The sequence below is a fragment of the Carcharhinus amblyrhynchos genome, chromosome 26 (genome assembly GCF_965287045.1).
Source record: "Carcharhinus amblyrhynchos chromosome 26, sCarAmb.v2.hapA, whole genome shotgun sequence".
Lineage (NCBI taxonomy): Eukaryota > Metazoa > Chordata > Chondrichthyes > Carcharhiniformes > Carcharhinidae > Carcharhinus > Carcharhinus amblyrhynchos.
In genome coordinates, this window is record NC_137349.1 from 41675796 (window position 1) to 41819974 (window position 144179).

The following is a 144179-nucleotide window of genomic DNA, read 5'->3' on the forward strand; positions in this document are numbered from 1 at the left end:
AATGGGATGGATAGGATAGAGGTGGAGAGACTCTTCCTGCTCAGAAAGGACAGTAGGACTAGGGGGCACAGCCTCAAGATAAAGGGGGGGGTGGTTTAGAACGGAGTTGAGGAGGAACTTCTTCACTCAAAGGGTGGTAATTCTCTGCCCGTTGAAGTGGTGGAGGCTGCCTCGCTAAATATTTTTAAGAAGCGGGTTGATGGGTTTTTGATAAGAGAGGGGATTAAGGGTTATGGGGAGAGGGCGGGAATGTGGAACTGAGCCATGACAGATCAGCCATGATCTTATTGAATGGCGGGGCAGGCTCGAAGGGCTAGATGGCCTACTCCTGCTCCTATTTCTTATGTTCTTATATCAAACTGAAAGAAAATGCACGCAAAGGAATTAAGGGTTATGGTGAGCGGGTGGGTAAGTGGAGCTGAGTCCACAAAAAGATCAGCCATGATCTTATTGAATGGCGGAGCAGGCTTGAGGAGCCAGATGGCCTACTCCTGCTCCTAGTTCTTATGTTTGAAGTCTATCCTAATTCGCCCAGTGGTGGTGCCACACAACACCATGGAGGGTATCCTCAGTGTGAAAATGGGTCTGTGCGATGGTCACTCCAATGGATACTGCCATGGGGAGAGGCACTTGCAGCAGGTAGGTTGGTGAGGATGAGATCAAATGTGTTCTTCTCTCTTGCTGGTTCCCTCACCATTTGCTGAGTCCCAATCTAGCAGCCTTGTCCTTTAGAACCCAGTCAGCTCAGCCTGTGTCCACTCCTGGTGATGGACATTGAAGGGCCACCCAGGGTATATTCTGAGACATTGCCATCTTCAGTTCTTCCTCCAAGTGGTGTTCAATATGGAACTGGTTCAACAGTTGAGGGGAGATGATAGGTAGGAATCAGCAAGTTTCCTTGCCCATGTTTGCCCTGATGTTATGATTCTTTATGAGATCTGGAGTTAACGTTGAGGATTCCCAGGCAACTCTCTCTGTATACCACCACCTCAATCATAGAGCAATTGAAACCAATGGTGTGTTATCAATACAGCGCAACTCAACGTGTGCAGATCGCTCTGTGGTTGGTTGGTCTGGAGGAGTTTAGAGGGATAGAAACTGGTATGATTATAGAGAGATTGGGAAACATGGTGAGAATTTTAATACCAGGAGTCACTGAGCTTCAGACTGATGATGAACTTGGTGTCATTTGATCTGCAGAGTTTCCAGAGGATTTTCACCAGAGAATGATCTATTCCCTTTAATTGGGAATATTAGAATTACCCAGTAAATCAGAGGCTAGGGAATGTAGACAAGTGGGATCACCTCTTGATAATTCTTCTAAAGACACATACAGAACATTAATACTGATTATCCATATTTAAATTTACAGGATGTGGGTGCCACTGGCTCAGACAGCATTTATTGCCTAAACCTAGCTGACCTCGAGCAGATAGTGATGAGCCTCGAACCACAGTCCATGTGGTGCAGGTACACCCAGCGTGCTGTTAGGGAGTTGCAGGATTTTCACCCAGGGAAGTCAGGATTGTGAGAGACTCGGACTGGAACCTGAAGGTGGTGGTGTTCCCGTGTGCCTGCTGCCCTAGTCTTTCTAGATGGTACGATTACGAGTTTGCTCTGTGCTAAGGTGGCTTGGTGAGACCCTGCAGTGCATATAAGGTCCTATGAGGAGAGACTGAGGGATTTAGGGTTGTTTTCGTTGGAAAGAAGGCGGCTAAGAGGGGATCTTATTGAAACATATAAGATGATTAGAGGTTTAGATAGGGTGGATAGTGATAGCCTTTTTCCTCGGATGGAGAAAGCTAGCACGAGGGGGCATGGCTTTAAATTAAGGGGGGGTAGCTACAGGACGGATGTCAGGGGTAGGTTCTTTACCCAGCGGGTGGTGAGGGATTGGAATGCCCTGCCTGCTGCAGTTGTAAATGCGTCTAGTTTGGGGGCGTTTAAGAGATCTCTGGATAGGTTTATGGACGAAAAGGGATTGGTATAGGCTAGTGGGTCATTGTTTTTGTAACTGGTCGGCGCAACATCGTGGGCCGAAGGGCCTGTTCTGCGCTGTAATGTTCTATGTTCTATATTGTAGGCGGTACACACTGTTGCTATTGTGTATCAGTGGCGCAGAGAATGAATGTTTAGCGTAATGAGTGAGGTTCCAATGAGTGCTTTGTCCTGCATGGCATCGAGCTTTGAGCGTTATACGGGCTTGCATTCATCCTGATAAGTCAAGAGAATTCCATTACATTCCTGACTTGTGCCTTGTGGACGGTGGATAGATTCTTAACTCAGCACCTGACTCCCCAAAACAGCATTTGATCTGCTGGAGTAGGTGCAGTATTTAAATGGCTGATGAAGGTACAGACCAGCCACGATCTGATTGAAAAGGAGAGCACGTTGGAGGGATTGAGAAGGTGTACTGTTTCCAGTTAACCTCAGCCAGCTGTGCTGTAGTTCAGCATGGTTAGGCTGATACGTATCCTGAACTTAGAGATACCAGCATACCAAGAAATATTCAGACAAAAAGCTCAGAGGTTTCTTCAGCAGTGAGTCATTTTATTTGCCAACATCACCAGTGCAAAGGCAGATCAAGTCATAATTCCCCAAGGCAACTGTTTTGATGTGCAAAGAAATCAAAAACATACATTCCCTTTTAATCCAGTTCCTGTGCTATTTTTGGTGCAAATAGTGTCATTTTGTGTGTTGAAGTTCCAACACTGGAAGTACGCGACTTGTATCAAACAGTACAAAGCATTGGAGATCATAGGGGTGGGCGAGGGCGAGAGGGGTTTGTTGGACCCTTCTAGACCTGTCGAAAAGGGGAAGTAGTTTCTGACTATTTTTGGCTACAGTTGATCACAAACGTTACAATTGATTGGAGCAGCAAGAGAAAAAAAACCAAACAAGATGATCCAACTAAATGGAGTGGAACTAGAATGGAACCACGGTACATTAAACAAGGCAATACAAAAGGTCACTGTGGTAATTGTGATGATTGGCACTCAGCCAACAGGGCATTCCACATAGCTGCAGGCAATGGAGCGGCAACCCAAACACAAAGGGTTTCATCCATTTGGAATGTAAAAATTCACCCAGACCCTAACACTTTGAACAAATCTATCTGTGCAGTATAACTCCTGAGTGAACAGATTCAATTTGAGACTCTGTAAGCAAGACTTTGGCATTTGGTCCAACTTGCACTCCAGGCAGGAGAGAGACTTTCCTTTTCGGGAAAGATAACTTGCCCCTGGAAGTAACAGATTAAAATGTGCAGCAGGTTAAAGAGGTACAGCTGTCAAACTGGGTGCACGGAACAGTTCGTCAATTCAGCAGCCCACACAATGTGGCAGGCTGTGTATTTCTGCAGTGCAGGAGATTAAAAATACATTTGTAAATGGTGGGGAGGGAATGTAACCCAGTCCAGACCACAACAACAGCATGGAGTTCTTTCAGACAAAAAAAAATTTAAAGAAAAGCATGTGTTTTTCTGGTCTTATGGGACTGTTCAGGGATGAGGGGCCCCTATCCAAATCCACTGCCTTTTGTAACAGCCATACCCAATGAGCCAGGGCCCAGTGTGTGACAGTAACATACAGAATATAAACACTCAGAGGCATCACCCAACCCACAAACACAATGACCCATTTCAAATGATAAAGCTTCAAAATTGCCCTGGAACAGTTCTGAGCACCTCGAGTGACGGTCACCCTCGATGGGAGCAAGAATGGAGCACCAGGTGAAAACAAGGGCTGTGTAAGGCGTCGCTTCAATCTGCTTATTGATGTCTCAAAAGATCTTGGGATTTTCTCAGGAAGGAAGGAAGGAAGGAAACCCGATCCCCAAAACCTGGGGAGTGAACACTGAAGAGGCCGTCGTACCTCGGCCCACAGAAGACCCACTGTTCTCCCTACAGAGGAACTGAAAAGATTGAAGATCTGACAAAGGGATTGGTCGAGAAACCCATCGCCATCCAGGATCTACTAAATGACATCACCCACTGAAATGAGGAACAAAGCAAGCGGTTACAAAAGGTTAATATCATACTAAACATACATGGAGAGCAGTAATTAAGGCCAGACCACATTTCACAAGGTGCAGGTCCCACCTTGTAAATTCAATAAAAGAACCAGGCTCCAGTCTCAAACACCAGGGTAGAGTTTACATACAGGCAGCTGTGCTTATTCTAATAGGAGAGAAACTGTGTGCACACGTGAGGGAGGAAAAGGAAAGAGCCCATTATCACAATAAAAATACTACAAATACAAAATAAAAACTTTGGTCGGCATTTGGTATTTAATTGGACTGGATGAGTTGACACTTGCTTGACGAGGGATGATGACGTGGAATATTCAGTGACGAGCAGTCAGCTGGCAATGGTCGCTGGGAGTTGTGTTCCTTAAGGCTCTTCTTATAAGTTGTGGAGCTCTTGTAGAGTTTGATCAAGAACCTGGTGCATACCCATGTTCTCTTCTTTTGCACGTGTAACTTGTTCTACGAGAGAGAGAGAGAGAGAGAGGAAAAAAACACACGTCAGCAACGGAAATGACATTTGCTAATCAGGTTCCCTTCAGGAAACAAGAAGATCCTGATAGGACAAGTCGGACAGCAATCTCTGGACATTCGCTGTGTCAAAGATCTCAGCGTCCTTCGCGATCTTACAAAATTTAGTGGGGATCGGGGCGGGGAGCTCAATCATGCCACAACCTCACTGGACCATCGCAGTTCATACAATGGACATCAACTGGTAAACACGACAATGAATTAAAACTGGTTTTAAATCTTATTGTTTAATTGGGTGAATTGTGGTATGGGACGCTGGGAGTTTTCCAAGAGCATCTGTCCAGGGATTACATGTACTGCATCAGATCAGTAATGTGGATGGGCATCACACTGAATATATTTCAGTCCAACGGACAGGGTTTCACTCAGACCATTACACCCTTATCCTCCCATCAATCCAAGGCTCACATCTCAATTTAGAGAATCAGAGATACCCAACAGGTAATACACGCAGATTGAGATTCTATTCAGACTGCAGCCTGGAACTCCCTCCTGGGTGATTATTCTACATGTAAACCACTGCCATTGCTAATAAGTCTGCATTTTGAATTTAGGAACACAGTTTCGATAGATGTTAAATCACCCCCATCCCCAGACTGGGTTCCAGAGCTCATGTGCCATCCCAGGTGAAGTTATTGCAACAGAAGTAAGTAGAGTGAGTGGGCGAGGACCTGGCAGATGGAGTATAATGTTGGCAAGTGTGAGGTTATCCACTTTGGTAGAAATAATAGTAGGAGGGATTACTATTTAAAGGGCAAAAAGCAACAGCACGCTACGGTGCAGAGGGACCTAGGGGTCCTTGTGCATGAGTCGCAAAAACCCAGCCTGCAGGTGCAGCAGGTGGTTAGGAAGGCGAATGGGATGCTGGCCTTTATAGCGAGGGGGATTGAATATAAAAGTAGGGAGGTCTTGCTGCAACTGTACAGGGCACTGGTGAGGCCGCAGCTGGAGTACTGTGTGCAGTTTTGGTTGCCGCACTTGCGCAAGGATATTTTGGCCTTGGAGGGAGTGCAGAGGAGGTTTACTAGGCTGATACCAGAGTTGAGGGGGTTGGACTATGAAGAGAGACTAAATAGACTGGGTCTGTACTCGTTGGAGTTTAGAAGGATGAGGGGGGATCTTATAGAGATGTATAAGATAATGAAGGGGATGGATAGGGTAGAGGTAGAGAGATTCTTCCCGCTTAGAAAGGACAGCAGGACTAGAGGACACAGCCTCAAGATAAGGGGGGGGGGGGGGCGCAGTTTAGATCGGAGTTGAGGAGGAACTTCTTCACTCAAAGGGTGGTGAATCTCTGGAATTCTCTGCCCGTTGAAGTGGTGGAGGCTGCCTCGCTGAATATATTTAAGTCACGGGTAGATAGGTTTCTGATAGACAGGGGGAATTAAGGGTTATGGGGAGAAAGCGGGAAAGTGGAACTGATCCACTTCAGATCAGCCATGATCTTATTGAATGGCGGGGCAGGCTCGAAGGGCTAGATGGCCTACTCCTGCTCCTAGTTCTTATGTTCTTAGACTGCTAAGCCATTGATCTAAGTGTCAGCCTTGAGCTGGATGATAGATTTGCAGATTGCCGATCTCATCACACCCACAATGACCCTGGGAAGCAACACATGGAAATAGGAAACTAAAGCCTTTTAGTGACTGCCTTTGGACAAAAATCATACAGAATCCTACAGTGCAGGATGAGGCCACTCGGCCTATCAAGTCTGCACCAACCACAATCCCACCCAGATCCTATCCTCATTACCCTAGCTGGTACCCCTGACATCAAGGAGCAATTTAGCATGGTCAATCCACCTAACCCACATGTCTGGATACCTGCCCCCCAAAGCCATGATGTGGTTCTGTCTATTCTAATTGCACAGGTACCTCTGGTTCAGGCTCTGAAACTGAAAGTGTACTTTCAATCGGCGGGGTAAGTGGACAAAAAGCTTTCTGGGCTGGGAAAGCTCTCTGTTGGCTGAGGAAGAGGCAGTATCCAGCAGGGAGTAGTTTGGAGTTATTAGTAAAGTTAGGTTCACTGCCAATGGTAAACATGCAGTCCTCAGCAGGAGAGGGAGAGAAAGAGAAAAAGCTGATGCAGTATTTGTACGCGTTTCCCCAAGGAGCAGAGTGGAATAATCCACTGAAACCTGGCTCTCCAGCACAAACGCCCCTTATATTGGAACGGCCATTCAGGAATGTTTCACATTGGTGCAGAGGGAGTTTGAATTGACAAAGCTGGTCAGGAATGAAGAATTCTGTCGGATTACACGTCCCAGTGAATGCCAATCCAGCTCTTCCAATATTAACACAACAGATCGAATACTTCAGCTGGAAAATGTGTGGAATTACAGGAATAGGGCGGGTAAAACAAGGGGCATACACGCGGTGGGTTGTGCGATGGCTGCTCTTGGATGTTGTTTCGAGAGTTGCCTAGTGCTTCACGTCGTTAGTGTACGCTTAAACTGGACCAACTGACGGGCAACACGACAGCTCAGTGACCATCACTGATTGCTGTGCAGACACATGGATTTGGGTCGGTGTCTGTGGGAGTTTGCACATTCTCCCCGTGCTTGCGTGGGTTTTCTCCGGGTGCTCCAGTTTCCTCCCACACCCCAAAAACATGCTCTTAGGCTGACTGGTGTTAACAAATTGTCCCTAAATTAGGCATCCCTCAATCTGGTTATAATTCCTTTATTGTGGAGTCCAATAGGCAGAGACAAAGGTCATGGGTAGAAGAGGGCAGTCACAATGTTAAAATGGGCGGCACGGGCTCGTTGGGCCTGTTTCCTGTGCTGTGTTGATCTTTGAAACTCACTCCTTATCCCCACTCAGCATGTTAATTAACTCATTAAATATTTGGCATCACTTCCAACTTGCTATTGGCCAGCACCTTGAGGCAGAATATATCATCATTATGGACGCACCTATTGGTCATGTTACTTGCTCAATAATCCCACGAGTTTAGATCCCACCACGTTAAATAAAAAGCTAGAAGTTATTTGATCATAAAGCTGTTTGATTGGAATAAGAACCCAACTGGCTCATTAATGTTCTTTAGGAAAGGAGTCTGGCCTGATTGACGCGCAACTTAAATCTTGCACCAAAATGCCGGACTCGGAAGTGTCCTGAGAAGTCCCTCACTTGTATTAAAAGCAGCATCAAGAGTTCAAGTAACTGGTGCAGTAACACTGTCTTCAGGGTAACTAGGGAGACGCAACATGAGTCACAGCCCAAGAATAACTTTTCAACGTCCAACATTATAGACTGAAGGAGGAAGAGGATATTGTGGTTTGGTTACATTAAAATGTAGTTGGATGCGACATATTCCATCCAATTCCATTGGATAACCCTACACTGCAGGAGGCCATTTACCCCATCGAATGTGCACCGACTCTCTGACACGGTAGAGTATTTTACCCACTCTATTCCTGTAATTCCACACATTTACCATGGCTAATCCAACTAACCTACACATTGAACATAGAAAAACTACAGCACATACAGGCCCTTCGGCCCACAAGTTGCACTGACCATATCTCTACCTACTATACTTACCTATAACCCTCTATCATAGAATCATAGAACCCTACAGTGCAGAAAGAGGCCCTTTGGCCCATCGAGTCTGCCCCGAACACAATCCCATCCAGGCCCTACCCCCGTATCCCTACATATTATACCCACTAATCCCTCTAACCTATGCATCCCTGGACACTAAGGGGCAATTTCTTAGCGTGTCCAATCAACCTAACCCACACATCTTTGGACTGTGGGAGGAAGCCGGAGCACCCGGAGGAAACCCACACAGACATGAGGAGAATGTGCAAACTCCACACAGACTGTGACCCGAGCCGGGATTCGAACCCAGGACCCTGGAGCTGTGAAGCAGCAGTGCTAACCCACTGTGCTACCCTTAACTTACTAAGTCCCATTTTGGGACACTTGGTCCACCTAACCTGCACATCTTTGTTGAGTTTTTAAATTCCACCATAATGCTAAGAAATAGAACATTACAGCGCAGAACAGGCCCTTCGGCCCACGATGTTGCGCCGACCAATTAAAAAACAATGACTCTCTAACCTAAACCAAACCCTTACCATCCATAAACCTATCCACGGATCTCTTAAACGCCCCCAAACTAGGCACATCTACAACTGCAGCAGGCAGGGCATTCCAATCCCTCACCACCCTCTGGGTAAAGAACCTACCCCTGACATCCGTCCTATAACTACCACCCCTTAATTTAAAGCCATGCCCCCTCAAGCTAGCTTTCTCCATCCGAGGAAAAAGGCTATCACTGTCCACCCTATCCAAACCTCTGATCATCTTATATGTTTCAATAAGGTCCCCTCGCAGCCGCCTTCTTTCTAATGAAAACAACCTCAAATCCCTCAGTCTCTCCTCATAGGACCTCCCCTCCATACCAGGCAACATCCTGGTAAACCTCCTCTGCACCCTCTCCAATGCCTCCACATCCTTCCTATAATGTGGGGACCAGAACTGCACACAGTACTCCAAGTGCAGACGCACCAGAGTTTTGTACAGTTGCAACATGACGCTGCGGCTCTTAAATTCAATCCCCCTACCAATAAACGTCAAGACACCGTATGCCTTTCTAACAACCCTATCTACTTGATTCCCTACTTTAAATGAGTAAACTTCTCCTGGCATCCGACTCCAATCCTGTAACACCCTCACAATAAACCCCTTTCCAGCGTCAGCACCATAAACCTGTGGCCACATCAATTATGTGGCACAGTGGTTAGCACTGCTGCCTCTCAACGCCAGGGACCCAGGTTCAATTCCAGCCTCGGGTGACTGTGTGGAGTTTGCACACTCTCCTCGTGTCTGCACGGGTTTTCTCCAGTTTCCTCCTACAGAACAAGGATGTGCAGGTTAGGTTGATTTACCTTGCTGCCCCCCCCCCCCCCTTCTTGTCAGGGGGTGGGGGTTTACGGGAACAGGACCTGGATGGGATTGTTGTCAGTACAGGCTTGATGGGCCAAATGGCCTCTTTCTGTAGTGTAGGGATTCTATGATTCTATGTGGAGTCTATTGACAGATTCTGTGGATCCAAATGCCCAATAATGAACAAACGGAACCAACCAAAACAGGCAAGATTTATTACCTTCCTTCCAAAATTACGTGGATTCAAGCTCAGCTCACAATAGGTGGTGGGTCACTGTCTAACTCACCACTGCACAATTTCCCAGACATTGTGCGCATTCCTTAATACAACAGGGTTGCAACTGAAGACCAGGAGTAATAGGGTTTTAGTCAGTATTTGCTGAGAAAACAGCAAGTCTAATGTTGTGTACCAGCTGCTAGCAGTCCCAATTTAGTGTGTTTCTATTCAATAAACCCAGAATATAAAAGTTCAGAGTTATTACAGACGGCAACGCCTTCTCAATATAAATTACATCAGATCTGAAGAGTGAACCTGAAAGCCAAAATGGTATAAATTCAATGAATGTTAACCTCAGGAGATGGATTCAAAATTAATCAGCAAATCCAATCTGGAGATTGTACACACAAACAACTAGACTACCTGGAACATCACTTGGTTTAGAACGGAGTTGAGGAGGAACTTCTTCACTCAAAGGGTGGTGAATCTCTGGAATTCTCTGCCGTTGAAGTGGTGGAGGCTACCTCGCTAAATATTTTTAAGACGCGGGTTGATAGGTTTTTGATAAGAGAGGGGATTAAGGGTTGTGGGGAGAGGGCGGGAAAGTGGAACTGAGCCACGACAGATCAGCCATGACCTTATTGAACGGCAGGGCAGGCTCGAAGGGCTAGATGGCCTACTCCTGCTCCTATTTCTTATGTTCCAGTCGCTACTTCAAAAGGTCTGGTCCTGAATCCAGGAATTCACACTTGTTTCATTCCTTTTTGTTCCATTTGTAGCGATTGACTATACTGATGGTTGGCAGATTCTTTCCCTATTGGATGTTAGTGAACTAGACACTTTCTTTAAAAAAAAGACAATTGACAATGTTTTAATGGACATCGTTAGACTTATAATTCCAGATATTCTGTTGAGTTTTTAAAATTCCACCACTGTGGGATTCAATCCAGAGCATTACTCTGGATTAAGTGACTACGCTTCCCATTAATGAGCTGGGAATAATTATATTGAGTCAACATAAATGGATGCAAATCAACACTTCCCAGGGTCAAGCAAAATATTAAAGAGGAACAAAGAACAACCCAGCACAGGAAACAGGCCCCTTGGCCCTACAAGCCCACGCCGCCCATTTTAACACTGAGTGCCTCATTCCAATCCTCCTTCTACCTACGACTTTTGTCTATGCCTCTTGGACTCTACAATAAAGGGGTGCAAATTTAGAGAATTATATGTGTGCCAGATTGAGGGAGGTCTAATTTAGGGGCAATTTGTTACACCAATCAGCCTAAAAGCACGTTTTTGAGGTGTGGGAGGAAACCGGAGCACCCGGAGAAAGCACAGGGAGAACGTGCAAACTCCCACAGACACCGACCCAAGTCCATGTATCTACACAGCAAATATTGGACATGGTAAGATTTTAATAGCACTGTGACACCACAATCTCAAACTCCTGGTGTAGTTCTTTATCTCAGAGATGCCCTGTGGGACGGGGACAGTTAATAGAAAGATGCTGTTGAAAATGTATCAGTCGCAACCATTGAGGGAATTAGCTGAACATACAGTCAGGAAATGGGATGAGAAAGCTACAGTTCAATAGCCTGCACTAAAATTACTAACATCTAGCAAGCCGCTTTGTTCAACGAGGCACGTACACAAATGCCAGCCTCGCCAGCGATACCCACATCCCATGAAAGGTTTGAAAACATGTATGTGGAGGTGTCTATTAGACCGGAGGGACACCATTAAACCTGAGGAGCAGCAGGTGAGAAATGCCATTTCTGAAAGACAGACAACTTACCCAAAAAACCAAATTTAAAAGAAGAGACTTATCCAGAGAGAGATCTGAACGCTGTACAGGTGTTCAACCAAGAGGAAAAGGAAGGAGGTATAAAAAGACAGAAGCACGTAGAGTTGGAGAACAGGGAGAACTCTAGATGGTGTCAGAGTAGAATTCAGCAGCAGTTCTAGAAAGCAAAGTGTGTTATGATTATTGCTTATCTGATCTGAAATCACCTTTTCGAATATCTTCGTACAAAATTGATCTAATAGCAAAAAAGAAGGAATGTGAAAACTTCAAACATATCTCAACTTTAACTTCAAGTCTAGGAAATTGTTAAAATCATGTCAGATCTATCCTGGCAGGCTGAATGAACCGGAATTAACTGGATCTCGATCATCACCCATCTAAAACAAAATACTACAGATGCTGGAATCTATAAGAGGAACAGAGGATGCTGGAAAAGTTTAGCAGGTCGAACAGCATCTTCCAGAGAGAAACAGCTAACCTTCGAGTCCTTAGGCTTTTTTCAGAACTGAAGGGAGGGAGAATGTGTTAGAGCTGTAGAAAGTAACACCTTTTGTTCTGTTAACATTAGGACACAGTGAATGAAATCCCACTAGATATCCAATGACAATAGGTGTCACTATCTCTTCAACGACTGCATCTTTCAAACCAGAAGGTTGTGGTCAAGTCTCACTCCGGAGACTTCAGCACATAATCTAGGATGGTGCTGCAGTTGAATACTCGGGGGCTTGCTGGACTGGCAGATGGTGCCAACCTCTGGATATGATATTAAATCAAGGCACTCTCTGCGCTCGAGTGATGTGAAAGGTTCCTTGTTATTATTGTCAAGTACAGCAGGGTTCTGGCCAATATCATTGAGAACATAATGTCTAGCGGTTTGTGGAAATTAGCGGTGCACAAACCAGCTCTGTGGTTCCTACACTGCGACAGTCACTACATTTCGAAACAATGTGATTGGTGGCAAAGATCTCTCTAAAGACACATGCTCTTGGAAGGCAATTTACAAAGTCTTTTGTTTGCTTTCATTCTTTTGGATCCAGGCTTACGTTTCCTAGTTTTTGATCACCTTTACAGGAAAACTGGTCATTGCTGGAAGCTCGTAACTCATTCATACCTCTGAGTGCTGTCAATGCCACGACTGATACAAATACATCTTTAGTTAATCTGTTCCACCACTGACAGCTCAGAATGATACAATTACTACGTTACATTTCACTGGTGGCTTTCTTCACCAGATTGATTAACCCGAGAGTTTCATTCTCTGGTCCAGCCTCCTATTAGGATCATAGAATCCCTACAATGCAGAAAGAGGCCATTTGATCCATCGAGTCTGCACCAACTCTTTGACAGAGCATTTTACTAAGCTCCACCCCATAGCCTAACCCCATGCATTTACCCCACTAATCCTCCTCACCCACACATCTTGGAACGCTTCAGGGCAATTTGGAATGGCCAATGCACCTAACCTGCACACCTTTGGACCCTGGGAGGAAACCAGAACACCCAGAGGAAACCCACACAGACACGGGGAGAACGTGCAAACTCCACACAGACAGATAGTCAACCAAGGTCGGAATTGACCCCGGGTCCATGTTGCTGTGAGACAGCAGCGTTAACCACTGTGCCACCGCGAAGATCCCTCAGATTAAGATCTCTGTCTCTTTTTAAGCCCACTCTTTATGCAGGCGTCTCTGTTTAAACAGCTCTCAATGTCATACACGCTGTTGTAACTATAAGTAGATTCAATAGTCTGGAGACATCACCATTGTCTCCAACTAGCAACGCATGAGACAAGTACAAAACTAGGTCCCACTTGATGTGGGCTCCAGCTTATATTCCCAAATGGGTCCAAATTTCTACTATTGGGACTTTTCCTTCCATTCCCAATTAGTGTGAAAGGTTTCATGTAGTAAAAGCTTTCTCCAGGAACTGGAACGAGCCTTATCCTAGTGATTGCGTTTTCCGAACATTAGTCAACAACAGATGAACAACTGGGATATCTTTGCCAGACAGAGAAGAGGCACTTTGCTCTAAATCAAATGTTAACCGAAACTAGTTTATTCCAGTTTGACTATATTTACATATCTATTACACAAACAGCTGCTATCACACCCCCCCCCCTCAAATGATGTTCACATTTTATAAAACTTATATATATTCTTGTTTTTCATTTATTTACAAATCCAATTGAACCTTTGGTTTTCTGTTGAGTTATAGTCAGAGTTTTACAGCATGGAAAGTGGCCCTTCAGCCCATCACATCCACATCAGAAACAAAGTCGCTTTGCATTGGCCAGGAATTGAACCCAGACCTCACACAAGGCAGGGAAGAATTCCACCACTGAACCACCAACGCATACAGCAATATTTTTAAGATACTTTCTTTCTTGACCCAAACTGTGACCCATCTGTCCCGAGTCAGAGAAGTTCTTGCCAACAGAAACAAATTTTGCCCTTGACCTTCAACTGAAATTTCCACTCAGACATGTCTGTCTGACTCTGATTTGAACTAGGTTTAGGCAGACTTGTATTGGATATCTACTGGTGTCCCACTGATACCCCAACTATACAGTTCATCAAACTCAGTTAATTCTTTTCAACTTTCTTCTTTGTGAATCTCTGAAGATAAATATGATCTATAAGTACAAACCTAACCTTTCACAACTGTTCCTGGTAACTGCTTATGATGAGGTTCAATTTCAGACTTCTTTCTCTCACTGTACCCCCATTCTGACTCTCTTTATACCCAGACTGTTTCTTTTCTACTGACTGTGCTAAATAGAACGTTCCAGCGCAGTACAGGCCCTTCGGCCCTCGATGTTGCGCCGACCAGTGGAATCAATCTAATGACCCTCTAACCTAAACTATTCCAATGTTATCCATATGCCTATCCACTGACCATTTGAACGCCCTTAAACTTGGCGAGTCCACAACTGCTGCAGGCAGGGCATTCCACACCCTTACTACCCTCTGAGTAAAGAACCTACCTCTGACATCCGTCCTATAATTACCACCCCTTAATTTAAAGCTATGTCCCCTCATGTTAGCCGTCACCATCCAAGGAAAAAGGCTCTCACTGTCCACCCTATCCAATCCTCTGATCATCTTGTATGCCTCAATCAGGTCACCTCTTAACCTTCTTCTCTCCAATGAAAATAACCTCAAGTCCCTCAGCCTTTCCTCATAAGACCTTCCCACCATACCAGGCAACATCCTGGTAAACCTCCTCTGCACCCTAAATGCAGCTTCAGCAGTGAAAACCTCATCTTGGGCCTAACCAATTCAGCTGCCGTCTGCCAGGTTTGTTACGATGAATTAACAAGACTGCTTTGTAACTCAGTAACAAGAAACATAGAAAATAGGAGCTGGAGTAGGCCATTCATTATCATCCAACTCAGTAACCTGTCCCTGCTTTTCTCCCATATCTTCTGATTCTCTTCACCTCAAGAGCTGTATCTAACTCCTTGAAAACAATGTTTTGGCCACAATGTTTTCTATGAGAGCAAATTCTATAGATCTACGTGTGTGTGTGTGTGTGTGTGTGTGTGTGTGTGTGTGTGTGTGTGTGTGTGTGTGTGTGAAGAAATTTCTCCTCATCTCAATCCTAAAAGGTTTACCTGGTATCCTCAGAGTGTGACCCCTGGTTTCTGCCAATCTGTATCTATTTGTTTAACAAAAGCACGTCGATGCCCAGGTAACTGTACTGGAAGAGTTTATCCCACTGTACGTACTTCACTAAATCCCCTAACCCACACATCATGGGACACTAAGGGGCATTGCAATAAACCTCAGCTTGTAAAGGATAGAATATAATCAGGGTGCCCCTCCAATTAGTGAATCATTAAACTATATTAAGCTATCAGAGGTCTAATCATCCTCTAATTATCAGAGGTCTAATCAGTTATGCAGGAGGGCAAATCTCCATGTTTCCAGTCACATGTACGGAGAGATAGGCAAAATAGCCCATCATTGTGGTAAGAATGAGAAACCAGTCATATTAGGAAATAGACCCATGTGGTATAAATAATCATAGAATATAGAAGCTACAGTGCAGGAGACCATTCAGCCCGTCGAGTCTGCACTGACTCTGATACAGGATCTTATCCAAGCCCCCTCTCTCTGCACATTCTCTCTCACACTTACCCATAGCTCATCCATCTACCCTACACATCTTCATTGGCTCCTGCAATGCCTTCACTTTAAAACTTCCATCCTCGGGCAGGGTTTTCCAGCTCCTCCTACCACTGGGCTCTTCCAGTCCTGCTGATGGCAGCCTTCCGCCGCAGGTTTCCCCAGAGGGTGTAAACAGTGGGAAATCCCGTCAACAGTGGCAGGGTCAGAGCTCGTGCTGCTGGACACTGGCAGGGTCATCTCTACCACTGTAGTACTCACCATGTGGGGGAGGGGAGAACTTCATCCTTAGAGTCCAAATCCCTCCAGAAGCCAACCCCTCCTCTGCAATCCCCACCTAACCTGCACTCTCTGGGATCTCTGTGCTTCTCCAAAGTGGCACCTCGCACCTTCCCCACCATCAGCAGGCAGCCTCTCCTTCAGCTGTTGAGGCTTAACCTCTGCCACTCCACAACCTTTCAAACAAAAAAGTACCTCTTGACCAAACTTTTAGTCACCCTTCCTTCACTGGCTCAGTTTTTGTCAGCTAACATTCTGGAACATTAAAGTTGCTACACAAATGCAGTGATTGGCACGGCTGCCTCACAGCGCCAGGGACCCAGGTTCAATTCCAGCCTCGGATGTGTGCGCGGAAGTTGCACATTCTCCCCGTATCTGTGCGGGTTTCCTCCAGGTGCTCCAGTTTCCTCCCACACTCCAAAGATGTGCAGGTTAGGTGGATTGGCCATGCTAAATTGCCCCTTAATCTCAGGGCGGGGGGAGAGAGATAAGGTGGGATTGTCCCAGTACAGCCTCGATGGGCTGAATGGCTTCCTCCTGCACCGCAGGGATTCTATAATTCTCTGAAATAACGTCTATCTCACTCACTCGAGACAGGAATGTTGGAAGGATCCGTCAGGTGTTACACGACATGTTCTTGCTAAGCGTATTCAAATAAGATGAAACTGTAATGCATTCTCTGCTGTTTTAATACAGAGCCACAGGCCTATTGAATGTAGCCTGAAGAGAGCTGGGATGTGCTTTGCCACAGTCTCCTCCTCCTGTCAGCTGGGCTTCTCACTGCCCAGGGACACGAGCTTCGTTACGGTGTTCCAACAACAGCTTTGGAAATTGGAGGAGGCCATTCAGCCCGAGCTGTTCCATCGTTCAATTAAAAAAATCCACACGCTTTTATATACTCAACGAGCAACCTTAAACTTTCAGCTGACTCTATAGCCAGTGTTGGTGTGGTGGGGGGAGAGCGAGTGCGGATAGGTGGTTGGGGCTCTATATTGTCGTGCGTGGGAGAACTGATTCATTATTTCGCTCCTAAATGGGCAAAGAGAGGGCGCGAAATTAGGCTTTTAAATTGACGGCGCTGTGCCCAGTGGAGGTGGAGGAGATGTCGTGGAGCAAGTTCTCAGTGACCGTCTCTGAGGAGAAATTCAGCAATGATTTTGCAGGAACTGTCCATTTCACAATTACAGATGGAAACATCTCAAAACTTATATGGTTGTTCATTGCAAAAAAATTCAAGAATATTTAATTTTCTTCATTTGATCATCATGGCCATTCTGTATCTCAACTCCATTCTCCTCTCTTTTAACAGCTCCAATTCTCCCCTCTCTTTTCCTGTATTCGTTCATGGGGTATGTCACTAGCTAGACCAGCATTTGTCGCCCATTCATGCTTGTCCTTGAATTGAGGGGCTTGTCAGATTATTTCAGAGGGCATTGCTGTTGTTCAGAGTGACACCCAGGCCAAGTATCATAGAATCATAGACCCCTACAGCGCAGAAAGAGACCCTTCGGCCCATCGAGTCTGCACCGAACACAATCCCACCCAGGCCCTACCCCCATATCCCTACATATTATACCCACTAATCCCTCTAACCTACACATCCCTAAGGGGCAATTTCTTAGCATGGCCAATCAACCTAACCCGCACATCTTTGGACTGTGGGAGGAAACCCACGCAGACACGAGGAGAATGTGCAAACTCCACACAGACAGTGACCCGAGCTGGGAATCGAACCCAGGACCCTGGAGCTGTGAAGCATGGATGGCAGATTTACTTCCCTAAAGGACATTAAATGTACCAGGTGAGTTTTTTTTTTAAACGACAATCACCTCCACCGAGACTAACTATTCAATTGCAGATATTTTATTAACTGAACTTAAATTGATGGGATTTATGGCCCTACACATCGGTGTGTTAACTTTTATTGGTAGAGGGATTGAATTTCAGAGCCGTGAGGTCATGTTACAACTGTACAAAACTCTGGTGCGGCCGCACTTGGAGTATTGAGTACAGTTCTGGTCGCCGCATTATAAGAAAGATGTGGAGACATTGGAAAGGGTGCAGAGGAGGTTTACCAGGATGTTGCCTGGTACGGTGGGAAGGTCTTATGAGGAAAGGCTGAGGGACTTGAGGTTATTTTCCTTAGAGAGAAGGTGACCTAATTGAGGCATATAGGATGATCAGAGGGTTAGATAGGGTGGACAGTGAGAGCCTTTTTCCTCAGATGGTGATGGCTAACACAAGGGGACATAGCTTTAAATTGAGGGGTGGTAATTATAGGACGGATGTCAGAGGTAGGTTCTTTACTCAGAGGGTAGTAAGGGCGTGGAATGCCCTGCCTGCAGCAGTTGTGGACTCGCCAACTTTAAGGGCGTTCAAATGGTCAGTGGATAGGCATATGGATAACATTGGAATAGTTTAGGTTAGAGGGTCATTAGATTGTTGTGCCGACCAGTGGAACCATCGAGGGCCGAAGGGCCTGTATTGCGCTGGAATGTTCTATGTTCTACATGGAGGAACAAATGGAGCCTGCTACATTGGCCTGAACGTAGCAGTGATAAGGGACATCCACATGAACCAGATTGATTCTGGAGCCTGGCGTGAAGCTGAGTGCAGCCCATTAATCTGCCTGTCTGGACAAGGTGGACACCTGGCTTTGGTTAAACCCAGGTGTTGGAATCGTTCTCGAGCGCTCTCATCAAACCGCACCCCAATCCTTTATTCCCCACTGCATTTACACACTTGGAGAGTCACACAGGTCAGACCCAGCAAACAGGATCATCATCTCAGGAGCAAATATAACAAGACAAATGTGAATAATGAGATTCCATCCAAGAAAACTGCCAGGGAGACAGAGGGGAGTGAAACTTGGAGTGGGGACTGAAAATGTTGACTTCCCTCTGCCTGAAACAGAGCATAAGAACATAAGAAATAGGAGCAGGAGTAGGCCATCTAGCCCTTCGAGCCTGCCCCGCCATTCAATAAGATCATGGCTGATCTGTTGTGGCTCAGTTCCACATTCCCGCCCTCTCCCCATAACCCTTAATCCCCTCTCTTATCAAAAACCCATCAACCCGCGTCTTAAAAATATTTAGCGAGGCAGCCTCCACCACTTCAACGGGCAGAGAATTCCAGAGATTCACCACCCTTTGAGTGAAGAAGTTCCTCCTCAACTCCGTTCTAAACCGCCCCCCCTTTATCTTGAGGCTGTGCCCCCTAGTCCTACTGTCCTTTCTGAGCGGGAAGAGCCTCTCCACCTCTATCCTATCCATCCCATTCATCATCTTATATGTCTCAATGAGATCTCCCCTCATTCTTCTAAACTCTAAGTTGAAGGAAATTTCTGATCATCCGGTATGGAATACCGGAGCAAAAATCGGACAATTCAGTGAGAGGACAGAAATCGAGCGCAAGCTGATAGAGAGATAGATCCAGAATTTGTCGTACATAGAAGTCTTAGTGAAGAGGCCATTTTCTACAGGACTAGAGGGCACAGCCTCAAGATAAGGGGGGGGGGGGGCAGTTTAGAATGGAGTTGAGGAGGAACTTCTCCACTCAAAGGGTGGTGAATCTCTGGAATTCTCTGCCCGTTGAAGTGGTGGAGGCTACCTCGCTAAATGTATCTAAGTCACGGGTTGATAGGTTTTTGGTAGGCAAGGGGAATTAAGGGTTATGGGGAGAGGGCGGGAAAGTGGAACTGATCCACTTCAGATCAGCCATGATCTTATTGAATGGCGGGGCAGGCTCGAAGGGCTAGATGGCCGACTCCTGCTCCTATTTCTTATGTTCTTATTTGGCCCATTGAGTTGGCACTGACTCTCAGACAGAATATCTTCAGGCAGGATGTCTGGACCAAAATTTAAACAATTGGCTTTCATTTTTAACTCCTTCGAGGAAAGGTTCACGGTAAACGGCATTTGACTAGTTTGATGGAATTGTTTGATGAGGGCAGCATTGAGAATTTGGCACAGAAACCATCGTTGTCTGTAGTGGGTTACAACAAAAGCTATTCTTGCCTAATCCCACTTACCAGCTCTTAGCCCTGAGTTCCTCAATTTATGGCACTTCCAATTTGTGTTTTTTTTTAAAATGCTATGAAGGTTTCTGCCTAAACCACCATTCCAGGTAGCATGTTCCAGACCCCAACTACCCTCCAGATAAAATTTAATTTCTCAACTCCCCATTAAACCTTCTACCAATTATTTTAAAACTTATGCTTTCAGATTAGATCCTGCCTATCCACTCAAACTAGGCCCCTCAGTTTTACACAGTGAAGGTGCTTTGTATATGGATTTTCAAATTACTTTTTAAAGGGTACCACTTTGTGTCAAATTTGAGAACACGTGAAATCAACATCTATTAATTTAAACATTGGAGATCCTTGTATTTAGTGTGGTAAATCAGTGTGTAAATGGCAAATTAAGAGGGAGAATGAATGACTCAATGAATTAACTATATCAGACATTGAAAACATTGAGTACATGGGTCTGATCATTAAAAAAATCCTTCTGATACCTCATGGTAAGGTTATATAAGGCATTGGTGAGGCTGAATTTAGAGTATTGTGTACAGTTTTGGTCACCTAGTTACAGGAAGGATGTAAATAAGGTTGAAAGAGTGCAGAGAAGGTTCACAGGGATGTTGCGGGGACTTGAGAAGCTGAGTTACAGAGAGAGATTGAATAGGTTAGGACTTTATTCCCTGGAGAATGAGGGGAGATTTGATAGAGGTGTATAAGATTTTGATGGGTATCGATAGAGTGAATGCAAGCAGGCTTTTTCCACTGAGGCTAGGGGAGAAAAATACCAGAGGGAATGGGTTAAGGGTGAAAGGAGAAAAGGGAATATTAGGGGGGGATTCTTCACACAGAGAGTGGTGGGAGTGTGGAATGAGCTGCCAGATAAATGCGGGGTCACTTTTAACATTTAAGAAAAACTTGGACGGGTTCTTGGATGAGAGGGGTGTGGAGGGATATGGTTCAAGTGCAGGTCAGTGGGACTAGGCAAAAAATGGTTCGGCACAAACAAGAAGGGCCAAAAGGCCTGTTTCTGAGCTGTAATTTTCTATGGTTCGATTGTATGGGTGAATTAATGAAGTGGATCAAAAGGAGACAGTAAACAGCAATGGTTTGGAGGTTACAGGTATTCTCAGTATGAGCTGCAAAGGCAGAGGGAATCCTTAAACCAGCTTCACTTCACACACAGCCAGTTTTAGGCTTAGCTATCAGTGTTGCTCTGAACTCACTGGGCTGCATTCTTGCTGGAATCCAGGGTTTGTAAGTTTAAATCTCGCTCCAAAAACACAAGTACATAATCTGACTGCACCCTCAGTGAAATACTGAAAGGGTGCTACACTGTCAGAGGTGCAGTATTTTGAATGAGAAGTTGAATGGAGGTCCCGTGTTCACCCTCAGCTAACTGTAAAAGATTTCACATTACTATTCAAAGAGGAACAGGGGTCTTTTCCCTGCTGTCTTGGTCAATAATTGACATTTATTGTTCAACCTTGAATGCACAGACACATATAACCATAGAACCCGACAGTGCAGAAAAAGGCCCTTCAGCCCATCGAGTCTGCACTGAACACAATCCCACCCAGGCCCTACCCCCATATCCCACCCACTAATCCCTCTAACCTACACATCCCTGGACACTAAGGGGCAATTTCTTAGCATGGCCAATCAACCTAACCCGCACATCTTTGGACTGTGGGAGGAAACCGGAGTACTTGGAGGAAACCCACACAGACACGAGGAGAATGTGCAAACTCCACACAGACAGTGACCCAAGCCGGGAATCGAACCCGGGACCCTGGAGCTGTAAAGCAGCAGTGCTGACCACTGTGCTACTGTGCCACTCAGACTCCCTCCGGGATACTGCCTTTAGTTTAGAGCACTGCATCTTAGGAAGGGTGTGTTGACGTTGGAGAAGGTGCAGTGTAGATTCACTCGAATCACACTCTGACTTATGGGATCACACCATGAGGGCACGTTCCATAATCTCTCAACTCCAAAGTACTCAAACCAAGTTTAAGAAGTGACCTGAGGTACTTAAAATGTTAAAGCATCAACAGGAAAGATAGAAGTGATTTTCTCTGTTGGGGAAGGCTAGGACAAGGGTGCATAAGTTTGTTAGAGCCCCCACCCCCCCCTCCCAATTGTTAATTAGGGGTTAATGATCAAGAGAATCAGGAATATGGACCTGCTTCACAGCTCCAGGGTCCTGGGTTCAATTCCTGGCTCGGGTCACTGTCTGTGTGCAGTTTGCACATTCTCCCCGTGTCTGCGTGGGTTTCGTCCAGGTGCTCCGGTTTCCTCCCACAGTCCAAAGATGTGCGGGTTAGGTTGATTGGCCATGCTAAGAAATTGCCCCTTAGTGTCCAGGGATGTGGAGGTTAGCGGGATTAGTGGGTAAATGTTTAGGGATATGGGGATAGGATCTGGGTGGGATTGTGTTCGGTACAGACTCGATGGGCCTGCTTCTGCACTGTAGGGTTCTATGATAAAAACAGGATGAAGCAAAGACAAGCCATGAATTAATGGAATGGTGAGCTTACTACGCAAAAACTAGTTTCCAACTTTTCCTTCTGTTACAAGGTAATTGAACTAAGACACTACGTAAATGTAGTTTTTATTTCCTTAAATTCTATCCAAGTACCAATTTTCATTCTAGTGCTGAGTGCACGCAAACCTATTATGGATAACATTGGAATAGTTTAGGTTAGAGGGTCATTAGATTGGTTCCACTGGTCGGCGCAACATCGAGGGCCGAAGGGCCTGTACTGCGCTGGAATGTTCTATAACCTCTTTCATCCCCATTATACAACGCACAGGAGACGCAAGTACGTTGAGTTGTCGTTAGCTCACTTGCATCCCTACATCTCGAGTCACAAAGGTCGTGGGTTCCAGGTCAACTCTGAGTCTGGGCATAATCTAAAACAAACTAAAGACTTAAACATGATATTAGAGGGAGTGCAGTGACATACAGCTCCTGATTGGGAAGTTAAACTCTCTGTTCCTCCCTCCAGATATTCCTTGACCCACTGTTTGAAATATTTTCTGTTATTGCAGAGGGAAGTGCTCTATCACGGGAGGTTCGATCCCAGCCCACCTGTCCATCTTGGTGTAGTTAGTGAATTGTGAAGTTTTTGCATTATTTTTGCAGTTTAGATCGGAGTTGAGGAGGAACTTCTTCACTCAAAGGGTGATGAATCTCTGGAATTCTCTGCCCGTTGAAGTGGTGGAGGCTACCTCGCTAAATATATTTAAGTCACGGGTAGATAATTCCCCTGTCTATCAGGAACCTAAGGGGAGAAAGCAGGAAAGTGGAACTGATCCACTTCAGATCAGCCATGATCTTATTGAATGGCGGGGCAGGCTCGAGGGGCTAGATGGCCGACTCCTGCTCCTATTTATGTTCTTATTTAAAGTACAAAGACTGGTCCTGGACAACATCCTTTCCTCAAAGGATATTGTAAAAAAAAACACATATGCAGGAGTCTGCTTATTCCTGTTTGTGGCATTTTATTAAACACAGAAATACGTTATATTGCCTACTCAATGTCAAAGTAATTCCATATTGATGGAATAGATGAGGATGTTTCCTCTCGCGGGGGAATCTAAAGCTTGGGGGATAAACGAGGAAATCTCTATTCAAGATGAGGAGGAATTTCTTCTCAGTGTTGTTAATCTTTGGAGTTCTCTTCCCCAGAGAGTACTGCATGTTGAGTCTTTGAATATATTCTAGTCCGAGTTAGTCAGATTTTTTGATTGGCAAACGAGCCGAGGATTATGGAGACAGAAAGTGGAGTTAAAGCCACAATCCAATTAGCCTTAATGGTACAGAATGGAGCAGGTTTGATGGGCCAAATGGCCTTTCCTGCTGCTTTTTTTTTGAAACAACCTCATGTTCTAGATTGTTGCAACTAAATGAGAGATGAGATCCAGTTTATTTAAATGGGAAATAAAATAAATGTTGGGGATGGGACAGTATCTATGGGAAGAGTGTTAACGTTTATTTTTATTTCTGATTTCCAGTATCTGCAATATTCTGCTGTAATATAAATGGGAAATCCTCTCTGTGGCTCAGTGATATAACCTCGCCTCCAGTCCTGAGGGTGTATCTGAAGCCCCATCTGCCCTCTGAATGTAGACAGAAAAAAAATCCCAGGACCTTACTTCAAAGACAACCAGGAGGTCACCGTCTGTGTGGCGTTTGCACATTCTCCCCGTGTCTGCGCGGGTTTCCTCCCACAGTCCAAAGATGTGTGGGTTAGGTTGATTGGCCATGCTAAGAAATTGCCCCTTAGTGTCCAGGGATGTGTAGGTTAGAGGGATTAGTGGGTATAATATGTGGGGGTAGGGCCTGGGTGGGATTGTGTTCGGTGCAGACTCGATGGGCCAAAGGGTCTCTTTCTGTACTGTAGGGTTCTATGATTCTATGAATTCTTTGCGCCTCTTGATTAATATTTATTCCTCAAACAACAATTAAAGAGACAATTGTTTCATTATTACACTGCCATTACTTGTTGGGAGGAAGCTCCATTTGGAAAAAAAACCATGGAATAAATACAAATCTTTAGTTGCGTGTGAAAAATAATAATAAATCGACTGGAGATGTGAAGGTGCTTTCTTCAATTAGGAGAATTAATTAGCTTTCTGCTTTCATTTATAGAATGGCAGATGAGAGAGGTCAGTTAAAATCTAGACAATCTCCAAGTATTCAATTTGTAATTCCCGTATTATCATATTTGAATCATTATTCAGTTACTCATTTGGGAGTCAGTGCATCAAGTTTAATACTTTCCACAAAAGAAACCAAAATATACCAGGAAGAGAAATACAAGCAGACAACAGAGGAAACTGACAGCAAGAGAGTCCCAGCTTTATTTTCACACAAGGAAGTTGAACAGCAAGGGTAACAGAGAAGCAGAACTGATGTAAATCGTCAAATTATTACAAATTAAACAGGAACTCAAAAGAAAATTAAAAGATGTTAAAAAAACGAGTTCCGAGGAAAAATTGACTGGAGGAGGGCGAGGCGGGAGAAGGTCATTTACAAAGATGTCATGTCATTGAGGGCATGGTCTAACTCCTCACTGATGGCTTTATACTTCAGCTTCTGGGCATAGAGCTCGTCTGGAGGTGGAGGGCAGCCAGAAGAAATGACCGAGCGATTGTGATGGAGAAAGAGAGAGAGAGATCGTGTGGTGATGGGATGAACGTGATGTTTGATGGAAAATGAAAAAAAGGTGTGGTGAAAAAAAATGAAGGAAGCAAAAACAAAAGAGAGAGAAATTATTGGAGTAAAATCAAAGCAAGACAAGATATTTTAGGACAATATCAGAATAGTTATTGACATTGGATTCAGAAAAAAATAAATCTACCAGAAATTAATGAAATGCTGCAATAACCAGAGAGATTTGCTATTGGACAATGTTCCCCAAGGCAGAGTCAACAAGGTATGGTAGCAAAAAGATCGTTCTGTTCCTGTCAGAGTTGTATTTTCTTCTTACGAGCAACATGCTACAAACAGCAAAGTCTCTCAATAGGTTCAAATATTTACAAGCTCAAGTTTATCAACTGACTTGATCGCATCCTTACAAAACACCAAGTCGCAGTACAGGATGTAAGTATTGCCAAAAAAAAGTCATGCTGTCAAAGTTTTTCATCATGTACTCATCAGGACAGATTCTCAAGAATACCAAATCTCAAAAAGGGAGCACCTGGATGAAAAGAGGGTGCGGACTGGTTGGACAATTGATTCCAAGTGATCAAAACATTGCCATAAGAAAGCTCCAGGGAACTATCATCCCCAATGCTTTTGTTTAATTTTTAATGTCTGGACATGTTCCCTTTACCTGCACCAGATGGGACCCTGAGTGCGGATGTCTGTAGCTTTGAGTGAACTGCATTGCGAGTTCCACTGACAATCTTAAATTGGTTGTTGATGTAATTCTTAGCACAACCAGGATTGTTCACAAATTTGTACCTTTTCTCATGCAGTATACACTGCTGCTCACTTTGAAATTTTGGTATTCTTGTATCTGTCCTGGTGAGTGTAAAACAAAAGTCTTCAACAGCATCTCTTTTATTCAAAATTACCATACCCATTCCATAGCAACATTCACCCCTTTTCTAAAGCAAGGTCAGTTCCATGGTTGATCCAAGTCAACGATGCCTTCAACATTCAACTTCCATCCAGCCTCCCCAATTTCTCCATTCTGTTAAATACTTATATTAAGTTGACTTTTCTCCGCATCTTAGCTAGACTGTAACATTGCGTTCTGCACTCTCTCCTTCCCTTCTCCCCTACCTATTTGACGATAGGAATGTTTTTGTCTGTATATCGCACAAGAAACAATACTTTTCACTGTATCCCAATACACATAAACAATAATAAATCAAATCAAATTCCCCTGACACTGGAGATCAGATCATTGTGGATCTGTGCACTCTAAGGCCTATCAGTGATCAGACCTGGACATCGTTCTCTCATTCTCAGCAGCGCATCCTGTAGCTTCAGTAGGATCGGAGAGATTTGGAACCAAAACATCCCTTTTGTTTTGTTCATTACCACCTCACACTACACAGGTCGGAGTCCACTGGTCACTTTCAGAAGGTCATAATGGCATAGGAGGCCATTCAGCCCTTGCCTGCCCATTAGTCCCATTGCCTGGTTTTCAATATCCTTTCCCTCGCCACACACCCCAAACTCCCACTCACTAACACATCCTGCCCAGCAATTCCATTTCACAAAGAACCAATGGTTTTCCCTTTGGACAGAGCTGAGCCTCGTTTACACCGAATGTTAGACCACCAACCACAATGGTACTAGCCACAGAGTCTGTACACAACATTGACACACTTAAGCTTCGCCTTCCACTTTATCTTGTGGAGGAGGGTGGGGTACATTGCAAAGACGAGGATGTATTACTACCGCAGACCACCCAGTGTGCCAGGCTGGGTTGGCAACTGATGAATAGAGTCAGGAAGAGTGGGAATGTCAAGACTGAAAGGACTTGTCCATATTTTGGGCGCCGCACCTGCGCAAGGATATTTTGGCCCTGGAGGGAGTGCAGAGGAGGTTTACTAGGCTGATACCGGAGTTGAGGGGATTGAGCTATGAGGAGAGGCTGAATAAACTAGGCTTGTACTCGTTAGAGTTTAGAAGAATGAGGGGAGATCTCATTGAGACGTATAAGATGATGAATGGGATGGATAGGATAGAGGTGGAGAGACTCTTCCCGCTCAAAAAAGACAGTAGGACTAGGGGGCACAGCCTCAAGATAAAGGGGAGGCGGTTTAGAACGGAGTTGAGGAGGAACTTCTTCACTCAAAGGGTGGTGAATCTCTGGAATTCTCTGCCCGTTGAAGTGGTGGAGGCTGCCTCGCTAAATATTTTTAAGAAGCGGGTTGATGGGTTCTTGATAAGAGAGGGGATTAAGGGTTATGGGGAGAGGGCGGGAAAGTGGAACTGAGCCACGACAGATCAGCCATGGTCTTATTGAATGGCGGGGCAGGCTCGAAGGGCTAGATGGCCTACTCCTGCTCCTATTTCTTATGTTCTTATGTTCTTATGTTAACTTTCCCCATTATATCCAATGTGAATCTCTATCAAAAGGGCTAGCACAAACCCAATGGATCAAATGGCCTCCTCCTATGTCATCTATGAATGAGAACTCAAACACAGCAGCTGGAGGAGGGGGGGGGAAGTGAAGGAACCAAGAGCAAAAATCAGTACAGCACAGGAACAGGCCCTTCAGCCCTCCTATCCTGCGCCGATCGCACTGTCCGATCTAAACCAACTGCTTCTATCCCTCTATTCCCCGTTTGTTCATGCGTCTTAAATGTGGCTGACGTAACTACCTCAACTGGCATTGCATTCCGGGCCCCCATCACCCCCTGTGTAAAACATTTCCCCCACATATTTATACTGAATCTTCCCCCTCCTTATCTTGAACATCTCTGGAATTCTCTGCCCGTTGAAGTGGTGGAGGCTGCCTCGCTAAATATATTTAAGACGTGGGTTGACAGATTTTTGATAGGCGAGGGGATTAAGGGTTATGGGGAGAAAGTGGAACTGAGACATGACAGGTCAGCCATGATCTTATTGAATGGCGGGGCAGGCTCGAAGGGCTAGATGGCCTACTCCTGCTCCTATTTCTTATGTTATGTTGTGTCTCCTTATAATTGTCATTTCTGTCCTACCAAAGCTTCCAACTGTTCACCCTATCTATACCCCTCAATTTTATAAATTTCTATCAGGTCACTCCTCTGCCTCCACCTTTCTGGAGAGAACAATCCCAATTTATTCAATCTCTTATAGCTCGGCACAACACTGAGGGCCAAAGGGCCTGTACTGTTCTATGTTCTCTCCTCATAGCTAATACCCTCCGTACCAGGCAACATCCTGGTAAACCTTTTCTGCACTCTGTCCACATCCTTCTGGACCAGAATTGGGACACAATATTCCAGATGCGGCCGAACCAACATTTTATACTCGGTATTCCGTCCAATGAAGGCAAGCATGCTTTCTTCACCACCTCTGCTGCCACTTTTAAGGATCTGTATCCCCAGCTCTCTGTGTCTCTACGGTCCAGATGGTTCTCTCATTTATTGTATAGCTCCCACCTGAATTGGATCTATCAAAATTAAAGTTGAGAGACAGATATTTCTGTCTGACTTATTGAGCTTCTAGCTACCGTTCATTGCAATGAATGAGATCAACAGCAGTAACTGGCACATAGGAAATTCAAACCGCACACCGAGCCAGGTTAATATCAAAAAAAAAGACAAGACCACGAAAACGGGAAGTCACAATTCAATAACCTCCCCCATCAGGATTCTGTAAACATTTCTTATATAATCTTTGCAACATTTGAACAACTTCCTGGTGAATGGAGGAGGGGAGGGCATTTCTGGAGTTTTCTTCGAATAGGGAATGGGAGCGTTTCTCTGGAAAAGGAGTGTGTGCGCCTGGGAAAGCTCAGGAACAGCAAGGCAGGTCGAAAATGAACTGTCATGCCGGACTTAATGATTTCCCACAGCTGATTCCATCAGCGTATAAATCTACGTGGGAGGGAGAATAATGATGGTTTAAAATAAAGACAAAAATAAACACTGCAGGGGTTTTAAAAAAATCCAAGTCACCAGGGTACAAAAAAGGTACAAAACTGCTTTCAACACTTCTCAAAATGATATCATCAGGAAACCAATCCCTTGTTAAGAGCTGTTTCTTACATGGCCCTGACCACACAGGGTGGTCTGGGCTCAGTATACAGCAACACAGAACAAACTGGGCTGCTGTAACGTTCAAATACTCAGCATCTTATTACAGTTCTCACATGAGATGAATCAGTGGAGGGAGGGAGGGGAGGAGCGAGAGAGAGAGAGAGAGAGAGAGAGGGGGGGAGGGGGGAGGAGCGAGAGAGAGAGCGCGCGCGAGGGAGCAGCGAGAGAGAGAGAGAGGGAGAGACAGAGAGAGAGAGAAAAAACTGGTCAGAAGGAAAAAGGAGACAGAGGGAAGAGAGGGACAAAAACCCCCTGAAAACATTACAGCACACCAACAGGCCCTTCAGCCCACCAAACCTGCACCGATAGGTGATGCCTTTCTAAACTAAAGAGAACTAAAGAGATAAGATCGGCGCAACTTGTGGGCCGAAGGGCCTGTTTGTGCTGCAGTTTTTCTACGATTTCTCTATGAAAAGAGAGAAGAAGAAATACTGAGACATAAGAGATCAAGAGCCAGACAGACGATAAAGAAACTGGTTGGAGGAGTTATTGAATCAATGAGAAATCTGTACCTTCCAGGTCATCGATGGTCTTTTCCAGTTTGGCCACAGTCCTCTCAGCAAATTCCGCACGAGTTTCCGCCTGGGAATCAGAACCCGGATCAACAGGATTATTGAAAAAAAAAAGGATCAAGGGACAAAAAGGAAAGATGACAATCATTTAAAACAGGATTAGTTAAAAACAGTGATGGTACTTTGAAAATGGGTGTGGGGAAGAGGTGTGCAGTCAAAAGGCAGGCTGGGCTCAAAAAGGAGACACTCTGCTAAAAGATAAGATCCGTGTCGGCACCCAGAAGGTTAACCTCGACACTGCCAGGGTTAATCAGGCAATTAACAGGCTGGGTCTCTGTTAGTTTAATAATTCAGTCTTTATTCTTAACCTCCCAATCGGAGGTTACATTTCAAAACACCTCTCACCGACATAGTAAATTAACAACTTAATCACCATAAGATGCTAATTCTGTTGGCACAGCAAAAATTGCATAATACCAGTTTACAAAATACTTCAAACAAAACCCCATTCTGCAGATAAGTGAAGTACGCTGGGTGGGAGAGAAAGAATGATAAACATGGCGCAGATAAGAACTGTACACATTCAGAAACCTTCGTGACTCTAACAGATAACAGCAGCAGACTTATTAACCCAACTGGCTGAGGAAGGAAAAAATGTTCATTTAAAAAAAAAATGAAGGAATAAGATTCACCAGATTCAGATGTCAGCCAAGATTATAGAAATGGGATTCCATTAAATGAGCACTGATTCAGGACCTACCTCCTTGAGTTTGTCAGTCAGAATCTTGATCTCATCCTCATACTTGTCTTCCTTCTCTGAGTACTGTTAACAAAAAGTCCCATTAGCATCAAGACTCGAGTAATCATCATCCTCTTAAACCCAATGACCAGAAATCAAAAGGAAATTCCATCATTTTCTATCAATTCGAAACATGCCGTTCTCACCTCGGGAGCAGGAACAGGTCATACATGATGGCCTACTCCTGCTCCTATTTCTTATGTTCTTATATAAGAAACATATAAGATGATTAGAGGTTTAGATAGGGTGGACAGTGATAGCCTTTTTCCTCGGATGGAGAAAGCTAGAACGAGGGGGCATAGCTTTAAATTAAGGGGTGGTAGTTATAGGACGGATGTCAGGGGTAGGTTCTTTACCCAGAGGGTGGTGAGGGATTGGAATGCCCTGCCTGCTGCGGTTGTAAATGCGCCTAGTTTGGGGGCGTTTAAGAGATCCGTGGATAGGTTTATGGATGGAAAGGGATTGGTTTAGGTTAGAGGGTCATTGTTTTTTAACTGGTCGGCGCAACATCGTGGGCCGAAGGGCCTGTTCTGCGCTGTAATGTTCTATGTTCTATACAGCCCCTCGATACTGTCCTGTCATTCAGTTAGAAGATGGTTAATCTCTATCTCAATTCTGCTTACCCAATTTCAATCCATGTCCCCCAGTAACTCTCACCTAACAAACATCTATAGATTTTAATCCTGAGAACTCAGGTGAGCCCAATGGTGGTGAGGTGTGGATGGGAGAAGTGTTCTAGGTTTCCAAAACCCTTCGCTTGAAGAAGCACTTCCTGTTTTCACTTAGTTATTCGGGGAGATACCAAAAGCACCAAATCATGATGCCTCCAACCCATTTGTCATAGGATCATAGAGCAGAAGAGGCTCTTCAGCCCACTGAGTCCACACTGACACAGTGGAGAACTCCCACCCAATCCCACTGCCAGCACTTGGTACATCGTAGCATTCAGGCCTAAGGGCCAAGTGTTCATCCAGATACTTTTTAAAAAGAGGTCGCTCCCTGCCGGTGACTAAATGGAATTGGTTGGAGGATACAGGAATAAATTAAGGGATTGCCGGATATTGACAAGTGGGCGGATTCTCTTAACCCATCTCAGCACAGTTGAGAACCTACTCTGTGACAACTGGGTCACACACCCACCCACCCACCTGTGGCAGCATTGTTTCAAATTTCCCATCACGTAGCAGAGAGGGAGAGAAATAAATCTTGAAGAGCAGTCTGGTGAATGATTCGCAAACTGTTTATTTTCCAGGAGTGAAACATTAAACAGCAATAAACCACAAATCATCAACTTTACTGAAAAATGACCAACACTGAAAAAAAAAGTGACTTCAATGTGCTTTGGACGGAGATAGTGAAAGGCGTGGTGTAAATTCTGTTTTTTTAAAAAATATATTTGTATTGAAGATCTTTCCCATTTTTACAAACAACTCAAGAACTGATGCACAACACCATAATCATTTCTCCACAAAACTGTACAGAGAGACGAGTGAACACAACACACTTGGATCAGATTATTCATTACAAACGGCACTTCAAAGATACAAAACAATGAAAGGATGTTTCAGAGATTAGGCAGAACAGGATAACAAGATAAAGCCATGAGTATGTGGCATAACGGTGCTTACACAATACTAAAGACACAGCCACATAACTTACATTCGGATTTTCAGAGTGACATACTGTCATTGTGTATTCATGATGTGGAGATGCTGGCATTGGACTGGGGTAAGCGTAGTAAGAAGTCTCACAACATCAAACCTGTGGGACTTTAACCTGGTGTTGAGAGACTTCTTACTGTATATTTCAGCCAAAGGAGAACAGGATATTGACACAGGTATAGGAAAGGTTTATCAGCTAAAAGATTCTCACACCGTGTGTAGGTGTGCACCATTGCATACTTCCCCATCTCCACTGCTGTTTGTAATTTTTATTAATGATCTGGATGAGGGTATAGTTGGGTGGATTAGTAAGTTTGCTGATGACACCAAAGTCGGAGGTGTGGTAGATAGTGATGAAGGGTGTCATAGTTTGCAGGAAGACTTAGACAGGTTGCAGAGCTGGGCCGAGAGGTGGCGGATGGAGTTTAATGCGGAGAAGTGTGAGGTAATTCACTTTGGTAGGAATAACAGATGTGTCGAGTATAGGGCTAACGGGAAGACTTTGAATAGTGTGGATGAGCAGAGGGATCTAGGTGTATGTGTACATAGATCCCTGAAAGTTGGGAGTCAAGTAGATAAGGTTGTTAAGAAGGCATACGGTGTGTTAGCTTTTATTGGTAGAGGGATTGAATTTCGGAGCCGTGAGGTCACGTTACAACTGTACAAAACTCTGGTACGGCCGCACTTGGAGCATTGTGTACAGTTCTGGTCACCGCGTTATAAGAGAGATGTGGAGACACTGGAAAGGGTGCAGAGGAGGTTTACCAGGATGTTGCCTGGTATGGTGGGAAGGTCTTATGAGGAAAGGCTGAGGGACTTGAGGTTATTTTCATTAGAGAGGAGGAGGTTAAGAGGTGACCTAATTGAGGCATACAAGAAGATCAGAGGGTTAGATAGGGTAGACAGTGAGAGCCTTTTACCTTGGATGGTGATGGTTAACACAAGGGGACATAGCTTTAAATTGAGGGGTGGTAATTATAGGACGGATGTCAGAGGTAGGTTCTTTACTCAGAGGGTAGTAAGGGCGTGGAATGCCCTGCCTGCAGCAGTTGTGGACTCGCCAACTTTAAGGGCGTTCAAATGGTCGTTGGATAGGCATATGGATAACATTGGAATAGTTTAGGTTAGAGGGTCATTAGATTGGTTCCACTGGTCGGCGCAACATCGAGGGCCGAAGGGTCTGTACTGCGCTGGAATGTTCTATGTTCTATATCTGAAACCTCACCACACACCTCGCTGCAGTGGCACTATTCATATTAGTCAAGAGTAAAGAATATTATATAGTATACGTCACCACTAAATGCAAGGATAAGAAAAAATAAAAATCGCACAGCCCTATTGCCATACAACCTACCGAGCAACCTCCCCAAAACGCTAAAGGATATTGGACCACTAGGATTCAATTTTGATCCAGGAGCAGAAACAATGCGGGCAGTCTCCCGTGCCACCTTGCACCCTGGTGTAATGAGGTACAGTAGAATCAAATCTGACTTTTAAGCTTGGAATAATTAAAGGGAATCACCGGCGAATGCATTCTATTATAAAAATATAGGCGGCTCTTTTCCAAACAGGAGAACAGGTGAAGTTCGCTTCAGAGCTCATACATCAGATCATCGCCATCAACACGATAAATAACATCACAAAATCAAAATAAAGGCGCGTAACGAAGGGTCCAGGATTAGTGATCAACCACAGATTGTGACTCCAAATTATTGCCATCCACAGAGTTTACAAAGGCCTAAGCTGTAGTAAAATAGGCTTAAAGATCCATCAGCTGTCACCCTCAGGTAGCAGGATAAAGCAGCGCAAACTGCATTCAGATAGCTTCCTGACACTTTCCATCATCAGGGAAACCTCTTTGACCAAAGCTATGAAAACACGTGATTACCACTTGGGGGTGTCAGGCCTCGGAAACAGAATACAGCGTGCCCCTGCCCAGCTTTCAGGTCAAGATTAAGAAAACAGACAGCTCTCAAAACATGTAGCTCAGAGTTTGCCCTCAACTTCTTCTGGAAATCACCCGTCACACGGACCCTCCCCCTCGGGCCCCGGCTCTCCACACGGACCCTCCCCCTCGGGCCCCGGCTCTCCACACGGACCCTCCCCCTCGGGCCCCGGCTCTCCACACGGACCCTCCCCCTCGGGCCCCGGCTCTCCACACGGACCCTCCCCCTCGGGCCCCGGCTCTCCACACGGACCCTCCCCCTCGGGCCCCGGCTCTCCACACGGACCCTCCCCCTCGGGCCCCGGCTCTCCACACGGACCCTCCCCCTCGGGCCCCGGCTCTCCACACGGACCCTCCCCCTCGGGCCCCGGCTCTCCACACGGACCCTCCCCCTCGGGCCCCGGCTCTCCACATCGATCGGAATATCTGACATTCCATTTAGCTGATTTTCCAAGGATTGAAAGGTGAGCCTCAACGGAGGAAACTGCATCCTTGACAGTAAGGATCCTTTCCCCTGTTTCATCAAGCTTCTCATCAGTACTCTGCAGTTCAACTATCTGAGCGTTGAAATTCTGCACCAAAATTCAGCTGTAACCTTAAATCATACCGGCTCTCACTGTCTACAGGTAAGTCCCAGTCTCAGATAACCATAGACTCCTCTCCCCGTTGAGGGGGGAGTGCTGACTGGTAATGATTTAATCTGAGGATCACCAGAGTTGAAGAGAGGGGCAAAATGAATAACCTCATCTGGTGCAGAAATTGAATCCACATGGTTAGCGTCACTAAGCTACTCCAACCCGTCTACATCGCCTTCCACGTCACCGGGTCGAGAGCTCTCACACTGATCAAATCGCCGTACTGAGCACTTGGCTCCACCCCAGCTTCCTTCCAAGCTTCTTTCCAATGTTTCTTTCCTTTGAGGATTTTAGAACATAGAACATTCCAGCGCAGTACAGGCCCTTCAGCCCTCAATGTTGTGCCGTCCAGTGGAACCAATCTAATGACCCTCTAACCTAAACTATTCCAATGTTATCCAGGTGTCTAGCCAATGATTTTACTTTGCACTTTGTCTCAAAATTTAACCAGAAATCTTCCAGGGACGTTGTACAGAGTTTCCACTGTGAACTCACGGAAAGACAGCCATTCCCACGCTCACATCATGACACCTGCTGGGTTGTTTAAGTTCACTGCTCTAACTCTCTGCTCAGTGTTTATGAATTGGAGAAAAGCTCCATACCTGGGGAACAGTTTAGTAAAGGTGAACGCCAGTACGGAACCTCACCTTATCTGACTGAGCCTCCAGTGACTTGAGATTGTTGGTGACGTTTTTGAGTTCTTCTTCCAGGTCACTACACTTCCTGCAGAAAGAGAGACAAGAATGAGGAGTTCAGTGGTATTGTGAGTAACAAAAGCTAACACTGAATCCCACACCGCGGTCACTACGAGGCATACTTAATTCACCACACAAGGTGGCAAAGAATATTCTAGAATAAGAACAGGAAAACTGTTCCACATGCCGGTGGAAAATCCCCCCAAAATTTAAGGGAACAGGTTGGGTCATGTTAATAGATAAAATAAACCCTTCCCCCACCCCAAAACTAACATCACTGCCCATAAACTAATCTGAAGAAATCAGTGCCCAGGATGTGGATTATTTCAGAGATTTGACTGTATTATCTTGTGGTCTTGGATGCAAGATTGGGCGGAGAAGTGGCAGATGGACTTCAACACGGATAAGTGTGTAGAGTTCCATTTTGGCAGGACCAATGGGATGAAGGAGTACAATATCAAGGGTAGGAGTCTTGGCAGTGTTGAGGATCAGAAGGATCTTGGGGTCCAGGTCCATAGGACTCTTAAATCGGCCTTGCAGGTGGAGGATGTGGTCAAGAAGGCGTATGGTGTACTGGCCTTCATTAATCGAGGGATTGAGTTTAGGAGTCGGGAGGTAATGCTGCAACTTTATAGGACCCTTGTCAGACCCCACTTGGAGTACTGTGCTCAGTTCTGGTCGCCTCACTACAGGAAGGATGTGGAAGCTATTGAGAGGGTGCAGAGGAGATTTACAAGGATGTTGCCTGGATTGGGAGGCGTGCCTTATGAAGATAGGTTGAGGGAGCTAGGTCTCTTCTCCCTGGAGAGAAGAAGGTTGAGAGGTGACCTGATAGAGGTTTATAAGATGTTGAGAGGAATAGATAGGGTGGATTTTCGGAGGCTATTTCCCAGGGCTGAAATGGTTGCAACGAGAGGACACAGGTTTAAGGTGCTGGGGAGCAGGTACAGAGGAGATGTTAGGGAGATGTAAGTTTTTCACTCAGAGGGTGGTGGGTGAGTGGAATCGGCTGCCGTTGGTGGTGGTAGAGACGAACTCGCTGGGGTCTTTTAAGAGACTTCTGGATGAGTATATGGGATCTAATGGGATTGGGAATTACAGATAGTTCCATGGCCTGGTAGGTATGGTGTAGATGTGATCGGCGCAACTTGTGGGCCGAAGGGCCTGTTTGTGCTGTAGTGTTCTATGCACTTCAAGGCTCCTGGAAAGGTGATGTCTCATTAATGTAAAGCTCTCTTCTCGTGTTCATGGTTCACTTAAAACTATGAAAGGAGGCCAAAGCTGAAACATCCATGAAATAGTTTCACACGGTTAGGGTTTTGTTTCAGGTATATAAATCTGTGAACCAGAAGATGGAATTGAAGTAAGATAATGAATGGTCCTCATTTATAGGCAATGTTTCAGTCCATCCGTCAATGGGACTTACATCTCAGAGACTTCAGCACGTTCCTCAGCACGCTCCAGCTCCCCTTCCAGGATGACAAGTTTACGGGCAACCTGTACAGAGAGTACGTTTAGCGTAACGAGCTATCAGCAGGCATCGAAGATGCACAACATTCAAACGTGGTCTACTACTAGGATTGGGAGGCCAAATCCCACTTTAGTGCAGAATCACATTTCAGCACAGCAGCCAAATAACCAAGCTCACCTCTACCATGGGAATGGGAAGCTCCAGCCCAGTAAAGAGCAGCAGAGCAATCCAACCTCAGCTTCCGAGAGGACGGAGACACCAAACAACGGGAGAAAAATAATCAGGAGTCTTCAGAGTTAGAGGAACAGAGCCCAGCCTGGTTTCAGTCATAGCCAGAATATCGCTCCAATTGTTCACCTATGGTGCCCCCCCCCAAAAAAGGTCTACCCGTGGCCCCTTCCATTTCTCAAATAGATATTGTCCCCCCCCCGGTGACATCAACGGTACAGCATTAGTTTTCACATGTACACAGATGGCACCCAGCTCTCCACCCACTCCCCCACCAAAGCTCCACCGCACTGCCCCTGCCCACATCCTTACATCATCAGGCTGCTTATCTGAGATTCAGTCCTGGATGAGCAGAGAGATTTCCCCTCGTTAAATATTGGACAGACTCAAGCTATTGCCTTGGGAAGGCCATTCCATTCGTACCCGTTTTAGGCTGAACCAGTTTGTTACTGTGCTGTGGTATTTGGCCTGGAGAGGAGTTTCTATCTACTTGTCCATCAAATTACGATTGATAAATATTTTCACCTCTGTGGCACCACCAGACATGAGGACCCTGAACCTGTCTCAGTTTATAGAACCACAGAAAACTACAGCTCAGAAACAGGCCTTTTGGCTGTTCTTGTCTGTGCCGAACCATTTTTTGCCTAGTCCCACTGACCTGCACTTGAACCATATCCCTCCACACCCCCCTCATCCATGAACCCGTCCAAGTTTTTCTTAAATGTTAAAAGTGACCCCACATTTACCACTTTATCCGGCAGCTCATTCCATTCTCCCACCACTCCCTGTGTGAAGAATCCCCCCCCTAATATTCCCTTTAAACTTTTCTCCTTTCACCCTTAACCCATGCCCTCTGGTATTTTTCTCCCCTAGCCTCAGTGAAAAATGCCTGCTTGCATTCACTCTATCGATACCCATCAAAATCTTATACACCTCTATCAAATCTCCCCTCATTCTTCTACGCTCCAGGGAATAAAAGTCCTAACCTATTCAATCATCTGCTGCTGAAACCCTCATGTCTCTGTTCTGTCTAGACCACACTATTCAATACACTTGTGGTTGGATTCCCATTTTCTACCCTCAGGAAACGTGATATCATTCAAACACGGTTAGTTTAACGTCTGTTGTAGGTAAAATGTTAGAATCCGTCATCAAGGAGGAAATAGCGAGGCATCTTGAGGGGAATTGCCTGATAGAGCAGACGCAGCACGGTTTCGTTAAGGGGAAGTCGTGTCTGACAAATTTACTGGAGTTCTATGAGGATGTGTCTAGGGCGGTGGATAGAGGAGAGCCGGTGGATGTGGTCTTCCTTGATTTTCAGAAGGCGTTTGACAAGGTACCTCACAAGAGGTTATTGCAGAAGGTCAGGGGGCATGGAGTTGGGGGTAGGGTGTTAGCGTGGATAGAGGATTGGTTGTCAAATAGGAGGCAGAGAGTGGGGGTCAATGGGTGCTATTCGGATTGGCGGTTGGTGACTAGTGGAGTGCCCCAGGGGTCGGTGCTGGGGCCTCAGCTATTTACCATTTATATAGATGATCTGGAGGAGGGAACCGAGTGTATGGTGTCGAAATTTGCTGATGACACCAAGATTGGTGGAACGGCAAATTGCGCGGAGGGTGTGGAGAGTCTGCAGAAGGATCTAGATAGGCTGGGCGAATGGGCCAGGAACTGGCAAATGGAATTTAATGTTTAGGACGGTGCAGAGGGACCTCGGGGTCCTTGTGCATGAGTCGCAAAAACCCAGCTTGCAGGTGCAGCAGGTGGTCAGGAAGGCGAATGGGATGCTGGCCTTCATAGCGAGGGGGATTGAATATAAAAGTAGGGAGGTCTTGCTGCAGCTGTATAGGGCACTGGTGAGGCCGCAGCTGGAGTAGTGTGCAGTTTTGGTCGCTGTACTTACGCAAGGATATTTTGGCCTTGGAGGGAGTGCAGAGGAGGTTTACTAGGCTGATACCGGAGTTGAGGGGGTTGAGCTATGAGGAGAGGCTGAATAAACTAGGCTTGTACTCGTTAGAGTTTAGAAGAATGAGACATACAAGATGATGAATGGGATGGATAGGATAGAGGTGGAGAGACTCTTCCCGCTCAGAAAGGACAGTAGGACTAGGGGGCACAGCCTCAAGATAAAGGGGGGGCGGTTTAGAATGGAGTTGAGGAGGAACGTCTTCACTCAAAAGGGTGGTGAATCTCTGGAATTCTCTGCCCGTTGAAGTGGTGGAGGCTGCCTCGCTAAATATCTTTAAGACGCGGGTTGATGGGTTTTTGATAAGCGAGGGGATTAAGGGTTATGGGGAGAGGGCGGGAATGTGGAACTGAGACACGACAGATCAGCCATGATCTTATTGAATGGCGGGGCAAGCTCGAAGGGCTAGATGGCCTACTCCTGCTCCTATTTCTTACGTTCTTTATGTTCAATCTCCTGCCCATGTCTGGGCTCACATCAAGTCCAGCTCACCATCCCCTGCTTACTGATGTTTAGTCTCAGTTAATCTACACCATGATTTTTGAAAAAAATTTTCACCCTGGAGGTCTCCTTCTCTTTGTAATTTCCTCTAGCCCCAGATCACAGATATCTGCACTCCTCCAATTCGGACTGTTCAGCATCTCCAATTCTATATGCTCAACCATTGGTGGCTTATCTTCAACTATCCAGATCCGAAGGCTCACAAATCCCTCCCCAAACATCTCCTTCTGCTCCTCGACCAAGCTCTCAGCTGCCAGCTCAAATATTTCATTGTGTTAATCAGTATAAAAGTCCGTCCGATAATGATCCTCTGCAGCACCAGAACATTACTGGTGTAACTAAATATAACTCATTGAAGATTCCATGTAATCATGTACTTTCCAGTATGAGGAATCACCCAAAATGCACGATGTGCGCAAGTGTGTGAGAGAGAAGAGTTTCACTTGACTATTTTATGTCTTAAAGGGGGAATTGCAGTGTTGGTCACTGATCTAATGCTTTGTAATATTTGTTATAGGGATCCAATTGGTTCAATGGTTAAAGAGTCCTGAAGATCACAAGAGGAAGACTGTTGGTGCTCACCTCCTCATACTTGCGATCAGCCTCTTCTGCAATGTGTTTCGCCTCCTTCAACTGCAGCTCTTGAAGCTCCATTCTTTCCTCATCCTTCAGCGCACGGTTTTCAATAACCTTCATACCTCTAGTGAGTAAAAATAGCAGAGATTGAATGGGATAAATTAGCACTAGAAGGATTGAGCTTTAAAAACAGATGAATTACAGAATTGTTGCAGCGCAGAAGCCATTCAGCCCATCACGTCTACACCTCTCTAACTGAACAACTCACCTCGTCCCACCTGTCTCCAAAATCCTGCACATTTATCTGAAAAGGAACAGAGTCTAATTTCCTTTTGATTGAACCCACAGTCCCCAGGCAGTGCATCCCAGACCTTAACCACTCGCCGTGGAAAAGATTTTCTTCATGTTACTTTTGCTTCTTTGGCTAATTATTTTAAACCTGTGCCTCTCATTCTCAATCCTTTCACGAGTGGGAAAAGTTTCTCCCTGTATACTCATCAGTGTGGTCTCAACCAGTGTAAAAATGGTCAAATGGAATCGGATGAAGAATAATATTAATACAGCCCATCAAAGGAAGGTGGCAAGGCACTGAAAATAGCACAGGCTGAGGATTTGAGTACCCTGTCACAACTGTGCTCAAAACCAATGGAATCCCCAATCTAATTGGACTCAATATCAAGAGACATCAAGTCAAAGAATGCATCGAGGATATGCTTTCCCATCAGAAGCTGCAGATTGAGATTTGACCCAGGATAAAATGAATTTCAGCCCATTTTACAAACCAAACAAAATTATATCAAACATTGAAATCGGCCATTTGGCTCAGTTGGTCAATAGTAGGGCCATCCCATCTCTCGTATAACCCTCTCAGTCTATCCTTCTATTCCCTTATCCTCAGGTCTTTATGCAGCTTCCTTCCACCTGAATCCTTTGGAAACCAGGGCTAGTCCGCAGTGATGGAAAGGAGATGGCCATGGTCACTTGGGCTTTTAAAGCAGAATGCTCTGTAAAGGCTCTTTAAAGGCACATGAGCTACACTCAAGAAAACTAAGCCACTGAACGAGAGACTTTCTAAACTATAGAATCACTTGTACCCGATCAGGGCTGAATAACGTTGAGTTGCTGTCCGGATATCTTCACCATCACTGAATGGAGAAGGGAACTTGCGCCTCTTTGGATGCGGAGGTGTGTGTGTGTGTGTGTGACTGCACTTTCAAATTTCTCAGTCTAGCCTATTGCCAGCCCCCTCCCCACCATTTATCACAGATTTCTGCAGCTACTGCTTCACTTCACTCAACCACACCCTTACCTCCATCCTTGATGCTGTAGTATCCATTAAAATGATTAAAATGTTGAGACTGTCCTCATGTGCACAGAACTTGGCTATCAGTCTCTGCTCAGCGACTCAACAGGGATCTTGGGTTCATGTCGCACTATCTGTAACCCCCTGTGACTTGCCTGGGTTTGCAAAACCTCACTTACTGTACTGTCTGGAGACAATACACATCTCTTTAACCTGTGATCAGCGCTCCTTCCACTCACATTTGTCGGCCACTTTAAGACTTGAACAGCAGGTTAGGTGTAAAGATTTGCATTCTAATCAGTAATCTGTAGACTGTCTGTGCTTTATATGCTCTGTCTGAGGCCAGAACTCTCCATTCACCTGACGAAGGGGCAAACACCGAAAGCTAGTGAGTTTATCATCAAATAAATCGGTTGGACTGAAACCTGGTGTTGTCAGACTTTTTACTGTGTTTACCCCAGTCCAACGCCGGCATCTCCACATCATGACTCTCGAGCGTTCCCATTTTAATTGCTTCACTGCTGATCTCCAAGACCTCAGCTGCCTAAGCTCTGAACTTCCCTCTTAGTAAACCTCTCCACCCTCTTACCTACTTTAACACTACCCTCTGATGAAGTTTTTGGCCAGTTGTCAAGTGCCACTGTTTGAACTTTCCTGTGAAGTCTGTTGTGTTGAATCCAAGTGTTTGTGACGTTCCTGGGAGATTATTCGGTGGTGAGTGACCTCCCTCAGGTTATCATCGCTCACCTCTCGCTCTCATCCGCTGCCTTCTCTGCCTCCTCCAGCTTCTGCAGGGCTGTGGCCAGCCGCTCCTGTGCCCGGTCCAGCTCCTCCTCAACCAGCTGGATCCTTCTATTGAGCGCAGCAACATCTCCTTCAGCCTGAACAGAGAGAAAAGACACACACTTTAGACCCAATTCACGGCTTGATTTCATCACATCTTTATTACTGTGGAAGATTATCGATCACTGATTCACTGGACTCAGTAAGTTTGTTAAACTTCCCAAAGATAAAGGCCAGGTGAATAACAACACAAATTCAGAAGGCAATAATCGTAATTATTCACATTCTCTCTTTGATCCAAAGAGCTGTAGAATCCGTACAGTGCAGAAAGAGGCCATTTAGCCCATCAAGTCAGCACCAACTCTCCAAAAGACTATCCCATTCAGGCCCTCCCCTTCACTCTATCCCCATAACCCCATGCATCTAGTGCGGCCAATCCATCTAACTTGTACATCTTTGAACTGTGGAGCACCTGGAAGAAACTGACATTGACATGGGGAGAACATGCAAACCCCACAAGGCCAGAATTGTCCTGGCGCCGTGATGTAGCGGCACGAACCGCTGTGCCACAGATCATAGAACCCTACAGTGCAGAAAGAGGCCCATCGAGTCCAGCATTGCAGCTTCTAATGATAAGGGTCTCCTTAAAGAGTTTGGGAGGGAAGCTTACTAACCTCCCAATGGCTGTGTGTGTGTGTGTTAATCAAGAATCACAGAATCATTACAATGCACAAGGTGGCCATTTGGCCCATCGATGTCTGCCTGACATTCCAAATAGCATTATGACTTGGTGCCATTCCCCTACACATTGTTTCTACTCAAATAATCATCTAATGTCCTCCTGAATGCCTCGATTGAACCTGCCACCACCACATTCCAGATTTGTTCACGGGACATAGGCATTGCTGAGCCAGCATTTATTACCCATCAACCTTCAGAGGGCATTTTTATTTTGAAGATTCAACCACATTGCTGTAGGCCAGACCAGGTAAGGACGGCAGATTTCCTTCCCAAAAAAAAGGACATTAGTGAACCAGATGGGTTTTAAACAAAAAAAAAACAAAACGACAATGATTTCACCATCATTCAACTCTTAATCCTAGATTTTTATTGAATTCAAATTTCACCATATGCCGTAGTGAGACTTGAAACCCAAGTTCCTGGGGAATTACCCTGGGGTACCTGGACAATAACACTACCTTCCCCTAGTGTGTGAAAAAGTTTCTCTTCATATCACGTTTGCCTCTTTTGCAAATCACTTTGAATCCTCTTGTTCTTGATCCTTTTACAAGTGGGAACAGTTTCTCCCTATCTTTGTCCAACACCATCAGAATTCTCAACCTCTCTTCTCAAATCTAGAGTACACGGATATGGACACCAGACAATCCCAGTTCAAAGCAGTCTTGCACTGACTCTGGGATGTTAGAAATTGAAGTGAGAGCCTTTTTCCTCGGATGGTGATGGCTAACACGAGGGGACGTAGCTTTAAATTGAGGGGTGGTAATTATAGGACGGGTGTCAGAGGTAGGTTCTTTACTCAGAGGGCGTGGAATGCCCTGCCTGCAGCAGTTGTGGACTCGCCAACTTTAAGGGGATTCAAATGGTCAGTGGATAGGCATATGGATAACATTGGAATAGTTCAGGTTAGAGGGTCATTAGATTGGTTCCACTGGTCGGCACAACATTGAGGGCCGAAGGGCCTGTACTGCGCTGTAATGTCCTATGTTGTTTGTACAAAGTGAGCCAACAGGTTGGGATGGGGACCACAGGAGGAGATTGGTCCGGATTTTCTATCTGTGGTACTTATCCGTGCTGGAATTGCACAGGTTGAGCACTACCAGAGGGCCATCAGCGTCCCAGCGACTAACTCCTGCAGTGGAGGAACCCACACCCTGCACAGGAGAGACGAGGAGGGCAAAACCACCGACACAAACACTCAAAGCAGCCAATTGAAGAGCCTGCCCGGGCTGAAACCAGACGTGCAAAAGAAAAAACATTTCTTAAATACGGACAGTGACAAAACATGGTTAGCACTGCTGCCTCACAGCGCCAGGCCCCCACTGCGTGAAGTCTGTACACATTTGCCCTGTGTCCGTGTGGATTTCCTCCCCCAGTACAAAGATGTGTAGATTGGCCATGCTAAATTGTCCCTTGGTGTCCAGGATGTGTAGGTTGGATGGATGGTAAATGTGTGGTGTTACAGAGATAAGGCACAGGGTGGGCCTGGGTGAGATACTCTGCCCTGTGTTACACACAGCCACAGAATGAGACTTTGTGCAGTTCCAACCTCAAGAGTACGCTTTTGTCACTGATAAAGCAGATAGCCAATAAAGGTCCTGTGTTGTCTGAAGAACTCGCCAGAAAGGGTGCTGTCGCTTTAAGACAGTCACACATGTTGTCCATGTGTGGTGTAGTGGGTTGACTTGGCGAGCTGCTTTGCATTTTCAGGAGCCCACAGGAATGTGGAGAAATGTGTCTGATCTTACGCAAGAGAAGTGGGAGAGAATCCTCCCTGCTCCCCACCCCCACAAACCCCACCCTCCACTGCACACAGTTCCAACAATCGGGATGGAATTCTGGAGCTGGATCGCTGGGCAGAACAATATTTACTCTGTAGGAGTGTCCCAACTCTAAAACCTAAAATCAACAGCTCCCAGGGCAGGACAGCCAGCTGGGGAATAACAAGTTAATGTCTTCCTTATTTCGCAGAGATAGAGTCCAAATAAATTCTCCACAAGATCAACAACGTTAAACACTCTCACACACCCACAACCCTATAAGTGTGTGGCATCTTTTTTGCAGTGCCATACGCACGTGTTGTTATGACGTGGAGATGCTGGCGTTGGACTGGGACAAACACAGTAAGAAGTCTCACGACGCCAGGTTAAAGTCCAACCATTGATAGTAAACTCAAGCTTTCAGGGTTCGTCAGGTGAATTTATAAGAACGTAAGAAATAGGAGCAGGAGTAGGCCATCTCGCCCCTCGAGCCTGCCCCGCCATTCAATAAGATCATGGCTGATCTGTCGTGGCTCAGTTCCACATTCCCGCCCTCTCCCCATAACCCTTAATCCCCTCGCTTATCAAAAACCCATCAACCCGCTTCTTAAATATATTTAGTGAGGCAGCCTCCACCACTTCAACGGGCAGAGAATTCCAGAGATTCACCACCCTTTGAGTGAAGAAGTTCCTCCTCAACTCCGTTCTAAACCATCCCCCCTTTATCTTGAGGCTGTGCCCTCTAGTCCTACTGTCCTTTCTGAGCGGGAAGAGTCTCTCCACCTCTATCCTATCCATCCCATTCATCATCTTATACGTCTCAATGAGACCTCCCCTCATTCTTCTAAACTCTAACGAGTGCAAGCCTAGTTTATTCAGCCAAAGTCAACCATCGATCGTGATGGGATTTGAACCCGGTTCAAATTTAGAACGGCCAATACACCAAACCAATACACCAATTTAGAACGGCCAATACACCAAACCAATACACGAATTTAGAACGGCCAATACACCAAACCAATACACGAATTTAGAACGGCCAATACACCAAACCAATACACGAATTTAGAACGGCCAATACACCAAACCAATACACGAATTTAGAATGGCCAATACACCAATCCAGCACATCCTTCAGATTGTGGGAGGAAACCAGAGCACCCAGAAGAAACCCACGCAGACAGCGGAAGAACGTGCGAACTCCCCACAGACGGTGACCAAAGCAGGGAATCCCTGGTGCTGTCAGGCAGCAGTGCTAACCACTGTGTCAACGTGCTGTCCCGTGGGTCGAGGGAAAGGTAGTATTGGAGGAAGCAGGGAGGCTGGAGAAGGACAGGTTAGGAGCAAAGGAGCAGCAGATGGAGTACAATGTGAGAATGTGCGGTTCTGCACTTTGGTAGTGAGAATAGAGGCACAGACTACTTTCTAAATGGGGCGAGATTTCAGAAATGCAAAGGGGAACTTCAGAGTCCTGGTTCAAGATTTTCTTAATGTTAATCTGCAGGTTGACTTGGTAATTAGGAAGACAAATGCACGGTCAGCATTCATTGCGAGGGGACTAGGTTACAAAAGCAGGAATGTGCTGCTGAGGCTGGATAAGGCTCTGCTCAGACCACATTTGGAGAATTATGAAAGTTTTGGGCCTGGAATCTTAAAGAAGGATGTGCTTCACTATTACGGTAATAACCACCAAGAAAAAAGGGACTTGCCAACATTTTTCAGCTGGATTTATTGGCTTCTCAGAGATTGTTTCTGGAAACGGAAGAAAGTGACATCCAGAAATATAGCTGGGAATGTTTAAATATAAACAGAAAATAAATCTAGTGTACACAATTCCAATTTCTCTGCAAGTTAATCTGCCCCCACCCCCTCTGTACTCTTCAGATACACAACCGCTCATTCTGCAAACGATGTCCTCATGCAGAAAGTCTTGGGTTTGGGTTTGGACAAAGCCAGTTTCTTGTTGCCAAAAACTCCTCTTTTGTTAGAAACCAAAACGAAGAGTCCCCCCCACAGCAACAAGTCTGTACCTGGGGAGCTACGGCAATGGTCTGAGTTACAGGCTCCCACTCCTCCCTTTCCGCTGGCCATGCTTCTGCTCGCTCAGTAAGGGAGTCTGTATTCCACAAAGCCCACTGGGAGATGTCCCCCGTGTCCCTCAAAACATCCTTCCCCCCTTTAGGCTTATTTCTCCCCCAGCACCCCCACAAGTGAGGAGATCTTTTCCGACTGCTTAGCAGTCGTTCTGAGTCCGCCAAAGAGTCAGGCAACGCAAACCAAAAATGGACCCTTGTTTCCAGAGAGAGGGGCGCATGAGGTTATGGATGTGGGTTCCTCCTCAGGTTCTATCTCAGCTGGAGGCTGATGAAGGCAGCCTCCAAGTCCGTACCTTCACTAACCAGAGGCGCTAACGAGGAGTCAGCTCTGAGCCGAGGGTTGACATTAGCCGTGGCCATCTCCATGGCTGTTAGTGAGGCCTACTCAAACATGGACTCCCTGACTAATTGGTGTTAACAAATTGTCCCTAAATTAGACCTCCCTCAATCTGGCACACACATAATTCTCTAAATCTGCACCCCATTATTGTGGAGTCCAAGAGGCGTAGGCAAAAGTCACAGGAGGATTGGAATGAGGCCCTCACTGAATGTTAAAATGGCGGTGCGGGCTTGTTGGGCCGAAGGGCCTGTTTCCTGTGCTGCGTTGTTCTTCGACTCCGAGGCTTCTCTAAGGTTTTATCCTGAACTTTGACCTTGTAAGATACTGGTCCCACCATAACAGGACCCAACTGGGGTCATCCTCGAAGTTTCATATTAACCTGATGACCCGTTGCAAAAGTTCTTTGTCTTTGCATAATGGTGATTTTTTCCCCCCGATTCTCCTGTTGGGACTTCACTCTTCCCACTGAGTTTGGGAACAGTTGGATTAATCTGGTTCAAAGCTGTCACCCCATTAACAGTTCCACTGGGGAATCACCTGCTGTTGCGCGCAGTGCGCTCCTAAACTCGAACAAAAATCGTGCCGGTTTAATCCTCAGGGATGCTACTGGTTGTTTCATGTCATTTTTAAACCACCTGTTCTGCCGGACCGTTTGACAACAGGTGATAAGGTGCAGTCTGGACGTATCAGATACCGTTACAGAGCACCGAGTTTTGGAAATCACCAATTATTGGGAGTGTATGTGGAACCCATAACGGGATCTGCAGAGTTCACCAGGATACCCAAACCCCACCCTCATTGACGTAGGGAGGGAACTTTTGATTTTCTTGGCACAAGCCGCATTACTTCACCAAGTCCCAGTCCGTGATGTCTGAGTCAAGGCCAGGCCACCAGATGTAGCTCCTAGCTAGCATTTCCATCTTTGATACCCCAGGGTGACCACTCCGTTAATACTGGGCATCGTCCTCAGCAGAACAACTACTCGGGAGCCCCAGAGAACAATCCCGTCCTCAACACTCAGCTGGTCTTTCTTAGCAAGGCAGGGTTTCATTTCTCCACAGGGTCATCCTTGGAATTCACTATGTATTATCATACGCCGCATTTTAAGCAAGATTGGATTGGTGTAGCCAAGCGTTAACCTCTCTTACGGACACTGGTAGAGTCTCCAAAATATTTAGGGCCAGCACAATATGGTAAAGGACCTGAACTGTTGGCAACAGGGAGGGACTCAGCGCTGGCTGTCCGGGTGGTGCTCCAGAAGATATTCACAGGCCACAAGTAACGAGGCCCAGCGTTGTATCCAGGTGGAGGTGAGGGGAATCCCAGTAAGGGTTTGTGGTCAGTAACTATAGCGAAACAGCTGCCATAGACACATTAATGGTATTTCTTCACACCAAGTACAACAGCCAACCCTCCTTAATCTCAAAACATCCACACTCTGCATCCAATAGTGTCTTCGGTAAATACGAGATGGGCGTTCCTGACCTGTCCGTCCAGCGATGTACAAATACTGGAAAGCATCACAAGGCAATAGAACTTTTTTAGGGGCAAAATGGACCAATGGATCAAATAACAATAGCTGATGTACGACCTTGGTAGAAGCTTCTTCCCGTGACACTCTCCTGAACCATCTCCAGTAATTTTGGAGTAGAGCGTGCAAGGGGGCCAGCACGGAAACCAAATTTGGGATAAATTTTCCGTAATAATTTACTAACCCCAGGAAGATTTTAATTCTGGTGTTCCTTGGAGTTGATGTTCACTTTATGTCCTTATTCTTCTACAGGATGTAATCCTTTCCATCTACCCGGTTGTCTAAAAAGGTTACTTCAGCCGCTTGGAAAACTCGTTTTTCCTTCAAGCACAGTCCCGCTCTGGAAAACCCCTGCAGGATTACTTCCAGGTTGGCCTATGTTCCGAAGCCCCCACGAGCAGGACGTTATCTAAATTTACTGCTATCTTGGATGGCCCTCGAAGGATGCTCTCCATAACTCTTTGGAAAATGGTGCATGATGATGAAACCCCAAAAGGGCAAGCGAATATACTCAGTCTCTTGTGAGTATTGAGCATCACATAGTTCCAGGACAACTCATTCAAGTTGAAGACAAGATGTGCCTCACGTCCAGTTTGGGAGAACATCTGGCTACCTGTTAACCAAGTGTACAGAGCTTCGATACAGGACATGGGGTACCTATCAAATCTGAAAACCTGACTGACTGTGAGGACAAACTAATTAGTCAGGCTTTAAGAATCGGGACTATTGGTGTAGCCAAACTGCATGGGCTGCCTTATAGCTAAACTTCCAAGGGGAGTTTGAGTAGGGTTCCAAACCCTATCTCAATTTCCAACAGGGTGTGGGGGGACTGGTCTTGCTCCAAAATATTTAGGTGTGGCATCAGGGTCAATGTACATTTTGGCCTTAGCCTGGGAAAAGCAAAGAAGGCCATCTGCTAATAACTTGATACAGGTCCCCCCCCGACTTGCCAAACCTGAAGATCTCCAATTAGTTCAGCTGGAGCCAGTAAGGTTTGCTCTGTGCCTCTGTACGACAAGAGGGAGGTGATCTGATTGCTGCCTGTAGATCGCTGGGGTCATTGTGGTGTCTTTTATTTGCAAAAAAGCTCCCCCGTGTAGGTGGCTGGTCTGGGCCTTTCTATCTTCCAACCTCAGGAGTTGAATGCCAGATTGGAGGTGCTTGTAAATTCATTCTGTAATCAACTATAATTGGCCACGCAAGACAGTTTGTTTCACTGTTGCTTAAAGAGGACCATCAAACACTGCTCCAAGCTCTCAGGTGCTGAGGTCTAATACTTTTTTTTTCTAATTTCTTGCTGTAAACACTTCCTCTGAGGAAGCAGCAGCTCTTAATAGAAACAAAGGCCCTGTTGACAACCCCCTGCACCTGATCTCCTCAAACGTAAATCAGGAGCAGGCGGCCAATTTGGCTCTTTGAACCTGGTCCACCATTCATGACTGTCTAGATTATGGCCGTAACTCCACATTCTGCCTACAGGTGAAAGGTTTTGACTAACAAGGGAGTCAAAGGTTATCCACCTCTGACCCTTCCTCCAATGCTCTCCAGGGAAGAGAGAGTACAAACCCTCAACCATAATCCTCAAAAGGATTCTCATCTCTGCCGTAAACGCGAGACCCTCCCCTGGGCAGGACTTCCTCCCCCCGCAACATGGTGAATTGTGGGATGGTGGAGGCCGCCCTCCATTGGCTGTTGCTGGGCTGTCCTGGTCCTGTTGCTCACGCTCTCCCACCCAGGGAATCCACAGTAGAGCTCGCCATCACCAGGACAAGACTGCTGGCAGCAGGAGGGGCTGGACTACTCCGGCCCTTATTTTTAAACCGTCTCCCCGAGTTAGAACGTAGAACATTCCAGCGCAGTACAGGCCCTTTGGCCCTCAATGGTTCCGCTGGTCGGTGCAACAATCTACCTCTAACCTAAACTATTCCAACGACCATTTGAACATCCTTAAAGAGTTCTCGTCTCTCCCACAGCAGGAAACGTCCTGTTCACATCCAGCCCATCAAATCCCTTCAGGATCTTGTAAGATTGCCTCTCAATCTAAACTCCAGTGGACACAGACCCAAACTTTTCCTGGAAATAGACTCTTAAACCTGGAATCTGTCGAGTGAATCTTCTCTGTACTGCTCTGAATACATTTACCCTCTCTCCTTAATGAGAATAAAGAATGTACACAGTACACCAGATGGGATCTTGCAAATCATCCATATTTTTTCCCCTTACAATAAACACCAGCATTCCAGCTGCCGTACTAACCCGCACACTAACTTTCTGATTCTGGTAACAAGTGACTCATACAGACACATATTTCAACCAAATTATTCATCACCAGTGGCCGTGAATGAGTCACAGGAACAGAATTTACTAAAACCCAAAACCAGAGAGTTAGAAATGTAAAGGAAACGGAGGGATCCACCAGAATTTGACCTCGGGATGCAAGGGTTTGCATTTATATAGCAGCCCTCACCACCTCAATGTTCCAAAGTGCTCTCCAGCCAATTAAGTACTTGAAGCGTAGCTGCATTTGGGATGTCATCAACACAGAAAGATCCCACACACAACGTCCTCCTTGAAAACAGCCCAATTTTACATCAACCAGTGCAGACAGGGATCTCAGCCAAATGTCTGATCTGAAGAACGACAGCAGTGTGCTCCCGCAGATCAGCTTAACCTTCCATCTCCAATGTGAGAACGGAGCAGCAATTCATCCTGTGAAAATCTGGAGCTTTCACACACAAACCTGTGGTTGACTGTCGATTGATTTGCTTGGTTAAGCTCACTGAGGTTCCTTTAGGGAAGGAAATCTGCCGTCCATACCTGGTCTGGCCTACACGTGACCCCAGAGCCACAGCAATGTGGTTGACCCTTAGATGCTCTCTGGAATGGCCCAGCAAGTAATTCAGTACAAGGGCAATTAGGAATGGACAATAACTGCCAGCGACACCTACATCCTATTAATGAATAGAAAATTTGCAATGAAAGTAGATATTTGTAAAAGTTCCCCTGTGTAGGTGGCTGGTCTGGATCTTTGTATCTTCCAACCTCAGGAGTTGGATGCCAGATTGAATTTACAAGCACCTCCATTCTGTAATAAGTACATAACATAAGAACATAAGAAATAGGAGCAGGAGTAGGCCATCTAGCCCTTCGAGCCTGCCCCGCCATTCAATAAGATCATGGCTGATCTGTCGTGGCTCAGTTCCACATTCCCGCCCTCTCCCCATAACCCTTAATCCCCTCTCTTATCAAAAACCCATCAACCCGCGTCTTAAAAATATTTAGCGAGGCAGCCTCCACCACTTCAACAGGCAGAGAATTCCAGAGATTCACCACCCTTTGAGTGAAGAAGTTCCTCCTCAACTCCGTTCTAAACCACCCCCCCTTTATCTTGAGGCTGTGCCCCCTAGTCCTACTGTCTTTTCTGAGCGGGAAGAGTCTCTCCACCTCTATCCTATCCATCCCATTCATCATCTTATACGTCTCAATGAGATCTCCCCTCATTCTTCTAAACACCAACGAGTACAAGCCTAGTCTATTCAGCCTCTCCTCATAGCTCAACCGTCTCAACTCCGGTATCAGCCTAGTAAACCTCCTCTGCACTCCCTCCAAGGCCAAAATATCCTTGCGCAAGTACGGCGACCAAAACTGCACACAGTACTCCAGCTGCGGCCTCACCAATGCCCTATACAGCTGCAGCAAGACCTCCCTACTTTTATATTCTATCCCCCTCGCGATGAAGGCCAGCATCCCATTCGCCTTCCTGACCACCTGCTGCACCTGCAAGCTGGGTTTTTGTGACTTATGCACAAGGACCCCCAGGTCCTCAACTATAATTGGCCACACAAGACAGTTTGGTTCACTATTGCTTACAGAGAACCGTCAAACACTGCTCCAAGCTCTCAGGTGGTGAGGTCTAATACTTTATTCTAATTTCTTGCTGCAAACACTTCCTCTGAGGAAGCAGCAGCTCTTACTTAATAGAAACAAGGGCCCCGTTGACAACCCCCTGCACCTGATCTCCTCTCAAACGTAAATCAGGAGCAGAAGGCCATTTGAAACGGAGTTGAGTACAGATTTAATTGAAAGCTCGATGGGCTGAATGGCCTTCCCTGCCTCCAGGAAAACGTTGGCACTTCTGAGGCAAGAACAACTCAGGAGCTCAGAAGTATAATCAAATTCTGTTCCGTGTGTTTTACAGCACTTCAGGCTCTCACTGCGGCACTGGGTATGTAGGAATAACATTCTCCCTGCCCTCAGGTTGCTATCCCACCCAGACACACAGGGAACGGCACTGTGGTTCACCAGAGTCGCAATGCTCTCGAATGCCAGCCTAGGCAGGAAGTCCATTCTTGTGAGAACACCTCGTTTCTACGGAAAAAAAGGTCAAGATAGGGTGTGACTGCCTCCAAATTACACCAAACACACTAATCGCATCGAAATGATCTCTACCAATTAACTTCAGCGTAAGGACATTAACCTCCTTCAATAAAGATTAATCAATCTTCAAGGTTTTAGAGCGGATTTCCGAGAGTGTTTTTAAGCACCGAGATCCCACCCCTTCCTCCCTCCGACAGGGCTTCACTTATTCCTTATATGGTAAAAGTCAGCACAAAAGGGTGAGACATTGCTGAGTACTGAGAGAATCAGATATACTAATCTGGCACCTACACAATAGGAGAGCCAGGAGGGAATGAGAAACCGCAAATTCCTCAGCTACCAACACTCTCGCAAACTTTCTACATTTCAGATCCTTCGAGATCTGCCGAGTATTTCCACTCTGAGCAAAATCAAATCAAAAAAAAAGTGACGCTCCCCTCAGCCAGCCCCATAAATAGCACGATGCAGATTAGTGAGCTCTCCTCCCCAGGAAAGGCCCCTCTCATTGCCAAGGCAACAGAACAAGTTCAATTTTGTTCCTGTCGCCCTCAGGATTTTTTCTAAAGCAGGAGAGGGATTGAGGTTGGGTCCGGATGGAACAGCCCCGAGGAAAGACTCGAGTTGCTAACTGTTGTGTCAAGTTTCTGTTCTGCATTACGTGGTCTCCGTACGAAGAGTAAATTCCCACAAGCAGCCAGTCAGGGAATCTAACACACCGTGGCTCAGAACACCACAATTTATAGCTTCACAACATTACAGCATTTCCACAGAATGTCGGCTCACGATTCCCCAGGATTCAAATCCTGGGATGCAAATTCTCCTCAGCTGTGTTCCCAAGGCGACCCAAGTTAAACGGCATTCTGTGAATTTGCGTTCAACCTCTGACCCCTAAGACGGACGTCATTCGTATTAGCAGTTTTCTGCTTCAGGGAAGGGGAGAGGCAGAGGGGAGGGAAGGAATGTCCACACTGTACTTCGGGAGGCCTCTTAATTGCATCATTATTTGGGACAAGTCACAAGGGTAAAGCCTCAGCTCTTAGGCCTCTGTACAAGCAAGATGGTTCATAGAACATTCCAGCGCAGTACAGGCCCTTCGGCCCTCGATGTTGCGCCGACCAGTGGAACCAATCTAATGACCCTCTAACCTAAACTATTCCAATGTTATCCATATGCCTATCCACTGACCATTTGAACGCCCTTAAAGTTGGCGAGTCCACAACTGCTGTAGGCAGGGCATTCCACGCCCTCTGAGTAAAGAACCTACCTCTGACATCCGTCCTATAATTACCACCCCTCAATTCAAAGCTACGTCCCCTCGTGTTAGCCATCACCATCCGAGGAAAAAGGCTCTATCTAACCCTCTGATCATCTTGTATGCCTCGATTAAATCACCTCTTAACCTTCTTCTCTCTAACGAAAACAGATTCCAGGTGATAAATTTTCACCAGCATGTTCAAAAACTCAAGATCTTCTGTGCGAGGGAATGTGCAGACACAGTCAGAGTTTGGGACATTTTGACGGACTTTAGCATTGTGAAAATACCTCAAGAGAGTCCACATCCACCCTGTGAGTCAGATCAAACATTACCGAACTGCTCAGGCTTGACTGGAGGGCTTCGTTTGATCCGGATAAAGTTAAATGAACAACTTCTTACACATTCTTTGACAACAACTGGCTGAATCTCGAAGATCTTGGAGCTGGAACTTTTGGTCAGGTCAGGTTTTATTCTGATTCGGATCTGTACTGTTAAGACTGGTTTCTCTGAGGCCTTTAGGAAATTTAGTGCTGAACAAAAAGTGAATACTTTTGAGCTGTTGCAAGGCAATGGTTCAAAGGTTATGCTGATAGGATTGAATTATTTAGGGTGGGAGAAGGCAGCTTTACAGCACTCTTACCAATAGGGACTGACTGGGCTGAGGGAGGGGGCCTGTTTCTGACGCCGTGAATTCCATTAATTTATGAAGACACCAGCTCTTAGCCTCCTTTCCAGCTCATTTCAACTTGACTTCAAGGAACTGCACACTGACATTAAATTGGCCAAGAACTCTTCAAGAGCTTTCCTGCCTCAATACTATCTTCCTAAAAAATGAAGATTTTCAAAGTTAAAACAAAAAAAACACTTGGGCCAGAAAGTTGACCACAAAATACAGATGTCTTTTGACCTTTCACATCAAGGAGAACAAATCTGGTCTGATCACGTGCCAGAGAGATTTGAATACTGCATCAACAGTGCATTATGAAGTGCTTCAAAAGGTTAGTCATACATGAATCAACCTGGGTCCACTACAGTTTGCCTCCCGCCGCAACAGGTCCACAATAGATGCCATTTCCCTGGGCCTGCACTCAACTTATACTCAGTGGTGTAAAACTCACTGCTCTTACAATCTTCCAACAAAAACTTTCACCTACTGATTACAGCACAGCCTTCAACACTATTATTCCCACAAGACTCATCTCCAAACTCCCTGGTCTGGACCTCGGCACCTCCCCCTGCAACTGGATCCTGAACTTCCTAACCCCACGGACCGCAATCAGTAAGGATAGGCAACAACACCTCCTCCACAATCACCCTCAACACCGGTGCCCCACAAGGCTGTGTTCTCACCCCCCCTAACTATACTCCTTATACACCTCTGACCGTGTGGCCAAATTGCCCTCCAACTCGATCTTCAAGTTTGCTGATGACGCCACCGTAATGGGTTGGATCTCAAATAATGAGACAGAGTACAAAACTCAACTCGTACGGCAAGAATAACTTCTCCCTCAATGTCAACAAAATGAAGATTGTCATCAATTTCAAAAAGTGTAAAGGAGAACATGCCCCTGTCTACATCAAAGTAGAAAGGATCGAGAGCTTCAAGTTTTTAGATGTCTAGATCACAACCTGTCCTGGCCCCCCCACCCCCAACGCTGACACTATAGTTAAGAAAACTCATCAAAGCCTCTCCTTTCTCAGAAGACTAAGGAAATTTGGCATGTCAGCTATGAATCTCACCAACTTTTACAGATGCATCATAGAAAGCATTCTTTCTGGTTGTATCACAGCTTGGTACGGGCTCCTGCTCTGCCCAAGATTGCAAGGATCTACAAAAGGTTGTGAATGTAGCCCAATCCATCACACAAACCAGCCTCCCATCCATTGACTCTGTCTACGCTTCCCGCTGCCTCGGGAAAGCGGCCAGCATAATTAAGGACCCCACACACCCCGGACATTCTCTCTTCCATTGGGAAAAAGATACAAAAGTCTGAGGTCACGTACCAACCGACTCAAGAACAGCTTCTTCCCTGCTGCTGTCAGACTTTTGAATGGACTTATCTTGCATTAAGCTGATCTTTCTGTACACCCTAGCTATGACTGTAACACTACAATCTGCACTCGTGTTTCCTTCTCTATGAATGGTATGTTTGTGTAGTGAATTAGAGGGCACAGCCTCAAAATAAGGGGGGGGGGGGGGGGTGCAGTTTAGAACAGAGTTGAAGAGGAACTTCTTCACTCAAAGGGTGGTGAATCTCTGGAATTCTCTGCCCGTTGAAGTGGTGGAGGCTACCTCGCTTAAAATATTTAAGTCACAGGTAGATTTCTGATAGACAGGGGAATTAAGGGAGAAAGCGGGAAAGTGGAACTGATCCACTTCAGATCAGCCATGATCTTATTGAATGGCGGGGCAGGCTCGAGGGGCTAGATGGCCTACTCCTGCTCCTATTTGTGTTCTCAGTGCGCAAGAAACAATATTTTTCACTGTATGTTAATTCACGTGACAATAATAAATCAAAATCAAATTCAAATCAAACTTCAAGGGCTGTAAAACTCACTGCTCTTACAATCTTCCAATAAAAACTTACAATCCCTCACAGTGGGAAGCAGCTCAATCTAACCTCATCATTGTAGGCTGATGGAAAAAACCCAAAGTAAGTCTAGTTTGTCGTCTACCATCCGGGAAGTCTCAGGGTACAACAGTGGAGTTACTGACTAATGATAGTAAGTAATATTTCTCAATGAATCTACCACAGAGACAGACATAGTGCGAGGAAAACCACCAGTGGAGAACTTTGGGAACCATAGACCCAAATTCACCCACTTCTCTCAAACTCACCGACTACATCCGATCTCAAGTTTTCTCCTGTAGTGCACCCCAAAATCTTGCTGGAAGTCCAAATTTAAATGTATTAATACAGCGTCACCATAGTGAATGTGGTCCAAGGAGCGGCGAATTATCATTAGCCATTAAGTTTCCAATCCCCAATGTCAGTCCCTCAGAGGCGCTCTGGTCTGAACGGTCAGGATCTGGGTTTGCTGAGCTCTTTCAAATCCAAAAAAGCCACAATCATTCCATCTCTCACCCATCCCTCTGCCAGCAAGGTCACCCCCATAAACACACCGTCTTCCAACAGTGCGCTGGGGGGGGGGGAGGGACTATTTTACACCCTCTTCCTGGGACAGATATTTCAGAAGGAAGTGTTATGGGTGAAATCTGTCTGCTCTGTGACCAGTTCACCCAGGGACACTACAGGACAAACCCTTTCAGATTTGGATGCAAGGAATATTTCTGCAAAGCTGGATAATCAGTAAGATGCCCCAGTGATTTGTGGTTTGAAACATTCAGATCGAATTCCGATCATTGCTAATATCGAATAGGACATTTGTAATGGGGCAGATATGAGAGGGTCAACTTCAACTGTGAGCAGGGCAACATTAGGGCTCAGAGGGTTAAAGACCAGGGCCAGTTAAACATTGCTTACAAGAGCGAGATTGATTCTGGCCTCGGGTGACTGTCTGTGTGGAGTTTGCACATTCTCCCCATGTCTGTATGGGTTTTCTCCAGGTGTTCCGGTTTGCTCCAACAGTCCAAAGATGTGCAGGCTAGGTGGATTGGCCATGCTAAATTGCCTCTTAGAGTCCCAAAACGTGTAGGTTAGCGTGTACGTGGGGAAGGGGAGGCTGGATAAGATGTGCCGGTGCAGACTCGATGGGCTAAGCAGTCCTCTTCTGCACTGTAGGGATTCTACGATTTTACGACATCGAGCTGTAACGTTAACCATTTCTTTCTCGACTAATACGGCCAAATCAGGATACTCCCAGCATCTTCTGTTGATCCTCTTCTGAACAAGGGGGTATAATCTTGGAGTTAGATCACTGGGGAGTGAAATCAGCAGGCACTCCTTCACACACAGTAGACATGTATGTGCCTGTACACGCAAGCTTGCACAGTGAAATGCCAAATGATTTTAGTAAAAATCTGCAACCGTTCTGCTGCAAAGGTCAGGAATGCGGAGGCAAAACTGAAGCCTGCAAGATTGAGATCATTAGATTCTTGTTGAGCATGGTTAGAGGGAAACGGAGCCAAGTAGGAACCAGCGATGATCCATTCCAGTGTCAGACCAAGCTGGCCTTCTGGTCCTACGACAGATATTTAACGGCCACACATAAGTGGGTTTAAACGCAATCAATTTAGTTCATAATAGACTGCCTGCTGGGATAGTGGAGTCGGACACTTTAGGAACTTTCAAGTGGATGGGCGCAGGGAGCACTCCAGAATGATAGGGAGTGGGATAGCTCGATCTTAGGTTTAGACGTAGTTCGGCACAACATTGAGGGCCGAAGGGCCTGTACTGTGCTGTACTGTTCTATGTTTCTATAGCTGACTTGGAACAGACTCCAGGACAAATCCTTTAGACTACAGACTCCCAGACCATCTTCCTAATCTCCGACAGCACCAGGATACAGGTTAAAACGGGACGCCCCACATTGAGCAGTTTGTACAGAATAGTCCAGCTGAAAAGTTGGATAAAAGATGGGAGTGGTCACAGAGCTCCAGACGGCTGACTCTCAGATGAAACATTAAACCAAGACTCCATCTGTCCTGTAAGCTGGGCGTTGAAGATTTCTGGCACAATTTGAAGAGAAACTTTTCGATGGTGAGTTTTTAATCCCTGAATTAACATCATTAAAACAGCCGGTTATCACTTATGTTGCTTTTTTTGGGATCTTGCTGTGTGAAAACGGCTGCTACTTTTCCTACATCCTGACAGTAACTGCTTCAAGAGTACTTCACTGGCACACAGACAGGCACTACACCAATGCAAATCTTTGATAAACTGCACCTACAGGAATTGCAAGCCCTTCAGGGAGGGGAAAACGCTCAGCATTTCAACTCGAACCATCGACATATCCTAACAGCTGGAGTATTCACAGCCCACACAGCTCTGGAAGGGGAAGTAGCTCGGACTGCTGGAATGCATATTTGGACAGTGATGATAAATAGGCAGTCTCTTTTCCCAAAGTCTTCTCACAGGCAGTTGCTGACTCACTCCCATCTTACTGAGATTTCCACCCAGATCCCAGACTCGTACCGAGCTCTGGACAAATACTCGGCAGCAACAACCCAAATCCACTTTCAGCCAGAGGGTTTGATCGGCCCCGGGGATTAGTCTCTGGAAACTTAACCGATCCGCAATAAGCACGTTAACTCCTTACACGAATTCAAACTCAAACATTACCGAGCTTTATTTCAGAAACCAAACTTAACCATTAACCATGGTGAGATTTGAACCTGGAGCCTGTTACAACGGCCATGGAGGACACAGAGATCATCGATAGACCTCCCCGTCAGCTTTGTGGGGTATGACCTTCCTTACTGAGCAGGTGGAGGCTTGCCCAATGTGGAGTGGACAGCGGGAGCGGTGTCGTAGGGCCTGAGGTGTAAACTGTCTCACTAAGTCGCAGGTACGGCCCATCTCCTGGAACACAATGACGGGTCACTGGTGACGGGAAACTGGCCTTTGGTTGTATTATTACAGAATCCCACAGCATTGCTCTGGGTTTGTGGTTACCAGTTCAGTGGTCTATACCGCCCGGTCACAGGGGGAAGCCAAGCAAACTGAGCAATGTGAAGATGATTGCCAGGTTACACTTGACTGGCATGGTAGCACAGTGGGTTAGCACTGCGGCCTCACAGCTCCAGGGTCCTGGGTTCGATTCCCGGCTCAGGTCACTCTGTGTGGAGTTTGCACATTCTCCTCGTGTCTGCGTGGGTTTCCTCCGGGTGCTCCGGTTTCCTCCCACAGTCCAAAGATGTGCGGGTTAGGTCGATTGGCCGTGCTAAGAAATTGCCTCTTAGTGTCCAGGGATGTGTAGGTTAGAGGGATTAGTGGGTATAATATGTAGGGATATGGGGGTAGGGCCTGGGTGGGATTGTGTTTGGTGCAGACTCGATGGGTTGAAGGGCCTCTTTCTGCACTGTAGGGTTCGATGAGTTCTATAAAAGGTCACAGACTTAGTGAGTTAGATCTGGACCTGGTTCAGAGGACAGGTATTGTCCCAAACTGAGATTTGACTCTTACAACCTTCACGCTGCAGTTCCTGTTGGAATCATTGTGGGTCAATCCAACTGGACATCTGACCGAGGCCTAAACAACAGGCTTTCATGCCAGCTGAATTTTAACCCAAAATTTAGCTCCTCTGCTCACAGCTACCAGGTGTGCACCCATGCACAGGTCCAAGGAGATGGCACCCACAAACCTGGCATTTCAGAGAATGCAACTGAACAACTGTGGGGGCAGATCCAGTACAGGGTGGTAGGGGTGTGAGGGGGAAGGGCATTACATGGTGCAGCCAACAGCCCACTACAACCAACACTATTCCAGAATAGTTGACTAACTATTGGTCGCTTATTGTGCGCAAAGCAATGGAAAAGACTCCTTTCCCCAAAGGTTCAGTATGGGTGGGCTGAATTCTGCTCAAAAAGAGAATGTGTATACAAGCATCTGGCCCTTCTCCTCCCTGAGAGATAACCCCCCCTTGAATATTCTCCTCCTTCCTTAACCTTAAGAACTGCACAACTAATTTCCACTGCAGATCTGGGAGGTGTCTCAGTTCAACAGATTAAATGATGCAGCCTCCTCTGTACAAAATGTCGACCAACTGTTACATTCTCATTAACCTTTCTTTTCCTTCGATGCGGTGGGCAGTTCGAAGGGGGGAGAGTCAGAAACATGGGCTTGTTTGAGCTGCCACCCCCCCTCTCCACTTTGTAATGTGGAGATTACAAATGCCTCAGTGTAGATACTCTCCCTGCTGCCTTACTGCACCGTTAGGAAGGAAGTCCCATTGTTCAAAACAGGAAAAGTCTGACTGACTGACCTTCTAAACCATCCACACCCAAATACTCACTCAACCAGAATGCAAAAAACAGCACAAGAATTCAAAGGAGTAACTGGTGTCACTTGCCATGAGATCTGCTATGTTAGAACAGAGCTGATACAATCCTGGCCCTCAGGATTTGGATAAGGGAGCTGTTAGCAAGGGACAAGCTTTCATCCCAGAGTTGGAATGAGAAGCTTCACGCAGAGGGTGGTGGGGGCCTGGAATGAACTGCCAAGTAGGGCTGCGGAGGCAGGCATGCTGGGGTTGTTTAAGGCTTACTTAGGCACATGAGCGGACTAGAGATGGAGGGATACAGGAGACTTTTCTAAATAAAGATCAAGGGCTTTGGGACGTCCCTGGGAATCAGTTGATTCCTATGGACCTTCCAAAATATTTCATGGCTCACTTGCTTTATTTCTGTGCTTCTGGGGACTCCGTAAATGTCTGTGTAAGTTTTGTATGTTTATTGACGTCTTTTCTTTTACTTCACAGGTGATTCGGTCCGCCTTGTTGACCAACAAGGAGCATACACGTGGTGGGTTGTGCGATGGCTGCTCTTGGATGTTGCTTTGAGAGTTGCCTAGTGCTTCATGTCATTAGTGTACGCTTAAACTGGACCGACTGACGGGCAACACGACAGCTCAGTGACGATCACTGATTGCTGTGCAGACACATGGATTTGGGCCAGTGTCTGCAGGAGTTTGCACATTCTCCCCGTGATTGCCTGGGTTTTCTCCGGGTGCTCCGGTTTCCTCCCACACCCCAAAGATGTGCTCTTAGGCTGATTGGTGCAACAAATTATCCCTAAATTAGTCTCCCCTCAATCTTCCCCTGTCGGCGTAGACAAAGGTCCTGGGTAGAGGGGGGCACTCAATGTTAAAATGGTGGCGCGGGCTCGTTGGGCCGAAGGACCTGTTTCCCGTGCTGTGTTGTTCTTTGTTCTAAGACAGAAAAGGCATCGACAATAACAGAGCCTGGGTAAATATGGACCATGATGGGGAGATGCCGGCGTTGGACTGGGGTAAACACAGTAACAAGTCTGACAACACCAGGTTTATGTCCAACAGGTTTATTTGATAGTTTATTTGACCAAACAAACCGGTTGGACTTAAACCGGGTGTTGTCAGACTTGTTACTGTAAATATGGAGCAGACACATCTGGGTACGTACACTCTAGCGCAGAGCATACTTACCTCAAACCAGGAGTCAGGAACTTGAGCACGTTATCCGGGAACGCTGCACTTTCAGAGGTGATGTTAAACCGAGATTCCGGGGGGGATGTTTGAAGGGCCTCAGGGTGTCCTGGTCAATAACTATCCTTCAACAAACATCACCAAAACAGATGACCCGATCGCGATCGCATTATTTCGGTGCAAAAATTAATGGTTACATTTGAACTAGGTCCAAAGAACAACAACAGCACAGGAAACAGGCCCTTCGGTGCTCCAAGCCCACCCCGCCCATTTAAACCCTCAGTGAGCGCCTCATTCCAATCCTTCTACCTACAACTTTTGTCTATACCTCTTGGACTCCACAATAAAGAGGTGCAAATTTAAGAGGTCCACTTTGAAAAGTATTTAATTGTCTGTAAAGAGCTGTCTGGGACATTGTGAAAATCCCCAACCACAACTCCCAGCAACGTGAAAGCTGGACAGGTCCAGGGAAGGAGGGGCAAGTGTAGTAAAACAGTCAGCGTCATCACAGTTAGTGTCCACCCTTATGGTCCAGAAATTGGTACAAGTCGTAAATGCACTTCTCAACTGAAGACAACTTTATAATGCAGGTGCTGAACCCAGTGTAAACTGCTACAGAAACTGAATCGCTGCATTCCAGAGCTCGAAAGCAGGTGGGTCACTTCAACCCCAGGAAAAAACTAACCTGAGATACCCAGAGTCAAAAAAAAACCCAGAAAGCTGGGAGATTCCAAGACGAGGGAGTGGGGGAAGTGCGCTAGCGGTTACTTCACTCCAACCGGCCGGGCTGCTTTTAAACCAGCACGATGCGGAGATGCCGGCGTTGGACTGGGGTTAAACACAGTAAGAAGTCTCACAACACCAGGTTAGAGTCCAACAGGTTTGCTTGTTAGTAAACCCCACAAGCTTTCAGGTTTTGCCCCTTCGTCAGGTGAGTCCGGAGGGGACAAAGGGGCAAAGCTAGTGGGGTTTACTAGCAAATAAGCTTGTTGGACTTCTTACTGTGTTTAACCATCACTTAACCAGCCAGAAAGACAATTTCAAACCCACCATGGGTTTTCCCAGAGTTTTATCATCCAGACTTTGTTAAACTGTACTAATGTGAAGATGACAGAAACTGCACTTACAATTCCCAGCTAATTTAGTGTTTAAATAAAGGAAATCTGATACCCATCCAGGCTGGGAAGTCCCACAGTAACAATGACATTGATCAGATAATCTGTCTGTTAGTAGAGATCTCATTGCTAGCCAGGATCCTGAGAGAACACTCATCCTCTTCAAATCAAGGCATGTTAACAGCACTAAAGGATACTGTTCGGCCCACGAGTTCTGCTGGCTAACAGCAACACACCCAGTCCCACGTTCCCAGTGTCCCTGAAAACTCCTCTTCGCACAATTATCCAGTTTTTCTCCAGAAACCACAAGTAACGTTGCAACCCTCCCTCCCTCCCCCTCAACACTCTCAGACAGTCCTTCCCAGACACTAACCTCTCCTCCCCACACACTTGACAGTCCCAGATACTAACCCCTGCACGCGCGCACACACAGACACTAACCGTACCCCCCCCACACACTCTCAAACACTAACACCCCAGGCAGCCTAATCCAGACACTAAATGCAACAGACGGCCAAAGGCCCTGCACTGCGCTGTTATGTTCTACTAAACAACACCCCCCCCCCCGCACGCACTGACAGTCTCAGACACTAACCCACACGAGAGAGAGTCCGCTTCAAGCGCTAAACTACCCCACCACCCCCCCCCCCCCCACAACCTTGCACTCAGACAATCCATCCCAAACACTAACACCACCCCCCCCACAACACACTCGGACACTAATTCTCCCTCACACTCTCACCAGAGTCCGACCCAAACACTAACCTGCACCCTTCCCCTCACACACACTCGGAAAGTCCGTCCCAGACACTAACCACTCACCTTAGATACAATTTTCACGTTGCCTCCTGTTCTTTCAATCTCTTCTGGTTCTTAACCCTTCCGCTAATCGGAACCTTTTCTCCGTATGCACCTCATGAGTTTTTAGATACATGCTATATGGTATTAAGTGCCCGTGTGACAGAGGGACGGTTTAATAACTCACTCAAAAAGCAGAAGCAGCTCTGACAGCCTATCCATACACATCATCAACTTGTGCAGTGATAGTGTCCCACCCCTCAGCACCCCCAGGATCTGACCCTAGTAAACCACCCCCCCCCACATCCCCTGTGACTCCTCCAGCAGGAAAAAGTCTCAACACCAGGTTCAAGTCCAACAGGTTTGTTTTGCTACCAAACAAACTTGTTGGACTTTAGCCTGGGTGTTGAGAGATTTCTTACTGTGTTTACCCCAGTCCAACGCCAGCATCTCCACATCATGACCCCTCCGGCACCCAGCATTCCACCCTACCCCAGCATCCCCACCCCCCAATGACTCCCCCAGTACCCAGCAAGCCTCCTACCCCAACACCCACCACCCTCCTCCGCCAGTGACTCCCCCAGCACCCAGCAATCCCCCTACCCCAACACCCTCCTCCGCCAGTGACTCCCCCAGCACCCAGCAATCCCCCTACCCCAACACCCTCCTCCGCCAGTGACTCCCCCAGCAAGGGATGGGAAGGCGTTTGGACACAATTAACGTGGTGGGAGTTCACCCATGGGGGGAGTGCAGCACAGTAAACAAACCTATTAAGATTTCTGCTGGATTTCCACTAGAAACCTTCCTCCAGTCTGCAAAGCACTCGTTTCCCACTTCTCTTCATTTCTGTCACTCAGCCAAACCCATACCTACGTTACTACCCTAACCATACATCCCATCAGCTATAAACTTTTCTCACAAGAATATCACAGGGCACTGTATCAAACACCTTTTGGAAATCCATGTACACTACATCAACAGCATTGCCCTCATTGACCCTTCCTGCTACCTCTCAAAAAAATTCAAGTTAGATAGTTAAGGTCAAATCATGTTTAACTAAATCTTCAGTTTTCCCTCATTAATCCGCATTTGTCCAAGTGACTGTTTGTCCTAAGTGATGGTGTCTAGAGGCACTGTGGTATTCTGGTTAGTGCTGCTGCCTCTCAGCACCAAGGACCTGGCTTCATTTCTGGCCTTGGGTGACTGTGTGGTGTTCTCTCCATGTCTGCATGGGTTTCCGCTCTACTCCCACAATCCAAAGATGTGCGGGTTAAATACATTGGCCATGGTACAGGGGTTACGGGGATAGGGCAGCGGTGGGCCTGGGGTAAGAACATTCCAGCGCAGTACAGGCCCTTCGGCTCTCGATGTTGCGCCGACCAGTGGAACCAATCTAATGACCCTCTAACCTAAACTATTCCAGTGTTATCCATATGCCTATCCACTGACCATTTGAACGCCCTTAAAGTTGGTGAGTCCACAACTGCTGCAGGCAGGGCATTCCACACCCTTACTACCCTCTGACATCCATCCTATAATTACCACCCCTCAATTTAAAGCTATGTCCCCTTGTGTTAGCCATCACCATCCGAGGAAAAAGGCTCTCACTGCACCCACTGCTCTTTCAAACAGTGGGTGCAGACTCGATGGGCCAAATGGCCTCCTCCTACACAGTAGAGATTCTATGGGTCCTCCCCTGCCAAGATTACATGACTGATCTGCAGCTGTTGGGTGTATCTTTACACCCTTTCTTGATCAGGATGCAGTTCTCCAGTCCTCTTCTAAGATGTCTGAAAAATTATGACCAGTGCCTTTGCACTTTCCACTCAATTTCTTCAGCATCTCATGTACAGGCAGCCTATATAAAACCATCAGTTCGAAATCCTTCACGTGTCTAGTTACCTCTCTCTCGTGGTCCGAGCAGCATATTCTTCCTCAACAAAGACAGATGCAAAGTATTTATTTACCGCCTCAGCCAAGCCCCTGCCTTAACCCCCTTTGTGACCCTAAATCTTAGTCTTCCAGAGACTTAAGCTTCCTATTTACATTAGCCGCCAATATTGTCTCATCCTCCTCCTTTGTGTCTCTTATCTGCTTTCTCACTTCTCTGAAACCAGCCCAATTCTCAAGTGTATTGAGCATCTGTCATAAGCACATTTTTTTCTGCTTCATCTTAACCTCTCTCTCGTCTTCCAGGGAGCTCTGGATTTGTTTAGCCTATTCCCTCCATGGGAACATGCCTTGAACATCTCCTCTGTGAAGGCAGCCTATTGTTTCGCTATGGTTTTATCCGCTAATCTATCTGGGCCAGATCCACTCTTGCTCCATTGAAATTGGCTTTCCTCCAGGTAAGGATTCCAAATCTCGATTGTTCCTTGTTCTTTTCCACAACCAACCTTATGACCACGTGATCCACTTAACCCACCTCATCCCCGAGAACCGGATCTGGCAGAGTCTCAGTAAACTAGAAGCATTCTGCTTTAGAAGATTTTCCTGAACACAGTTTAGGAATCCTTGCACCTCATTGTCCTTCCCAATCTATATTCAGATAATTAAAGTCCCCCATTATAACTATATTATTCTTACACTTTTCAGTAACTGCCTTGTAAATCTGCTCCCCTGCATCCTTTCCCCATAGACCACACCAAGCAACATTAACTCATCTTTTATATTCTTTAGCTCTAGCCAAATAGATCCTGTCCTTGGCCTCTCTGCAACATCCTCTCTCCTCAACACTACAATGCTTCTCTGTCACATTTCCTTCCTATCTTCCCCGAACATCTGCATCCAGGAATACTCAGCACCCAATCTTCATTCTGCCAGTTGTATTTCCATGTGGCACTCTGTAGCTGCAACTTACCAGTTCTATTTACCACACTCCGCACACACTCATACACGCAGGTGGAGGATGTGGTCAAGAAGGCGTATGGTGTACTGGCCTTCATTAATCGAGGGATTGAGTTTAGGAGTCGGGAGGTAATGCTGCAACTTTATAAGACCCTTGTCAGACCCCACTTGGAGTACTGTGCGCAGTTCTGGTCGCCTCACTACAGGAAGGATGTGGAAGCTATTGAGAGGGTGCAGAGGAGATTTACAAGGATGTTGCCTGGATTGGGTGGCATGCCTTATGAAGATAGGTTGAGGGAGCTCGGTCTCTTCTCCCTGGAGAGACGAAGGTTGAGAGGTGACCCGATAGAGGTTTATAAAATGTTGAGAGGTATAGATAGGGTGGATTCTCGGAGGCTATTTCCCAGGGCTGAAATGGTCGCTACGAGAGGACACAGGTTTAAGGTGCTGGGGAGCAGGTACAGAGATGTCAGGGGTAAGTTTTTCACTCAGAGGGTGGTGAGTGAGTGGAATCGGCTGCCATCGGTGGTGGTAGAGGCAAACTTGCTGGGGTCTTTTAAGAGACTTCTGGATGAGTACATGGGATTTAATGGGATTGGGAGTTATAGAGAGGTCTGGTAGGTATGGATATGATTGGCGCAACTTGTGGGCCTGTTTGTGCTGTAGTGTAACCCTGATTTAGACTATTACTTTCACTCTTATACTGAACCCACCTAATAGTTTACTATTTCCGACTCATCTGTTGCTCCTGCTATCTCTCTCTGGGGGTTGGGGGTGTCCAGACCGCCCACACTCTTCCCCTGACTCAGATTTGGCTGAAAAGACAATGATGTTGCTGAAGTTTCTGAACTGAGTTCTGTTCAATAGGGTGGTGGCCACACACTCAACAGCAACCTTCAAAAGGGAATCGGGTAAACACTGCAAAAGTCCCAGGGATAGTATAGAATCCCCTCAGTGCAGAAGGCCATTCAGCCCATCAATTCTGCATTGACTCTCCAACAGAGCATCCTACCCCATATATTTATCCTGTTCGTTCCCCTAATCTATAAATCTTGGAACAATTTATCATGGTCAATTAACCTAATCTCCACATCACTGGACTGGGAGGAAACCAGAGGAGCGACACACAGCACGCGCGGGGGAGAATGGGCAGATGGCACACAGTCAACCCAAAACCAGAGTTGAACCTGGGCCCCTGGCACTATGAGGCAGCAGTGCTAACCACTGTGCCACTCCCTATATAGATATATAGGGGATTTTTGGGGTGAGACAGAGAGAGGACATGTCCTCTTCTTCACTCTGCCGGCTCACACCCTTGTTGCCCCCTGTGATGCCCTGCCTTTATCTTGTGGACTAAAGAACTGCTGAAGACTCAATGAGCCAATTTGTGGCAGTATTCCATCTACAGTGGATTCTGCGAGGACATTGTACATTGCTACATGATCCACTAACTGTCCTGTGACCCCAATTCAGTCAGCTCTTTCAAAATGAAATACAACTTGCACTTAGGTGACATTTTTAAGGTATAAAAAAAAATTCTAAAACTGTTCAGAGAAACCCAACTGAATAAATGTTGACCAAGTCAAGGAAGGTGATATTTGGAAGTGTAATGGTGGCACAGTGGTTAGCACTGCTACCTCACGGAACCAGGCCTTGGGTCACTGTGTATGTGGAGTTTGCACATCCTCCCCGTGTCTGCGTGGGTTTCCTCCCACAGTCCAAAGATGTGGTTGATTGGACATGCTAAATTATCCCTTAGTCTCCCATGATGTGTAGGTGAGGGGAATTAGCAAAGTAAATGTGTGGTTACAGGATAGTGCCTGGGTGGGATTGTTGTTGGTGCAGACTCAATGGGCTGAATGGCCTCCTTCTGCACTGTAGGGATTCTATGACTAACAACAGGATTAAAGAGATGAGATCTTTGGAGAACCTTAAGGGAAGAGACAGGCACGGAGGGATTTAGCAAAAGAAAGTTGGAAGAGTGTAGAGTTTTCAGAGGTTTGTGGGACGGGAGGAGATTTCAGGGTGAAACCATGGAGGGACCAGAACACAAGGATGAGAAGGCAGCTAAAAAAATTAAATGTGGGGAGCAGATAGATGATGGTTGTTCAAAAATAACTCAGTCTACCAAGTTTAAAAGGATTTAAAAGGATTCAGGACTAGAGGGCACAGCCTCAAGATAAGGGGGGGTGCAGTTTAGAACGGAGTTGAGGAGGAACTTCTTCACTCAAAGGGTGGTGAATCTCTGGAATTCTCTGCCCGTTGAAGTGGTGGAGGCTACCTCGCTAAATATATTTAAGACACGGGTTTTTGATAGACAGGGGAATTAAGGGAGAAAGTGGGAAAGTGGAACTGATCCACTTCAGATCAGCCATGATCTTATTGAATGGTGGGGCAGGCTCGAAGGGCTAGATGGCCTACTCCTGCTCCTATTTCTTATGTTCTTATGAAGAAGATAACACATTGTCAAAGAGAAAAATATTCAAACAGGAAGGGCTTTTTTAAACACCGGCACAATTAGATCATTAGGACAGCGTTTGAATATACTCAGACTTTCTGAGCAAAAGTCAGACAGATGGTTAGACTGATACTCTATCGATGAGCAAAAGATCTAACATCAGACAGGATGTGGAGATGCCACCGTTGGACTCACAGGAAGAAGTCTCACTAAACTAGATTTAGGTTTATTTGTATCACGAGCTTTCATCAGGTGATGAAGGAGCAGTGCTCTGAAAGCTCATGCTTTCAAATAAACCTGTTGGACTTTAACCTGGTGTTGTGAGACACAAGAGCTGATTCCAGAAGATAAATGAATATACAATCCTTCTATTAAAAGGATTTGTTGTAAGCAGAACCACTAAAACTGACAAACACAGGCAAAACTTTACCAGGAAATATTCAGCTCCAGGTGCTGAATTCCAGAGTTTAGTATGGAGTCAGGAACCAGAACTGGAGCAGTGCAGAGTTCAGAGGATTGTACAGCTCGAGAAGGTTCCAGTCACAAGGAGAATAGATGCCAACACTTCACTTTTCAGGAGTGCACTCACTTCAAGCACCAAGTGAAATGATTAAGGTGATTGAAACTTTGGAATGGAACGTAGCTGCTGGTGTTTTAACAGCAGCTTCCCAGATGTGGAACATCAGTCTCGGTGGCTGGTATCCATAACCCAAACCATTGCAACAGTGTGCATCAGAACTCAAAACAGCTCAGGCAGACAGCTTCAACTATTACTAACTGGTACCAAGTGAAGGGTTGGCAATGCCACCTTAACCATTTACAGCAATTTTGTTGGGATTAAATTCCAACCGGGCAGACTGCTAGCTGCAACTGGGGTTCCCAGTTCCTGCAGGGGGAAATCAGAGTGGCTTGTCAGAGATAGAAAGCTCTCCAATACTGGCACAGCCAGCGAGCGAGGGAGTACTGCTCATATTGTAATAGGGCATGGGAGATGGGTCATCACAAGAGCCTCAACACATGGGTAAGTGGGGCAGGGTCTATGGTGCCAAATCAGGAGGGGGTGATGCACAGTGCAAAAGACAAGAGGGTGTGACAGGGCAACCCTCACCATTGGCACGTCCTTCCGTTTGGGCACTGGGTGTCTCAGCAGCGGGGTCAGGAGACACCAGGCTACAGGAAGTCTACCATATTAGAAACTATTGTCAACGGTAAGAGATGTGGTAAGAAGAGAACACTGACTCCAAGTCATTATCAAAAGAAATGGTCACAGGAGGGGAGGCCACCATTTGGTCCAAATTGCTGCCAGCTTTCCATAAAAACATCCTGACCAGCTCACTTTCCAGCAAATCAGAGGGGAGAGGAGGGGAATGTGTTTCACACAATGAGTAATAATCTGCAATGTCTGTCTGAAAGAGGACAAAAGAAAAGTGGATAACATACCTTAAAAAGGCAAAGTTTGCAAGAGTAGAAGCTTCCCAAGAATGTGCTTCCGCGTTTGATGATCTGATGATCCTAAATGACCCAACCTCAAGCGGGACAATTATTGCATCATTTAGAATAAAATCCTTTTAAAGCAGCCCAGGCTCTCTGATTTAATTAGTCAGAGGAAAGTGAGTCACAGACGTGTCTACCAAAAGCAGCCATGTATCAGAAGGCTTACCCTAATGTGGGGAAACAGAAATCCCAGATGATTCCCTCCTGGACACAAGGCACTACCTGTTGTTTCAGCTGTAGCTCAGTTGGCAACACCCTCAGAGTTGTGGATTCAAGAACCACTCCAGCGTGCTGGGCGTCCGCACACAGCAGTCCTGAGGAAGTGCTGCACCGTCATAGGTGAGACTTCAGCTTCTGCACGAAAATTTCCTGCTGCTATTTTGATTTGAACAAGAGTGGCGGCCCTGATATCCTGACCCACAGGTATCTCTCAATCGAGATCACTAATTAACCTGATCATTACCTCATTGCTGTTTGAGAGACTGCACTGTGTGCAAATTGGCTCCCAAGCTTCCTACTTTACATAGCAAGAAGTAAGAAGGTTAGAATCCAACCAGTTTATCCGTTAGTAATTTTACAAGCTTTTGGAAACGGTGTTCCTTCCACACACCTGACAAAGGAAGCAAAAGCTTGTGCGATTACTGTCAAATAAACTGGGAGATGTGGTCAAGAAGGCGTATGGTGTACTGGCCTTCATTAATCGAGGGATTGAGTTTAGGGGTCGGGAGGTAATGCTGCAACTTTATAAGACCCTTGTCAGACCCCACTTGGAGTACTGTGCGCAGTTCTGGTCGCCTCACTACAGGAAGGATGTGGAAGCTATTGAGAGGGTGCAGAGGAGATTTACAAGGATGTTGCCTGGATTGGGAGGCATGCCTTATGAGGATAGGTTGAGGGAGCTGGGTCTCTTCTCCCTGGAGAGACGAAGGTTGAGAGGCGACCTGATAGAGGTTTATAAAATGTTGAGAGGAATAGATAGGGTGGATTCTCAGAGGCTTTTTCCCAGGGCTGAAATGGTCGCTACGAGAGGACACAGGTTTAAGGTGCTGGGGAGCAGGTACAGAGGAGATGTTAGGGGTAAGTTTTTCACTCAGAGGGTGGTGAGTGAGTGGAATCGGCTGCCGTCGGCGGTGGTGGAGGCGAACTCGCTGGGGTCTTTTAAAAGACTTCTGGATGAGTATATGGGGTTTAATGAGACTGGGATAGTTCTATGGCCTGGTAGGTATGGATATGATCGGCACAATTTGTGGGCCGAAGGGCCTGTTTGTGCTGTAGTGTTCTACGACTGTAACCTGGTGTTGTGAGACTTCGTACTGTGTTTACCCCAGTCCAACACCATCATCTCCACATCACTTCCTACTGTGTAACAGTGACTACACTTTAACTGGTTGCAATTGCCTTGGCATGTTTTGAGTTTGCAACAGGTGCTATGCAAATACAGATTTTTTTTCTAGAGCCACCTCACAGCCAGCTACTAAAACACTCCTGGTGGACTATGTTGTTTTGGAGATACATTAAACACAGAGCAGGCCTATGTAAAACTGAAAATGTATTAAACACAAACCAGACAGCTAGAACCAAAATATTTCAAGTATTCCCACTGGTTTGGGTAGACTGCTCACAACCTCGTGTTACATTTGACCCCGAGATGAACCCTTGGCCACATAGCTGCACCATCACCAAAACTGCTCATTTTGATTTAGTAACATCATACAAAAGTACAAATTAGGACCAGCAATAGGCCATTCGCTCCCTCAGACCTGCCCTACCATTTGATAAGATTGTAGCTGATTTGTGACCCATACTTTCCTATCTTTCACCCTCATACCCTTTGACTCTCTTATCAAAAATAAGTACATTCAATGACCCAGCCCCCACTGCTCTCAAGAGGAAAAAAAAGCACACAGACTAACAGAAAAAATTCTTATTTCCATCTTTATTTTTAAAATTGTCTCTCCTCATTCTAGTCTCTCCAAGGGGAAATATTCTCCCAGTATCCCTCCTGTCAAGTCCTCTTATATTTCAATAAGATCACCTCCTCTCTCTCTTCAAAACTCCAAAGCATAGAGAATCCCTACAGAAGGCCATTTGGCCCATCGAGCCTGCACTGACAACAATCCCACCCTATCCCTGTAACCCCACATACATGAACTCTACTGATCTCCCTGACACCAAGGGGCAATTTAACATGGCCAATGCACCTAACCCATACATTTTTGCACTGTGGGAGGGAACCAGAGCACCCGAAGGAAACCCACACAGACACGGGGTAAATGTGCAGACTCTGCACAGACAGTGACCCGAGCCGGGGAATTGAACCAGAGTCCCTGGTACTGAGAGGCAACAGTGCTAACCACTGTGCCCCACTGCAGGCCTAGCCTACCCAACCTTTCCTCACAAAATAACTCCTCCATCCCAAGAATCAGTGGAGTGAACCTTCTCTGAACTTCTTCCAATGCAATTACATTATCTAAATGCAAGGAGATTGCAGAGGGATCTGGGTGTCCTGGTACACAAATCCCAGGGAGTTGGTATGCAGATACAGCAAGTGGTTAGGAAGGCAAATCTTTATTGCAAGGTGGAGTGGAATATAAAATAAGGGAGTTTTGCTACAATTGTCTGGGACGCAATTACATCCTTTCTTAAATAAGGAGACCAAAACTATACACAGTATAGTTTTGGGTATAGTAACTATACCCAGATGTGGTCTCGATAACATCCCAGACAATTGTAGCAAAACTCCCTTATCTTATATTCCATTCCACCTTGCAATAAAGATTTGCCTTCCTAATCACTTGCTGTATCTGCATACCGACTCCCTGTGATTTGTGTACCAGGACATCCAGATCCCTCTGCACCTCAAGAGTTCTGCAATCTCCTTGCATTTAGATAATATGCTTTTTTAAAATTCTTCCTGCCAAAGTGGACAAATTCACATTTTCCTCCATCTGCCAAAGTTTAACCACTCATTTAACCTGTCTATATTGCTCATTTCCTCTTCACAACTTACTCACCTACTTATCTTTGTGTCATCAGAATACACTCGACCTCTTCTTTTAAGTCATCGATTTAGATTGTAAAGTTGTTGCCCAGCTCATCCCCGTGATACATCCTGCCAACCCAAAAATGAGCCACTTTCTTTTTCCTGTTAGCTAATCAATCCTTTATCCACAGTAATATGTTATCTCCTGCAGCCTAAACTCTTAATTTTATCCAGTCACCTTTGATGTGGTATATTTGTCAACTATCTTCTGGAAATCCCAGAATGCCCCATCTACATGTTCCCCTTTGTCCAATTTACTCGTTACTTCTATAAGTTGGTCTTCTACTTTGCCCCAGTCTCAGCTCGTCTGATATTAAACCCTCATTTGTGTCTTTGTTACCGCGACTTGACTCTTGCAACACATTCCTCACTGACTTGCAAAATTCTAAACTCTGGAGGTTCATCCTTCTGTATAATTTCTGCTGAATTCTGTTTTATTTATCCAAAAGCCCAGATTTAACGCTCTGGTAGTATGAATTCAAATCCCATCATGATAGTTGCTGGAAGTAGTTTCTCCTGATTTCTGTTCGTTTTTTTGTCTCTTAGTTTCGGAAATTCCCAAACGTGGAAACAATTTTTTTCTACTTCTACTTAATCCCTTTCAGAATCTTAAGGACCACCTTAATTTTTCCAGAGAAATGAACCCCAATTATAAAGGACGTAATTTCTATTCTGGGATCACTGGCCCACTGGGAAACAATTCTGTTTTGCATCTTATCCAACCATAGTTGGATAATAGGCCATAATACCACACAAGACTTCAAGTTTGGACTAACTAGGGGTCTATTCAAGCATAACACAACTTTTTCATTTCCAATGCCTCTACTTTCTCAGGAGAATAAGGAAATTTGGTATGTCTGCTACAACTCTCACCAACTTCTACAGATGTACCATAGAAAGCATTCTTTCCGATTGTATCACAACTTGACATGGTCCTGCTCTGTCCAAGACTGAAATAAATTACAAAGGTTTGTGAACACAAACCCAGTTCATCAGTCAAACCAGCTTCCCATCCACTGACTCTGTCAGACTCTGTCCCACTGCCTCAGAAAAGCAGCCAGCATAATTAAGGACACCACGCACCCCGGACATTCTCTCTTCCACCTTATTCCATCAGGAAAAAGATACAAAAGTCTGAGGACACATCCCAACTGACCCAAGAGCAGCTTCTTCCCTTGTGACTAGACCTAACTTGCATTAGAACATAGAACATTACAGCGCAGAACAGGCCCTTCGGCCCACGATGTTGCGCCGACCAGTTACAAAAACAATGACCCACTAGCCTATACCAATCCCTTTTCGTCCATAAACCTATCCACGGATCTCTTAAATGCCCCCAAACTAGACGCATTTACAACTGCAGCAGGCAGGGCATTCCAATCCCTCACCACCCTCTGGGTAAAGAACCTACCCCTGACATCCGTCCTGTAGCTACACCCCCTTAATTTAAAGCCATGCCCCCTCGTGCTAGCTTTCTCCATCCGAGGAAAAAGGCTATCACTATCCACCCTATCTAAACCTCTAATCATCTTATATGTTTCAATAAGATCCCCTCTTAGCCGCCTTCTTTCCAACGAAAACAACCCTAAATCCCTCAGTCTCTCCTCATAGGACCTCCCCACCATACCAGGCAACATCCTAGTAAACCTCCTCTGCACCCTCTCCAACGCCTCCACATCCTTCTTGTAATGCGGGGATTGATTAGGTTGATCTTTCCCCACACCCTAGCTATGACTGTAACACTACATCCTGCACTCTCCCCGTTCCTTCTCTATGAATGGCATGCTTCATCTGTATAACGCACATGAAACAATACTTTTCACTGTATACCAATACGTGTGACAATAATAAATCAAACTGAAATCAAATCCATTCAGCTACTTGTTTCCTGACCCACACATGAAGATTAGGGGCTGAATTTTACACTGCCTTTTACACTGTCAGAGGGGGCTGTAAATTCCCACTGCTCTCCTGCCCCACCCCAAACTTTTATTAAAATATATCTTTCGATGAACGTGGCCATTAGTGGCTAGCTAAGCATTAACTTCCCCAATGCCCTTGGGAAGGTGGTGAAGAACCAACTTCTTGAAGCACTGCAGTACATGTGGTGTAGGTACACCCACAGTGCTGTTAGGGAGGGGGCTGTTGACCTAGTGACTGCAAAGGAACAAATGTTATAGTTCCAAATCCAAGATGGTGAGTGATTTGAAAGGGAACTTGCATTGGTGGCGTTCCCATGTGTCTGTCGCCCTTGTCCAGTCGGGGTGGTAGAGGTCACGGGTTTGGCAAACGGCTGACGAGGGAGCCTTGGAGTGTTTCTGCAGTGCAGTGTGTTGGTGGTGAAGTAAGTAAGTGGTGAAGATGGTGGGCGTTGTGCCAATCACACAGGTTGCTGTGTCCCAGGTGCTGTTAAGATCCTTCAGTGTTGTTGGAGCTGCACTCATCCAGGTAAATGGAGAGTATTCAATCCTACTCCTGACTTCATAGATGATAGAATGCAACAGTGCAGAAAGAGGCCCTTCGGCCCATCAAGTCTGTACCAACCACAATCCCACCCAGGCCCTACCCCCATATCCCTACATATTATACCCACTAATCCCTCTAACCTAAGCATCTCAGGACACTAAGGGGCAATTTCTTAGCATGGCCAATCAACCTAACCCACACATCTTTGGACTGTGGGAGGAAACTGGAGCACCCGGAGGAAACCCACGCAGACACGAGGAGAATGTGCAAACTCCACACAGACAGTGACCCGAGCTGGGAATCAAACTCGTGCAGGTTTAGGGAATCAGGAGACATGTTACTCATCACAGAATTCCCAGCCTCTGACCGCATTTGTAACCAAGTATTTTTGTGGTGGGTCAGTTCAGTTCCTGGTCAGTGGTAACCCCAGGACGTTGACAGTGGTGGACTAAGTGAGGGTAATGGCACTGAATGTCAATGGAAGATGGCTGAACTCTCCCTTGTTAGAGATGGTCATTTGGTGACGTCTATCACTTGGACAGCACAAATAGAAGATAGGAGCAGGAGGCCATTCAGCCCTTTGAGGCTGCTCTACCATTCATTATGATTACAGCTGATCATCCAACTTATTAGCCCAATACCACTGGCTCCCCCTCCTCTTCCTCATGTCCCTTAATCCTCTTTGCCTCTAGAGTTACAGAACATAGAACACTACAGCACAAACAGGCCCTTCGGCCCACAAGTTGTGCCGATCATATCCATATCGATTATATCTAACTCCTCCTTGAAAGCATACAATGTTTTGGCCTCAACTATTTTCCATGGTAGCAAATTCCATAGGCTTACTATTTGTCTGGGTGAAGACATTTCTCCTCATCTCTGTCCCAAAAGACTTACCCCTCATCTTCCAACTCTGACCACTGGTTCTGGACAGCCCCAGCATTAGGAACATCCTTCTTACATTAACCCTGCTGAGACCTGTTAGAATTTTATAGATTTCAATGAAATTCCCCTCATTATTCTTCTAAACTCCAGAGACTGACTCAATCTCCTCATATGTAAGTCCCAGCAATCAGCCTTTGCTGTACCCTCTCTACAGCAAGAACATCCTTCCTCAGATAAGGAGGCCAAAACTGCACCCAATAAATTGGGCATGCTACGTTGTCCCTTAGTGTCCCAAGATAAGTGTGTGTGGGTACAGGGTAGGGCCTTGATGGGATTGTTGTCAGTGCAGACTCGATGGGCCAAATGGCCTCCTTCTGCACTGTAGGGATTCTATGATTCCAGGTGTGGCCTCACCAAGGCCCTATATAACAGCAGCAAGACTTCCCTACTCCTGTACTGAATTCCTCTCACTATGAAGGCCAACATATCATTTGTCGTCTTTACAACCTGCTGCACCTGGATGCTTCAGTGACTGGTGTACTAGGACACCTCTGTCTCAATCTGCTTTCCTGTCTTTGCTAGCTCATATTTATCCACATTATACTGCATTTGCCCGCTCACTCAACCTGAGCAAACACACTGGAGCATCTCTGCATCCCCTCCACAGCTTATCCTACTACCCAGCTTTGTCTCATCTGCAGATTTGGAGATATTTCATTTAGTTCCCTCATCTAAAACATTTATATACACTGGGAATAGCACTGATCCCTACTAAAGAGCATAAGAAATAGGAGCAGGAGGAGGCCATCCAGCCCTTCGAGCCTGCCCCACCATTCAATAAGATCATGGCTGATCTGAAGTGGATCAGTTCCATTTTCCCGCTTTCTCCCCTTAATTCCCGTCTATCAAAAACCTATCTACCCGTGACTTAAATATTTTTAGCGAGGTAGCCTCCACCACTTCAACGGGCAGAGAATTCCAGAGATTCACCACCCTTTGAGTGAAGAAGTTCCTCCTCAACTCTGATCTAAACTCCCCCCCCACTTATCTTGAGGCTGTGCCCTCTAGTCCTGCTATCCTTTCTAAGCGGGAAGAATCTCTCTACCTCTACCCTATCCATCCCCTTCATTATCTTATACGTCTCTATAAGATCCCCCCTCATCCTTCTAAACTCCAACGAGTACAGACCCAGTCTATTTAGTCTCTCTTCAAAGTCCAACCCCCTCATCTCCGGTACCAGCCTAGTGAACCTCCTCTGCACTCCCTCCAAGGCCAAAATATCCTTCCACAAATACGGCGACCAAAACTGCACACAGTACTCCAGCTGCGGCCTCACCAGTGCCCTGTACAGTTGCAGCAAGACCTCCCTACTTTTACTCACTGCCTCCCATTCGGAACATTGGCCAGTTTATTCCTACTCTGTTTCCTGTCTGCCAACCAGTTTTCTGTCCATCTCAGTAAACTACCCGCAAACCCACACCCTTTAATTTTACATGCTAATCTCTTATGTGGGACTTTGTCAAGAGCCTTTTGAAAGCCCAAATGAACCACATCAACTCTACAGTTACATGCTCAAAGAATTCCTGTAGATTTATCAAGCTTGTATATTATTTAGCTTAAGTCCGAACATTAAACCCATCTACAAATCTAAGCTGGGATGGGCGAGGCCGAGGGCCAGCCCACCCACCCTTGCCCCAGTTGAGGGTCTAAGTGGAAAATTAATAACCACTTCAGGGCAATTTCCCTTGAAGTTGGTGAGAGGAATTCAGGAGTAGGGTGAAAGCTTGGATGATGATTTGGGCACCGCCACAATGTCTACCCCCCATGGTCACTCTCTTCTTTTTAAATTTACTTGTTCATGGTACATGGGCATCGCTGGCTGGGTCAGAATTTAATGCCCATCCCTGGGGGGGGCAGTTAATGGTCAACCACATTGCTGTGGGTCTGGAGTCACATGCAGGCCAGACCAGATAAGGACAGATTTCCTTCCCTGAAGCTTATTTGTGAGTTTTTGCAACAATTAACACTGGTCATCATTAGATTTTTAATTCCAGATTTTTACTAAATTCAAATTTCACCATCTGCCACAGTGGGATTTCAACCTAGATCCCCCCCGAGCATTACCCGGGTCTCTGGATTACCAGTCCAGTGACCACTATGCCACTGCCTCCCCTCTCTGTCAAGACCCTCCAGCCCCCTCACGCCTCAGCTGCCTTCTGTGAGACGATCTGCTCTAACCTGGGCTGGGAGTCCGGGGACTGCTTGTAGTCTATCCTGACCACTACATTGTACAACAACTCTTGTAGCGCCAGCAATCAGACTGGCTGACAGCTCTGAGACAGGACGTTCTCCTGAGGGGCAGAATTCTCATCTCCAGGCAATTAACCATCCCGTTGTGATAGCTGTGGGGAAAGCCAGTATTAACAGGGGCACATTCCCCACTGACTCTGAGGGAAACCCTGCCCCGGGGTTAATCCAGTAGCACCTTATTAAAGGCTTTTTTGAACATCTAAGTGTATTGTATCTATTATAATCTAAGTGTATTATACCTATTGTATCCCCCTTCTCCACTGGTCTATTTCTACACAAGGCTGGTCAAAATTTGGGATGGCAACGCTGAATTATATGTTTTAAAATCCATTAAAACAGTTCTAGTAATTAGAAAAGACATTTTATAGAACTCCTTGGACTCATTCCATCTCTCTTTCCAAACACAGGGATCACATTAGTTATTCTGACACTAATGCAATAGCTATCTCTTAACCTAAACTTTAATACAGATGGATGCAATGCACCCACCTCTTTCTTATTTTAAGTTTGGAGAACTTTTTGACCCAAGTTCTGACACTGGAAAGTTGACAATATTTAAACTCAGTTGAGACCAAACTTCTCAGAGTCCATTGTTTAAGGAAAAGTTGCTTATTTAGTTGCTGTTCTCTTTCTACTCTCTCTCCCCCCCACCCCCCACCCCCCCACCCACCCCACACAGTGAGGATTTTCTCACTCTTTCTCTTACACTTTGTGTCCTTGTCCCCCCCCCTCCTCCAGCCCCACCCTACAGCGGCAGCGGCGCTAGGACCCGAGTGCACCCCGGCCGCCGTCTGAGTGACCGCCGCCCTGCTTTGTGAGAGCGGGAGGGTGCCGGCGCGGTGCTGCGCCGGGTCCCAGTGCCCGCCCGCTCGCTCTCCCCCCAGCCCCGGGCGCTCTCACTGACTTTCTCCCGGAGTTGGCGCTCGGTGTCCAGCTCCCGCTGCAGCCCCTCGGCCCGCTCCTCCGCCTCGTCCGCCTGCTGCTGCAGGCTCTGGATCTTCCGCCGCACCGACTCCAGCGAGGTGGCTCCGGCCATGGTGAGTTGTGTGGGGTGAGGATGTGGACAGCAGCTCCTACTTCCACTGAGTGAGTGAGTGAGGGAGGGAGGGAGGGAGGGACTCACTCAGGAGGGGAGGGTCCCCTCCTTCCCCCCTTCCCTCCCTCCAATAGGAGCTGAGGGGTGGGGGCTACCTTCCCCCCCCCCTCCCCCCCTCCCCATTACAACACAGGGAGGGGATTTCCAAACTAAAATATGGAACATTTCTCCTTATTTGGGAATGAGTGGGGGAGGCAGGACCAGCAAAAAGTTTCAGCTTCTCATTACACTCCCAGCCTCAATCTGCTTTCATCAGCATCTCCTGACAGGGTAGGGTCTCACCCACCCACTCTCTCTCTCTCTGTCCCTCCTCTCCCCATCCAGCCCTCCCTCAGTCTACAAGAGTGAGATCAAGCCCTCTGCCTTCACCCCCTCACTCACTCACTCACTGAACATAAGAAATAGGAGCAGGAGTAGGCCATCTAGCCCTGCCCCGCCATTCAATAAGATCATGGCTGATCTGTCGTGGCTCAGTTCCACTTTCCCGCCCTCTCCCCATAACCCTTAATCCCCTCTCTTATCAAAAACCCATCAATCCGCGTCTTAAAAATATCGAGCGAGGCAGCCTCCACCACTTCAACGGGCAGAGAATTCCAGAGATTCACCACCCTTTGAGTGAAGAAGTTCCTCCTCAACTCCGTTCTAAAACGCCCCCCCTTTATCTTGAGGCTGTGCCCCCTAGTCCTACTGTCCTTTCTGAGCGGGAAGAGTCTCTCCACCTCTATCCTATCCATCCCATTCATCATCTTATACGTCTCAATGAGATCTCCCCTCATTCTTCTAAACTCTAACGAGTACAAGCCCAGTTTAATCAGCCTCTCCTCATAGCTCAACCCCCTCAACTCCGGTATCAGCCTAGTAAACCTCCTCTGCACTCCCTCCAAGGCCAAAATATCTTTGCGTAAGTACTGACCCCCAAGCCCCTCTCAACAACGGGCCCTTCCCTAAAAACCCAGCTCTAAGAATTGCCGTTAAACCTCCTGATAAAGGTGACTCTGACGATGCCAGTTCGATTTCCGGCTTTGCGAAGTTTGTACGTTCTCCCCCGTGCCTGCGTGGGTTTCCTCCAGGTGCTCCCGCTTCCCACAGCCTCAACAGATGTGCGGGTTGATAAAAACGTAAGAAGTAGGAGCAGGAGGAGGCCATCCAGCCCTTCGAGCCTGCCCCGCCATTCAATAAGATCGTGGTTGATCTGTCATGGCTCAGTTCCACATTCCCGCCCTCTCCCCATAACCCTTAATCCCCTCTCTTATCAAAAACCCATCAACCCGCGTCTTTCTCCCCATAACCCTTAATTCCCCTGTCTATCAGAAACCTATCTACCTGTGACTTAAAAATATTTAGCGAGGCAGCCTCCACCACTTCAACGGGCAGAGAATTCCAGAGATTCACCACCCTTTGAGTGAAGAAGTTCCTCTTTCAGGTTAGATGGATTGGTTGTGATAAATTGTCCATTAGTGTCAGGGAGTAGCAGGGTAAATGTTATTGGGATACGGCCTGGGTGGGATTGTGGTCAGTACAGGCCCAATAGGCCGAATGGCCCCCTTCTGCACCATAGAGATTCTACGATTCTGTGGCACCATCTTCTCCCTGGGATCATGCCCAGCTGGACATTGAGCCGCCGTTTCCGAGTCTCTCACTGACTCCCCCGCAAACCTACACACCATCCTGATGATGGTGGCCAGTGCAACCAAACCCTCCATCACAACATAATCTGGTGACAGTGTCATGTTTGGGGATACCACATTGGTGGAGAGACAGTGGGGGGGGGTGGGGGTATTAAAATAAATCTAACTTTTTTGTTTCCCCATTGCGACCAGGTAACACCCGGTGGGGAGACGGGAGGGTCGGGGGTGCCGATCTCCTCGTGAACCTGCTCCTGGGCCTGGCGAAACGTGCCATTAACAGGTCCAGGCAGCGGGCGATGAGGGGGGCCGTCCGTCCTGACTGTCTGTCCCTCTACGCGGCTACATTCGCGGCCCGGTGTCCCTGGAGAGGGAGCATGCGGTGTCTGTGGGCGCAGTCGACGCCTTTCGCACCTGCTGGGCACCACAGGGGCTGGGGGGCATTATAGACCCTAATAATCACATTTTAATTTGATGTGTCTTAAGTTTCCTTTGTACTTTTTGTTTTTGTTTGGGCCGTTCCCCCTTTCTTTTGGGGAGCTGCCCCTTTTACTTTGTCCCAATTTAATTTGAGTTTGTTTATTTGGTTTGATCTTAAAAGAGACCAAATGAACACCGGTCACTATTGGATCTTCACTGAAGCAAGTGGACTCAGAACATAAGAACATAAGAAATAGGAGCAGGAGTAGGCCATCTCGCCCCTCGAGCCTGCCCCGCCATTCAATAAGATCATGGCTGATCTGTCGTGGCTCAGTTCCACATTCCCGCCCTCTCCCCATAACCCTTAATCCCCTCTCTTATCAAAAACCCATCAACCCGCTTCTTAAATATATTTAGCGAGGCAGCCTCCACCACTTCAACGGGCAGAGAATTCCAGAGCTCAGGATCTACCAGATCTAAAATCATCTGGTAACAGATAAGTGGTCAGGACAAATAAATAAAACCCAGACTGTCCCGTACAAAACCAGACATCTGGCCATTGTAATCCTGACTTGGAACAGTATTGGCCGTTCCTTCACTGTCACTGGGTCAAAGTCCTGGAACTCTCCTGACAGTGCCTGTAGCTACATTGCTTGCATTGAGGAGTTTGAGAAGATGGCTCACCACTAACTTCTCAAGGGCCATTAGGGACAGTCTACAAATGCTGGTCCAGCCAGTGACACTCATATCCCAGGAATGAATAAATAAAACTCTTTCTCCTCCCCAAGATCCTCACTTCAGCCTGTCCTTGCCCGATAGAAAGTGAGTCTGGACAATTGATAATTGAAACCAAGGTGACGGTGGATGATTTGAACTGGTATTTTGCATCAGTCTTCACTTTAGAGGATATCAGTAACACCCCAGACACAGCTATAAACCAGGAAATGGAATGGAGGGAAGAATCCTGGGAAAACTACAGTCATGATGTGGAGATGCTGGCGTTGGACAGGGGTAGGCACACTAAGAAGCCTCACAACACCAGGTTAAAGTCCAACAGGTTTATTTGGTAGCAAAAGCTACAAGCTTTTGGAGTGCTGTCCCTTCACCATATGAGTGGGAGTTTTATTCACAAACAGAACATATAAAGATACAAACTCAATTTACAAAATAATGGTTGGATTGCGAGTCTTTACAGGTAATCAAGTCTCAAAGGTACAGACGATGTGAGTGGAGAGAGGGTTAAGCACAGGTTAAAGAGATGTGAATTGTCTCCAGCCAGGACAGTTAGTGAGATTTTGCAAGTCCAGGCAAGTGGGGGTTACAGATAGTGTGACATGAACCCAAGATCCCGGTCGAGGCTGTCCTCATGTGTGCAGAACTTGGCTATCAGTCTCTGCTCAGCGACTCTGCAGTGTTGTGTGTCGTGAAGGCCGCCTTGGAGAATGCTTCCCCAAAGATCAGAGGCTGAATGCCCGTGACCACTGAAGTGTTCGCCAACAGGAAGGGAACAGTCTTGCCTGGTGATTGTTGAGCGGTGTTCATTTATCCGTTGTCGTAGCGTCTGCATGGTCTCCCCAATGTACCATGCCTCGGGACATCCTTTCCTGCAGCGTATCAGATAGACAATGTTGGCTGAGTTGCAGGTGTCTGTACTGTGTACCTGGTGGATGTTGTTCTCAACGTGTGATGATGGCATCCGTGTTGATGATCCGGCATGTCTTGCAGAGGTTGCTGTGGCAGGGTTGTGTGGTATTGTGGTCACTGTTCTCCTAAAGGCTGGGTAGTTTGCTGCGAACAATGGTCTCTTTGAGGTTGTGTGGTTGTTTGAAGGCAAGAAGTGGGGGTGTGAGTATGGCTTTGGTGAGATGTTCGTCTTCATCGATGACACATTGAAGGCTCCGGAGAAGATTTCGTAGCTTCTCTGCTCCAGGGACTGGATGACGAAGGGTACTCTGTCCACCGTGTCCAGTGTTTGTCTTTTGAGGAGGTCGGTACAGTTTTTCACTGTGGCGCATCTAAACTGTCAGTCGATGAGTCGAGCGCCATATCCTGTTCTTATGAGGGCATCTTCAGCATGTCGAGGTGTCCATTATGATCCTCCTCCTCTGAGCAGATCCTGTGTATGTGGAGGGCTTGTCCGTATGGGGTGGCTTCTTTAACATGTTTAGGGTGGAGAACTGAGCATTATGCTGTTACCTGTGGGCTTGCGGTACAGTGAGGTGCTGAGGTGACCGTCCTTGATGGAGATCCTTGTGACCAAGAATGTAACCAATTCCGGAGAGTAGTCCATGGTGAGTCTGATGGTGGGATAGAACTTGTTGATGTCATCATATAGTTATTTCAGTGATTGTTCACCGTGAGACCAAAGGAAGAAAATGTCATTGATGTATCTAGTGTATGGCATCAGTTGAATGTCCTGTGCGGTGAAGAGACCTTGTTCAAACCTGTGCATGAAGATGTTGGCATATTGAGGTGCGAATCTGGTCTCCATGGCTGTTCTGTGTGTCTGGATGAAGAACTGGTTATTGAAGGTGAAGACATTGTGGTCCAGGATGAAGTGGATGAGTTGTAAAATTGCATCTGGAGATTGGCAGTTGTCGGTGTTGAGTACTGAGGCAGTTGTGGCAATGCCATCGTCGTGGGGGATGCTGGTGTATAGAGCGCCAAGACATCCATTGTGACGAGGAGTGCTCCTGGTTCAACTGCTCCATGTGTGCTGAGTTTCTGTAGGAGGTCCATAGTGTCACGATAGAAGCTGGGGGTTCTTTATACAATGGGTTTCAGGATGGCCTCGACGTAGCTGGAGAGGTTCTTGCACATTGTGTCCCATTGCCCGATACGATGGGACAGCCGGGTGTGTTTGCCTTGTGTATCTTCGGGAGGCAGTAGAGATCTCCAATGCAGGGAGTATGTGGGATGAGAGCACAGAGGGTGCTCTGAAGGTCCAGATCAAAGGTCTTGATGAGTCTGTTGAGTTGACACGTGTGTTCTTTGGTCAGATAAAATACACCAAAGAACCGAAGAACACACTGTGCCAATCTCCAGATGCAATTTTACAATTCATCCGCTTCACCCTGGACCACAATGTCTTCATCTTCAACAACCAGTTCTTCATCCAGACACATGGAACAGCCATGGGGACCAAATTCACACTTCAATATGCCAACATCTTCGAGCACAGGTTTGAACAAGACTTCTTCACTGCACAGGACCTAAAAACCGGTGGTATACACTAGATACATCGATGACATTTTCTTCCTTTGGACTGATATATATCAAACAACTATATGATGACATCAACAAGTTCCATCCTACCATCAGACTCACCATGGACTATTCTCCGGAATCGGTTGCATTCTTGGACAAACAGATCTCCACCAAGGACGGCCACCTCAGCACCTCACTGTACTGCAAGTCCACAGATAACCTCACAATGCTCCACTTCTCCAGCTTCCATCCTAAACATGTTAAAGAACCCATCCCCTACGGACAAGCCCTCCATACATACAGGATCTGCTTAGATGAGGAGAATCATAACAGACACCTCCAGATGCTCAAAGACGCCCTCATAAGAACAGGATATGGTGCTCGACTCATCGATCAACAGTTTCGACGCACCACAGTGAAAAACTGCACTGACCTCCTCACGGGACACAGTGGACAGAGTACCCTTTGTCGTCTAGTACTTCCCTGGAGTGGAGAAGCTACGACATCTTCTCCGGTGCCTTCAACATGTCATTGTTGAAGACAAGCATCTCGCCAGGGCCATCCCCACACCCCCATTTCTTGCCTTCAAACAATCGCACAACCTCAAACAGACCATTGTTCGCAGCAAACTACCCAGCCTTCAGGAGAACAGTGGCCACAACACCACACAACCCTGCCACAGCAACCTCTGCAAGACATGCCGGATCATCGACATGGATGACATCATCTCATGTGAGAACAACATCCACCAGGTATACGGTACATACACTTGTAACTCGGCCAACATTGTCTACCTGATACACTGCAGGAAAGGATGTCCCGAGGCATGGTACATTGGGGAGATCATGCAGATGCTATGACAATAGATGAATGAACATTGCTTGACAATCACCAGGCAAGACTGTTCTCTTCCTGTTGGGGAACTCTTCAGCAGTCACGGGCATTCGGCCTCTGATCTTCAGGTAAGCATTCTCCAAAACGGCCTTCACAACACACGACAGCGCAGAGTCGCTGAGCAGAGACTGATAGCCAAGTTCCACACACATGAGGACGGTCTCAACCGGGATCTTGGGTTCATGTCACACTATCTGTAACCCCCATGACTTGCCTGGGTTTGCAAAATCTCACTAACTGTCCTGGCTGGAGACCATACACATCTCTTTAATCTGTGCTTAACCCTCTCTCCACTCACATTGTCTGTACCTTTAAGACTTGATTACCTGTAAAGACACACATTCCAACCATTCTTTTGTAAATTGAGTTTGTGTCTTTATGGGCCCTGTTTGTGAACTGAACTCCCACTTACCTGATGAAGGAGCAGCGCTCCGAAAGCTAGTGGCTTTTGCTACCAAATAAACCTGTTGGACTTTAACCTGGTGTTGTGACACTTCTTACAAAACTACAAGAGAAGTGATACTGAGTAAACTCTTGGAGCTGCGGGCTGACAAGATCCAGGGTCCTAATAGACTTCATTTTAGGGTCTTAAAAGAAGTTCATGGTGCCTGGTCCCTGAGTCAGGAGAGGTTAGTGCTAGTTGGACTTCTAGCCTGGGGCTGGGGGAGGGGTGTGGGGTGACTTGGGGAGAGCAGGTACCTACCTCAAACCTGGTGAGGGCATTCAAAATTTTGAACTCAGTTGTGATCAGCTTCTCGCCTGCTCTGCAAGCTGGGAGACCAGTTTGACACCTGGCCAGGTGATTTGGCCCTTTCACCTGGTTCAATCCATTACGAATCCCAGCTGGGGCTAGCTGCCCAGCGAAATGCTGCCAGAGTGCCTGTTCTCAGCCCCTAGCTCTTTGGAAACCTATGTTGGCCTCATTCAGACTCCTAAATCTGAATAACTGCACTGGAATCGATCCTATCCTTTACAAGATGCAGTGCAGGAATTCACCAAGGCAGCACCTGTCCCCATGACCAGCACCATCTGAAAGGACAGACGCGTGATACTACCACCTGCAGATTCCACTCCAAGCCGGACACCAAACTACTTCACTGTTTCTTCATTATCGCTGGGTTAACGTCCCCGATCTATCTCCCAAACAGCACTGTGGCTGTACCTACACCAAATGGACTGCAGCAATTCAAGAAGGCAACTCATCACCACCTTCTCAAGGGCAACTAGGGAATGGCAATAAAGGCTGGTCTAGCCAGCAACACTCACATCCTTGAATAAATTTAAAAAAACTCTCAAATAGCGTTATATGCAATTGCCTCATTTTTCTCCAAAGAATTTCCTTCTGTATCCAATTGAGTTGGAGTTTTGGGGAACACTTCAGCGGTCACGGGCATTCAGCCTCTGACCTTCAGGTAAGCATTCTCCAAGGCTGCCTTCACGACACACGACAGCGCAGAGTCGCTGAGCAGAGACTGATAGCCACGTTCCGCACACATGAGGATGGCCTCAACCGGGATCTTGGGTTCATGTCACACTACCTGTAACCCCCACGACTTACCTGGGTTTGCAAAATCTCACTAACTGGAGTTTCCTTGCTGCACTCAGAACCTATCTGGCAATGGCTTCTCTTCCCACCTCTGTACATCCCCCCAGGATCTGTCATTAATCTTGTCTTCTAATTGATCTGTGAGCTACTCCTTTATGAACATCATTCACAACCGTGGGCTCAGTTTCTCTATGAGCTGTGTATCTCCTCTAGCCCTCTGAGCTGTCTACTGCCAGTGTACTTTCAGACTCTTGTCCAATACCCATTTGTGGATGAGACCAAAGCCACTATCTTCAGTCTCTGACTCAAACACCATCCCTTCCCCCAACCATGTTCCCAAGTCAAACCGACCATTTAAAATCTTGGCGTCCTGTCCAAGGTCAAACAGATCCCACATCCTGTCCATCATAAAGATGATCTACTTCCATCCCGTGTTACATGGCCCACACAGATGCCTCAAACTCCCATCCATGCCTTTGTTATCTCCAGATTCAACTATTGCAGTTCTGCCTGGCCAGGTCTCCATCCTGAAAAGTCTTTTAAACTTTAGCTGATTCAGGACTCCTCTGCCACTATCCAATCCCATATCAAATCTGCTCAGCCACTGACTCTGTGCTTACTCGTTTTCATTGGCCACTCATTTTAAAAACTTTACCCCGCAACTTGAATCTGCTTCCACCACCCTGAGAGCCACTTACATCATAACAACTCACTGCAGTAAAGTCTCTACTATTCTTTAGTAAATTATCTGAAATCTGTGCCCACTAGTTATCGATTCTCCAGTCGGTGGGAGCAGTTTCTCTTTGTATAGTTTGTCAAAAACCCTCAAGTTTTGAATATCTCCATCAAGTCTCTCTTTCAACTTCCACACTCTAAGGAGAAGAATCCCAGTTTCTCTATCATCCCCAAATAACTAAAGTCTGTCACCTCTGCTAACATTCAATCTCTTTGGTGCACTCTCTCAAACTTAACATCTTAGCTGAAGTCTGGTTCCCAGAATTGAACACAATCCCCATCAGCTGAAGCCCAACAAGAGGTTTGGGAAGATTTATCGGAAGTTGGATCTAATCTGTTCTCTTTCAAACCCATCCAGTTCCTTCAAAGTACCTGTGCCAAGAGACATTGTGCCCTTTAATCTACATACCCTGATGGCCCAACATCAATCCCACGGATAAAACAACCTCTTCTGAATCGTTAAGGGAAAAGGGCAGGGTATGCGAATGTACAAAAATTTGAGGCAGGACCCTCGGCCCATCGAGCCCACTCCGCCATTTGTAACTACTCACGTCTGAAGCTGTCTTCTCAGACTGCTGCAGTTTCTCCTGAGCGGTCTTCAGACCCTCTGATAACTTGTCCAGTTCATCTTCTGTACCTTTCATTTTCTTCTGTTGGCCCATCAATTCCTCTTCAACCTATTCAGGAGAAAGGACAGGAAACTTCAGGAACATAGAAACAGGTGAAGACCATCCAGCCCCTCAAACCTACCTCAACAGTCAATTAGATCATGTCTGGTTATCTACCTCAGTGCGACTTTTCCGTGCTATCCCATAATGTTTAATGTCATTGGTATCCCGAAATCTATCAACTTCTGTCTTGAACACGCTCAATGATTGTGTTCCACAGCTCTCTGGGGTAGAGAATTCCAAGATTCACCACTCTCTGACTGAAGAAATTCCTCCTCATCTCTGTCTTAAATGGTCTGCCCTTATTCAGAGACTGTGGCCCCTTGTTATAGACGCCCCCTGGCCAGGGAAAACATCCTTCCTGTATCTAACCAGGCATACCCTGTAAGAATTTGTTGGTTTCAATGAGATCACCTCTCATTCTTTGAAACTCTAGCCAAGATACACCCGCCATCCTAGGAATCAGTCTCGTGAACCTCCATTTCACTTCCTCCATGGTGAGTATATCCTTCCTTAGACAAAGTGATAAAAAATGTACACATGACTTCAAGTTCAATCTCACTAAGGCTCTATACAGTTGCAGCAAGACATCTTTACTGCTCAAACCTCCTTGTAGTGAAGGCCAACATACCATTTAACTTCTTAATTGCTTGCTGCACTTGCGTTTTAACTTTTAGTGACTCATGAACAGGGACATCCAGATCTCTTCGGATGTCAACACCTTCCCAACTTCTCACTGTTTAAGAAATATTTTTCCCTTCTGGTTTTTCTACCAAAGTGGATAACTTCCCACTTATTCACACCAAGTACCATCTGCCCTGTGCTTGCCCATTCACTTAGTCTGTCCAAATTCTCTAGAAGCCTCCTTGCATCATCCTCACAAATTACATTCTCAACTAGCTTTGTGTTATCAGCAAATTTGGAAATATTATGATTGGTTTCAAAGTACCGCAGGATGAATATTCCCTTCGTAGCGGGCGAGGGGCAAACCATGGAAAGGTCTGTAGACCTCGGGCAGGATTTTCCAGATTCAGGGAGTGCGTGGCTGGAAAATCCCGTACCACAACTCCCAAATTGAACAAATTTCAGTCCTGTTTTTCCCATGTATTGCTAAAATGTCTGTACATTGATTAAACTATTACAAAACACAAAGAATAATATTTGGGTCTGGAGGTTGGCAGTTTGGGGCGGCACGGTAGCACAGTGGGTTAGCACTGCTGCTTCACAGCTCCAGGGTCCTGGGTTCGATTCCTGGCTCGGAGTCTTTGTGGAGTTTGCACATTCTCCTCGTGTCTGCGTGGGTTTCCCCCAGGTACTCCGGTTTCCTTCCACAGTCCAAAGATGTGCGGGTTAGGTTGATTGGCCATGCTAAGAAATTGCCCCTTAGTGTCCAGGGATAGGTTAGCGAGATTAGTGGGTATAATGTATGGGGATATGGGGGTAGGGCCTGGGTGGGATTGTGTTCGGTGCAGACTCAATGGGCCGAAGGGCCTCTTTCTGCACTATAGGGTTCTATGATCTATGATCTAAACTGTAATTGAATAACAGTGAGAGGTTAGAATCTGGAACGTACTGACTGAGAGTCTGGTGGAGGCAGATTCAATTGTAGCTTTGAAAAGTGAGTTGATCAAATATGAAGAGAGCAGATTTACATGGGCAGTGAATGGGAGTCGCTGAGCTTTGCTGTCTGAGAGCTGGTACGATCACAGAATGATCTGATTCTGTGCTGTAATCATACAATCTATGTTAGATTTTAATTTCTGTTTTTAAATAGTGTTCTAATTCTTTCAGAAAGCAGGACTTACGTTATAATATATAGTGTATGACATCACATTATAGTCTTGTATAATAAAGTCTATATCAAACTATCGCAATATACTGTCCGCTTGATCACATTACCCCACTGTAATGTACACTGTGAATCACAGGATTTCACTATTATATGTACTATCCTTTTGTAATATAAACACTACTCCAAATAATACAGTAAACAAGGTGGCACAGTGGTTAATCACTGCTGCCTCATGGCGCCAGGGATCCGGGTTCAATTCTGGTCTTGGGTCACTGTGCGGAGTTTGCATGTTCTCCCCGTGTCTGCATGGGCTTCCTCCGGGTGCTCCAGTTTCCTCCCACAGTCCAAAGATGTGTAGCTTAGGTGGATTGGCCATGCTAAATGGGCAGGGTTATGGGGATAGGATGGAGGGGAGAGCCTGGATGAGATCCTCTTTTGGATAGTCAGCGTAGACTCAATGAGTTGGATGGCCCCTTTCTGCACTGTAGGTCTTTTATGATTCTAATATACTCTGTATGTTTAAATGTATACTCCATTAAATATCAATTAGAATTGGGAATCAGGAAATGGCAGTATTATTAATTAGTTATTTTGTTGTACTCTTCACAGTACAGGATGTGGATATATTAAAAGTACACTAAGGGAAGGAATTAAATAGAATCAATATAAAGAGCAACTAATGAGATTCAAGATAATCAGATCTCTGGAACCACATGGTTACCACCCCAGGGAATTAAAGTAGGCGAGGAAATATCTTGCAAAACTCTTGGTTCAGACATTGCCATCAAGAATTGGAACATTGTCAATGTCACTAAGTATCTGCTATTTATCTATTTTTACCCTGTCCAATGTCACTACTGTGTGTATTCCTACATTAATAGCATTCTCTTCTTTAGGAAAGACAGATGCAGATACTCATTCAGCATCTAGTTCAGTCCCAAATCAGCTCCACCCTTCCTGCAACTTACCATTTTACTATTGCAGTCTTTAGAAAAGACTTTCGAGTTCCCTTTTACGTGAGCAGCTAATTAGACCCATTCTCTCTGCTTGTGCTTCTGAACCCTTTCTTCAGGTCTCCTCATACATTTTATATTCTGCTTGGTGCTCAACAGTGTAAGAACAGAATGACTTTGCCGATGATATCGAATCTGTGTGAGCGTTTGCACAGTAGATGATATTTGACTGTTTCAAACAGATCTTAACATGTGAGCAGATTGGGCTCCTGAATGGAATCATTTGTAGTGTTATGTATGTGGACAGAGCAAACGCTCAACATTCATGCACCTCTCAGGGAAAAATATTTAAAAAGGTGGGGAAAGGTCAAAGAGATCGGTGAGTTTGAATGCATGGATCTCGAATGGAAGATGAACAATGCCATGGAGTGGTAGATAGAGGAAATGGAATGTTGGGATGTGGACATCACTGGCTAGGCCAGCGTTAACTGCCCATCCCTAATTGCCTTTGAGAAGAAGGTGGTTGAGCTTCCTCCTTGAACTGCTGTAGTCCATGGGGTATAGTTACACCCACCCACATCCATGAGGCAGACACGGTAGTACAGTGGGTTAGCACTGCTGCTTCACAGCTCCAGGGACCTGGGTTCGATTCCCGGCTCGGGTCACTGTCTGTGTGGAGTTTGCACATTGTCCTCGTGTCTGCGTGGGTTTCCTCCAGGCACTACAGTTTCCTCCCACAGTCCAAAGATGTGTGGGTTAGGTTGATTGGCCATGCTAAGAAATTGCCCCTTAGTGTCCAGGGATGTGTAGGTTAGAGGGGATCAGTGGGTATAATATGTAGGGATATGGGGGTAGGGCCTGGGTGGGATTGTGTTGGGTGCAGACTCGATGGGCCGAAGGGTCTCTTTCTGCACTGTAGGGTTCTATGATTCACTGTGCTGTTAGGGAGGGATTTCTAGGATTTTGACCCAGTAACAATGAAGGAACGGTGATATATCTCCAAGTCAGGATGGTGAATGGCTTGGAGGAGACTTTTCAGGTTTCTATCTGCTGCCTGCCCTTGTTCTTCTAGGGAATAGGGTAGGGAGTTTGGAATGTGTTGTGGAAGGAACCTTGGTAAGTTACTGCAGTGTATCTTGTAGATGGTACACACGGCTATCAGTGTGCGTCAGTGATGGAGGGAGTGAATGTTTGTGGATGGGGTGGTGATCAAGCAGGGTTGCTTTGACCTGGATGGTGTCGAGCTTCCTGACTGTTGTTGGAGCTGAGTTCATCCAAGCAAATGGACATTACGCTCCTGACTTGTGTCTTGTAGATTGTAGACAGGGTTTTGGGGATTAGGAGGCGAGTTCCTCTCCACAGGATTCCCAGTCTCTTGTATATTTATATGGCTAGACCAATTCAGTTTCCGGTTAATGGCAACCCCCAGGATATTGATAGTGGGGGATTTTGTCATTGTAATGTAATTGAATGTCAAAGAGCAATGGTTAAATTCTCTCTTTTTGGAGATGGTTGTTTCCTGGTACTTGTGTGGGGCGAATGTTACTTGTCACTTGTCAGCCCAAGCCTGGTACTGTCCTGATCTTGCTGCACTTAGACACAGACAGCTTCAGTATGTGGGGAGTCACAAATATATTGAACATTGTGCAATCATCGGTGAGCATCTCCACTTCTGACCTGATGGTGGAAGGAAGGTCATTAATGAAGCAGTTTACAATGGTTCGGCCTGGAGACCTGACCTGAGGAACTCCTGCAGAGATGTCCTGGAGCAGAGATGATTGTCCTCCAACCACCACAACCATCTTCCTTAGTTTTAGGTGTAACTCCAACCAGCGGAGAGTTTCCCACTGATTCCAGTTTAGCCAGGGCTCCGTGTTGCCACACTCTGCAATTCTGACAATATTCTGGCAATAGAACTGAAGACTTGTGCTCTATAACTTGCCGCATTCCTAATCAAATTGTTCCAGAACAGTTACAACACGAGCAGCTACCCAGCAATGTGGAAAATTTCCCAGATATGTCCTGTACACAAAAAAGCAGGACAAATCAAACTCGGCCGATTACTGTCCAATCGGTCTACTCCTCTCAATCATCAGTGCAGTGATGGAAGGGATTATCCACAGCGCCATCGAGCAGCACCTGCTCAGCAATAACCTGCTCAGTGACGTTCAGTTTGCGTTCTGCCCAGGGTCACTCAGCTCCTGACCTCATTACAGCCTTGGTTCAAACATGGGGAAAAGAGCTGAATTCCAGAGGTGAGCTGAGAGTGACAGCCTTTAACATCAAGGCTTCATTCAACCAAGTGTGGCACCAAAGAGCTCTAACAAAACTGGAGCCAAGGCAAACCAAGGGTAAGCCCTCCGCTGGTTGGCGTCGTTGGAGTAAAATCAAAATGAAAGGATATAAGATGGTTACCTGGCATAAAATGGACTCTGGGAAAAGACATTAAGATGTACTTAATGAAAGCTAGCACGAGGGGACATAGCTTTAAATTAAGGGGTGGTAGTTATAGGACGGATGTCAGGGGTAGGTTCTTTACCCAGAGGGTGGTGAGGGATTGGAATGCCCTGCCTGCTGCAGTTGTAAATGCGCCTAGTTTGGGGGCGTTTAAGAGATCCGTGGATAGGTTTATGGATGGAAAGGGATTGGTTTAGGTTAGAGGGTCATTGCTTTTTTCTTAATTGGTCGGCGCAACATCGTGGGCCGAAGGGCCTGTTCTGCGCTGTAATGTTCTATGTTCTATGTACTGACTTGGGCACAGACATTGCACAACAAAGAGTTAAAACTAGTTAGTGTCTGTATTACTGCAGGAAATAGATGGCGGCACGGTAGCACATTGCTGCTTCACAGCTCCAGGGTCCTGGGTTCGATTCCCGGCTCGGGTCACTGTCTGTTTGCACATTCTCCTCGTGTCTGCGTGGGTTTCCTCTGGGTGCTCCGGTTTCCTCCCACAGTCCAAAGATGTGCAGGTTAGGTTGATTGGCCATGCTAAGAAATTGCCCCTTAGTGTCCTAAGATGCTTAGGTTAGAGGGATTAGTGGGTATAATATGTAGGGATATGGGGGTAGGGCCTGGGTGGGATTGTGATCGGTGCAGACTCGATGGGCCAAAGGGCCTCTTTTTGCCCTGTAGGGTTCTATGATGCTATGATTCTAGATCAGACTTTGAGGCACCTTAGCTTGAGATAAAGCAGAGCCAAAACAATAAGTTTTGGTAACGAAATCAGTCATTGATGGGGGGGCATAAATGTATCTACTCTGTGTATAACAATGTGTTAACTGCCAGTGTCTGTACTTGTCTATGTATAACGATGTGATAACAGCTAATGTCCATACTTGACCATTATTTAAAAATGTATAAAAGATGCTCAACTGCCATTTTAAAGTTGAGAAGGTGACTGTGTGCACTGCGGAGAGTCCAGCACTTCTCCCAAAGCTTTGTCCGATAAAACTGCATGTTGAATCTTAGATCTGACTCTGAGTGGTGATTTTCTCACAATAGAGTCATACCTGGCACATAGGAAGATGGTGGTGGTGATTGGAGATTAATCATCTCAGCTCCAGAAGATCTCTACACCAGTCCGACAGGTTAGTATCCAAAACATCTTTAGCTGCTTCATTAATGACTTTCCCTCTATCGTTGAGTCGGAAGAGGCAATATTCTCTGATGACTGCACAATGCTCAGTATCATTCATGACTCCTCAGATACTGAAGCTGTCCATGTCCAAAAGCAGCAAGACCTGGACAATATCCAGACTTGGGCTGACAAGTGACCAGTAACATTTGCACCACACAAGTGCTAGGAAATGACCATCTCCAAGAAGAGAGGATCTAACCATTGCCCAACCATCGCTGAATCCCCCACTGTCAACATCCTCAGAGTTACCATTGACCAGAAACTGAACTGGACTAGCCATACCAATACTATGGCTACAACAGCAGGTCAAAGGCTAGGAATCCCACGGCAGGTGACTCACCTCCTGACTCCCCAAAGCCTCTCCACAAGGCAAAAAATCAGGAGTGCGGTGGAATTCTCTCTCTCCCTTTGCTTGGATGAGTGTAACTCCTAACAACATTCAAAAAACTCAATGCTATCCAGAAAAAACCACCCCCTTGACTGCGACCCTTCCACAAATATTCAATCCCTTCACCACTGACGAACAGTGGCAGTTGTGCGCACCATCTACAAGACGCATTGAAGGAACACACCAAGGTTCTTTAGACACCGCGTTCCAAACCCATGACCACTGCCATCTAGAAAGACAGGAGCAGCAGATACCTGGGGGGATCATCACCTGGAGGTTCCTCTCCAAGTCCCTCATCATCCTGACTTGGAAATGTGTTGACATTCCTTCATTGTCGCTTGGTCAAATACCCTCCCTAACAGCACCGTGGGTGTACCTACATTTCAGGATCTGCAGCAGTTCAAGATGGCAGCTCACTTCTCAAGAGATGGGCAATAAATGCAAGAGTAGCTAGGGATGCCCACATCCGTAAATGAATCTCTGCCTTTACACTCCTACTCTCCTAGTCCATATTTGGATAAAGTCCCCCATTATAACAACCCTATAACTGTGTACCTCTCTGTAATTCCCTTGCAAATTTGTTCCTCTGTATCTTTCCACAGTTGGTGGCCTAAAGACTACAACAAACAATGTAATTACACATTTTTTTGTTCCTCAGCTCTAGTCAAATAGATTCTGATGGTGATCCTTCTGGAGCATTGAAAGGCTCAAAGTCCTCAATCAACCCTGCCGTCTTGTCCCTTTCCTTCCTTTCCCATCTGTCTTGAAGATCAGGTGAACATCAACTGGGTGGAAAAGTAAGTGATGTTTAAGAGTGGATTTAAAATGGTTCTAAATAGATTAAGATTGGTGCTAATCTCAACTGAAAGATCAAATGCAAATAAGACTCAATGTCCACTAATATGAATAACATTCACAGTTCTTGGAACAACTTTATTTATCTCTAGTTTGTGTCATTCATTTAGATTTATCTAGTTTCTGTTTCCATGGGGCCCTCTCTAGAGAGATTTATTTCTCTGCTATAGGACTCAGAGCGGGTGGAATGCCCTGCCTGCAGCAGTTGTGGACTCGCCAACTTTAAGGGTGTTCAAATGGTCAGTGGATAGGCATATGGATAACATTGGGATAGTTTAAGTTAGAGGGTCATTAGATTGGTTCCACTGGTCGGCACAACATTGAGGGCCGAAGGGCCTGTACTGCGCTGGAATGTTCTATGTTCTAGATAACTTTTATTGATGGATTTCTGAGATTTCACACTCAGATATTAGTAACTGGATAATACTTCACTGGGGATAATGAAGCTACACATATAATCCGATCCTTTGTGTAAAAGGGTCAAAAACTATTTAATACAATGGCTGTTTGATTGCTGGGATTGATTACTGAATTGCTTAGTATTTAAGACAATATCAAAGATTGTTCATTAGCATTGAATTTACAGGAGATGTTATACAATTTCCAATATATCCGACAAAACAATTAAACTTATTGCACTTGGCGTTAAGACAGTTTAGAACTATATGAAGACCCCTGTGATTTTCCATTCCATTTTGATGTGCGCTTACTTGCTATACGCCCCTCTCAGTGCATTTGCACCATTTTCTCGAACTTGTCCTAATCGGTTCAACAGTTCATAGAAATCCCTTGGGTGGGATTTTCTGACCCCCTCATGGCAGGTTCCCCGGTGGTGGAAAGGGCACGCCATGTAAAACACCATAGACGTCAGCGGGAGTGGGCATTTCTACCAGTAGCCCATGGCGAACAGCCTCCACCACTGGAAAGCACTGAGGGGGAAATCCTGCACTTTGTGTTTCTGTTGTTTCCAAATCTTTCATTACAAAAAAAGGCCAAAGAAATCCTGAAATATGCAAATTCTAAATATTCATTTGAGGATTCTGAGGGACAAGATTTATGAGCATTTGGAGAAGTTTAGAATGATCCGGAATAGCCAGCACGGCTTTGTCAAGGGCAGGTCGTGCCTTACGAGCCTAGTTGAGTTCTTTGAGAATGTGACTGAACACATTGACGAAGGAAGAGCGGTGGACGTGGTTTACATGGACTTCAACAAGGCGTTTGATAAGGTCCTCCATGCAAGGCTTCTTGAGAAGGTGAGAGGGCATGGGATCCGGGGGGTTTTGGCCTTGTGGATCCAGAACTGGCTTGCCTGCAGAAGGCAGAGAGTGATTGTGGATGGGTCTTTTTCTGCATGGAGGTTGGTCACCAGTGGAGTGCCCCAGGGATCTGTTCTAGGACCCTTGCTGTTTGTCATTTTCATAAATGACCTGGATGAGGAAGTGGAGGGATGGGTTAGTAAGTTCACCGACGATACGAAGGTTGGTGGTGTTGTGGATGGTCTGGAGGGATGTCAGAAGTTGCAGCGGGACATAGATAGGATGCAAGACTGGGCGGAGAAGTGGCAGATGGACTTCAACATGGATAAATGTGTAGTGGTCCATTTTGGCAGGACCAACGGGATGAAGGAATACAATATCAAGGGTAGGAGTCTTAGCAGTGTTGAAGAGCAGAAGGATCTTGGGGTCTGGGTCCATAAGACTCTTAAATCGGCCTCGCAGGTGGAGGATGTAGTCAAGAAGGCGTATGGTGTACTGGCCTTCATTAATCGAGGGTTTGAGTTTGGGAGTCGGGAGGTAATGCTGCAACTTTATAAGACCCTTGTCAGACCCCACTTGGAGTACTGTGCGCAGTTTTGGTTGCCTCACTACAGGAAGGATGTGGAAGCTATTGAGAGGGTGCAGAGGAGATTTACAAGGATGTTGCCTGGATTGGGAGGCATGCCTTATGAAGATAGGTTGAGGGAGCTGGGACTCTTCTCCCTGGAGAGACGAAGGTTGAGAGGCGACCTGATAGAGGTTTATAAGATGTTGAGATGGATTCTCGGAGGCTATTTCCCAGGGCTGAAATGGTCGCTACGAGAGGACACAGCTTTAAGGTGCTGGGGAGCAGGTACAGAGGAGATGTTAGGGGTAAGTTTTTCACTCAGAGGGTGGTGAGTGAGTGGAATCGGCTGCCGTCAGTGGTGGTAGAGACGAACTCGCTGGGGTCTTTTAAAAGACTTCTGGATGAGTATATGGGATCTAATGGGATTGGGAGTTACAGATAGTTCTATGGCTTGGTAGGTATAGATGTGATCGGCGCAACTCGTGGGCCGAAGGGCCTGTTGGTGCTGTAGTGTTCTATGTTCTAAATTCTGAAACATGCAAATTCTAAATGTAAATCATTTGAAAATCTTGATTAAATTGCAGCTTGTATTAATTCATGGGGAACTATTATCATATTTATAGTTGAGGCAGTTCTAATAGACACTTGGCCCATTGCTGTTATTTGTAGATATCCCAAATCCCTCTGAAAGCCCAGCTAATTCCTTGACTCTCCAATGATACCATTTTTAATTGAGAGGATTAACGAGGTTGCTGACTGTTGAGTTGCTAATGATCGTGGAGTCTCTCGGGTCAGATTAGTGGCATCAGGTGGTTCCAGTGTCACCTTCAGATGCAATGCAGCAGCTGCCCCATTCCTGCCGGAGATTAGCCATTGGAACCGTGGACCACAGTCAGGAGAACGTAGAACCCGACAGTGCAGAAAGAGGCCCTTCGGCCCATCGAGTCTGCACCGACCACAATCTCACCCAGGCCCTACCCCCATATCCCTACATATTTTACCCACTAATCCCTCTAACCTACGCATCCCTGGACACTAAGGGGCAATTTCTTAGCACGGCCAATCGACCCAACCCGCACATCTTTGGACTGTGGGAGGAAACCAGAGCACCCGGAGGAAACCCACGCAGACACGAGGAGAATGTGCAAACTCCACACAGACAGTGACCCGAGCCGGGAATCGAACCCAGGACCCTGGAGCTGTGAAGCAGCAGTGCTAACCCACTTTGCACTGTGAGAAAGACGGAATGAAGACATAATGAACTGCGAGAAAGGCGTAATGAAACGATAGTCAGACATTCCCTGATGTTAACTGGTATAGCATATATAACATTGAAAGGTTCATTCCAGTGTTTATGCTTTACACGAACCTTCAACTAGCCTTCTTCATTGAACTTTTAAAAAATCCTTCTGTTCTCTTCTCCCTCATATTTATCCAGCTTCCATTGAAATATACGATCTCTACAGTGCAGAAGGAGACCATTCAACCCGTCAAGTCTGCAACAATTCTCTGAGAGAGCATCTTACCCAGGTCTCCCCCTTCCCCTATCCCCGTAACCCTGCACATTTACCACGGCGAATCCGCCTAACCTACACACCTTTGGATTATGGGAGGAAACTGGAGCACCCGGAGAAAACCCGGAGATCATGTAAACTCCACACAGACAGTCAGCTGTGGCTGGAATCGAACCCGGGTCCCTGGAGCTGTGAGGCAGCAGTGTTAACTACAGTGCCACTGTTCCCGCCCCAAATGCATTTATTCTCCACAACCACTCTGTGTGGCAATGCGTTTCATATTCTCACCAGCCTCTGGGAAAACAAGATTTGCTTGAAATCCCTGCTGGAATACTGACAATACCCATGTCTCCCTCACGAGTAGGAACATGTTCTGTATGTCTAACATATCCAAATTTGCCAATATCACATGAGAGGCAGCATAGATGGAAAAAAATATTGATAGCAAAACAGTGACAAATAGATTTCAATGTCGGTAAATATATGCCTGTCAAATTTGGAACTAGAAAGGATAAAACTTCCTAAATGATGAAAAGCTAAAAGTAGGGAAAACCTTTGATCCAGAGGGTTGAAATATTAGGATGATGAATGGGATGGATAGGATAGAGGTGGAGAGGCTCTTCCCGCTCAGAAAGGACAGTAGGACTAGAGGGCACAGCCTCAAGATAAAGGGGGGGGGGGCGCGGTTTAGAACGGAGTTGAAGAGGAACTTCTTCACTCAAAGGGTGGTGAATCTCTGGAATTCTCTGCCAGTTGAAGTGGTGGAGGCTGCCTCGCTAAATATAATTAAGACGCGGGTTGATAGGTTTTTGATAAGCGAGGGGATTAAGGGTTATGGGGAGAGGGCGGGAATGTGGAACTGAGCCACGACAGATAAGCCATGATCTTATTGAATGGCGGGGCAGGCTCGAAGGGCTAGATGGCCGACTCCTGCTCCTATTTCTTATGTTCTTAGGAACAGATTTTTTTTATTCATTAGATGTGGCTGGGCCAGCATTTATTGCCCATCCCTAATTGCCTTTGAACAGCCATTTCAGAGGGCACTTAAGCATCAACCACATTGCTGTGGGTCCGGACTCACGTGTAGGCCAGACCAGGTAAGGATGGCAGATTTCCTTCCCTAAAAGGCATTAGTGAACCTGATGGGGTTTTACATCAATTGACAATACCAGATCAATTATCAATTTTAAAACCTGCCTGCTGAAGTTTTATTGGCCAAAGACAGTAAGGAATTTGAGACTTTAGCCTATGGAGTTACATCACAGATTAGCCTGAATCTCATTGCATAGTGTGGAGAAAGGTTGAGGAGCCTCCCTCTGCCTGTTCCTGTGCTGTTCAGCTTATCAAACACCTCCACCGTATTAAAGGTCTCAATCACATCACCTCTCAGCCTTCTCTTTTCCAGAGAAATGGGCTTCAGAAAGAAATGCAGGGCTATGAAAGGGGAATGGAACTAATTGGATAGCTCTTTCACAGCGCTAGCACAGATCCAATGGATCAAATAGCCACCCTCTGTGCTGTAAGATTCTATAATTGTCGGAGGCTTTGAAGACATCATGTGTCCCATACTAGCACATAAAATCCTCTCAAAAGGAAGGTTATACTAACAGATGGTACACAGACAGATGTATACCTACACACACACACACACACACACACACACACAACACACACACGAACTGAGCATACAAGGTAGGCTATACTAAGATATAGTGCACCCACAGATGTATATCCGCGCGCACACACACACACACAGAACTGAGTGTACAAGGCAGGTTATACTAATAGGTAGTGCACACACAGATGTACACACACACACACACACACACACACACACACACACACACACACACACACACACACACACACAGAACCGAGTGTACAAGGCAGGTTATACTAATAGTGCACACACAGATGTACACACACACACACATACAGAACTGAGTGTACAAGGCAGGTTATATTAGATAAGGGTGCACTAGAACGTGCACACACACACACACACACACACACACACACACACACACACACACACACATAGAACTGAGCATACAGGATTCACAATGTACTGCTCATTGACTGATGTGTTTTAGTCTCTGATCTGGGAAAACCTGGCAGTTAGGAATTCACTTTGGAATGTCTGGAATGATTCCACTTTCCATTCACACTGGCTGGAATGATTGACTAGATTAGAGAGTATCTCCCCAGGACTCTGCTGTGTCCCTGTCACTCAGTGAGTGCGGGAGAGCCCCCCCAGGAGGAGCCCCGGTCTAGTTTGACCAGGCAAACAGCACCAAATAAGGGCTGAGCCAATCTACTCTATAATACAAGGAAATGGCAGGAATGTCTCATGGGACCATTAAGTAAATGCTAAATGAGTTAATGGATTCATCCGCAGTTCAGTTGGTAGCGTTCCCACCCCAGAGTCAGAAGGTTATGAGTTTAAATCACAGTCCCAATTGAACAGGAGGTGAGAGCTCTGGTTTCAGGATACTGAGCTAACAGGAGTAGCTGGCCCGATGGGATTGGAGTGATGACCCTTCCCCCATTACACTGAACCATTCCCCTCACTCCCCCAAAAATAGGAAGGGCTCAGAGAGAGTGAAGATATTGGAATTAATTTATTCATTCGTACAATGTGGGTGTCTTTGTCAAGGCCAGCATTTATTCCCCATCCCTAATTGCCTGTGAACAGAATGGCTTGCATGCCCATTTCAAAAGGCAGTTAAGATTCAACCACATTGCCAAGTCTGGAGTCACATATAGACCAGACCAGGTAAGGAGCAGATTTTCTTCTATAAAGACACATTAATGAACCAGGTGGATTTTTATGATAATCAGCAGCAGTTTCACGGTCAACATTACTGAGACTAGCTTTATATTATCAATTTAAATTCCTCAAGGTGGGATTTGAACCCATATCCCCATAGCATTATCCTGGGTCTCTGGGTTACTATTCCAGTAACACTATCGCTCTGTTACCTCTCCCATCTCCCCAGAAATGAAAATCCAGAGATCTAAAATACACACAGCAGATCAAAGTCAAAATTAACCCCACTATTTAATTTCACTCACTCAGTGACCTCTCTGTACATCTACTGATATTAATCCAGCTCCCTCACACTGTCACTCAGTAACCCCTGTCTCCCCCTCATCCTGTTACTGACTGTATTCGTACCGATGTTAGTCCAGCTCCCTCACAGTCGGTCCGTATCCCCTCTCCCCCCAGTGCTCTGTGTTCCTGACTGTATCTGTACAGTTTGGTTACCCTGACTTCAGTCATTGGCAAGATTTTAGAGTCCGTTATTACAGATGAGGTCCCAGAGTATTTGGATAAAGTAGGACTGAGTCAGCACGGTTTTGTCAAGGGGAGGTCGTGTCTGACAAATCTGTTAGAGTTCTTTGAGAAGGTAAGAAGGAAGTTAGATAAAGGAGAACCAGTGGATGTGATTTATTTAGATTTCCAGAAAGCCTTTGACAAGGTGCCGCACAGGAGACTGTTAAATAAGTTAAGTGTCCATGGTGTAAAGGGTAAGACCCTGGCATGGATAGAGGATTTGCTGACTAGCAGAAGGCAGAGAGAGGGGTTAAAGGGGTCTTTCTCAGGATGGCAGCCGGTGACTAGTGGTGTGCCTCAGGGGTCAGTGCTGGGACCACAGCTTCTCACAATATACATTAATAATTTGAGCGAAGGATTTGAAGGCGCTGTTACTAAGTTTGCAGATGATACGAAGGTATGTAAAGGGACAGATAGTATTGAGGAAGCGGGGGGGGGCTGCAGAAAGACATGGACAGGGTAGGAGAGTGGGCAAAGTACTGGCAGGTGGAACACAATGTGGAAAAGTCTGAGGTTATGTATTTTGGGAGGAATGGCGGCAAATGGGAAAATGCTTAGGAAATCAGAAACACAAAGGGATTTGGGAATCCTTGTTCAAGATTCTCTTCAGGTTAACGTACAGGTTCAGTCGGCAGTTAGGAAGGCAAATGCAATATTAGCATTCATGTCAAAAGGGCTAGAATACAAGAGCAGGGATGTACTTCTGAGGCTGTATAAGGCTCTAGTCAGACCCCATTTGGAGTATTGTGAGCAATTTTGGGCCCCGTATCTAAGGAAGGCCTTAGAATGGGTCCAGAGGAGGTTCACAAGAATGATTCATGGAATGAAGAGCTTGTCTGATGAGGAACGGTTGAAGACTCTGGATCTGTACTTGTCGGAGTCTAGAAGGACGAGGCGGGGGATCTTATTGAAACAGCATACTGTGAGGCCTGGATAGAATGGACGTGGAGAGGATGTTTCCATTAGTAGGAAAAACTAGAACTAGAGGACATAACATCAAACATAGATGAGGGGGCATTTCTTCAGCCAGAGAGTGTTGAATCTGTGGAACTCTTTGCTACTGAAGGCTGTGGAGGTCAGGTCATTGAGTATCTTTAAGACAGAGATAGGTTGTTGATTGATAAGGGGATTAGGGGTTGTGGGGAAAAGGCAGGAGAATGGGGATGAGAAAAATATCAGCCAAGATTGATTGGCGGAGCAGACTCGATGGGCTGACTGGCCTTATTCTGCTCCTACGGCTTATGGCCTTATATCTTGTTATGTTAATCCAGCTCCCTCACACTGTCACTCAGTAACTCCTGTCCCCCATGCTCCCTGTGTTAGTGGCTTTAATTCCATTGAGAGTTAATGTGTTCTGCTCAATACTTTCTGTCAGGTCGAATCCTGGGCCACTAACCATAGCCCCAAATCATTGATCAACGCATTCATTGTCCTTTGTTTTGATGAAGAATTTGGTGCAATATTAATTTTATTCATTAGATAAAAACAGGTTAAAACTAAGATGCTGGAATCTGAAGCAAAAACAGAAAGTGCTGGAAAATCTCAGCAGGTCTGACAGCCTCGGTGGAGAGAGAACAGAGGCAGTGTTTTGACTCAGGGTGACTGTCAGAGCGGATGTGAGATAAAAACAGGTGACGTCAGTGGGTTCATATACACCTTTCCAGCAAGAGGTGCCCGGAGAGGGAGCATGCGGCATTCACGGGCACAGCTAACGCCTTCCATGCCCGCTGGGCACCACAGGGGCTGGTGTGTGTTATAGACCCTTATAATCACATTTTGATTTAATGTTTTAAGTTTCCTTTTGGACTTTGGTTTCTGTTCGGGCTGTTCCCCCCTTTCCTTTTTGGGGGGCTGCCCCTCTTAATTTGTCCGTAAATTAATTTGAGTTTGTTTTACTTGTTGGGTCGTTGAAAGAACTACCTAACGGGCGACCGATCAGATATCTGTTTATCCGATGCCACCCTCCTGGCGTAATGTTTCCTTCTGCGAGTTAAAGCCAGTCGGTATTTAATTATTTGCCGCAAATACTCTGAAATGTTAAAGGGGCAAAACAAAAGGGGGAAGCCGTTAACCTGAGAGTTAAACTGCCCACATCAGCTGTGAGACAGACAATAGAAAAACTATCAGGTTCATCCCAACATTCATTAGTTTATCTGTTTAATAATGAAATGGAGTCAGATGACAAGATGCATTGGGGGTTATTTATTGTTAGTGTTATTGTGTCAACACTGATATGCGTGTGGTTGTGAATGAGCCTGTATTTATAAGTTAGACGAGGACCCCGGGCACACTGTTGACGGTGACACCAGCTGCGCAGTAATGAAAGATTCTGTTCCACAGAACATAGAACATTCCAGCGCAGTACAGGCCCTTCGGCCCTCGATGTTGCGCCGACCAGTAGAACCAATCTAATGACCCTCTAACCTAAACTATTCCAATGTTATCCATATGCCTATCCACTGACCATTTGAATGCCCTTAAAGTTGGCGAGTCCACAACTGCTGCAGGCAGGGCATTCCACGCCCTTACTACCCTCTGAGTAAAGAACCTACCTCTGACATCCGTCCTATAATTACCACCCCTTAATTTAAAGCTAAACCGTCTCAGTTCTCATTGGTCAGCGATAGAGTTTAGCAGACAGAAAACCCAAAGTAGGTGTGCACTGTCAAATATCCCTCTCCAAATGATTCCTATACTCATATGGTGAATTCTCTGCATGTGTGGCCCATGTGTTACATGTGTTACATGTTCTCTGTATGATCAGTGTGCGTCTCCCATATGATGGTAAGTGGCGTGCTCCCCAGGACGTGATGTTTGTTAGAGAATGTGTTCTGGAGCAGAAAGATTTAATTTAAAATCAGACACCTTAACTAACAGCATTCCAGCCACCTCCACCGACACTCAGACGTGGCTCCAATCCAGGAATCCGATCCCACCCTCCTGGTGTAATGTTTCCTTCTGTGAGTTAAAGCCAATCGGTATTTAATTTTTTGCCGCAAATGTTTTGAAATGTTAAAGGGGCAAAAAAAAGGGAAGCTGTTAATCTGAGAGCTGATGTGGTTCCAAAAAGTTCCCAAGCCCTCTGAACACTCAGTGTTTTCACACTCACACAGTACACACTCACAGTCAGTGTGTTCACACTAGCAGTTAGTGTGGTCACACATCGCAGTCAATGAGTGCACACTCACAGTATGTTCACACTCGCAGTCAGTGTGTTCACACTCACAGTATGTTCACACTCGCAGTCAGTGAGTACACACTCGCAGTCAGTGTGTTCACACTCGCAGTCAGTGAGTATACACTCGCCGTCAGTGTGTTCACACTCGCAGTCAGTGAGTACACACTCACAGTCAGTGAGTACACACTCACAGTCAGTGTGTTCACACTCACAGTCAGTGTGTTCACACTCGCAGTCAGTGAGTACACACTCGCAGTCAGTGTGTTCACACTCGCAGTCAGTGAGTACACACTCGCCGTCAGTGTGTTCACACTCGCAGTCAGTGAGTACACACTCGCAGTCAGTGAGTACACACTCGCAGTCAGTGTGTACACACTCGCAGTCAGTGAGTACACACTCGCAGTCAGTGAGTACACACTCGCCGTCAGTGTGTTCACACTCGCAGTCAGTGAGTACACACTCGCAGTCAGTGAGTACACACTCGCAGTCAGTGAGTACACACTCGCAGTCAGTGAGTACACACTCGCAGTCAGTGTGTTCACACTCGCAGTCAGTGTGTTCACACTCGCCATCAGTGTGTTCACACTCGCAGTCAGTGTGTTCACACTCGCAGTCAGTGAGTACACACTCGCCGTCAGTGTGTTCACACTCGCAGTCAGTGTGTTCACACTCGCAGTCAGTGAGTACACACTCGCAGTCAGTGAATACACTCTCACAGTCAGTGAGTACACACTCGCAGTCAGTGAATACACTCTCACAGTCAGTGAATACACTCTCACAGTCAGTGAGTACACACTCGCAGTCAGTGAGTATACACTCGCCGTCGGTGTGTTCATACTCGCAGTCAGTGAGTACACAGTCACACTCAGTGTGTTCACACTCGCAGTCAGTGAGTACACAGTCACACTCAGTGAGTTCACACTCGCAGTCAGGGAGTGAGTACGATGGTGAGTGCAGCGACTGGTTTGTTGCTGATTGGGTCACTGAGTTATTTTGGATGTAAAGTTTGATTTTCTCTCCAGTCGGATTATTGTCCGAGGGAGTGAGTTGCATCCTCCCTGTTCACTTCCTGTCTGATAATCTGTCCTGGTGATCAGTGCACTCCAGGTCCTGGGGTCTCACTGCTCCCGGAACGACCCCCTCAGCCTGGACTCCGGCGCACTTCTCTAACATTAAAGTTATTTCTGGCATCTTCCTTTTTACGGTGCAGAGTTGTGAGTGAAGAACTCAGTCTTGTATTTTGATTACGCATTTTCTCTCTCACTCCTTCCCTTGCTCATTCTGTTTATCTCTCTCTGTTTCTTTCTTGCTCTCTCGCTCTCCACTTGCCCTTATTTCCTTTGCTGTGTTATCTCTCTCTCTTTAACTTTCTGATGCCTTCATTTTTCTCTCCTCACTGACAATGTTTCTCTGATTTTATGGAGAGAACATTTCGCTTTTATATCAGGAGCATCTCTGCAGTCCCCATCTCTGCAGTCCCATCTCTGCAGTCCCCATCTCTGCAATCCCCATCTCTGCAGTCCCATCTCTGCAGTCCCATCTCTGCAGTCCCCATCTCTGCAGTCCCATCTCTGCAGTCCCCATCTCTGCAGTCGCAGCTCTGCAGTCCCATCTCTGCAGTCCCCATCTCTGCAGTCCCATCTCTGCAGTCCCCATCTCTGCAGTCCCATCTCTGCAATCCCCATCTCTGCAGTCCCCATCTCTGCAGTCCCATCTCTGCAGTCCCCATCTCTGCAGTCCCATCTCTGCAATCCCCATCTCTGCAATCCCCATCTCTGCAGTCCCCATCTCTGCAGTCCCCATCTCTGCAGTCCCCAGCTCTGCAGTCCCCATCTCTGCAGTCCCCATCTCTGCAGTCCCCAGCTCTGCAGACCCCATCTCTGCAGTCCCCATCTCTGCAGTCCCATCTCTGCAGTCCCATCTCTGCAGTCCCATCTCTGCAGTCCCCATCTCTGCAGTCCCCATCTCTGCAGTCCCCATCTCTGCAGTCCCAGCTCTGCAGTCCCCATCTCTGCAGTCCCATCTCTGCAGTCCCATCTCTGCAGACCCATCTCTGCAGTCCCCATCTCTGCAGTCCCATCTCTGCAGTCCCATCTCTGCAGTCCCCATCTCTGCAGTCCCATCTCTGCAGTCCCATCTCTGCAGACCCATCTCTGCAGTCCCCATCTCTGCAGTCCCCATCTCTGCAATCCCATCTCTGCAGTCCCCACCTATGCAGTCCCAGCTTTGCAGTCCCAGCTCTGCAGTCCCCATCTCTGCAGTCCCATCTATGCAGTCCCCATCTCTGCAGTCCCATCTCTGCAGTCCCATCTCTGCAGTCCCAGCTCTGCAGTCCCCATCTCTGCAGTCCCCATCTCTGCAGTCCCATCTCTGTAGTCCCATCTCTGCAGTCCCCATCTCTGCAGTCCCCATCTCTGCAGTCCCCATCTCTGCAGTCCCATCTCTGCAGTCCCATCTCTGCAGTCCCAGCTCTGCAGTCCCATCTCTGCAGTCCCATCTCTGCAGTCCCAGCTCTGCAGTCCCATCTCTGCAGTCCCATCTCTGCAGTCCCCATCTCTGCAGTCCCATCTCTGCAGTCCCATCTCTGCAGTCCCAGCTCTGCAGTCCCATCTCTGCAGTCCCATCTCTGCAGTCCCATCTCTGCAGTCCCCATCTCTGCAGTCCCATCTCTGCAGTCCCATCTCTGCAGTCCCCATCTCTGCAGTCCCATCTCTGCAGTCCCATCTCTGCAGTCCCATCTCTGCAGTCCCCGTCTCTGCAGTCCCAGCTCTGCAGACCCCATCTCTGCAGTCCCCATCTCTGCAGTCCCATCTCTGCAGTCCCCGTCTCTGCAGTCCCATCTCTGCAGTCCCCATCTCTGCAGTCCCATCTCTGCAGTCCCATCTCTGCAGTCCCCATCTCTGCAGTCCCAGCTCTGCAGACCCCATCTCTGCAGTCCCATCTCTGCAGTCCCAGCTCTGCAGTCCCATCTCTGCAGTCCCATCTCTGCAGTCCTATCTCTGCAGTCCCATCTCTGCAGTCCCCATCTCTGCATTCCCATCTCTGCAGTCGCATCTCTGCAGTCCCCATCTTTGCAGTCCCATCTCTGCAGTCCCCATCTCTGCAGTCCCCATCTCTGCAGTCGCATCTCTGCAGTCCCCATCTCTGCAGTCCCCATCTCTGCAGTCCCCATCTCTGCAGTCCCCATCTCTGCAGTCCCCATCTCTGCAGTCCCCAGCTCTGCAGTCCCATCTCTGCAGTCCCCATCTCTGCAGCCCCCATCTCTGCAGTCCCATCTCTGCAGTTCCCATCTCTGCAGTCCCCAGCTCTGCAGTCCCCATCTCTGCAGTCCCAGCTCTGCAGTCCCATCTCTGCAGTCCCCATCTCTGCAGTCCCCATCTCTGCAGTCCCCATCTCTGCAGTCCCCAGCTCTGCAGTCCCATCTCTGCAGTCCCATCTCTGCAGTCCCAGCTCTGCAGTCCCATCTCTGCAGTCCCATCTCTGCAGTCCCATCTCTGCAGTCCCATCTCTGCAGTCCCATCTCTGCAGTCCCCATCTCTGCAGTCCCATCTCTGCAGTCCCATCTCTGCAGTCCCATCTCTGCAGTCCCCGTCTCTGCAGTCCCAGCTCTGCAGACCCCATCTCTGCAGTCCCCATCTCTGCAGTCCCATCTCTGCAGTCCCCGTCTCTGCAGTCCCATCTCTGCAGTCCCCATCTCTGCAGTCCCATCTCTGCAGTCCCATCTCTGCAGTCCCCATCTCTGCAGTCCCAGCTCTGCAGACCCCATCTCTGCAGTCCCATCTCTGCAGTCCCAGCTCTGCAGTCCCATCTCTGCAGTCCCATCTCTGCAGTCCCATCTCTGCAGTCCCATCTCTGCAGTCCCCATCTCTGCAGTCCCCATCTCTGCAGTCGCATCTCTGCAGTCCCCATCTTTGCAGTCCCATCTCTGCAGTCCCCATCTCTGCAGTCCCCATCTCTGCAGTCGCATCTCTGCAGTCCCCATCTTTGCAGTCCCATCTCTGCAGTCCCCATCTCTCAGTCCCCATCTCTGCAGTCCCCACTCTGCAGTCCCCAGCTCTGCAGTCCCCATCTCTGCAGTCCCAGCTCTGCAGTCCCATCTCTGCAGTCCCCATCTCTGCAGTCCCCATCTCTGCAGTCCCCATCTCTGCAGTCCCCATCTCTGCAGTCCCCATCTCTGCAGTCCCCAGCTCTGCAGTCCCATCTCTGCAGTCCCCATCTCTGCAGCCCCCATCTCTGCAGTCCCATCTCTGCAGTTCCCATCTCTGCAGTCCCCAGCTCTGCAGTCCCCATCTCTGCAGTCCCAGCTCTGCAGTCCCATCTCTGCAGTCCCCATCTCTGCAGTCCCCATCTCTGCAGTCCCCATCTCTGCAGTCCCCAGCTCTGCAGTCCCATCTCTGCAGTCCCATCTCTGCAGCCCCCATCTCTGCAGTCCCATCTCTGCAGTCCCCAGCTCTGCAGTTCCCATCTCTGCAGTCCCCAGCTCTGCAGTCCCCATCTCTGCAGTCCCCATCTCTGCAGTCCCCATCTCTGCAGTCCCCATCTCTGCAGTCCCATCTCTGCAGTCCCATCTCTGCAGCCCCCATCTCTGCAGTCCCATCTCTGCAGCCCCCATCTCTGCAGTCCCCATCTCTGCTGGCTTTGATTACTTCCGTCATTCTCTCTCATTTGATTCTGAGGGAGTCAAAACGATCCTCAGTCTTTGTCTCCACATCTGTCCCGTACACATTCTGTCCTCTCGTCTCTTGCTTTACACTCTTGAGAAAGACTGTTCCACATGAGTCATTCCTCTTGGGATTAGTATGGGATCAATGCTAGAAGGTTCTTTCACAGTTAGCTCTCTGTGAGGGCTCAGGTATTTTCCACCTGCCCACATAACCCCCCCACCTCTGAAATTGCCACCAGTTTTGTGCCCCTTCTCTGAATTTAACCAATCCCCTCGTACTGCAAAGAGTGCAGCTGAATACGATATACAGTCTGTGGTCTGAGCTGCGACCTCAGTATGTACCTGAGTGTGCTACCTGCTTCATCCCTCAATCCTCTTCTCCAAATTCCTCTCAGTGCCCTCACTATCTTCCCCCGTGGTTCACTCACTATCTTCTGCCTCAGTTCCATCACTATCTTCCCCCTCAGTTCTTTCACTATCTTTCATCTCAGTTCCCTCGCTATCTTCTCTCACGGTTCCTCACTATCTTCCCTCATGGTACCTCTCTATCTTCTGTCACGGTTCCTCACTACCTTGTCTTGTGGTTTCTCACCATCTTCCCTCGTGGTTGTTCACTGTCTTCCCTCTTGGTTCCCTCACTGTCTTCCCTCTTGGTTCCCTCACTATCTTCCCTCTTGGTTCCCTCACTGTCTTCCCTCTTGGTTCCCTCACTGTCTTCCCTCTTGGTTCCCTCACTATCTTCCCTCTTGGTTCCCTCACTATCTTCCCTCTTGGTTCCCTCACTATCTTCACTCTCGGTTCCCTCACTATCTTCCCTGCAGTTGTCTCACTATCTTCCCTCGCGGTTCCTCACTACCTTTTCTCACGGTCCCTCACGGTACCTCACTGTCTTGCCTCGCAGTTCCTCACTATCTTTGGTCGCCATTCCCTCACTATCTTACCCCTCGGTCTGTCACTATCTTTCTTCCCCCCGGCTCTTCAATCCTTTTCGGAAACCCACCTGTTTGAACTTTTCCTCTGCTGCTTTCTTGTCTGCCTCAGCCTGCTCCGCTCGGTCGATGGCATTCTCCTTGTCGAGCTTAAGCATCTGCATCTTCTTCTTGATGGCTTCCATGGCTGCTGGAGGAAGGGAGCTGTGCAGGTGGCAGAAGGACTGTTGGAAAAGGAGAAGGTTTCTCTTGCGTTGGAGGCAGAGGCTGTGTGAAGCAGGGCTCCGAGCGAGAGAGTGAGGCGTACTGAGTCACACAGGCTCAACTCACCCAGCCTTAAATTCCTTAAAGGAAAGGAATTACTGTTTTGGAAAGGTTCCCTTTTCTCCCTGTTGGTCTCCGATCCTTGAATCTGTTGACTGTCTTTGGAATGAGCTGGCGTAATCAGCTGTTCTTGGTCAATGTCCGTATTTGGGGCTGTGTTTATTCTGTAGAAGATCATATTGCTGTATTTAAAACCCATGGACAGGTTCTGAGAGGGGAGAAGGCGTTGACATCTACATGGTCTCACTTTGACAAACTTCATTAATACCACTCAAGTCATTGGAACTGATCGCCTCCCAGCTCCTTAAGGAGCGTTGACGATGCTTTGCCAGTGAGGTTAAGTTGGCTGTTCCTTAAACACTTTCCTTACACATTCGTTAACCCTTTCAGGGTCCCAGGTTTTTGCTCGTGTGGAGGTGTTTGAAAAAAGATCTGGAAATTAAAAAAAAAACAGACCAATAGCAAAATGGCAAACTGGCCAGCCTGGATTCCTGTTAGCCTGCAGCCCCCACCAACGTCCGCAGATATGAACCACCTCTGAAATGTCTTAACAAGTCACTTACTTGGAGCAAAATGTCAGAAGGAATTAGCTTAGACACTCAAGGCTACATCTGCAGTGGAAGGAAATGCTGGCGATGTTTTGGGGGGTAGGTGGGAGAGGGTATTGCAGTGGTACCTGATGTAGAATCATAGAAACCCTACAGTGCAGAAAGAGGCCCTTCGGCCCATCGAGTCTGCACCGAACACTATCCCACCCAGTCCCTACCCCCGTATCCCTACATATTATACCCACTAATCCCTGTAACCTACACATCCCTGCACACTAAGGGGCAATTTCTTCGCACGGCCAATCAACCTAACCCACACATCTTTGGACTGTGGGAGGAAACCGGAGCACCCGGAGGAAACCCACGCAGACACGAGGAGAATGTGCAAACTCCACACAGACAGTGACCCGAGCCGGGAATCGAACCCAGGACCCTGGAGCTGTGAAGCAGCAGTGCTAACCCACCGTGCCACCGTGCCGCCCAACCTGTTTGGGGTGGGGTGGGGCAATCGCTGATAACTCCATGGTGGGGTGGAGGGTAGGTTATTTTTTTGGTCTGATTGGCTCACCCTAACCTCATTTCAGCGAGGCTTTGATGCGTTTAGGTCCCGCCCATCAAAATGGAACTGTGAAACATGCCCCCGCTCCCTGTTTTCTTCTGACAAAACTGGATAGAAATCCGCCTGCTACTCTGGAGAGAAACGCGCCGGTTTTTAGTCAGACCCTGACACTCAAATTCTGCCCCATGGTTATACCCCAACCACAGGGACTGCAGTGAGTGCAAGTAGACAGCTCACCACCCACTTAGAACATAGAAAAGCTACAGCACAAACAGGCCCTTCGGCCCACAAGTTGCGCCGATCATGTCCCTACCTACTAGGCTTACATATAACCCTCGATCTTACTGAGTTCCATGTACTTATCCAAAAGTCTCTTAAAGGACCTTATCGAATCTGCCTCCACCATCACCGACGGCAGCCGATTCCACTCACTCACCACCCTCTGAGTGATAAACTTACCCCTGACATCTCCTCTGTACCTACTCCCCAGCACCTTAAACCTGTGTCCTCTCGTGGCAACCATTTCAGCCCTGGGAATTAGCCTCTGACTATCCCCTTGATCAATACCTCTCAACATCTTATACACCTCTATCAGGTCACCTCTCATCCTTCGTCTCTCTAAGGAGACTTACATAAGAACATAAGAACATAAGAAATAGGAGCAGGAGTAGGCCATCTAGCCCTTCGAGCCTGCCCCGCCATTCAATAAGATCATGGCTGATCTGTCGTGGCTCAGTTCCACATTCCCGCCCTCTCCCCATAACCCTTAATCCCCTCTCTTATCAAAAACCCATCAACCCGCGTCTTAAAAATATTTAGCGAGGCAGCCTCCACCACTTCAACAAAGGCAGTTGGGGATGGACAATAAATACTGGTCTGGCTAGTGACACCCACACAGCACAGTAGCACAGTGGTTAGCACAGCTGCTTCACAGCGCCAGGGACCCCTGGGTTTGATTCCCGGCTCAGGTGACTGTCTGTGCGGAGTCTGCACATTCTCCCCATGTCTGTGTGGGTTTCCTCCAGTTGCTCTGGTTTTCTCCTGTGCGCTCTCGTTGAGGCAGTCAGTTCCAGGTGGGACATCCTAGTCCGCGGGATAACAAGAGGAGGTCACTGCACCAGCCCGAGACAGCCTGAGCAGTGGGGTGATGATATGGTGTGCCGCACTTGGATTCTGAGCCACAGAAGGTTAAATGATCTTCAGTGTTCAGCAAGAGTTAATATCAAGTTGGCATGTCCCGGTGTGGAACAGTCAGGAAGGGTGGCTGTCCTTAGGGGAGTTTAGGAATCAGAGTAACAGGAGGCACTTATACCTGTGCCTGCCAAGGGTGATGAGACAGACCCGCTAGCCCTGGCTGCGAGTATGGGGGAGCTCTGTAAACCTGACAGACACCTCAACCTGGTTCTAGGTGGGCACAGGGGGCTCGGTGCAGTGTCGGGGGGCTTGGTGCAGTGTGGGGGGGCTCAGTGCAGTGTGGGGTTGGGGGGGTGCCTAGTGCAGGGGTGCTCAGTGCAGTGTGGGTGTGAGGGGGGGGGGCAGGTGCAGTGTGGGGGGGCTCAGTGCAGTGTGGGGGGCTTGGTGCAGTGTGGGTGTGAGGAGGGGCCCGGTGCAGTGTGGCGGGCTCAGTGCAGCGTGGGGGGCCTAGTGCAGTGTGGGTTGTGGGGGTCTCAGTGCAGTGTGGGGTGTGGGGAGCTCGGTGCAGTGCGGGTTGTGGGGGTCTCAGTGCAGTGTGGGGTGTGGGGAGCTCGGTGCAGTGTGGGTTGTGGGGGGCTCGGTGCAGTGTGGGTTGTGGGGAGCTCGGTGCAGTGTGGGTTGTGGGGGGCTCGGTGCAGTGTGGGGTGTGGGGAGCTTGGTGCAGTGTGGGTTGTGGGGGTCTCAGTGCAGTGTGGGTTGTGGGGGTCTCAGTGCAGTGTGGGGTGTGGGGAGCTCGGTGCAGTGTGGGTTGTGGGGGGCTCGGTGCAGTGTGGGGTGTGGGGAGCTTGGTGCAGTGTGGGTTGTGGGGGTCTCAGTGCAGTGTGGGTTGTGGGGGTCTCAGTGCAGTGTGGGGTGTGGGGAGCTCGGTGCAGTGTGGGTTGTGGGGGGCTCGGTGCAGTGTGGGGTGTGGGGAGCTTGGTGCAGTTTGGGTTGTGGGGGGCTCGGTGCAGTGTGGGGTGTGGGGAGCTTGGTGCAGTGTGGGTTGTGGGGGTCTCAGTGCAGTGTGGGTTGTGGGGGTCTCAGTGCAGTGTGGGGTGTGGGGAGCTCGGTGCAGTGTGGGGTGTGGGGGTCTTGGTGCAGTGTGGGGTGTGGGGAGCTCGGTGCAGTGTGGGTTGTGGGGGTCTCAGTGCAGTGTGGGGTGTGGGGAGCTTGGTGCAGTGTGGGTTGTGGGGGTCTCAGTGCAGTGTGGGGTGTGGGGGAGCTCGGTGCAGTGTGGGGTGTGGGGGTCTCGGTGCAGTGTGGGGTGTGGGGAGCTCGGTGCAGTGTGGGGTGTGGGGAGCTCGGTGCAGTGTGGGGTGTGGGGAGCTCGGTGCAGTGTGGGGTGTGGGGAGCTCAGTGCAGTGTGGGGTGTGGGGAGCTCGGTGCAGTGTGGGGTGTGGGGAGCTCGGTGCAGTGTGGGTTGTGGGGGTCTCAGTGCAGTGTGGGGTGTGGGGAGCTTGGTGCAGTGTGGGTTGTGGGGGTCTCAGTGCAGTGTGGGGTGTGGGGGGCTTGGTGCAGTGTGGGTTGTGGGGGTCTCAGTGCAGTGTGGGTTGTGGGGGTCTCAGTGCAGTGTGGGGTGTGGGGAGCTCGGTGCAGTGTGGGGTGTGGGGAGCTTGGTGCAGTGTGGGTTGTGGGGAGCTCGGTGCAGTGTGGGGTGTGGGGAGCTCGGTGCAGTGTGGGTTGTGGGGGTCTCAGTGCAGTGTGGGGTGTGGGGGGCTTGGTGCAGTGTGGGTTGTGGGGGTCTCAGTGCAGTGTGGGTTGTGGGGGTCTCAGTGCAGTGTGGGGTGTGGGGAGCTCGGTGCAGTGTGGGGTGTGGGGAGCTTGGTGCAGTGTGGGTTGTGGGGGTCTCAGTGCAGTGTGGGGTGTGGGGAGCTTGGTGCAGTGTGGGTTGTGGGGGTCTCAGTGCAGTGTGGGGTGTGGGGGGCTTGGTGCAGTGTGGGTTGTGGGGGTCTCAGTGCAGTGTGGGTTGTGGGGGTCTCAGTGCAGTGTGGGGTGTGGGGAGCTCGGTGCAGTGTGGGTTGTGGGGGTCTCGGTGCAGTGTGGGGTGTGGGGAGCTCGGTGCAGTGTGGGGTGTGGGGAGCTCAGTGCAGTGTGGGGTGTGGGGGTCTCAGTGCAGTGTGGGGTGTGGGGAGCTTGGTGCAGTGTGGGTTGTGGGGGTCTCAGTGCAGTGTGGGGTGTGGGGGGCTTGGTGCAGTGTGGGGTGTGGGGGGGCTCAGTGCAGTGTGGGGTGTGGGGAGCTCAGTGCAGTGTGGGGTGTGGGGAGCTCAGTGCAGTGTGGGGTGTGGGGAGCTCGGTGCAGTGTGGGTTGTGGGGGTCTCAGTGCAGTGTGGGGTGTGGGGGGCTTGGTGCAGTGTGGGTTGTGGGGGTCTCAGTGCAGTGTGGGGTGTGGGGGGCTTGGTGCAGTGTGGGTTGTGGGGGTCTCAGTGCAGTGTGGGTTGTGGGGGTCTCAGTGCAGTGTGGGGTGTGGGGAGCTCGGTGCAGTGTGGGGTGTGGGGAGCTTGGTGCAGTGTGGGTTGTGGGGGTCTCAGTGCAGTGTGGGGTGTGGGGGGGCTCAGTGCAGTGTGGGGTGTGGGGGGGCTCAGTGCAGTGTGGGGTGTGGGGGGGCTCAGTGCAGTGTGGGGTGTGGGGGGCTCGGTGTGGTGTAGAGTGTGGGTGGGGGGTCTGGGTGCAGCGTGGGGGGTGGTAGATGCATTGTGGGGGCTCGGTGCGGTGTAGAGTGTGGGGGGAGTGTGAGACCCCTGTATGCTGCTGCAGATCAATGCTGGACAGACTGGGTAAGGATGAGTTCTTACTGAGACTTGCTTTTCAATTCTATTTATGAATTGAATTTAAATTTCACCAGCAGATGTGGTTGGATTTGAACCCTTGTCCCTCAGGACCTTAGCATGGGCCTCTGGGTTGCCAGGCCAATGACATTACCACTATGCCACTGTCTCCTCTTAACAAGATATTCATCTCCAACAGGGTCCTATTGAGTAGTGTTCCCAATCAAACTTTCTGTGCGGACCTGGGGCTGAAGCTTCAGAAACACCAGAGAAATAAACTCATCAGACAGAAGAATTCTAAACACTGTCATTCATTTTGTAAGTAATGATACTCACAGGCAGTAAACACAATGATGCTGCCTTATTACTGAGCTCACCACAAAGTCATCACTCCTGCACTCACAACTCCACAATTCAGCAGTTGTATCCCTTGCTACATCTCGGCCTAAATTCTCTGGCCTTTACCCTCGCTTTACACAAACCACCATTAACTCAACATTCCACAGACTTGATATCAGTGAGTGATTGTTCCAGCACAGGTCCCAGGGCAACAGCCAACTTATCTCCTTCAATAAACAGAAAAGCAAACAAATATTCTTCAAACTGATTGATTTATCTCCCAGAAGGTCAGAATTATACAAAGAATCAGAATCAATCTTAAATGGCAAAAGTCTGTATCGGGGGGGCCTCACGGTCTGGGACCACCTTGCAAAATTCTGCACAAACTACCTCGTTCTGCAGAACCTTTCATCAGAAAATGGAGTTTTTCTTACAATCTTCTTAATCTTATTGTTAATTGGTACACGACTGTCAGCTGAGAAGGATACCCTGGAATACAATGGGAGCTTTTTTGATTTATTATTATCACATGTATTAGTATGCAGTGAAAAATATTGTTTCTTGCACGCAATACAGACAAAACATAGCATTTATAGAGAAGGAAATGAGACAGTGCAGAATGTAGTGTTACAATTACAGCTAGGGTGTAGAGAAAGATCAACTTAGTGTGAGGTAGGTCCATTCAAAAGTCTGATGGCAGCAGGGAAAAACCTGTTGGTTGGTATGTGTCCTCAGACCTCTGTATACTTTTCCCGATGGGAGAAGGTGGAAGAGAGAATGTCCGGGGTGCGTGGGGTCCATGGTTTTGCTGGCTGCTTTTCCGAGGCAGCAGGAAGTGTAGACAGAGTCAATGGATGGGAGGCTGGTTTGAGTGATGCATTGGGCTTTGTTCACAACCCTTTGTAGTTTCTTGCCGTATTGGACAGTGCAGGAGCCCATACCAATCTGTGATACAACCGGGAAGAATGCCTTCTATGGCGCATCTGTAGAGGTTGGTGAGAGTTTTTCTTAGTCTCCTGAGAAAGTAGGGGCGTTTGTGAGCTTTCTTAACTATAACGTCTGCATGGAAGGACTAGGACAGGTTGCTGGTGATCTGTATACCTAAAGACTTGAGATCTTGTCAATTTTTACTTCATCCCCCATTGATATAGACAGGGGCATGTCCTCCACTACTCTTCCTGAAGCCGATGACTATCTCCTTTTCTCTGTTGACTTTGAGGGAGAGATTATTCCATGGTTAGGTTGATTGGCCATGCTAAAATTGCCCCTTTGTGACCTAAGATGCTTAGATTAGAGGGATTAGTGGGTTTAATACGTAGGGATATGGGGGTAGGGCCTGGGTGGGATTGTGGTCGGTGCAGACTCGATGGGCTGAAGGGCCTCTTTCTGCACCGTTAGGTTCTATGATTCTATGATTATTGTCATCGTACCAGTTCACCAGATTGTCAATCTCTTTCCTGCTCTGTGTCTCTTCATTGTTTGAGATCCGACCCACAATGGTGATGTCATCAGCAAACTTGAAGATCGAGTTGGAGGGGAATTTGGCCGCACAGTCAGAGGTGTATAAGGAGTAAAGTAGGGAGCTGAGGACACAGCCTTGTGGGGCACCGGTGTTGAGAATGATTGTTGATGATCTGTTGTTCCATAACCTCACTGATTATAGTCTGTGGGTTAGGAAGTTCAGGATCCTGTGGCAGAGGAAGGAGCTGAGCTCCAGGCCACAAAGTTTGGAGATGAGTCTCGTAGGAATAATGATGTTAAGAGCTGAGCTGTAGCCTATGAATAAAAGTCTGACATAGGTGTCCTTGTTATCTAGGTAATCTCAAGAACAGCTTCTTCCCTGCTGCTGTCAGACTTTTGGATGGACTTACCTTGCATTAAGTTGATCTTTCTCTACACCCTAGCTATGACTGTAACACTACATTCTGCATTCTGTTGTTTCCTTCTCTAGGAATGGTATGCTTTGTCTGTAGAGAAGAAACAATACTTTTCACCGTATGATAATACATGTGATAATAAATCAAATCAAAAAAGCTCCTATTGTATGAATATAGGGTTGAGTGCAGGGCCAGGGAGATGGCATCTGCTGTGGATCTGTTGTGGCAAACTCTAGTGGATCCAGGCAGTTTGGGATTTGTGCCATGATTAATCTTTCAAAGCACTTCATAATGATGGATGTCAGAGCCACTGGGCAATAGTCATTAAGTCCCACTGCCTAGCATTTTTTTGGTACCGGAATGGTGGCCACCTTCTTGAAGCAGAGAGGGACCTGAGATTGGTGTAAAGAGAGGTTGAAGATGTCTGCAAATACCCCCGCCAGCTGGTCCATGCAGGATCTGAGTGAGTGCTCCTCTGGGTAACCCATCCGGGCCGGTCGCTTTCCATGGGTTGACTTTTGAGAAGGCTGCTCTGACTTTGGCAATAGTGACCGTGGATACAGGTTCATCTGAGGCTTCCGGGATGGAGGGTGTGCTCTCACTGACCTCTTGCTCAAAACGGGCAGAAAATGTGTTGAGCTCATCAGGGAGGGGTGCGTTGGAGCTGGCGATTTTATTTGCCTTCATCTTGTAGCCTGTTTTGTCTTGCAGACCCTGCCATAGTGGGTGGGGCTGTGTGTGGCTACCCTGGGTCTCTAGCTTGGTCCAGTACTGTCTTTTGGCATCTTGCATTGACCTCCTTCGATCATATTTGGCTTTCTTGTATAGGTCAGGGTCACCTGTCTTGAATGCATCAGACCTGGACTTCAGCAGGCAGTGGATATCCCTGTTTATCTATGGTTTCTGATTGGGAGCCATGATGTGGAGATGCCGGTGTTGGACTGGGCTAAACACAGTAAGAAGTCTCACAACACTGGGTGAAAGTCCAACAAGTTTATTTGGGAGCACAAGCGTGGGTTTCCTTCGGGTGCTCCGGTTTCCTCCCAGAGTCCAAAAGTGTGAGGGGTAGGTTGATTGGCCAGGCCAAAAATTGCCCTTAATGTCCTGAGATGTGTAGGTTAGAGGGATTAGTGGGTAAAAATATATAGGGATACGGGGGTAGGATTCAGGTGGGATTATGGACGGTACATACTCGATGGGCCGAATGGCCTCTTTCTGTACTGTAGGGATTCTATGAAGCTTTCAGAGTCTCACTCCTTCATCAGGATAGTATTACAGTAAATATCAGGAATGTGAAGCAGGAGCAGGTGATACTTGGTGGAACGGGGTTAAGCATCTCGGACACAGTTCTGATGGCACCATTATACGGTAGCTGCGGGCCCTTGAGGAAGAGCAGTATTCCTCAACAGGGTTTTCAATCCTCCCCACCCCTCCAGCCCCCTCTGGCTATCCCTCGCTTTGTGAGATTTCGTGTGTAGTCTAAATGTTGTGAGTGGGCTGACCTTACAACTTATCTCCCTGTGGTAGTTCTGTGCCTCATCCGCAATGCAGTGTGGTCCCACTGATATGATTCATTGGCCCTGGAATAGACCTGCTTGCTGAGAGTGCCCTATCCCCAGCGGTCTGTACCATGTATGGGATGTTTGCAACTTCAATCCGGCACTTCCCCCACAAAACTGGAGTCATGTTTCCTTCAATCAGATAATACCTCAACTTGGGATGTGTTTTAGTTCCTGGATTTTTGATTGCTTAGGAACGTGGGTAATTCTTGAATGGTTTTTGAGATGAAGCCAACCAGTCCTTTTGACAGGATCGGACAGAGCCACGGCTGGTCCGCAGCTCACTCCCTCTGCTAGGCTCATGTTAACCAAACTGGAGATATCGTTAACAGGAGTGCGATTGTCAGACATATACAGTGTTCAGGTGTTGTGAACTGACAGATACTTCCACCAGCTAGCATCTCATCAGCAAACTAGCTCAGGTTCAGAAACAGATGCCCGGAACCTCCCAAATCTTTGTGATAGGGTCGTAAAGACTGCTTTTGGTACACTGGCCTTTATAAATCGGAGTATCGAGTGTAAAAGTTGGAGTGTTATGGTAAGGTTATATAAGGCATTGGTGGGGCTGAATTTAGAGTATTGAGTGCGGTTTTGGTCACCTAGTTACAGGAAAGATGTAAATAAGGTTGAAAGAGTGCAGAGAAGGCTCACAAGGATGTTGCTGGGACTTGAGAAGCTGAGTTACAGAGACGGATTGAATAGATTAGGACTTTATTCCCTGGAGAATGAGGGGAGATTTGATAGAGGTGTATAAGATTTTGATGGGTGTAGATAGAGTGAATGGAAGCAGGCTTTTTCCACTGAGGCTCGAGGAGAAAAAAACCAGAGGGCATGGGTTAAGGGTGGAAGGAGAAAAGTTTAAAGGGAATATTAGGGGGGATTCTTCATGCAGAGAGTGGTGGGAGAATGGAATGAGCTGCCGGATAAAGTGGTAAACACGGGGTCACTTTTAACATTTAAGAAAAACTTGGACGGGTTCATGGATGAGAGGGGTGTGGAGGGATATGGTTCAAGTGCAGGTCAGTGGGACTAGGCAAAAAATGGTTCGACACAGATAAGAAGGGCCAAAAGGCCTGTTTCTGAGCTGTAATTTTCTATGGTTCTGTCTCAATAATTCAGTTCTGGGCACCACATTCTAGAAAAGATGTGAAGTCTTTATAGAAAGTGCAGAAAAGATTAAAATGCCACATTGTTCACTGAACAAAATTTGACACTGAGGAAATATTAAGGCTTTTCAATGATATTTTATCAAAATATTTGGTCAAAGAGGGAGATGTGTAGAAGCTTCTGTGGGGGTAATGGTGGGAGAGGCGGAAGGTTTAGAGAGAAAGTTCTAGGCTCACTCACGATCCTGCCAGATGAAAGCAGATCCAACAGTAGTGAAGATGTGGAGATGCCGGTGTTGGACTGGGATGGGCACAGTAAGGAGTCATCAGGTTACAGTCCAACAGGTTTATTTGGTATCACGAGCTTTTGGAGTGTGGCCCCTTCATCAGTCAGAACAGGTCAGATCATAAGGTGATGAAGTTTGATTAGCAGCACACCAAAAGCTCGTGATATCAAATAAACCCCTAGGATTTTAACCTGGTGTTGTGAGATTCCTTACTGTAGTGGAGTTGATTAAAGTCAGGATGTGCTTGAGATCTGGTAGCTATGACTGTAACACCACATTCTGCACACTCACGTTTCCTTCTCTATGAACGGTATGCTTCGTACAGCGCACAAGAAACAATACTTTTCACTGCATGTTAATACATGAGACAACAATAAATCAAATCAAAATCAAATCAAAAGGGGAGAAAGCTCAGAGGGTTATTGGTTTTGAGCCTTTTCCTCCCTCTCTCCTTCTTGCACTTTCACTCAAAGGGTGGTGAATCTCTGGAATTCTCTGCCCGTTGAAGTGGTGGAGGCTGCCTCGCTGAATATATTTAAGTCACGGGTAGATAGGTTTCTGATAGACAGGGGAATTAAGGGTTATGGGGAGAGGGCGGGAAAGTGGAACTGATCCACTTCAGATCAGCCGTGATCTTATTGAATGGCGGGGCAGGCTCGAAGGGCTAGATGGCCGACTCCTGCTCCTATTTATTATGTTCTTATGTCTATATCACCCCCTCTCCTTCTCTCTTTCGCACCAGGTTCACTCTCTTGCAGTCCACCTTTCTCATACTCCATCACATTCTCTCTTGCATCCCTCTCACTCCAGGCACATAACCTCAGCCTCCCTCTCCCTCTCATGCACTCCTTCTTGCAATTTTATCCCACTCCTGCTCTCACATTCACCCCTGACTCACCCCTTTCTTCCTCTCTCTCTCCCTCTCCTCTCATTCTAAAATATACTGGCTCTGGCTGTTTTGTCTCTGTGAGTTTCAGTGTATTATTTTTCCATTGTTTGATTATATTTTGGATTAACTTTTGTTTTCCTACGTGTATGAATGAAAACAATCCCCTACTTCCCAACCCCAAGATGTTTATCTAGCTCCTTTGTTGGTTATTTTTAAATTGTTGCACATTCCCTGGTGCTAAGTTGATGTTGAGGTTGATATTGTTGGCTTGGGTCTTCCTGTAAATCTACAAATTGCTGAAACCACAGCCCAGACCTTCAGCCCCCATTGGCATCCGTGGCGGATAATCCCCAACCTGGCCAAGTGGATGAGGACACCCCACCCTCCCCCCCAGACTGGGGGCTCCTTCACACTGATTGACTCAAACACCAGAGTGTTATTGTGAAGAGGGGCTGGTTTTGAGTTGAGACAGTGAGAATGTATTCTTCTGAGCGCAGTCAGCCTGTGGAATGTGATGTGGTCTGGGCCTCAGAATGACAACATCCTCGAACTATGCAGAGTGAACAACTCCTCGACACGAGAACCTTTGGCCTTCGAAAGGGAATGAGCCGATCTGTTAACCTTTGAACTTTTAACTATTGGCGGCAGCCATTTTTGTTTTTATTCTGAACTGAGGTTATTATTCATTTGGTATTTCGACAGCGTAAAAATGAATGCGGCTGGGAACAAAACTCAGCAGTGTTTACTCAAGTTGTGCAATGTCTTCTTAAGAAGGTCTTGACTATTTTTCTTCTAAAAATCTAAAGACTGTGAGATTGCTGGGAGGGGCCTGGGGTGTGCGCTGGGAGGGTGCTGGACACTCCATTCCCACGTGGTAATGGTGCTTACATTCCAGATGTGGTTACAGAGCTGCACTGGGAGTAGGTGTTGAGATGCAGTGGTCTATCAGACAGGACTGTCTGTCTCCACAATGTTAAAACCCAGCACTGACCCTCTGACAGTGCGGCACTCCCTCAGCACTGACCCTCTGACAGTGCGGCGCTCCCTCAGCACTGACCCTCTGACAGTGCGGCACTCCCTCAGCACTGACCCTCTGACAGTGCGGCGCTCCCTCAGCACTGACCCTCTGACAGTGCGGCACTCCCCCAGCACTGACCCTCTGACAGTGAGGCACTCCCTCAGCACTGACCCTCTGACAGTGCGGCGCTCCCTCAGCACTGACCCTCTGACAGTGCGGCACTCCCCCAGCACTGACCCTCTGACAGTGCGGCGCTCCCTCAGCACTGACCCTCTGACAGTGCGGCACTCCCCCAGCACTGACCCTCTGACAGTGCGGCACTCCCTCAGCACTGACCCTCTGACAGTGCGGCGCTCCCTCAGCACTGACCCTCTGACAGTGCGGCGCTCCCTCAGCACTGACCCTCTGACAGTGCGGCGCTCCCTCAGCACTGACCCTCTGACAGTGCGGCACTCCCTCAGCACTGACCCTCTGACAGTGCGGCACTCCCTCAGCACTGACCCTCTGACAGTGCGGCACTCCCTCAGTACTGACCCTCTGACAGTGCGGCACTCCCTCAGTACTGACCCTCTGACAGTGCGGCGCTCCCTCAGCACTGACCCTCTGACAGTGCGGCGCTCCCTCAGCACTGACCCTCTGACACTGCGGCACTCCCTCAGCACTGACCCTCTGACAGTGCGGCACTCCCTCAGCACTGACCCTCTGACAGTGCGTCACTCCCTCAGCACTGACCCTCTGACAGTGCGGCACTCCCTCAGCACTGACCCTCTGACAGTGCGGCACTCCCTCAGGACTGGTGTCAGTGTTGATTTAGGCTCCGGAATGGGACTTTCCACAATGTCCTATCTTGGGAAGGCTGCTAAATCCTGATTGACGGCAGTGTAATCTCAACTAGATTGAGTTGTTGATTCAGAACCTCCTGTAATCTTTCTCTAAATCTGTCCTGGGAGTTATCTGATATTCTGTCTCTTTAGGAGGTTATTTAGTGTTGCGTGCAGTGGACAGTGTGCTGTGATACTGAAAGAGACTCTGAATCAGAGGATTCATTACTGATACACTAAGCAAGTCACAGTGGGTTGTCTGTGAAGCTCAGGGAGCAGCTATCAGGCTGTAAGTGTGGAGTGGATTGAAAGAAGGGGCTGGGTGGATTTCCTTGAAGATTTCTGAAGGCTGATGTATTTTTCATTCATTCTGCTCTTCCTGCTGATGGCCTTCCTACAGATTGGAGCATCAGCAATCTTATAAACCTCACTCCTTCCCTAAACCCAGTGTTCCTGATGTCAGGATCTGGTGTGGATACTGAATTGCAGCTCACAGCATCACAGAACCCTACAGGGCAGAAAGAGACCCTTCGGCCCATCGAGTCTACGCCGACCACAATCCCACCCAGGCCCTACCCCCATATCCCCTACATATTATACCCACTAATCCCTCTAACCTACACATCCCTGGACACTAAGGGGCAATTTCTTAGCACGGCCAATCAACCTAACCCACACATCTTTGGACTGTGGGAGGAAACTGGAGCACCCGGAGGAAACCCACGCAGACACGAGGAGAATGTGCAAACTCCACACAGACAGTGACCCGAGCCGGGAATCGAACCCAGGACCCTGGAGCTGTGAAGCAGCAGTGCTAACCCACTGTGCTACCGTGAATACTCTGCACTATTCGGGTCTCCTTATTTGAAAAAAATGTATAATTATGTTGGAAGAAGTTGGGAGAAGGTTCACGACTCATTCCTGGGATGAGGGGTTTATCCTCTGAAGAAATGTTGAGCAGTTTGGGCCGATAACCATCGGAGTTTTACAGGGTGAGAGTTGGGGTTTTGAAACATACAAGATCTTGTGGCACTTGACAGGGTGGATACTGGGCAGCTGTTTCCTCTTTTGGGAGAGACCAGAACCAGGAGACACAGTTTAAGAATAAGGCCCCTTTCAACAGAGATTAGGAGAGTTTTTCTCTGAGGATTGTTAGTTTGTGGAATTCTCTTCCTGAGAAAGCAGTGGGGGCTGGGCCACTGAATTCATTTGAGGCTGGCATAGATTTCCCACTGACCAGGGAGGGTAATAGGGGACAGACAGGAGAGTGGAACTGAGCCCCAAGCAGGTCAGCTGTGATCTTATTGAATGGTGGAGCAGGCAGAATGAGACAAAGGGCAGCACGGTAGCACAGTGGGTTAGCACTGCTGCTTCGCAGCCCCAGGGTCCTGGGTTCGATTCCCGGCTCGGGTCACTGTCTGTGTGGAGTTGGCACATTCACCTCGTGTCTGCATGGGTTTCCTCCGGGTGCTCCGGTTTCCTCCCACAGTCCAAAGATGCGCGGGTTAGGTTGATTGGCCGTGCTAAGAAATTGCCCCTTAGTGTCCAGGGATGTGTAGGTTAGAGGGATTAGTGGGTAAATGTGTAGGGATATGGGGGTAGGGCCTGGGAGGGATTGTGTCCGGTGCAGACTTGATGGGCCGAAGGGCCTCTTTCTGCACTGTAGGGATCTATGATCTACTTCAGCTCCTGGTCCTATGTTCGTCAGTCGTTTCAGGGACAGATGATGTGGCCCAACTGATCCAAGCTTCATGTGGAACCTTCTCCCACCTTCATTATCTAACCCCATTCACATGTACTTCTATTCCTTTCTCCCTCATCTGATCATCTCCTGAAATGATATATCTGTAACACTTGTCCATTCATCTTTGACCAAGACAATGATAGGCAAACAATAGCAAGGGCTCTCAGGCAACAGATCAATGCAGAACCCCCCTACCTATGAAGCAACATCTCCAGGGAGAGCGATGCAGAGATCAATATTCACACAGAACTCAGCAAAACAGCATTGGTCTTCGAGCAACTCCACATGGTCTGGGCAGTGAACACCATCAACACAGCAATGAAGCTGTTCCTCTACATGTCCATGTTTGTACCAACGCAATCCACGCCAGTGAGACATGGAAGAGAACAGCAAAGGTGTTTTTTATTTGTGGGGTGTGTATATCGCTGGCTGGCCAGCAGTTATTACCCATCCCTAGTTGGACTTGGATATGCTGAGTGTCCAACACATCGCTGTGGTCCTGGAGTCACATGTAGGCCAGACCAGGTAAGGAAGGCAGATTTCCTTGCCTAAAAGACGTTAATGAACTGGATGGGGATTTTTGACAATGGTTCTATGGATTCTTAATCCCAGATGCTTTTGATATAGTTCAAATTCCACCTTCTGCTGTGGTGGGATTCGAACCCTGGGCCCCAGAACATTAGCTGAGTTTTTGCATTAATGGTCTGGTGATAATACTTCTAGGTCATCGCCTCCCCCTGGACGTCTTTCACCAGAATTGCTTACGCAAGATTGTGGGCATCAGATGGCGAGCCAACATCACCAATGATGAAGTGTTACAGAGGCAGCTGTGAGACACTGACTGACAGACCACTGAGGCGGGCTGGACATTGGTTTTTGCTTCCTGGATGTAGGCCCACCAGAGTTACAGTAGAATGGACACCACCAGATGGAATAAAAAGATGGGACCAGCCAAAGAAGACTCGGCTAAGAATGCTTAAGGAGGACCTTCAAGGGCAGGGCACCATCTGGGCTGGAATGAAAGAGATTGCAATGGGCTGGTGGTGGAGTCTTGCTGCCCAATGTCCTGCAGGAGATCAGAAGACTAAGTCTAAATAAATAAGAATGGGTTTTGAGTAGGGCCATGGAATTTTGGACATCTCCTGGAGAGGGGTTTTGTTGTCTGAATCCTCACTGTCTCAGGTCTACTCAGCCCAGATTTCTGGAGCTGGTCTTGAACCCATGAGTTCTTGAGTCAGAGGGAAGAGAGTTCCCACAGAAACACATCTGACCGTGGTGTGGATTGGCTGAGGGACAGCTGCAACCACTCAGTGGCCTGGTCTCAACTTCCTCGTCACCATCATCCTCCACCATGACTTCCGCTCCCCCAGAGTATCCTTTGGTATTGTGCAACTGCTGAAAGGGAGAGCTGGAACAAAGAGCCAGCGATTATCCCGTTTGTGTTTAGCAGAGGGAAGTGTCTGTGTGAAACCTCACAGGATGCCGGGGTGACACTACAGCTACTCATTCCGTAACCTTACACCAACAAGATGCCATCAACCTACTCATCTTAAATGAGTTGAAGGGTTGGCAGTCAGCACCAGTATTGGGGTAAAAGGGTTAGGAGTCACAGGCGGTCCTGAAGATAGGTATTTAGTGCCATTCCTGGGGGAGGGAGAACCAGTACTAGGTGTGACTCTGAGGGAGTTGGCTCTCAATGGTAACATTGGGATGAGGGAATTAATGAGCCTTCATTAATTGAGGGATTGAGTTTAGGAGTCGGGAGGTAACGCTGCAACTTTATAAGACCCTTGTCAGACCCCACTTGGAGTACTGTGCTCAGTTCTGGTCACTTCGCTACAGGAAGGATGTGGAAGCTATTGAGAAGGTGCAGAGGAGATTTACAAGGATGTTGCCTGGATTGGGAGGCATGCCTTATGAAGATAGGTTGAGGGAGCTGGGCCTCTTCTCCCTGGAGAGACGAAGGTTGAGAGGCGACCTGATAGAGGTTTATAAGATGTTGAGAGGAATAGATAGGGTGGATTCTCGGAGGTTATTTCCCCAGGCTGAAATAAGAACATAAGAAATAGGAGCAGGAGTAGGCCATCTAGCCCTTCGAGCCTGCCCCGCCATTCAATAAGATCATGGCTGATCTGTCGTGGCTCAGTTCCACATTCCCGCCCTCTCCCCATAACCCTTAATCCCCTCTCTTATCAAAAACCCATCAACCCGCGTCTTAAAAATATTTAGCGAGGCAGCCTCCACCACTTCAACGGGCAGAGAATTCCAGAGATTCACCACCATTTGAGTGAAGAAGTTCCTCCTCAACTCCATTCTAAACCGCCCCCCCTTTATCTTGAGGCTGTGCCCCCTAGTCCTACTGTCTTTTTTGAGCGAGAAGAGTCTCTCCACCCCTATCCTCTCCATCCCATTCATCATCTTATACGTCTCAATGAGATCTCCCCTCATTTTTCTAAACTCCAACGAGTACAAGCCTAGTTTATTCAGCCTCTCCTCATAGCTCAACCCCCTCAACTCCGGTATCAGCCTAGTAAACCTCCTCTGCACTCCCTCCAAGGCCAAAATATCCTTGCGCAGGTTTGGCGCCCAAAACTGCACACAGTACTCCAGCTGTGGCCTCACCAACGCCCTATACAGCTGCAGCAAGACCTCCCTACTTTTATATTCAGTCCCCCTCGCTATGAAGGCCAGCATCCCATTCGCCTTCCTGACCACCTGCTGCACCTGCAAGCTGGGTTTTTGCGACTCATGCACAAGGACCCCGAGGTCCCTCTGCACCGTCGCCTGCTGCAGTTTTTCTCCACGTAAGTAATAGTCCTTCCTACCATTATTCCTACCAAAGTGGACCACCTCGCACTTGCCAACATTAAATTCCATTTTCCAGTTCCTGGCCCATTCGCCCAGCCTATCTAGATCCTTCTGCAGACTTTCCACACCCTCCGCACAATTTGCCGTTCCCCCAATCTTGGTGTCATCAGCAAATTTTGACACCCTACACTCGGTTCCCTCCTCCAGATCATCTATATAAATGGTAAAAAGCTGAGGCCCCAGCTGAGAGGACACAGGTTTAAGGTGCTGGGGAGTAGGTACAGAGGAGATGTTTTTCACTCAGAGGGTGGTGAGTGAGTGGAATCGGCTGCCATCGGTGGTGGTGGAGGTGAACTCGCTGGGGTCTCTTAAAAGACTTCTGGATGAGTATATGGGATCTAATGGGATTGGAAGTTATAGATAGGCCTGGTAGGTAGGGATATGATTGGCGCAACTTGTGGGCCGAAGGGCCTGTTTGTGCTGTAGTGTTCTGTGTTCTATGTAATTACCAGTCAGTACCAGTCCTTAGGCTGAAGAGATTTGCAGTCCAGTGGATGTAATCCTAACCCTAAACTCCCCCCCACCCCATCTCCCCTTCAGGTGAGTGACATAATATCCAGCCCAATAGCACTTTCCAGCTCTTGATCCACAATCCTGTAGCTTTTGGAACTTTAACTGAATAACCTGACTCTCTGGGTGAAAACATTATTCCTCAAATCTCCCCTAACCCCTTCCACCAACTATTTTAAATCTTCCTGACATCCTATTGAAGTTTTTCATGTCACACATCAGGACAACTCCACAAGAGAAACTAACAGTAAAGAGAACAACAATTTATACTGCCAGAGAAGAGAGTGCTCATTGGTTGGCAAGAGGACTCTGATTGATGGCAATGTTACCAAGGAGAATGTACCAGACAACAGTTAACTGCCAAAGTTTTGTTTCAAATTCAAACCAGGCTGGTCAACTCTGATTGGTCAAGGCATTGCCATGGGGAATGAACCAGGGAATGGCTGTCCCCAAGGTTTTGTTGGGTTGAGAAAGGTGCAGTGTGTGTACATGTTCCTCCTGTCCACAAAAACAGGGCCCTGTGTGTGAATATATGTGGCTTTTAGCATGCATAATGAGCCATATTGCGAGCCCAAATGACATACTTAAAGTATATCCCTCTTACACATGCGATATTCTCTTTTTCCAGCAATGTTCTAGTACTGTACTATCAAACAAATATTTTAAATTTCTGCCCCTTAGTTATAGACCTCTCCATATAGAATAGGCCCTTCTTATTCGCTCCAGGACACTTAATTTTATCAAATTTCACCTCATTCTCCTCTGTTCCAAAGAAAACAATCCTTAAATCTTTCCTCATGGTGAAAATTCTTCTTCCCTGCGATATCCTTGTAAATATTCTCTATACGCCTCTTGTGCACGTTTCAGCATCTTACCATCTATTGCCTGGTTTGTTGCCCCCAAATTCATCACCTCCTGTGGATTGAATTCAATTTGCCATATTGCTGCTGGTCTGACCAGTCCACTGATACCTTCCAGCTGTCTCCAGCTTGCTTCCTCACTAATAACTGCACTATCCGTTTTTGTACCGTCTTCAAACTTCTCAATCATGCCCTCAATAGAACCCTACAGTGCAGAAAGAGGCCCTTCGGCCCATCGAGTCTGCACCGAACACAATCCCACCCAGTCTCCACCCCCATATCCCTACATATTATACCCACTAATCCCTGTAACCTACACATGCCTGGACACTAAGGGGCAATTTCTTAGCACGGCCAATCAACCTAACCCGCACATCTTTGGATTGTGGGAGGAAACCGGAGCACCCGGAGGAAACCCACGCAGACACGAGGAGAATGTGCAAACTCCACACAGACAGTGACCCGAGCCGGGAATCGAACCCAGGACCCTGGAGCTGTGAAGCAGCAGTGCTAACCCACTGTGCTACCGTGCCACCCGTCTCTTCCGACATGCCAGGGTTTGATACTCTCTGGACACAGATGTTGTTTAAACTTCCATAATTCTTATCTTAGTAAAAACATTGCAAGACATGCGGTTGAAATATTTGAGAGTGTGGTGATAGGGTATTCTCGCCTTGTCATCATGTTCCCCAGGCTTCTGCTGAATAGCACAGCCTGAAGAGTATATGCGCATGGCTGTACAGATGTTTCCTGCTGTTTAGCCGCCTGGGCTGGTTTTATCTCAATGATTTCATAAATAGAAAAGCGATGAGCGTACCCCGGAACTGTCCACATATCTTCTTTTACAGACCTCGAGCTGCTGGCCAACCGTTAATCTCTCAAGTCCCATGAGCCAACCTGCCCTGGTCACAGATCACCAGTCAGCGGTCACTATAGTAACCGGTCATTGGTCACTAATCACCAGTCAACGGCCTACACTCACTAGCCACCTGGCACTACTCAACAATCAATGGCCACTGGTTACCAGCCATCAGTTAATGGTCACCACCCAGTGGTCACTCATCATCCCTCACTTACTACCCACACCCTTCCTCAGCATTGGCCTGGGACACACTACTTATCAGGAACAGTGTTGTTAATTGCGTAATTTTACAGGTTAACTCCTCTACATATACACAAACTGGATGGTGAAGGATTTGGATTTATATATTGCTTTGCTTTAATAAGCCCCATATGTTCCACAGGGAAACACTAACTGATCTCTCTATGAATTCCCTTGGTAAGCAGCAATGGCTGGTCCTGCTGGAACTCATCAGCTGAGCTCTTTATAAGGCAGACACCAGAAGGGTCTGCAGAACTGTGTCCTGACTGGGACTTGTGTATGTACGCCATGGAATAGCAGCTTAATATTGTGTTTAACAATAAATACCATTCCTTTCAGTTGGGCTTCCTGGGTTAGACTTCTTACTCTGATTACCCCAGTCCAACGCCGGCATCTCCACATCATTATTACACTTGCACATCCTCAAAACATCCCACATGCTTTACAATCGATGAAGTACTTTCGAATACAGGACATAGAATCATAGAACCCTACGGTGTAGAAAGAGGCCCTTCGGCCCATCGAGTCTGCACCGAACACATTCCCACCCAGGCCCTACCCCCATATCCCTACATATTATACCCACTAATCCTTCTAAAATATGCATCCCTGGACACTAAGGGGCAATTTCTTAGCATGGCCAATCAACCTAACCCGCACATCTTTGGGACTGTGGGAGGAAACCGGAGCACCCGGAGGAAACCCACGCAGACACGAGGAGAATGTGCAAACTCCACACAGACAGTGACCCGAGCCGGGAATCGAACCCAGGACCCTAGAGCTGTGAAGCAGCAGTGCTAACCACTGTGCTACCCTCAAGGGGGAGGAGGCCGTTTGGCCCTTCAAGCCTACTCCACCTTCCTGCCTACCCAATAACCCTTGACTGTCTTGCTCTAGTGCGATGGACAAATGGGAATGTGGGCTGTTATTGAGCTTTAGGGAAAAGGGTGAGAGAGGGATACAGTGAAGGATCTGGGGAAGGGGAGACTCACCTGAGTTGCTGGATTCTTTCTTTAACTCTGTAAGTCAGGACTGAATGACATTAAAATTCTCTTGGAGAGGATGTGGAGTCAGACACACAGCTATGTGTCAAAATGGGCTGGACGCAGTGGGCAGCAATAGAGATGGAATCTGCAGCCAGAGTGTTAAGATTGCAGTCAATGCCACTGTGTCTTACGCTCTTATTGTTTATTATTTGGATTAAAGCCGCTCCTGACTTTTCAACATTGAGAATATGATGTCGAACCTCACACCCCGCACCCCTGCAATCACTCCCACACTCACTATTAAGGGTTGGACAAGTCTATCAGGTCCTTTATTATTACTCATACTGGGAATGGTTAATGTTATAAATGCATTTCCATCATCCCTGTTTCTTTGCCTGAGATTTGATTTCTCACCTTTCAATAATTGTGAGAATTTGTGATGAAAACAGAGGTGAATGCAATGTGGTGTCTTTTATAAAGTTTTGGAACACTCAGCAACTCTGGCAGTGTCTGTGGAGAGAGAAAGAGAGTTAACGTTTTGAGTTGAGTATGACCCTTCCTCGGATTTGAAGGAAAACACAAATCGTTTCTACCTACCTTCAGATCGGGAGGTCATAAGAACATAAGAAATAGGAGCAGGAGTAGGCCATCCAGCCCTTCGAGCCTGCCCCGCCATTCAATAAGATCTTGGCTGATCTGAAGTGGATCAGTTCCACTTTCCCGCTCTCTCCCCATAACCTTTAATCCCCTCGCTTATCAAAAACCCATCAACCCGCGTCTTAAATATATTTAGCGAGGTAGCCTCCACCACTTCAACGGGCAGAGAATTCCAGAGATTCACCACCCTTTGAGTGAAGAAGTTCCTCCTCAACTCCGTTCTAAACCGCCCCCCCCTTTATCTTGAGGCTGTGCCCTCTCGTCCTGCTGTCCTTTCTAAGGTCATCCTAGCTTTAAGGCGGTTCTCCTTCACCACTACCTTCTCCGGGGCAATTATAGATGGGTAATGACTGTTGACACTGCCAGTGATGCCCACATCCCGTGAAAGAATAAATAAAAGCGATGCTGCCAAACCTGCGTTTTTATTTCAGATTTGCAGCATCCACAATATTTTATTTTTACGCCACCCTTTTCGAAATGGTTTTGTGATGTTGTGGCACATTTTGCACACTAAGGAAAGCCTCGCTGTGGTGTTCTGACTGCAGACTGATGCAGTGACTCATTAACCAGCCATGGAACGTCAGCAGGGCAAAGGCTGACAATGTGTGAACTGTTATTGCTCAGAACTTCTTTTGGTTCAAAGAAATTCAGGGTTGGCCTGGCTTAGGTTCAAGAGAACAAATATTCGGAGACCTAAAGATGTGCAAGATGTGCAAATGTGCACTAATCAGCTGCATGTGTAGAACATTAAATACAAAAATTAATTGGTTTGGTTAGGGTCCAATAAAACTTAACTATTATTTCTACAAAGAGGCTTGAATAGCAGGAGTAGTAATCATGCACAGTGGTATGTAACGTAGTAAGTCACAAAAATGTGTGTTGCCTTTCTTGTATTCGTAGATGAAGAAGCAAAAAACCCACACTTTGCCAAGAAAGTGATAAATTTCGCCAACCGCTCTAAATATACAATCATGACACATCTATTTTGCTGACATCCCTGTCACTGGGCTTAAGCGTCTTGTGTGTCCATCATCACTACCCTACAGGATTGAACAAGCAACACTCTAGTGATGGTTATATGAACTTATAAAAATGACAGACGTACGAAGGCTCAAGGGTTCCATCAGCCTGTCCCATATCGATAATGCCAGGGAAATGAGAAACTTTATTCCCATATCAGCCACATCATTCAGGGCAGGTTAAGTCAGAAAAAAAAATTCAAGGACCAATGAGGGTGGAAACAAGAACAAAAAACTCTAGAAAACCGGTTTCCCACGTCCTCAGGCAATCAAATTCATTCATGGAGATCTCACACACTGGGCTTGTGCTAATGGGTAATGGCATAAAATTAAACTATTATACTCAACTAACAATATAGCCTAGTCCAAAGATGTGCGGGTTAGGTTGATTGGCCGTGCTAAGAAATTGCCCCAGGGATGTGTAGGTTAGAGGGATTAGTGGGTATAATATGTAGGGATATGGGGATAGGGCCTGGGTGGGATTGTGTTGGGTGCAGACTCGATGGGCCGAAGGGTCTCTTTCTGCACTGGAGGGTTTCTATGATCTAGGATTGCCTGCAGCAGCTCTTCAGGGCAAAGCTGAGTGGGATTTAGGGTTCGGGATGGGAAGAATGGGATGAATTGAATAGTTTCACAAAGTGTCAGCACTGGGATGATGGGATGAATGGCCTCTTTCTGTGTTGTATAAATGTGAGATTATCCACTTTGGTAGCAAGAACAGGAAGGCGAATTATTATCTGAATTACTATAAATGGAGAGAGGGGATTGTGCAATAAGTGTCCTCGTACACCAGTCACTGGAGGTACAGCAGGAGGTAAAGAAGGCAAGTGGTACGTTGGCCTTCATTGCGAGAGGATTCGACTACAGGAGCACGGACGTCTTGTTGCAATTACGCAGGGTCTTGGTGAGGCCACACCTGGAATATTGTGTGCAGGTCTCCTTATCTGAGGAAGGGTGTTCTTGCTCTCGAGGGAGTGCAGCGAAGGTATACCAGGCTGATTCCAGGGATGGTGGGACTGATATACGAGGAGCGATTGCAGTGTTTGTGTTCACATGCAGCAAGTCCTGGATAACATTGCAGCTTGGGCTGGAAAGAGATACTGGGGGGCATTCAATATCCTAATTTGGACTGGGATAATAACATAAACGGAAGAGAGGGGGACGAGTTTGTGAAATGTGTTCAGGAGAATTTTCCAACTCAATATGTTTCCTGCCCAATGAGAAAAGAGGCATTGCCGGATCTAGTTCTGGGCAGTCAGGTGGGAAAAGCCCAGTCAGGTGTCAGTTGGGGATCTTTTAGGGAATAGTGAGCATTGTAGATTTAGATTAAGTGTGGGAAAGGAGAAGGAGCGACTGGCATGGGGGAGATGGGCCAAATGGCTTTCTTCTGTGCTGTAACTTTTCTATAGCACTATGGTTCTAAGTAAAAAGATTTAAGTGGAAGAGGACCAATTACATTGGGGTAGGAATGGATCTGGCTCAGGTGAGTAGGAATCAAAGACCGTCAGACAGCATTGCAATGGATCAATCAGCTGCCTTTGTAAAGGAAACGCTTGGGTTCAGGCAAGATACATTCCCACAGAGGTATGAACATTGGTCTCCACTACAGTGAATACAAGCAACTTCCCAGAAATAGCTGTAAATCAGGAATTGGAAGAGAAGGAGGAATTCTGCGATATTATAACCAACAGTGATGTGAATCTGAGTAAATTGTTGGAACAAGTCTCTGATTCCTGATGTACATTCTCCTGGGATCTTAAAGAAATGCCCAGTGAGATAGTTGATACATTGGTTTCCATTTTCCAAAACTCCCTAGAATTTGGGGAAGATCCCATTAGGCTGGAAGATAGCAAATATATTCAAAAAGGGAGGGAGACAGAGGGCAGGTTACTACAGGCTAGTTCATCTAATGTCAGTCATAGAAAAAGTGTTAGAAGTTATTAAAGAAGTTTTAGCAGGGCACTTCAATAAGTTCAAGGCAATCAGGCAAAGTCAACATGGTTTTGTGAAAGGGAAATCATGTTTAACCAATTTATTGCAATTCTTTGAGGAAATAACATGTGTTGTGGATAAAGGGTGGATGCACTGTCCTTAGATTTAAAGAATTACCACATCAAAGATTATTGCGGAAAATAAAGGCTTGTGGTATAGAGGGCAACATATTGCCATGGATAGAGGGTTGGCTGGCTAACAGAGTAAAAAAATCTTTTACCTGTTAGGAGAATTAGAATTCACTTTTTAGTGAATTAGAAGAATTCTAACATGACAAAGAATGTTGGGACAATGTAACGAGAATTGTGCCACAGGGATTAGTGCTGGGACCTCAGCTGCTTACAATTTATATAAATAATTTGGACCAAGGGATCGATAGATTGGTTGTTAAATTTGCTGATGACACAAAGATAGGTAGGAAAACAAATTGTAAAGAGGCTAAAAAGGGAGAGTGATAGATTTAGTGAGTGTGCAAAGATCTGACAAATGGAGTATAATGTGGGAACAAGTGAAATTATCCATTTTGGCAGAAATAATGAAAAATTATAATATTATCTAAATCATCATAGACCTTACAATGCAGAAGGAGGCCCTTCAGCCCATCGTGTCTGCACCGAACACAATCCCACCCAGGCCCTACCCCAATATCTCTACATATTATGCCCACTAATCCCTCTAACCTACACATCCCTGGACACTAAGGGGCAATTTCTCAGCACGGCCAATCAACCTAACCTACACATCTTTGGACTGTGGGAGGAAACCGGAGCACCTGGAGGAAACCCACGCAGACACGAGGAGAATGTGCAAACTCCACACAGGCAGTGAGTCAAGCTGAGAATTGAACCCAGGACCCTGGAGCTGTGAAGCAGCAGTGCTAACCCACTGTGCTACCGTGCCACCCATGATGAGAGATCGCAGAATTCTGAGGTGCAGAGGGATCTGGGTGTCCTGATACATGAACTGCAAAAGGTTAGGATGCAGGCAGAACAAGTAATTAGGAAAGCTAATAGAATATTATTGTTTTTACATGCGAAATTGAATAGAAAATAGGGAGATTATGCTTCAGTTATACAGAGCACTAGTGAGACCACATTTAGAGTTTTGGAATGGGTGGGTTGTCTAATGAGGAAAGGTTGGACAACCGAGGACAATTCTGAGTGGTCTCAACAGGGTGAATGTGGAGAAGATGTTTCCTCTTATCAGAGAATCTGGAACTTGGGGTCACTGTTTAAAAATAAGAGGTCGTCCGCTTAAGACAGAGTTGAGAAAAGAAATTTTCTCAGGGGGTTGTGGGCCTTTGGAACTTTGTTCCTCAGCAGTTGGAGGAAGCAGAGTTTGAATATTTTTGAGGCAGAAGTGGGGTAGGTTCTTGATAAGCAAGGGGGGCGGTGGGGTGAAAGTACAAAGGGGGTAGGTGGGATGCAGGTTTGAGGTTACTATCAGATCCGTCATGATCTTATTGAAATGCAAAGTAGATTCGAGGGGTTGAGTGGCCTCCTCCTGCTCCTAATTTGTATTTTTATATGGGGGTTGGGGTAGGAAGGGCAACCAAAACCAGAGCCCCAGGGTGATAAAAAGAGAATAGAGGCTGGAATTCTTTTGTAAAGAAAACGAAATGCCCAACGGGCAGGAAAACGGGGGTGTTTCCAGCCTGTTTTGAGGGCGTACTTATCAGAATGAATCGCCATCACGGAGTGCCTGAGTGTGATTCACTCTGGTGACTGGTGGGCGAAGTCCATTCCCAGCCGAGAGGCCAGCAGCATAGTGCTGAGTGGGCCACTGCGCATGCGCCGATCTGTCAGTGTGGAGATCAGCACATGCGCCCTGGCTCCCCCCCACCCATTGCTAAGCCTCCAATCACCAGCCAGCCCCACAAACCCCCCCCTCCCCCTGATTGCTGGCCTTCCAGACATCCTCACCCCCTGGTCACTGGCTTACCCGGACCTTCCTGGACCAGACCTGATGTTCCCCCCAGCCGGACAGTCCCGGTGACCCCCACCCTCCTCCCTCCCGCTGGCCAGCACTGATCTCCGATCTCCAGCCTCCCCCCTAGGCTGGCACTGCCTCTGACCTCGTGAGGGGGCCTTAATGGCCTCTGTCCCCAGCAGTGGGGTCAGGATGCCTGTTCCCCATTGGTGGGGGGCAGCCACAAATCCCTCTGACAAGAACTATTCTGGGTGGGAGTGGGGGGGGGGGGGGGATGCTGATGACCCCAGAGAATACTGTCCAGAGCCCAGTGATCATAGTGTAATTCTAATTCACTCAACCCGGAGCTGATCGCGCTAGAGTTTGGGAGTTACGTCAGTCATGAACCTCTCTAAAGGCTCGAGTGGACCCGGAGAATCCCAGCCAGAAACATAGAACATTCCAGCGCAGTACAGGCCCTTCGGCCCTCGATGTTGCGCCGACCAGTGGAACCAATCTAATGACCCTCTAACCTAAACTATTCCAGTGTTATCCATATGCCTATCCACTGACCATTTGAACGCCCTTAAAGTTGGCGAGTCCACAACTGCTGCAGGCAGGGCATTCCACGCCCTTACTACCCTCTGAGTAAAGAACCTACCTCTGACATCCGTCCTATAATTACCACCCCTCAATTTAAAGCTATGTCCCCTCGTGTTAGCCATCACCATCCGAGGTAAAAGGCTCTCACTGTCCACCCTATCTAATCCTCTGATCATCTTGTATGCCTCAATTAGGTCACCTCTTAACCTTCTTCTCTCTAATGAAAACAGCCTCAAGTCCCTCAGCCTTTCCTCATAAGACCTTCCCACCATACCAGGCAACATCCTGGTAAACCTCCTCTGCACCCTTTCCAATGTCTCCACATCTTTCTTATAATGCAGCGGCTAGAACTGTACGCAATACTCCAAGCGCGGCCGCACCAGAGTTTTGTACAGTTGTAACATGATGAAGCAGGGAAGGAGTGTCTATGGCAGCTGAATTAGTTTGAATTTAGAAAGTTGAGTGGGAGAGTGGGAACTGAAATTGGAGCATAAAGGGTTAACATCAGAAACACATGATGTTGATGCGCCGGTGATGTAAAGTCACATGACTGAGTAAGAGCGAGATTGGGAGGGAGGAGAAGTTCCAACCTCATACAGAGTTCCCAATGTGTAAATAAAGCCCGATTCTACCATTGCGTTGCGCCCATTTTCAGGCGCAAAAATTTGGTACAAGACAAATAGTGCAAACTGCGCCCGCACCTTTACCAAGGCCCGAAAATGGACCCGATTGGGACCGTGCCCGAAATGGACACGACGCCAATTTAAATGCGTTTGCATTTGCATGCATTTAAATTGACTTAAAGGGCTGGACGTTCAAACTTACAGCATTTCCCTCTTTACCATTGCGTTCGCCCAAAACAGGCACGCTCGGCAAATGTTAGTTTCGGATGCTCCAGCTTCTGAAGAGGTAAGTTCAGAGTTTCCAGTGGTTCTCTGATTCAGATCCGGGTGGGGGGATGGGGGGACGGGGTTGGGGGGTGGGGGGGGGTGCATGTTGGTGGTGGAATGAGGAGGGAGGGCAGATGTATCTCTGGTGGGGGGCACAGGGTTGGGGGGGCATGGGCAGGGGGGATCTGCTGCCACTCTATGCTCTCTATGGCTGATCGGTGGAGGGAAGTGGGGCAGGGGATTGTGATTGGTCTGTGTAGTGAGGGGGGGGGTGGGTGGATAAGGGCGGACGGTTATGTTATGGGGGTGGGGTGACGTCAGTGGGGGCCATCGCTCCCGGGCTGCTTTATTTGCTTTTTGCGGCCTGGGAGCGAGGTGGCAAGGGAGTGTTGTTCAAATTTATCTCACTGCTCACGCGCAGTTAAATGCTCTGATTGGAGGAGCAGTGTTTCGGGTGCGATAAACCCCACCCACAGTGCGATTCAGAATCGTAAACCGGCTGAGTGCGTTTGGGGGAGCCTGAGAACAGGTCGGATCTGAATCACACCCAGATTCAACACGTAGAATCGAAATGGTAAAATTGCCCCCAAAGAGTCCCGGTTTTAGCAAATTACTGCCTTAAGCAGCTTACTTTGAGAGAACAGACAAACCCCAAAGAACCCTGCTTGGACTCCAAATATACAAAAAAACTCAGTGGCAGCGGAAAGCCAATACTGACCCAGAAAAACCTTTAAAACGCAGCTACGTTCTGGCAAGTCAAAGAGATTCTTGAAAGAAGGATAAAAGGAGCAGATTGGAGGCTCATCAGATAGTTGGAGCACTGCAGGGAACAGCAGCTGCAAGCTGAGACACATATCCAGGATCCAGCAGCATTTAACACAAACCCAAAACAAGAAGCAACACCTGTGAAGCAATAACAATTCCAGACTTCAGTAGAAGCACAGCATCCGTATAGTGGCACTCCCAGGAACAGGTCAGAGTGCTGGAGGCTCACCATAGACCCAGCACTGGGACAACTGGAGAAGAGAGGCTTCCCAGACATAAAACTGTTTCTGCCGTACACAAAAAAGATCAGGTCGGAACACTACAGTTGTGTCTGTTATTGATGATGTGATAACAAGGCAAGGATTTGATAAGAACTTCAACTTCTTACAAAGAAGTATTGCAAGTTTTTGACTCAATATTTCTGTTTCTTCAAAAACTTAATTATCAAAATGACAGAATTTAACAAAGAAAAGTCCAGGTGAATGGATTGAGGCAGACCAGGGCATTATAAGGAGAAACTACTGCGCCATAATACCCTTGGAGAGATCCATGGCCAGAATGGCAAGTTGTGAACAAGAGTGCCGTACTGTAGCTGCTGGAAAACCAAAATAAACATTAGGGTGGCACGGTGGCACAGTGGGTTAGCACTGCTGCCTCACGGCTCCAGGGACCCGGGTTCAATTCCAGCCTTGGATGACTGTCTGGGTGGAGTCTGCACGTTCTCCCTGTGTCTGTGTGGGTATCCTCCGGGTGCTCAGGTTTCCTCCCACAGTCCAAAGCCGTGCAGGTTAGTTGGATTGGCCATGCTAAGCTGCACCTTAGTGTCTAAAGACCCTTAGGTTAGGGAGATTCACGGGGTCACGGGGTAGGGCTTGGGTGGGATGCTCTGCTGGAGAGTCGGTGCAGTGTCAATGAGCCAACAGTCCTTCTGCACTGTAGGGATTCTCTAATACACAGTTATATACACTGTGATATACACAGCTAAATACAGTTATATACAGTGAAATATATAGTGATATACACACTGATATACACAGTAATATACACACTGATATACACAGTGATATACACACTGGTTGCTGTGCAGATACATGGATTTGGGCCGGTGTCTGTGGGAGTTTGCACATTCTCCCCGTGCTTGCGTGGGTTTTCTCCAGGTGCTCCAGTTTCCTCTCACACCCCAAAGATGTGCTCTTAGGCTGATTGGTGTAACAAATTGTCCCTAAATTAGTCTTCCCTCAATCTGGTTTCCAATGTGAAGTGCCATAAGCATAGACAAGGGTCATGGGTGGGAGAGGGGACTCACAATGTTGAAATGGTGGCGCGGGCTTGTTGGGCCAAAGGGCCTGTTTCCCGTGCTGTGTTGTTCTTTGATATACACAATGATTTACAGTGATATACAATGATATTTTTTGTTGTCAGTCCATTGAAAAGAGAATGATATTATCCAGGCGTGGTGATTTGTGTATCCTCAGGTGACTCAGCAGACCCATCTTGGAGCCACAGGTCTTTGAACGGAGAGGACAAGAGTTTTCCCCAGGGTAGGGGGTTCTAAAGACGGGGTTCTGCTCTCTCTCCTTGCACTCACGTCACTTCTCTGCAGCAGTGTGAACGTGAAACACGAAGAAATCCCAGTTTAAAGCCCAAACAGGTTTACTTGTAGCAAACGCCACAAGCTTTCGGGCCAGCCTGTCCCTCCATCAGGTGGCTGGGAGTGTGAATGTGGTCAGTTTCCTGTTCGGTGAGGCAGCACCACATGATATGGTTTGTGACAAGCTCCGACTCTGCCCCAATTTTCATATACGGCTCTTCAAAGTCTCCTTCAGACATTCCCTCTGTCCTCATGGAGATCAGGGCCATTCTTTGTGACGAGTGGATCTGCTTCAGGAGCTGATTATTCAGTTGATGAAAGTAGT

At 47.1% G+C, this 144179-nt stretch overlaps 1 protein-coding gene across 4 annotated transcripts; it reads right to left on the bottom strand.

The window, feature by feature from the left end:
- Nucleotides 1-2529: 2529 nt before the first annotated feature.
- On the bottom strand, nucleotides 2530-113394 carry LOC145358803 (tropomyosin alpha-1 chain). Of its 4 annotated transcripts, none has more exons than XM_080213110.1 (9): nucleotides 113166-113390; nucleotides 89908-90033; nucleotides 42204-42337; nucleotides 40160-40277; nucleotides 36841-36911; nucleotides 35367-35442; nucleotides 30440-30502; nucleotides 29680-29749; nucleotides 2530-4485 (listed from the first exon to the last, which is right to left on the bottom strand). In XM_080213110.1, exons 1-9 carry the CDS (start codon nucleotides 113277-113279, stop codon nucleotides 4403-4405), a joined length of 855 nt encoding a protein of 284 aa, XP_080069236.1. In that variant the 5' UTR covers nucleotides 113280-113390; the 3' UTR covers nucleotides 2530-4402. The 4 variants fall into 4 exon arrangements, with proteins under 4 accessions (XP_080069236.1, XP_080069234.1, XP_080069233.1 ...); XM_080213107.1 differs by lacking the exon at nucleotides 2530-4485 and adding an exon at nucleotides 24733-25012 and having other exon boundaries at nucleotides 113166-113394; XM_080213108.1 differs by lacking the exons at nucleotides 89908-90033; nucleotides 113166-113390 and adding an exon at nucleotides 80738-80882.
- Nucleotides 113395-144179: the final 30785 nt, after the last annotated feature.

Bases quoted from the DNA above. Each gene is read 5' to 3' on its own strand.
- LOC145358803 (XM_080213110.1), bottom strand. From the start codon at position 113,279: ATGGAAGCCATCAAGAAGAAGATGCAGATGCTTAAGCTCGACAAGGAG. The intron at 36,912-40,159 runs GTGAGCACCAAC...CTCTCTGTACAG, and splicing joins CTGATCGCAAGTATGAGGAG to GTTGCCCGTAAACTTGTCAT. The intron at 29,750-30,439 runs GTAGGTCCTGAA...TCTGATTCCCAG, and splicing joins TGACTGACAAACTCAAGGAG to GCGGAAACTCGTGCGGAATT.